The sequence below is a fragment of the Cupressus sempervirens genome, chromosome 2 (assembly GCF_028749045.1).
Source record: "Cupressus sempervirens isolate cs-2001-9-10 chromosome 2, ASM2874904v1, whole genome shotgun sequence".
In the NCBI taxonomy this organism is placed as follows: domain Eukaryota; kingdom Viridiplantae; phylum Streptophyta; class Pinopsida; order Cupressales; family Cupressaceae; genus Cupressus; species Cupressus sempervirens.
The window spans coordinates 740,016,515-740,160,693 of record NC_143119.1 but is presented as its reverse complement, the minus strand read 5'-3'; the positions used below and the strand labels follow the sequence as shown (position 1 = coordinate 740,160,693).

General features: G+C 35.7%; 1 protein-coding gene across 1 annotated transcript; it reads left to right on the top strand.

Annotated features, from left to right (window-relative positions):
- The first annotated feature begins 60,508 nt into the window (after nucleotides 1-60,508).
- On the top strand, nucleotides 60,509-117,571 carry LOC149575505 (uncharacterized). The gene is made up of 6 exons (XM_089815243.1): nucleotides 60,509-61,006; nucleotides 78,647-78,724; nucleotides 78,873-78,948; nucleotides 80,064-80,137; nucleotides 80,239-80,309; nucleotides 117,120-117,571. Exons 1-6 carry the CDS (start codon nucleotides 60,935-60,937, stop codon nucleotides 117,124-117,126), a joined length of 378 nt encoding a protein of 125 aa, XP_089671369.1. The 5' UTR covers nucleotides 60,509-60,934; the 3' UTR covers nucleotides 117,127-117,571.
- The last annotated feature ends 26,608 nt before the right edge of the window (nucleotides 117,572-144,179 follow it).

Genomic DNA, 144,179 nt, shown 5'->3' with positions numbered 1-144,179 from the left:
AAGAGGCTAGTCCGCCTGAGGTAACTAAGAGCATGTCAACAGTAGTAGCAGAGGCAAGGGAGATGGATTTACTAAAGAATACTATAGGGAAATCTTAGAGAGCGATATAAAATGTTAGTGTGGGTGAGGTAACAAGTGCAATAAGTCTATTGATTATCCTTATGATACCAGGACAAAAGTCAACGAAAGAGGAGGAGTTGAATTGAGTGTGGTGGAACCACTGCCAGAGGTGGATGGAGGAACGTAGGGGACAAGTGAGGCAACAAACTTACAAAAAATGTTGGTCACAGAGAAACTCTAAGTGGATAATGTGGAGCAAGAAGTTGCATTTTTGTTGGGATTGGTGGAGAAAGCTCACAAGGATAGAGCATAGACAAAACTGAAATGGCTCCAGATAGTGGGGAATTTTAAGCAAGATTAAGTGTAGTCATTGGAAGCAAAACTATGAGTGGAATAGTCACGAGCAAAGGAAAATGATGTGGGTCTGTAGGCAAAGCGATCACAAGCACAAAGACTATAGGAGTCATTGAGGATGGAATGAGTGGGTTTGGAAAGTGCGCATAATGAACTAGTGTTATTGCAAGTGCAGTCTAAGTCATTTAGGGAGACAATTGTGAAATCAAACACCCTATCTTAGTTGCAAGAGAGGTTAGCATTGAGCAAGTCATAGGTGAGGCAGTTACAGTAGTGACTAAGTGAAGCAAAAGTGGTTGTGGAGTGCCAGAGAATGGTGACTGATCAAATGTAATAAGAGTTGGATGTGGCCCAACGAGCGATCACTATACTAGAGATAAACAAGCTAGTGGAGAATGTGTTTTTGGATATGCAATGGACTACGAAGGTGCACTAGGAAGCTACTTATTATATGGGGCTTTATAATCAATCACTCCCTAAGGAGAAGTGATGAGAGACTTAATTTGTAGATAGTGAATTCACACAACTGTTGAATGCTTAATTGTGTGGTGAGATTCTCTAATTCCCATGAATGCAGTGTGGGTGTGATGAGGATTAACACCAGCAGCTTCATCTGCTAGGACTGGTTCTATGAAAATGCCCCTAATCAGACACATTGTCCTACCACCTCTACAAGGGAGGCTAGAATAAATGATCCACCGGATGCTATTTGAATGTAATGTTATTGTTGTCATCATAATAGATTAAAAGAGTGTGTTTTTATGGCAATCAAAAGGGTGACTGATGTGACTGCTAATGATCCATGATGTTGAAAGTGTCAAATAAATGATGTCATTTCCATTTTTGCTATTTTCTGGATATGTTTGGATGTTTTTGGCATTTTGAGGAATATGTGGATGTTTATGGAATTTTGATAAATATTTTGACTATTTTTTGATGTGTTCATGAATATTTGAATATTTTAAGAATTTTTACAAATATTTGGAAGCTTGGTAATTTTCATGAAAATGGGAGCAAAAAAATATGTAGAGGAAGATTGACCTTCACTTATGTGGGCTAACTAAATGGTGGTGTGGAAACTCAAGGAAAGATGAATACAAACTTGTGTGACTTTTGGAGAGTTATGGCGATTGAGTTGGAAAAAGTAGGAAATGCTAAACCATGGATTATTAGGCACAATTCTATATATATTGATAGCCTTTACAGATAAGCTTAAGACCAAAGTTGGGAATTTTCTCTAGGTGTGTTCTGAGACGGATAGTCATGAGGCCTATAAAAAGGTGTTTGGGCCTACGTAAGGTTTTGATCCTAAAAGAGGCATAAGAGGGGCCTTGAAAAAGGTACTTGGGGGTCTAAGAAGGATGTTTGGGCCTTGATAAAGGTGCCTAGGGCCTAAAAAGGCACTTGAGGGCCAAAAATGGTGCTTGAGGGCCTAAAAAGTCACTTTGGGGGCCTGAAAAGGCAAAACATGGCCTTGGAAAAGGCATTTGGGCCTAAAAAGGCACTTTGGGAGCCTAAAAAAGGCGCTTGAGGGCCAAAAACAATGCTTTAGGGCCTAAAAAGTCACTTTGGGGGCCTAAAAAGGCAAAATAGGGCCTTGAAAAAGGTGTTTGGGCCTAAAAAAGCATTTGGGGGCCTAAAAAGGCATTGGAGGGATCTAAAAAGATGAGGAGATTGTTGCAATCTCTCAAACTTACACTTACTTATTCTGTTCCCCCCAGTTAGGTGATCATGAAAGAGTCCAACAGATATCTAGGCCTTTCGAGATAACATTGATATATTTGTTGAAAGGTTGTTAGATTAATCGTGGACTCTACAACATAAATAACACTAATAATTCATCAAGAATTGTTGTTCTCAATAGGAGGAAAGAAAAGGGACTCTACCGGAGCATTTTCTGTTGTTCACATTGTGCCAACTTTTCTAAATCCCAACGAGATGTTTCAAGACATAACTACGCTGCTTCTTAATGCCTTTTAGGCACTTTTTATTGTTTTTCCAGAGGTAATAGAGCCATAAAACATGTCATAAATTATTTAAATATTTTTCAATGTAGTGGATGTCACCATTGATTTCATATAAAATAAGTCGAGGTACACAAATTTGTCCCGAAGGAGCAGCAATTATAGATGGACACCATCTCAACATGAAATCAATGGATCATCAGTTTGAAAAATACAAAAATAATTTATGCATAATTAAATAGCCTGTTTGAGTTGAGTTTGTTATTCGGTGGCTTGATTTTTGGGTTAGTTTTGATATTGTTAGGAATTTTTAGGTATTTTTGTCAATCATTAACAATTTTTACCAATTTTTGAATGGTTTTGATGATTTTTAACAATTTTTCAATGTTTTTGACAAATTTTGACAATTTTTTAACAATTTTGGAACTAAGGGGCATGGAATGAGGATGAGGGAGATTTTATGGAATAGGGAGATAATCAGGGCCTTGTTGGACCACATAAAGAGACAAGGAGACCAAAAGTGTGCCAAAAAGGCTGAAAGTGGGCTTAGAGGACTATATTTGAGATGATAGAAGAAAAAGAGGATCTTTGGGACTTCAAAAGGATATTATGAAGGCTAAAATGGATAGTGGGAACTATTGGTCATGGTAGATATTTGAGATGTGTACTAATTTTCTTGCAATTCAAGGCTATGATATCTTAGAACATAATTGGACTCCATGTTTCCTCTAAGTTTCTTGCCATCCTGTTATTGTTGTTTTGTTGCTTGTATTGACTACTATGAACTATGTCTGATGCTAAGAACCACTGAACTATAACCCACAAGTGTTTCTCAATTGGGTATGTGTAAAATTAACTCAACTGTGAGAAGGCAAGAAAAAATCAAAATTTGTCTCAGAGAGAGTTGCTTGTGACATGCCTTGTTGTCCTTCAGTATTGAAGGACTCATGGTTCTTAGGGAAGTCCAAAGGTGTTATCTCTCACTCCTTTTAAACCAAAGGTAGTATTTCTCATCTTTTTTTTTGTACCAATTTTTAAAAATGTTTTCTGGTGTTTTTTATTTTTTTGGTGTTTTTGACGATGAGGTGTTTCATCAAAGCTTTAGACATAAAACCTTTTGAGATGGATGTTGTTGATGGGTTCAGCTAATTCCTCACCATCACAATTTGAAAGTCTATAGGTAGCTATCCTAAAAGATTCTGTGATAATGTAAGGACCAATCCAATTGGCCTCCCATTTTCCTTTCTTCTCCCTAGCTGCCTAATTCTTAAGGTTTTCCCATAGAACTAAGTCTTCAATTTGAAAGACACAGGGTTTAACCTTTTTGTTGTAGTGTCTTAATAACTTATTCTGATACACTTTGAGGTGATCATGTGTTGTACGTTGATGTTCTTCTAGGAGTTTCAGCTATTCTAGATGGGTCACTTTGTAGTCTTTATTGGATAGGATATCACGAAGAGTAACTCTCAAGGATGGGATCTCAACCTCTAAAGGAAGAATGGCTTCACAACTGTAAACCAAGGAGAAGGGTGTAGCGCTTGTAGGCATCCTAACACTTGTCCTATAGGCCCAGAGGGTAGGGTTTACTTGTAGATGCTAGTCTCTACCAATATCATTGATAGTCCTTTTAAGAATGTTAACAATGGTCTTGTTGGTGGCCTCTGCTTGGCCATTGCCTTGGGGATAATAGATTGATGAGGAATGGTGTTTAATGTGAAATTCTCACATAATTTGTCAATTATTTGATTTTTAAATTATAAGGCATTGTTTTTTAAGATGTCATGAGGTATGCCAAACTGACAAATGATATGGTTTAGAATGAAGGAAGTGATTTGTTTTCATGTATAGTCGGCAAGTGGCACTGCTTCAACCTACTTGGTGAAATATTTTTTTACGGTGATAATCCATTTATGTCCACGAAAGGAAGGTGGGTGGATGGCTCCAATCAAATCAAAGCCCCACTGATGAAAAGGCCTTTGTGTGGCGAGAGGGTTGAGCTCTTGGGCTAGCACATGAATAAGGTTACCATGGATTTGATACTTTTTGCAAGTTTTAATATAGTCGATAGAATCCTTTTCCATGTTTGGCCAAAAATAGCCCATCCCAAGAATTTACTTTGCTAGTATAAATCTGCTGGAGTGTGACCCACAGATGACTACATGGACTTCTTGTAGGGTGACTCTAGACTCGTCCTTTTCAAGATATTTAAACAAAGTACCATCAAGACCTTTCCTATACAACATATTAGCCAACAAAGCATAGCACAAGGTCTATCCAATGAAATTACATCTTTGGTTGTGTGATAGATTAGAGAGAGTGATGTTATCATAGAGGTAGGTAATGATGGGGCTATACCAAAGGGAGTTGGGGGTGTCTAAATGACAAATAATGAGGGAATCAGGTTGAGTAAATGCAGGTTGAACCACCTCTTCTACTAAGAACTCATACTGCTCGTATTGCTCTGGTAACTGAAGCAAGGAGGCCAAGGTGTCCATGACATCTACTACTTTATTCTTATCTCTAGGAATATGTTCAAAAGTAATGTGAATAAAACATGCCTTAAGTGTATCAACCATGTGCTTCTAAGGTAACAATTTTTCATCCTTGGTTTGATATGTGTCTGTGACTTGATTGATGATCAGTTGAGAATCCCCATAGACTCCTAGCACTATAAATTTCCATTCTAAGGCTATTTTGAGGCCTAAGACCAAGGCTTCATATTCTAACATGTTGTTTGTGTAGGGGAAAAGTAGTTTTTAGGACTTGGGGTTGGTAACACCCAGGGGCATAATGAACAAAATACCAATGCTTAAACCATGGTGTGTATAAGAACCATCAAAGTAGAACTTCCAAGTGACCAGCTTTATTTGAAGAATGTGCATATCTGGAAAATTAGCTAGGATATGATTCAAACTCTCTATGGGTGCATCTGCCAGTTGGTCAGCAATGGCTTGTCCTTTTATTGCTTTCCTATCAATATACTCAATATTAAACTCGCTTAGTATCATTACCCACTAGGCCAATCTTCTTATCAACGTTGTCTTATTGAGAAGATACTTGAGGGGATCAATCTTGGAGATGAGTTTAACCTTATGTGTCAAAAGATAATGGTGTAGCTTTTGTGAAGCAAAAACTATGGCTAAACAAGCTTTTTCAATATAGGTGTAACTGATCTCATAGTTGACCAGGGTGCGACTGATATAATAAGTGGCCCTTTCTTTGCCCTAGTTGTTTTCCTATACCAGGAGGGCTCCAATTAATTAATTTGTTAGGGAAATATATAGCAACAATGGTTTTTGTGATACTAGAGGTACCAACATAGGTGAATTCATCAAGTAGTTTTTGAGTAAATCGAAGGCCATCTAGCACTGATCATCCCATTTAACAATTATGTCCTTATGGAGAAGGTGGGTGAAAAGCACACACTTTTTTGCTAACTAAGAGATGAAGTGATGGATTGATTGAAGTTTTCCTTGAAGAGAACACAACTGACTCAAGTTCTTTGGAGGTCATATGTTGATTATAGCTTGTACCTTTTCAAGATCAACTTCAATCCCTTTGGCTAAAACTATGTACCCTTGGAGTTTGCCAGATTTTATGCCAAAAGCACATTTTTTAGGGTTTAGCCTAACTTTGAATGCTTATAGGTAGGTAAATATCTTGTCCAAGATGGGAAGATGATCTTCCTAGGTATGATATTTGACAAGGATATCATCCACATAATCTTCCATAAAAATGTGCATCATATCATGAAAGATAGTGGTCATGGCCCACTGATAGGTGGCCCCTATGTTCTTGAGGCCACAAGGCATAAAATTCAAACAAAATGTGCCCCATGCACATGTAAAAGCTATTTTCTCTTGATCCTCTGGTGCTATCTGAATTTGGTTGCACCTTGAAAATCCATCCATGAGTGAAAACATGGAATGACCTATTGTCGAATCTACAATTGTGTCAATGTCGGGAAGTGGGAAATCATCTTTAGGACATGCTTTATTTACATCTCAAAAATCAATAGAGATGTGTATGCTACCATATTTATTTTATATAGGCATAATATTTGATATCCATGACACATCAGCTAAGGGTCAGATGAAGTTGGTGCTAAGCAATTTCTCCAATTCTGTTTTGACTAGCAAGGCTATGTGAGGATGTATTTTTCTTAGCTTTTTCTTAACCAGCTTGGCCTCTAGAGAAATGTTGAGGTGATGAAGGATTAGAGTTGGGTCTAACTTGGGAATGTATACGTAAGACCATGCAAAGTTTATTTGCCTCTCTTTGAAGAAGTGAATGAATGCACTTCCTTCTTTTATGTTTAAAGACTATGCCAAATGGATTATCTTCGGTCCCTACTGTATTCCAATGTTAAATTTTTCTATAGGTTCAATTAGGATAGATGATCTTTCCTCTGAGTGCTTGGGTAAGGTATCAGTCATCTCATCCATGGGTGCCACAGTTGGGTTTTCACCATTGGATGTGTCATTTCTATTTATTTTAGTTTTTTTATCAAGATCAGCTACAACCTAATGTTGGTCATTAATGCTTTGATATGCTTGGTTAGTTCTAGTATGATTGAGATGACTGATATCAGACCCATCCACGTGCATTCATGTTCTTTGTGAATGAGATGCTTCAACCACGTTAAGGTAAACAAAAATATCGTGGTCAGTGGAAAAATTGGGAATATGGTGAGGGTTGATTGTATCCTAGCTAATGAGCTCAAGATGGACTAAGGAGAGTGGTTCACAGTATGGATAGGATTTGGTAAGGTTTAAAGAAATGACCTCATTTGAAGATTCATACATTGTATCGATTAGGTCTATAACGTATGCTTCCTCTAAAGTATCTGAAAAAGTTGAGCTAGTGAGTGGCTCATAGTACTCATCTTTGACTTTTGCTGGGAAAAAATTCAGAAATAAAGTTTGAAACTAAAACTTGTCAATAGGTTCATCATCCTCATATGATGTAATGTGACATGTTTGTTCTGTATCAGTCTCTAGGTTGTTCTGATGTGTGTTGGCTCTTGGTGAAGTAAAATCTGAATGAGAGGTTGATCCTTGTGCAATGAAACTATTGTATGTAGGAATGTGAACAAAATCACATTCTTTATCATAAATGGAATCTTCAAATAATGATTTGAATTGCCACTTGGTGGAATCATCATCATCATCATTGTTATTAAAGGTGTCCATGAATGGTTCCCTTGTAGGATGTAGACTTGGGATGAACAAATTTGCATTCTTGTTGTCAATTTTTGTTTGGTTTTTGACATCTTTTTCTTTGGGTACCCATACCAAGGTGGAAGAGGAGGAATCATTGTGTTTGGAATGAGACCTAGAAGTGGTATGTACATTGTCTTGTTCACTATATCCTACCCTTATTTTTGATATGTTGGACCTAAACTGTGCTACTAGGGGTTTGATGATACCTTTCCCTTTCCTTGAAGGGCCATCACCTATATATCCCGTATTTTTCATTAAATCAAAACCTTTTCCATATAAGTGAGTGTAGATGTCAATATTTTGTATCTGTCCACTAGTTTCCTCTATGGAATTTGAAGATACACCACTTTCTTTGAAAAAATGTGCATGATAAGGCCTAGTGGTGGATGATGGTTTGTCGTGAGATCTCAAAAAGAGTGGGGGATCAAATAATGAGACTGAGTTCTCACCTACCCCTTTGCATTGTAGTTTGCACTTCCTATCAAACTCTTTCATTAGCCTATTCATTTCCTCATAATGTGATTGTTTATGGTTTTTTGATGTTGATGGTGAAGGAATGGTGGAATTTGAACAACCAACTTTCTCTTTACCCTTAGTTGATGTAGATAAGTGATCATTATCTTGGCTAGTGGAACATGAAGTATCTATTGATGTGGACCAATTGATGTCATCCATCAGGGTGTCAGCTTCTTCCCTGTTATGAGGAACAAGGGAAATGCAATATTGGACAAGGTTTTGATCTCCAGGTATGGTCACCTCTTGACCCATGTATGGAAATTTGAGACATTGACGGTAAGTGGAAGGAAAAACTTGTATGTCATGGATCCACAACCTTCCTAATAGGATATTGTAAGCTTATTTTAACTCCAAGACTTGACAAACAATTTGTTATTAACATTGGACCTACCTTGATTGGTAGAATAACCATGCCCTTGGAGGATATCTTCTCATCATCATAAGCCTTTATGGTGATTTTTTTCTTTGGATCAACAATATCCTCCATATATCCTAGGAATTTTCCCAAATTCAATGTGCAAATGATTAGGCCTGCCCCACCATCAACCAAGGCTCTCCTGACTTTGTTTCTATGGATAAAGACTTCAATGTGCAATGGAGAATTTTGTGGATGGATAACAGACATATCATCTTAAGCTGAAAAAGATATGCAATGAGGGGTAGCAAGGTTACTTACCATGTTTTTAAGTCTGTTGATTGTTTGGCACTAAGGCTTTGGTGAGGATCTCTTTATGCTTAGGAGAGATTTACAATAACTTGAAAATAAAGATATGGGCAGGAGTCTTGAGTAACTAGTTGACCAAGCTATATTTGGATAAGGTGGAACTCGTAATTGCATGATCAAAACTCATCATGAGGCCTAGTAGGATGACTTTAGAGGCTTGACCTTAGGTAACAACGTTTGATGATTATTTCTTATTTTTATCTTTAATTATGATGATATTTACAATGTCATCAAATTTGGAGATCATATTGATGGTATTATCGTAATGATGAGCATAATTAACCCTATCATGGGAAGGTGTGTTCTAGTTTTCTCTGGAAGATTCACCCTTCTCATGGCTCATGAAAGGGTGTTTGAAGGTCATGTGGTCTTCATTGTTATGGAGATTAGTTGCTTCAATAGTTCCATCGTTGATCAATTTTTGTTTAGCACTTTTAAGGGCATGGCAGTTGTTGGTTAAGTGCCCCTTGTTTCAGTGGTAGGCACAAAAATGCTTATCACTCCACCACTTTAGTTTAACTTGTGATTCATAGGGCTTGGCCTTAGGGAGTACAATGAGTTCATCAGCTAAGAGTGTTTGCAATGCACTCTTGTAAGACACCCCAATAGGTGTGTATTCTTTGGGGGATGATCTATTAGAGTAAATAATTAATTAATTATTATTTATTTATTCTATTTACTTAAGATTACTTAGGTTAATGCATTTATTTAATATTTAGTATTTAATGCATGTAGTGATGAGTTGTTGACAACACGGGAGTTTGTTCCCTTCTAGCATGTTCCACCTTTTTGTGGATGCTTGGTTGTCAACCTTATCTTCTACCTCTTTCTAGCTTGTTCTACAAGCTTCCTTGAGGCCTTTATAAGCAGTCTCTCTCTCATTGTAAACTCATAACTCATTTTCATTGTAAATACAATTTCATTGTTTTTGCAATATGTTCTCTCTTAAGTTCATTTAGGGTTTTTCCAAGATCCACCTCTTCCTTCTTGGCTTCCCTTCGATAGTTTATTTGCATGCAGGTGATCTTAGTGACTACAGAGTTGGATTTCATCAACTCCTACATGGTATTAGAGCCTCCCTACTGCTGCTTCGTTGAAGGTTTTTTGAAGCTGCGATTAGGAGACACAAACCCTAGTTTGTTTGTGCATTTTTCTTCAATCTAGGGGAAGAGCATTTTTTTGGAGTACTTTGGGCCCAAATAGATGCTTCCATTGAATCCGAAAGGCCATTTACAGTCAAGATTCATATAAAACTTTCTAATTTTGGAGATAGGGCTCCGAGAGGCAAAAAAAAATTGTTCCAGGGCTTTTCTGTACAGATTGTATGGACGCATAGTGTTTTAAAAAAAATTAAAATTATTTTTGGGCTATGCCACCATGGCACCACCTAGTAGCCATCACAAGGCCACCCACGCTTTGCCTGCTCCTCGCTACACTAGGTTGCGCCACCTTCACCATGCTGAGTCCCTTCCTCCGCCTGCGCGACACCTTCCCTAGCGGAGCCTCCAGTGTTCTCCACTACGATCGGCAATGCCCCTAGCAATCCTCTACTTGGCTAGATCTCTCAATTAGTGCCCCACTCATGCACAGTCACTGTAGACTCAGTGACGTGTGGTAAGCCTTACATAGTCAACCAGCCAGCCATAACATTTGGTGCAATTGGTGAGTGACGTGTGGCAGGGTTGCCATGTTAGCCGTACCTACCACGTGGCATCTATGTGGCACTGCCACGTGGCTTTCTTTTTTGCAGCAATGACCTTCAAGCTATCAATTTTAAGCTTGTGAAATGCTAACATCAACATGATGTCAGCATTGCATCAGGAGGCCTCTTGTACCTCTCCAGGGTCTTTTTTGACCTACCCTTAGTTTTTTTACCATAACTTGAGCATAGAAAGGTATTTTTCCAATTTGAAAGAAGCGTCAAAAAGTTGGTTCCGAGATGGAGACATTGGTGTAAGTATTTTCAGGTTTTGATATAGTTTTGTTGCTTATTTTTCTAGTTGAAGTCCAAAGTTTATTTTTTGACTCCAGTATGCATATCTTTTGAGTTTCATGTCAGTTTTTTGAAAACATTATATTTTTGGAAAGCTGGTTTTGTCACCTTTTCATAAATGTGGTCTTTTTCCTTAGATTCCAACCCATCCTCTTTCTATCATGTTTCTGGCATTTTTGCTCTATGGTGGATATTTTGGGTGTTTCAAGTTTGAGGATTATTTTCCTGGCATGGTTTCTTTTGTTTTGGGTTGTCCTATCTTTTGTGTCAGTTTTTTTCCTATTTTGATCATTGTAGACATTATTTGTAAGCTCTTTTGTATATGCCCTGAGATAAAGTGTCACTTTTGCATTTTGGGTTCATGAACATTATTTTTGAGACAGTTGTACTTGCACTATTTTTATAAAGCACCATGGGGGAGGATAGTTGTTTGCTGTTTTAGGCCTTCTTCCTTTTTTTTTCCCATGCAGCATTGGTGTGACTATGTCTTTATAGGTGTTTTACCTCTTCCCTCTCTCGTTGTTCTTGGTTTTTTCTGCAAAGGATTTTGGCCCACCTTCTCAGTTGCCTATCATCTCACCCTGTCTGCATTAAGCAGGGGTTATGTTGTTGTTCTAATGCATCCTTGGTTTAATGGTTCGATAGTGTGAGCTATGTATTTAGTGGTTGATCCTATATATGAGGTGATTGCAGTGGCTAGCTATCTATGCATTTCAGTGAGATGGATCATCTACCATATAGACACGCTCAGTTCGTGCCTTCTTCTTCCATGGAGGTTCTTCAGATCAGCAGTTTCTTTCAGATGGTAGACTTTGCAACTTCTTCATGCTTCCGTGATGCTCTTCATGATCACTTTTTGTTCCTATTTTAGGGGACATTCCCCTAGTTGGAGGCTTCTTCAGTTATTCACTAGGTTCTTACCTCTTTTTAGGGGAGGGTTTTTCCCGCGTGGTTTTCTCTCTTTCCTCTTTTATAAAGGTTGCATCTCTTTGCATTGTACATGGGTACCTAACATGACCTCGTTCCTGGGACCCATTTTGCATTTCATCTTAGTTTTGTGAGCTTAAGGCATTCCCCTAAGTTGCACTTAAGGGGGGGTGTTAGAGTAATTAATTAATTAATTATTTATTATTTATTCTATTTACTTAAGCTTGCTTAGGTTAATGCATTTATTTAATATTTAGTATTTAATGCATGTAGTGATGATTTGTTGACAACACGGGAGGTTGTTCCCTTCTAGCATGTTCCACCTTTTTGTGGATGCTTGGTTGTCAACCTTATCTTCTACCTCTTTCCAACTTGTTCTACAAGCTTCCTTGAGGCCTTTATAAGCGGTCTCTCTCTCATTGTAAACTCATAATTCATTTTCATTGTAAATACAATTTCATTGTTTTTGCAATATGTTCTCTCTGAAGTCCATTTAGGGTTTTTCCAAGCTTCACCTCTTCCTTCTTGGTTTCCCTTCAACAAGTTATTTTCATGCAGGTGATCTTGGTGACTACAAAGTTTGATTTCATCAACTCCTACAAGATCTTGATTATAGGCTACTTGTTGATTAGATGTTGTAGTAGTAGCTGGATTGCATCGGTAAAATGGATGAACATTGTCTTGTCTGGGTGGGTTTTTTCTAGTATTCACATTGGTGTTATTGATGATAGGATACTGCTAGTTTGGATGGGGTTGAGTTTATGGTTTAACATGGTTAGCTTTGACCACCCCATCATTGACTATGTTTTTGTTGTTATTTCTCCGCCATGACTTTTTTTTTATCAGTTGAGCCATCAGATGAATTATGAGTCTATGAGGAGTTGTTTGAGAAACACTTACCATCTTTTGATAGCTTGATGATGTCATCATCTATCAAGGTTTCTTCTACTTCGGCTACATTTTCTAATGTAGTTTTAAAGTCCTTAGGACCTTCGAGTTGCACCTAATAATTCATTGGTTTGGAGAGGCTATTAATGAATATGTCCATTTTTTCTTTATCGGGGATGTCCTAATGATATTTGGCAAAGGTGTGCCTCCATCTTTCTAGGAACATTTTGAAGGATTCTCCTGGTAGTTGTTTGGTGTTACATAGGTCGATCATGGTGGTCTCCCTTTCAATGTTATATGAGTATTGTGTGATGAACACAACAACTAATTGATCGAACACTTTGATATTGGAGGGGAGTTTTGAGAACCACTCCATGGCTTGTCCCCCTAGACTTATAGGAAACAACCTAATAGGTGAGTTGTGTCATGGACAAATTCCATACTTAAAGTATAGAATTGTCTAAGGTGATCCTAAGGATTGGATGTACCAAAATACTTATTGTATTTTGGTAATTGAACATTTTGCAGGAAAGGTGTAAAGGTAATGCTCTTGTCAAAAGGAAGGGGACACACCTTCTCAAGGCTAAATTATGTGGGCTAGATTTTGCATCTTTTCATCCTTTCCATTTCTAATTGTAAGTCTTGTAGTTTTTGTGTAACAACATCTAATGGTGATTCTTCCTCATCATGTTTAAGATTTGAAATGTCAAAATCAGATGGTAGCTTGGCATCCTGTTGTGCTAATGCTAACAAGTAGCATTCTTTGTGTTTTTCAAGTATCTTGTCCATGATACCAATGAGCTCAGGGTTTTGCTAAAAATATTCAATTTTGGTTTTGGTTATCTTCTCATCCCACATGTTGGATGAGTCCATTTTGAAAGAGGGCTCTAAGTTCTAGTTTAACAGGGGTGACTAGTGGGTAGTTGTATTAGGTGAACAGTTGGTAGGTGTAACAGGCTCACTAAGGTTTAGAGATTGTGTGCATTTGATGGTTCTTTTGGCTATTTTGGCACTCACGCATATAGGTGATCATTTTGGCTTCGTGGCTACACTGGTTTTTCACAGTGGCATGAGATGTGGATAGGATTCCTTTAGTTCATTTTCATATTGATAACATGAGACTTTCTTGTAGACTATAGTTCGTTAAGCAACAAGCTATGTTGGGAAGGATGTTTGGCAATGTTGATAATGGTGGCATTTAGGCTCGCAAAGTCAGGTAGGGAATGAATGTGTGTTTCCAGTTTGTTTCTAACTTGATATGCAAGGTTGAAATAATAGTGATTGTTGGATAAGGATTTCAGTTGAAGTTAAAACATTACTTGTTTGAAGAATGGTGGCGGTCAATTTACGAATCTCTTAGTTTGGAAGAATGTCGACAAGGGAAAAGAGTATCTGAATCTATAGTTTGTTTATGAATATTGCTCTTGCAGGTAGTCTCTATTTTATGTTTTTTCTCAAATGCGCTACAAAAAGTCTTGGATGTGTTATTTCAATGAGTATATGCACTATTTTACAGTTCACAAGGCACTGTCCTGCAGAGCATATACACTATTTAAATGTTCAAATGGGCTATTTTATTAGTCGTTTATGTTGTTTCAGGGTGCAAATGTGTCATAAAAGAGATCACCTACATTGTTTTAAAAATTGGATGTGTTGTTTCAGGTTATTCAATAATTTTTAAACCTTGTTTTGTATCAATTTTCTGCTGCATCTTCTTGAGAGGGTTGTGGTCAGAAAATTGAAATTATTATGTATTACAACAGACACATCCACACACAATTGAAATAGAAATAACAAAAGATTAAGCCCACACACACCTCAAAATGAAAGAAATAGCTTCCAAACAAGGTTGTTTAAGGCTAGTGACTATCGGGTTTTAGTGTTTACCCAACAATGTTTGAATTTACCTCTCTATGATAGAGAGCTTCCCACTAATGCTAAGGAGGTTTGGTGCAATCTCTGGTGAGACTACTAGAGGGAGGCTATATTTCGAACATGGTTGGCTTGCATTCGATTAAGACTGGAAGATTGGAAGGCATTCCCTCTCACCAGCCTTGCCAAGGAAAATCTTGAGAGGTAGCCCTCTTATGGTAGACTAACTTATCTAGTTAAAAGTAGGAAAAGTAGAAATCAAAAGCAGGTTTGGGAGTCTGATCACTCTAGAAGAGTGAGAGCATACCCCTACCACTTTGATCTCCCAAATATGATAAACAAGATTTTTTCAATTTTGAGCCCTTAACTACAGAAGACAAAGGGGCTCCTAATTAAGCTAGGTGATTATTCATTCCCTATTTGACTATTGTTGATCCTCACATAATGTTTGGCATTCTAATCAACTCTTGTGAGTTGAGAGCATAGGCCTACTCCCAATTAGATCAGCGAGATCAAACTTACTACTTAGACTAGATTATATATTCAAAAATGTTGCACTCCATTTGATGAGGGTTTAAGTCTACTTACCTAGTTCAAAGCTAGAAAAAGCTAGGCACATTTTTTAGGGTCTTCATTCTTGTCTCACAGTTGTAGTAGCCTAAGAGTCTTTTTCGGCTTAGAATAGGTCTGCGAACAAACAATAGTCAAATCTAAACATTAGATATGATGATTAATAACCCAAATTAGATCTACTAAAAGAAAATAGCATAAGTGTCACAAAAAGATGTAAATGTGCTATAAGAATTCTCAAATGCACTATTTAAGAATGTAAAAGTGACACACTTAATAGTGCAAAGGCTTTATAAGATAGGCAAATGCACTACAAAAAGCTTTAAAAGTGTTATAGAACACTTCAAATGCATTAAAAGATTGGTCAAAAGTGTTAAAACAATGCTTAAAAGTAGTGTAGCATCAAGAAAATGGTAGATCTAATCTTTGTGAGCTTGGGAATGTCTTTGAAAGTTTTTTGATCTCGTTATGAAGCTTCCCAAATGCCGTAGAACCTGCAATGGGTCAAATCTGCACCAAAAACTAGAGAAAGCACAAATCTAAAAGAAAAAGAAAAGATTAGCAAGAAAACTTGAAGAACAGAGAGGCTTTAAGACAAAGCCCCATGGTGGGTACCAATTTATACATGGTGGATTCACGTATTCATGAGACCTTAGAGCAGAGTGCAAATAGAATGACAACGAACTAATCTAAACCTAAGAAATCGTTGTCAAATAGAGACTCTATGAACATCCCATGTTTCCCTAACTACAATCGCTAAGATTGCCTTCAGACCAGCATCTCAGTGATAGTTCTAGAATGGGAGTATGCCATGAATGCAGATCTACAAATATGTATGCAAGATCTATGTGAAAATGCAGATTATATGAGTATAATAAACCTAGAATATTATGATATGAGCATGCAATAGACTAAACATATGCTAAATGATACTAAATGACATGAAAAGAATGATAAAATGCTATCAAAATGACATGAATTTGCTATAATGACTATGCTAAAACATGATAATTCTCAATGTTCCTATAATGTAGATGCCTAAAACTTGGGTCCTTTTGCTCTTGAATTTCCCTCCTATTTATAAGATTTTGGAAAAGGATGGGATAAAGATTAGGATTTCACTTTTGAATGGGGGTAATAGTGAAGCTGTAAATATCTCATAAGGCACCAAAAGGAAGAGTCCAATAGACTTAGTTTGTGACGATAAAAGAGAATTTTTCAATTCTTTTAAATGTAAAAAAGGAGGATTTTCACTTTTGTGAGGATAAATGGATTTATTGATTTAATAAATGTTCCATTTATTTTCACTTTTTGTCTTTTCCTTTTTTCTTTTTTATTTCATTTTATGATTTTGTGAATTGTATTTCCCCTTTTTAAAGTTTATTTAGGTCATTTTTCATTTGATAGATTAATGACCCAATGTAACGATCGATTTGAAAGTTCATTGTTTTCCTCTAATTTTATCCTTAATTTTACGTTGTTTGATCAAAATTGCATTGTTTTAGATATTTGCCAATTTTTAGGTGTCTACACATCCTACATGTATCCCCTTGTCATATCAACTTTGCCCACTCTATAGCCCATAGGTGTTCTGTCAATCAGGAAAGAGGATTACACTATTTTCTTTGCCTCTTTCTCATTCTCCCTGTACCATCTCTCTGATTTTTCATACAAGATTTGAAAGTATTGATCTATCCTTTAGAGGTGAAATACTTTTTCTATGTTTTGGGGTCAGAGGTCCAAGACCATCTAACATGTGACACTCTTTACAACCTTCTCTTTTGTCACATAGTACTCTGCAAGGGTCATTATCAGTTTCGAGGATTGAACTAACGTCAAGTGAGATGTTGTATTCACAAGCCCTGGCAAGATGAGTGCAAATACCATTGCCAATATTTGCTTTGGTTTGTTGTGTATGGTAAGGAAGGCATTCTAGTCTATGTGTTCTAGTTCAATGGCAGATCTCTGAGTTCCCATCCTGGAATTGTGACTTTTGAGGGCCTCCTTGATATTTAAACACAACCGGTTTTGGTTGCATTATCTCTACCATTGAAGAGGATGAAGATGCCATTTTATTTGCACAAGAGAGGAAAACATTTGTCCAAAGGTAAAAATTTGACCTAAGAAGACCCTATACTAACTCCCAAACAAGTTTAAACCATTCAAAACATAAGAAAAAATAGCCCACTCCACCTCAAAATGCTCTGTTATGCACTTCAATGCACTAGTGCACCCTTACAGGTGCGTTGGTGCATTGAATTAGTCATAGAATAGGCTAAATGCATAGTTACACACCTACGTACATGTTTACCTTGGTGAGGTGCGCACATATGCAGTACACAATGCAAAATGGGGGGGAGTCTAAGTTAGATTTTGTTCTCTAATAGTAGAGGTGCACATGTGTGCTCCTTCATTAGGCATTGAGAGTTATTTTTTATGCCTTTTTATTTGTTTTAAGGTTTTGGGAGGTGCATACATATGCACCTCATGGAGGTATCTAACCTTGGTGTATTTCTTATGCAGGAGGGAGCATAGGCAAAGGAGTGCGAGGCATAAGGGTATAGATGTGCACACCTTAGAGGGAGGAAACATAAGTGAGGAAAAGTAGGGGCGTCGAGGTATTTTATATACCCCAGACCCAATGTGTACCCCCATAGGTGCACATCTGCAAAGGTGCGCACCCTCTGGGGTTGCACACATGTGCATGTGTGCACTTACCACCCATGTGCATGTGCTTAAGTGCATGCTTCAAGCATAACTAGAGTCCAAAAAAATTACTTTTCTCTACTCTTCGATTATTTGAATCTTCCTAATCAATGATTGAGGCTTGACCTAGACCTAGGGTAGGGTCTAAAATGACCATAACTCCATATTGGGAGTCTGGTGGAGAAAAAAATCACTAGGGCATCCCCATTTCTATGAGAAATGGGGAGTGTATTTTGAAACCATAATTGTATCTAATTGGTAAATTGGGTATCCTACCCCGATCCAAAATTCACTAGGTGAAGATGCATGTTGCAACAATTTATGGATGAATAGAAATTTCTTTTTGGAGTCGATGCAAGAGTTAACTCTTTAAGAGTTTTTGAAAGTTGTGAAGATGACTGTGGTGAAACTGATGTAAATTGTACATGCAAGGTACAAGGATAACTATAAGGTTTTATAAGTTTCACACTTGAACTTATAGTTATCTTTGGAATCATTGTCAAAGGGGGAGAAATATACCAAGGGAGAATATCAGTAGTAAATTGGGGGAGAGAGAAGGTAAAACAAGTAAAGGGGGACATGAGATTCAGTAAAGGGAGAGAATGAATATGGAGAGAAACAATAAAGAGAGAATATTAGTTGTACACTCGATTTGTGTCACACTCTAAACCCTTCTATCCAAGTGATTCCATGAGTTTGAAATGCTTGGATGTCGACTTAGAGCTCCCTATCCATGGAGTGCAAGAGAGTATGATTCAAATATGAAGGCTCTCGATTGAGCCTTAGAGATACTCTTCTTGCTAGTAAACCATGCAATGGGAGGTTCCAAAGACGAGATGCAAGAATGCAAATGTCCACAAGGAGTTCCTTAAGGATGCAATGCAAATATAGATTAAACTATATGAATATGCAAAGTGCAGCTATGTTAAACAAGATGGTAGTATTACAAGATCCAAGCTAATTACTAAGTGATTTAAGCTATTGCAAAGAAACTAAACTACTATGCAACATTATTCTAAGCTAGTATGATATGGATGAGAGAATGAGATGAGAAGTAGAAGTTCTCCACAAAGCTCTTCAAAGATTTGAGTGGGAAACCTACAGCATAACAATACTCAAGAGTGTGGATCCTTTGACAAGGGGAGAGCTCTTTCTTTTAAAGTTGTATGGACGGTGGAGATCAAGGTCAAAATGATGGATGATCAAGGGTGGAGTTTGAAAATAGGAGTGATTCATGTACACACCAAGTCAACCAATAAAATAGAAGTTGACTTTCCATATAAGACAAAAGTCACAAAGCCTTTTCTTTTAATTTGTAAAATAGAAAAATGACTTTATGTGTGCACTTTAAGTGGGTTAGAATAATGGGGGCTTTTATTTAATTAAAAGGAGACATGTTCTATTAATCAAATAATGGACCTAGGATATTATAGTCAAACTATAGGTTATAATCAAATTAATTGATTTTAGCAATTTGGTCTAGGAAAATGATGAATTAATTTAGCCAAAATGTTGAGAAGGGGGTCGATAGTCTAGGAGATCATTTTTAGGTGTGCACCTTTGTTCACTTTAAAACCTAAAAAAATAACCTAACAAAGAACCCAAAAAATATCCAAGTCAAGGAATGGTGCACATGTGCGCACCTCCCCAAGGTGCGCACATGCACACCTTTACTTTTGAAACCAAAAACTAAGCAACTAAACACCTAAGGAAAGGTGTACATGTGTGCAACTCCCCAAAGTGCGCACATGCACACCTTTTAAAAGACCTCAAGGCACATATAAAGGTGCATGCATGCGCACCCCATCATTTTGTGCACAAAAAAACATAAGGGACATTATTTCCCCCTTGCACTTGCCACAAGCACATGTGTGCACCTCACCAAGGTGTGCAACTGCGCTAAATGGTCTTGAAATGCCCATTTAGTGCACTTAGTGCATCTATCAAGGTGTGCTAGGTGTGTTATTTTGCATTCCAGGGCTTTTGGGATGTTTTGGGCTAGGTTTTTTGTCAATTAGGGTTTGTTTTGGGTAGTATTTTTAATCTTTCCATACTAATATCTTCTTTTTGTGTAGATAAAATGGTATCTTCATCATCCTTTCTTATAGAAAAGATTGCTTTGAAACCTATAGTGTTCAAATATCAAGGTACACCAAGGAAGTCCCACTTTCAAGATGGACACTCTAAAATTAGAGGCATTGAGCTTGGACACATTGACTGGAATGCCTTCCTCACTATCTTCGATAAGCCATGAGAAAGATCTGTAATGGTGTCAACACTCATCCAATCAAGGTTAGTCAACACAACATCACATCCTACTTCCATGCAATTTTCAATAATCATCATGGCTCTTTCAGAAAATTATGCCACTGAAGAAAAGGTTGTCAAGAGTGTCATAGGCAAGATAGTTATGGACCTCCGACTTGGAAACATTGAGAAAGTCTTTCACTTGTCCAGAGTCGATCAGTATGTACACATATCTTATGAAGGGGTAGAAAGATGGTATTGGGAACATGAGAAAGAAGCCAAAGAGATAATCCAATCATCATTTTTTATTGATAGAACACTAGTGGGCCACAGAGTCGGTAAGGTAGACATGACCCAAAGATATATGAAGGATGATGTGGGATACACCATTGTGCTATTGAGTAGAGTCATGGGTCTACCAACAACTAGACATCTCAATATCTGGATTGTCCATTTTATAGAAACCATCTGAACAACCAAGATGCCAATTGATTGGGCCACAATGTTGAGCGATAACCTAGATGAATAGCTAATAGCTGTTAAGGCTGACCCCAAATTCTACATGACATCATATTTGGTGTAATTATTGGTGGCCAAAACAAATGACTACCTAGGACTTTACAAAAGAGGTAGCATGCAAGATGCTAATGCATGGCCTTATGCGGTATATCCTCAGCTGATGAAGAAGAAGCTATCAAATTAGAGCAAGGAGTATAGGATAGTGAATGATAACTTTATATTCTCAACCATCTAATTCATAGAGGGTGATTATGCCAAACATATGTCAGTAGAGGTAGTAGTCAGAATCATAAAGATTGGTGCCTACTACATTCAATTCAAAATATTCACATACCTTAAGGTCGCAAGCACACAGGTGAACCCAATGAAGCTCTCAATATATCCTTCGAATAGGCCTATTTTGTTGGAGATTTCCACGCAATTAACATTTGCATATGACAGAGTGAGGAAATAGCATAAGAAGACATGGGTGTGGCCAATCACCATAGGTGCTTTTGAGGTCAAGCATAAACAAGACATCATGACATCTGATTCAGAATGGGATTGGTATCCATTAGAAGAGTACAACTCCCCTTGCCCATACTTTGATAATATTGGGATAATGCAACATCTAGCAAGAAAGCAATTCATACATGAGGATGCACTAGAAGATCACTAGATGAATGTGATAGATGAATATGATATCCAAATAAGGGATTATTATAGAATGACTCTATATCTTGTAGAAAAGGCCTTGAAAATGAAGATCCTACTTAAGGCTATCAAGAAAGACACTGAAGATGTCTTGGATCCCTTGTACAATTAGGATAAAATCTATGATAGGCCAATCATGAATGTGTAGATTGGTAGGGATGAGAACGAAAACATCAACAATAGAGCCTGCCATATAGTCCAACTAATGAGGGAATGGATAAAGGAGCCTCTAAAACTTGATCCAGTTCCACAAACTATTCTTCTACAAGACACAACATGGCCTATCAAAGTCAAAGGTGTGAAGGTCACAGTACCAACTTTCCAAGATCAATCACCAGTGAGGCTAGAAATGGTTCATTGACATGAGTGGGAAATTAAGTATTTTGAAGTAGACATTGGAGTGAAAAGGAAGAGAGTGACAAAGGGTAGCAAATAAATAGCTTAGGCCCAACTACCTTAATAACTGCAACAAGGTCCTGAATAAGCAAAGCCTCAAGATGAGTAGGCAGCTTAGTCCAAGAGACTAAGAAAGTGCCTCCACTAGGACAAGAGCAAGAGCTAGAGCAAGAAGAGGAAGAAGACTCCCTCTTAGCTCATAAGAAGGCTAGGATTAAGCCCAATGTGGAAGGGTCACATATGAGAATATTAAAGAAAAAGAATACTCCTTCCCCATAGGTGCCTGAAACCATTCTAGAAGCTAAAGAAAAAGAAGAAGAAGGGGATAAAATTGAATATTTCCCCTTGAGTCAGAGGAATCACTTGGCCAAGGCCATGGATGAGGAAAAAATAAGAATCTCCACCATAACACCACCATCCATTCCAAAAGAACTTATTTAGGTTACTACTTCAGAGGATGAGTAGCAATAGTGGATTGCAAACATGGAGGGTCAAGAGACAGATGTCTTTGATCTCCCAAATTTTGATTTCATGCCAGTAGACATTGCTGATAATGTGGAGACAAAATGATCTTATTAAAGGCTATCTCCATGGAATAGTGGGCCGAATAGATCAGATATCACTCTTGCTATGACGCTAAAGAGAAAGGATAAGGGGACTGTACAGATGGATTCATTTTTAGGATCATGTCAACAATGGTATGACATTTTGAAGAAAAGGGCATACAAATAATACAGGACAATTTGAACTTGTTACACTACATTCAATCGAGTGCAAATAAACTGGTGTCCATAGTGAACAAAGATTTTGGATAGATGGATGAGGTACATACCTAGGCAAAAGACCTATAGATTTTCACATCAATAAAAGGTCAAAGGTATTGTACACTCATAGAGGTATATATACTAGAAGAGCTTGATAAGCTTGAGGATTGAATAGAGAAGATAGCTACCGACAATAAAGTCATTGAAAGACTACATGAGGATATTTAGAGATTCAGAGATTTGACTGAAGAGTGGATTTTGGAAGCATAGAATTATTACAATGCTGCCTACCTTGACATTTTTGAAGATGAGTCAAAAACCAAGCTCAATTTAGTGCAATCAGTAATCCAACAATTCTGAAGAACTTTCGAGGATGCTTTTTCTGATGAAGATATTAAGCAAGAATTTAAGACTGAAGAGGTATTGTTGGATCTGGACACTAAACTTGAGGATTTTACAACTCAAATGAAGGTTAGCAATTACTAGCAAATAGTTAAAGATAAATATGTAGCTTTGGATTTTCCAGAACTTATTTAAGTAATAGAGATCATTGAGAAATTCAAGAGCAAACATCCAAAAATTACTTTGGGATAAGGAAGGAAAAAACCTAGATATTGGAAATTCAATTTTGACACTTGGGAAAATTTTAGATTTTTGGAATCTTCCACCAAGGTGCACAGGTATGCTATTCATAGAGATGCACTAATAATTTTGAAGAAGTAACAATGCACCAAAAATTAACTACCAATTCCTAATTTAGAGCATTCCATGCACCAGAAACACATTTTGATGGTAGTTTAACTCCTAGAAACACCCAGAGAAGGTCAAGCTTCCTTTTTTAGAGCTTCAAGTGACTCTCAGATCCTCTTGCAGCATCCTTCTTCTTATCTTCTTCTTCTTTCTTTGCTTTAAGTCATGTAAAGGCTCATGCACCCATTAATTGATATAAATAAGGGTGGGGACCTACTTAGCACCATTTAGAGAGTTAGTTTGTATAAAATTAGATTTGTTTTGTTATATTTTAGCATGTGTTTGCATTTTAAGAGCTCTCACTCTCAACACAAAAAGAGGAGATCTTTTCTTATAAATACATGAATGTAATATTACTCCAGCCCATTATTTTGATGCAATAATATATGCTATTAGTGCTCTCATTTTGAGTGTAGTTATTCTTGCCATAGTGTGTTATTTTTGTGAATGCATGTTCATAAATAATAATGGAGCCAATGGTTTTATTGTGATGTTATGATTGTGTGACCTTTTTAGTTATGGTGTTTGCCTCATGTTAAAAAATTCCACTGACATACTGAGTTGGAGAAGAGATCACCTATTGTTCTTGCATAGCTTCTTGTTTTTCATGAGCACACTTTCTATGGCCTTGCCATTTGATGAGAAGTGAAACATCTTTTGGTTATTATCGAGTTCCCATCAATGATTGCATCAGTGGAATTGCGTAAGTGTTGCTCCTATTTTTATCAGTTTCCTACCTAGTCCTTTCGATGATTTAACTCGCAAACGTGTTGTTACCATGGTGTATGTCTGTTAGGAATTTCCCTTTCAAGTTATTTGGTTAAATCTCACGTCAACCTATCTTGTTATTTGATTTTCTAACACTTGGTTAAAATAGGAATTCATATAGTTGCATTGATAAATTGCATTCATCATAAAACATAACATACCAAAAATATATCTCTTTTGCAGTTACTTTTCAAAATAGTAGATCAAACATCTTATCTGAAATTGGTTGGAACCAATAAATACCTCCTCATGAGCATACACATTTATCTTCAATTCAGTAGATTCCAGTAGGTCACAAGATTGCCCGAAACCTTAGAGTTGACCCTAGATTAGCTTTTTACTTGAGAGGAGTTCGAAAGGATTCCTATCATTAAGCATCATGTAAAACAATAGCTCAACACCTTCCAATTTTGATTTTGAAATCAATATAAAAGGATGATTACTTTCTTTATTTGTAAACCCACTACAAAAATTACAATCCATAATTATCCACATTTAATATTATCTATTGCATACATCCACTAAGCATTCATTGAGACCAAGATTCATCTAAGGCATCATCCATTCAAGCAAGCTTTCAAGGAGAATTTCAAGAGCATATGTGTGATCATGGACCTATGATTTGGAACTAGAGGAATTATTTTCTTTTGCAGAGACATTCCACATCATCATCTTCTACAAACAAGTGTTGATACATCGTCATGGATAGCAAATCTAAATCTATCCATGAAGGTTTAACAATTAAGGTGAATATTTACATTTGTGTTGCTTTTTATATTCTTTATCATTTAAGGTTGATTCCTCAACTGTGGATTGAAAAATAAAATCCCCTCACTGATCTGAATTTAATAAGTGGGTTGCAAACATGATATCTAGTGAATCAAAATACCTGTGATACCAATGTTCAAATTCTAGAAAATCTTGCAAAACTCGAAAGAGTTGCATGCAAACCAAAAAGTCATCTTATTGATTGAAATTGAAAGAATATATACAATGATGGAATATCAATAGTCACCATAGCCATGAATTTGAAATGTTTATGTGGCTATAATAAAAACAAAAAAATTAAACTAAAATTATTTAAAACTAGGTGTTTAATTACCCTAAATAATCGAGGTCATAACTTTTGACCTAGAACTTGGATTTTGAAACTGATTACACCGTTGGAAAGAACTAAAAATCTAGTTTCAGTCCATAAAAAATTAAGTTTTAGGGACTAATGAAAGTTTCGGTTTCAAATTTTAAGCAAAAGACCTTCGAACACGCCAAATAAAAAGATATAGAAAAACTTTTTAAAAATATGAAAAAAAAGACTTTCAAACATTTGATCTTCAATATAATCTGGATCACTCACCCCCTAAAAATTACATTTTTCTTTCTTACAAGTGCTACAAGATTTGGATCTACAAATTAGGGTTTCATGTTGCAAAAAAAGTTTCACAATTTAGGGTTTTTATGCAGAGGAGATCAAGGTTGACCTTGACCTTTTTTCCTTGACCCCATCTTGACCTAGACCTGGGAATTCATCCTTGTCCTTGAGTCCTTATCTGTGGAATTTGAAGAATATCTGTCTATAGGTCTTCGATCCCAAATAATTTTAGATTCTAACAATTTTATACAACAATTATTCAGATTTGAGTCGATTCTCCTCTTTGTCTTCCAAGGTGATTTTTGTACTTCTTTTTTATTTCATAGAGTCTATCATGGTGCTTTAGATATTATCTATTCATGCATGTTTTCTATCATAAAAATTTATCTATTATTTGTATCTTAATTGATCAATTTACTTTCACTTCATAATCAACTAGTCCAAATCAATTTACATCATTACAATAAAGGGAAAGTGCATTGTTAGAAATTTTTCCTTTGAGTATATATCTTGAATATAGACTTAGACTTGACATTGATACCCCTTGTATCTCCCTTCGATTGTGTTGATCTATTTTGAGCCCCTTTGAAGGATTATGCTCGAAGGTCCTTCTTTCACTTTCTTAATGTGGTATAAGAATTTACACTTAAATCAAATTAATCAATAAAAACATAAAATTTAATGTTACATTTTGGTGAAGCTAACATCTTACCTCAATTTTGATTTTTGGTGTTAGATTGAATTTACTCAGTTTTCTTTTGCATTATATTTGTATCATTATATGTAATTGTTTACTTACATTTTGGTGAACCTGACACTTTCATGCTTTATATACCTTTTGATTGTGTAGTTATATTATAATTCTTAATCTTTTATTCCTTCCTTCTTGATTTGGTGGTTAGATCTTGCATTCATTTCAAAGTATCAAATTAAAATAATTTATTTATTAATTATATTTGGCATTGCTTTTCATTCTCATTGTATGTATGGACTATGATCTTTTGCACTGAACATGAGCTTTAACGCTTTGAATCCTACATATATTATGCCAATTAGAAGAAGTCAGACTCATCGGTACCTTTGATCCTGAATCCTCCTTTTTTCCTAGGAATCTTGATGAGACCATCACGCTTTCTCATGATCCTAATTATAACATGGGGCATAATTTCTCTCTTTCTTCCCATGATAATGATGAGACCTTACATACTTCTCCTACTCACGTCCAAAATCATACAAATTAATTGGATAATATGGAAAATTGGCCATCTCAAGAGAATCACAATCCCAAGATTGTATCTATCATCGAAGCATTAAGGAAACTTATTCAATATGATGAACATGGCATTGATATTTTGCATTGTATTTCCCACCTTGTCAGTTCCAATGTTAAATATCTGAAAAATAGTTATTATGAGATCTGACATGTTCTCCCTTCTATGAGTATTGATCTTTCCCTCCTCATTTCTACTTACATTCCTAGTGCCCCTACTTATGTTTCACCTCTTTTCACTACCTCTATTCAACTCTCAAATCCTACCTATGTATGTCCTCCTAACCTCACTCTCCCTACAAGTGTCCTAGGCATTTCATTACCTTCATCCATGCTTTCTTACAACAATGTTCCCTTTATATATTCCAATCCTCTTCCATCCACTTCCACTATGATTCATACTTCTTATAGAATTCATTATATGTCTCATAACTTTCCTAACACACAAACGTGTCTCTTTCTATTGTTTTCTCTACTAATCAAACCATTAATAGTCTTGTTCAAATAGTTTGTGCATTACAAAAACAACTCACTTATTTCACACAAACCAAGTATAACGTTCCTATGTATGACATTGCTAGTTCTTTGTCATTGACATTATCTAAGCTATTATTCTTCCCAACATTGAGATTCCTCATCTTAGCATTTATAATGGTAAGGCTAATCATATGACTTATGTGAAAATGTTTCAAACAACATGTAGTATTTTTGCTCATGATTATAGGTTCATGACTAAAATATTTGCTAGAACCTTTTGGAATAAAGCTTTGCAATGGTATTGTTATTTGCCTACTTATTCCATTAATTCCTCGCAAAAAAAAATCTAATGCTTTCATTAAATAATTTCAAACCAATATTGGTCCTCAAATGTCTTTGATTGATTTAATGCATTGTGAATAATGAGTTAAAGAAAGGATTAGTAACTTTATTATTTGATTCAAATATTTGCATTCTCAAATTTCTTATCATGTGTCTAATGCAGATATAAAATGTATCTTTATTTATAATGTACAAAAGGACATTATAGATAAGATTCTTCTTATTGAATTTAATTATTTTTCATAATTATGTCTAGTGCTTCATCATTATAAACTACAAGCAAGCCAGTCTAAGAGAAACACTCAAATGGCTCATGTTAGCATTGACAAGAGTGATGCCTTATCTTAATAAGTTTCAAAATCCTAACAATTACATTAAGATCAATGAATCATCTAATACACTAGATGATCAAGTGTCATAAACATCTAAAAGTACACCTCCCTTAAACTTTTTTTGGACCTAATTGTACTTATAATCCTTTATCTTATTCTATGCATAATGTGGTGGCAATGCTGCTTAATTCTAACATTATTTAACTTCCCACCATCAGACCATTGGATATCAGTAAATCTCACCCTAAATCTTATGATTCCATTGTTTATTGTTGTTATCACCGTCAACATAGTCATGACATTGAAAGGTGCTATTATACTATTCAAGTCTTAATTTTTCTAATACTATATCCATTGATACTCATGGAAAAAAAAATTGTGACTCCTCCTAATTAGAAATTGTAAATTTACACCAATCATTTACCATCTCTTTCTACCAACACCATTTCCCAACCTTCTTCATCTACACAACATATTAGTTATGATGATAAAATTGAAGAACTAAATCATATTGTCAACCATGTTGAACATGATCAACCTAATCCTCCACTTAAAACTCAAACTTCATCTAAACAACAACTTTGTATTACCTTTGATCATTTTGAGACAATTAAAGCACTTGATGGTCCTCTTTACATTATTTCTAGAGTAGATCATATATCTTCCCATTGTGCCTTAGTTAACCCTTCTTCTTTCGAAAATGTTATAACAAAAGAGCATTTTTTAGTAAATGATTGCATAATGATTTTTACAATTCATCTTATATTTGGATTTAAACTTGTAATGGACTTCTCTATCATCCTTGTGGTAATGTATCTCTTCATATCACACTTTGTGGTAAATTTGTGGACACTAAATTTATGGTTGTTCCTATTTGCAATCATTTTCACATCAAGCTTTGTATTTCATGGGTCTCTTCCATGCAAGCTATAGCTTCTCCTATGCATATATGTCTTAAGTTTCTTCATGATGGAGAGATCAAAACCATTAACCATGGTATTTATCATCTCTCTAAGCCTCAAGACTTTGTTGACCTTGATTTATTTTGGCCTTTTTTTCAATCACTCCACACTACTGCATCTTGATTATTTTTTCATTCTTATCAAGCTTTTAAGTTCAAAAAGATATGTGGACTTAGTTTCCCTAAGCATGGTCCTAGTAGAAGTATTCTTTTGATACCACCTTTCCTCCTTTGTTAACCTCTCCACCACCTTCCCCTAGCCCTACCTATCAGACCAATGTTGTTCCTTATGTTCCTTTGTCACAAGGAGATAGGGAGCCTATGTCAGTTGACCTTTATTCACCTCAAATATCTTACAAAACTAAATGTAATAGATGTGCACATGAATATCATAAATATGCCAAAAAAAAGCCAAATCTCATACAAGTGTTTCTCAAAATAATTCATCATCTCATATACCTCTTTCTTTGCCTCTTTTTTATCAACCTGTGACTAAATCTTTTGATGATAAAATTAATGTCTTTGATTCTATAATGATTAATTTAGATGAAAAGTATGCTCTTGATGATGTTAATGATGATAAAAATGATATGCATGCTAGTGATTCTAATGATTTATGTGAATCTATTAATCTTGATCATGATCTAGCACAAATTATTTTTACACGGTTATAAATCATTTCTAGTCTTGAACAAAGTGACTCAACCTCATAACAAATTACTTGCTTGGCACTAGCTACATGTAAGGCTTGATTTTGTTCCTCTTGCAAGTTGCCACATTCCCTACATGCTATAGAACTAAATGGTGGGGGGGGGGGGGGGGGGGGTGAAGGCAATACACTTTACTAGTTTTTATTGCATAATGGTCTTTGTGTATTTTCATGTTGTAAAGTGATTTCCCTATGATGCGCTTCTTGTTATATATCAAGTTTAGACTTCTTTGAGAAATCCTTGTTGTTTTATTGGCACAAGGTGCTAAAGTTAAAAATATATAGAATTTAATCATTCTACTATTTGGTCCTATCTTCTATATGTTGTCACATATTGTGTTGTACATGTACCATTGTTTGCAAATGTGCTTTTGTGTAGTATTCTTGAGATGTTATGACATGGTAGCACTGAATTATTTTTGGTCTTCATGATGTCAACCCAAAAAGACTCTTCTTTGTAAATCTTACGCATCTTTCTACCATTGTATTTTATTTCTACTTGTTGACAAGAAGGAAGATTATTGGATATATTGGGGTTATTTCTAGCTATAATTATTGTTCTAGATGGTTGTTAACATGCACATTTTGTCATTGATGTCAACATATGCTCATAGGTTTTAGAGATGAGGTAGACAAATTATGACTGTATGTGTTACAAGATGTTGAGCAAAATAGTACATGTAGTGTACAACACTCCTGAGTTTGTGAGTCTAGATTTATATTTTAGAGTGAGAGTAGACATTATGTTTATGATTGTAGAGCTTTATGTTTTGATATGTAAGATTTGCAATTGTTTTGGTAAAGACTGGTTGTAGACCAGTAATAAGGATTTGTGCTAAAGGTTGTTATTGCAATTTAAGTTGTTAATGAGCTAGAACTATTGTATGTGAGAATGAGGCATGCTAAAAGACTTGAATTAGAGTAAACTTTGGGATTTATTGTTTATTTGGTCCACATTGTGTTGCTTTCTTGCATGTGGCATTTGGAAAATTGCTTTTAGGAGTCGACTAGATAGTGTAGCATGTATTATGGATTGTCGAGCATTGAGTAAGGATCTTGGCACATATTTTAATAGTTGAAATTATAATTATAATATACCTATAATAACATCATGTGTACCTTAGCATTGGTTAGTGTAATTATCTGTGTATTTAGAGAAGTCCTAATAGATCAACCTAATTGCTTGTTGTATCTTGTATAAAGGAAAACAATTCCTTTGTTGTAAAGTTAGGAATGTAGGTGAATGCAAACCTTGATGCTGGATATATCATCTTTGAAGCTCCCATCTTCATGGTGTAAAGCTCAAGGTATGATCTATTCAACTAACTCCTACCTTGCCTTCATTTAATTACTCAAAATTTCTAGGAGCCAAGACCTCATTTAGGATCTTAGAGGGATTTTGAAGGTTCTAGGCCCTAGTTGACATGGACGTAGTGTGTCCCTGACCAATTAGGGACATAATGCACCCTTGATGGGCTAATCAAGGATATTTTTGGGTCCCATGTCTGGATAACTTTTAGGGTGTTGATTCCTAGGTGGTTCAACTTGCAGGAGTTAGTCAATTTTGAACTCTTTATAAGCCCCTCCATTTTCTCCATTTCTCATCCATAAAATTTATAATCCAAGGTCATACATTCACAAACACTCTAGCACTCAAGCATTCAAGTTTTCAAGTCTTCAAGCATCCTTCAAAAAATTCCTATATTGAAGATTAGAGATTCAAGCAATCGAGGGAGTCATTTTCAAGATCTCCTTCAATCCATTCAAGATTATTTGTTGCATCTTCTACATCCATTGATCTTAATCTTCATGATTGAAGTCAATTGGTTAAGTATGTACATTCCATTTGATTTGAGAGATCCTACTATTATAAGGTTATGGATCTTGGATTGGAGAACATGTTGCAGATTTGGATACCCTTTTTCGATTTCTATGGACTTGAGAAATCAGAATCAACGTTGCACTCATTCTTACAAGGTCAATCGATCACTCTTGACATGCAACATTGACAAAGTCACCCCTGATCATCCAATTTTTCCTTGAGAGGTCGCTAAATGATTTATGGGTTTTATCCCTCACACAATTTCAGGCCCAAGTCTAATGATTTTCATCTATTTTGATCAATACAACAAGCATCAAATCAAGTTATAAGGGTGAGTAATCTACCTTCTTTGTCCTTCTAGCATATTTACTTATTTTATTTATATATCTAGCCCTAGCTTATCATATCATCTAGGGTTTTTAAGGATGTTTTCTTTTCCCCTATTCTTCCCTGGACCTAGTTTGCATTAGTGCTCCTTTTTCATTTGGTTAGCAATAGTCTTTCTAGATCTAATTCTTTGGGATTGGGATTAAAACAACCTATCTCCTTGACTTCCCTCTATGTTTGTATATGTGGTATCATATGATGAACTTAGTCTTTCTTATCCTTGATTCACATTTCCACCATTATATTAATTGGTGAACCCAAGGCATGACATTTCCTCTTTTGACTTTGGAGTTAGATATTTGCATGTTAGATTATTACATTCAAGTTAGATTTTGCGATCTCTTTTTTGCATGTTTTACATCCTTACTTTCCTTAGATCATATTATTTTCTTTGTGATTTATTTCATATCATAAGGTTAGATTTATTTTGCATCTTCTTGCCTTGTTTGGTGTATGAGATTTATTACCTTCATCCCTACCTATTATATTCCCATTAGGAGAAGTCATAGACTCATGGCTCTCTTTGATATGGACTCCTCTTCTCCTCTCCTTAGTAACCTTAGTGATCTTATGGTTTATCATGATCCTAATCCTTCTATGGAGCATGACTCTTCCCACTCATCTCATGATTAGGATGAGGCTTTAAGAGTTCCTTCTCAATATTTTGATAAACTTGCTACAAAAATTGATAAAATACATGATTGGATTCTTCAAGAGACTCGTAGTACTTGGGCTATTTCATCATTTGATACTATTAAGAAAGTGATTCATAATAATGAACATGGTGTTGAAATTTTATGTAGTCTTACTCATGTTAAGCCTTTGGCTCAAGTCGCATCTAAAACAGGGATAGCTCTGCATGTTACTACTATTGAACCTACCTTTCCTATTTATGTACCTATATCTAACATTCCTACTTATGGTGCTCCTATTTTGATTACTTTTGTTTATCCATCTATTCCTTTTCCTACTAGTAGTCTTACTATTTCTTCTTGAGTGTTTTGCCTACTTCGTTACGTACTTCACAACCTTCATACAATAGTGTTCGTTTCACTTATCCTAACCCTCCTACTATGGTTCCTAGTGTCACACATGTAGTTCCTTTTATTCCAACATATTTATGCACTCTTCCTAGTGCGTCGAATGTGTCTATGCCATCTATTCACTCTAATAATTCCACTATCCTTAGTCTTGCTCAAATTGTTTCTTCTTTGCAACAACAACTTGCTTCCTTTGCTAAATCTAAGTTTAATGTTCCTACATGTGATATGGGTACTCCTTTGTCTTTTGACATTATCTATACCATTTCTCCTCAACAAGCTAATATGCCTCATCTTGACACTTATAATGGTAGAATTGATCATGTGACTCATCTTAAGACTTTCCAAGTTCTATTTAGTGATTATGCTCACGATCATAATATTTTAGCTAAGTTATTTGCTCACACCTTCCATGACAAAGATTTTCAATGGTATTGTTTTTTTCCACCTTATTCTATTGATTCCTTTCATAAAATTGCTAATGCCTTTATCCAACAATTTCATAATAACATTGATTGATTGTCTTTGATTGATTTGATGCATTGCAAACAAGGTACTAAGGAAAAAGGGACTGATTTTATTGGTATATTTAAGCATTTTCATGCTCATATTTCTTATCTTGTGCTTGATATTGATATTCTACATATGTTTATTATGAATTTACAAAAAGTCATTAGAGATAAGATTTTGCTTATTGATTTTACTTTCTTTACACAACTTTGTGCAATGCTTTATTGTTACAATTACAAGTGAGTCAATTTGAGAACACCACCCTAATGGCTCCTATACATGTTGTTAGAGTGATGCCGCACCTAATCATAAAAAATTCCAAAAACCTAACGACTACGTCAAGATTAACAAAACCACAAATATAGTAGATGAACAAGTTGTTGTTGCACCTTGAGGTGCCACTTCTTCTTCATCTATTTTTTGGATGAATCATAAGTTTACTCCTCTTTCTAACTCTTTACATTCCATTATAGTTATGTTGGTTAGTACTAATATGATTACACTTCCTCCTGTTAAACCACTTTGTCCATCTACTACATCAGGTCCACACTTTAATCTTAAAGCCTTTTATCAATATCATTGCTAGCTTGGACATGATACTGAGGCATGTTATACTCTGAAACATAAGATTCAAGATTTTATTGATTCTGATGCCTTATCTATTGATAGTGATGACACTGCAAAATAAATCAATGACACCTCCTAATTAGAATGTTCAAATTTATACCAATTCTTTACCTTAACATACTAATACCATTGTTCAACATCCTTCTTCTTCTCCTCCTATTGTGAATGTTGATTATGATACCTTAGAACAAGAAAATGACAATATTGTTAATGTTGTGGAATGTATAATTGAACCTCCAACTCCACCTAAGAAAGACATCCCCTCTACATCCAATGATCAACCTAAGCCTAAAACTAATCGTAAGAGTGTTAGAGCCCTTGCTATTTCATTTATGATGCTAATATTTTCAAGGATGTCGATGGTCCTTTTTATATTTCTACTCTAATTGCTAAATATCCTTCTTATGGGTGTCTTGTTGATCCTACTTCCATGTTTTTTTTTATTACTAAGGAACATTTATATGCTAATAAAAAAACATCATGATTTCTATGATTCAAATGATACTTGGATTCAAACTTGTAATGGTTTCTTGTACCCTCATCAAGGTTCCAATTCTTTGTTTGTTTAGCGATGTGGTAAAGTGGTGAATAGTACCTTTGTTGTGATTCCCACTTTTGATCAATTACAGGTGAATATTGGTTTACCTTGATTGACTTCTATGCAAGCCATTGCTTCCCCTATTCATCAATGTATTAAATTTCCTTATAATGGTGAGATTAAGACAATCAGTCATAATCTTAATCATCCTATTAGCACCTATATGGACACATTTTTCAAAAAAATTGATTTGTGGTTTTGAACCTCTTTGAACCAAGGTTCAAAGTAGTTCGAAGTGGTTCAATGGTTCCAGTGGTTCAACAGTTCTAAAAGCTCATCCCATATTCCAAGAAAAACCAGTGGTTCGATGTGAAGGACATACATATCTAGAGGATTTTGTCGAGAATGTGTGAAGCTATAATTAGAACCTTAGGTTTAGAGTTTTTAGGAGATTTAGAATTCAAATTCAAGGCATGCAAGTTTTAAAGGTTCAACATACACAAGTATAGAAGTGTATATGTAACTCAATGCTCAAAAGTCAATGCCTAAAGGATTGAATACACAACTTTCCTCAGTTTCATGCGTGATATTACTGGAGAGGTTCGGGCTAAATGCTAAGGGGAAGAAAGACACTAGATCTTTATATATAATGCAATAGGAATTATAGTTGTCTATCATGAAATGATTAGACATTGATAACTTATAGAGATTAAAAGTAGAAACTCAAAACTGTTTCTCAGATTCATGGTAGTGGTTGTGAAGACAAAATTCATGGAGTATGCTCGAGAAATGAACTTGAAAAATCTAGAGAAACATCACAATGTGGAAGAAGATAAAAGGATACATTTGAGAAATTGGGTGAATTACTAGACACATTTTATGAATAGCTAATATGAGACTGTGTTTTAATGATTATTATCAAAGGTGTATTGGCTATCATTAATATCATCAGGGGTATGCCTTGATTCTGAATGACCTAGACGTGCATTCATAGCATGTTTGAATTGAAGGTAGAGTAGACTAGGTGGATAATGCTTCAATAATGATAGAAAACATCAAAATTGAACCTCTGATCTGGGCAAAATTGGAGATAACATGAAGAGTATTTGATAGATACTCGATGCCAAAGTTGAATTTGGCTTTGCAACTACCTCATGAACTTAATTGGAAATAAAATGAAGGATTCAAATTGAGATACTCAAGTTATCTAATCGAGATTGACAATATAAAGGAAGTCTCTGTAGTTTCCAAAGACTCGGTCAAGGGTCAAACAAAGTTTGAACACCATGAGTTGGGAAGGTGATCATGTCCTTATAAAACCCAAGCATATGTAGCCACTAATGGCAGTTTGAGTTACACATATCAAATGCCAAACACCGAATTGAAACACGAGAGCATAGGAGTTTGGGAGTTGGAGCTTGTTGAAGTCACAGTTAAGGGGATTTTGAGCGTCCGAACATAACCGAATTTCCATCAAATACCAAGTCACAAATTTTGGGAATAGTCAGATGTATGGTTGTAAAAATTGATAGGTCTCTCAGACATCTCCATTCCAACTAGAGAAGCATGAGTCACTCACTCTTAGCCAGTTTGGTTGCAATTGTTAAAGGGAGAACATAGTGCTTGAAGAGAAAATGTGTGAGCTCGCACATCTTAACAAAGGGCATAATCTTGACAAGGAGACTCAATGTGATGTGTTTGAATCTTCCTTGATAGCGATATCATTATGAATCTTATCAAATCATGCTTAGATCATGTCTAATGGGAGTGCCTACGATTTCGAAAGACCTAGCCAAGGATTGACTTCGGTTTGAGCACCTAGACAATGACCAACATGGCACCAACCTTTTTCAATGGGAAGTTAAAGAGAACCCGAGGATGTCTTTTCCTTTGAAGTTCTAACTTACACATGTATAGCTACGCAGCTGGAGTAGGATTTTCTTGAAGATTCATTCAACACAATGATACACTAACATCAGGGGGATCTTGATGTACATTTGAGCTTGACTCATGAAAGGTGTAACATTCGGCACATGGAGAGAAACCTAAATTTGTCATTATTTTCAATCATCCTCAATAATGCATAGAGCTTAATACATATTAATGGTGACTCATCACACACAATTTCCACAAAAGACAAGGTACTTGTTTATATCTGAAGGCCCGATATACACCATGTGGAAATATGGTATTCAAGGAATTATTCCTTGATATTACAACAAATGAAAGATCAGATATATGTGAAGAACATAATAAAATCTTTGAACATGTAGTTAGGATTAGTAAGGCATGATTTACTGGGAAAGGCATAAACATAAATTACTAAAAACAACATTTTTATTGGCACATTAATCTCCATAATGTTTGGGATTAAATAGTGGCAAATGTCTGTGAGTGAAAACTTGAGAAAGAGTAGATAATACTATAATTTTTTATTAAACATTATAATGATCTTCAACCTTTATCATTCCTCAATGACAGGATATATGATGTTGTTTTAAATCATAAGGGAGAGGCAAATAAGAACGTCTCCAAGAGTCAGTTGTGTAACTGAAAAACTACGGGAAAAGAGAAGAGATAAATAAACCAGTAGCCAAAATGCAGAGGGTTCCATTCTTTCTTGCTTCCGGTGATAGGGGAGTGAGACAATAGATTCTAAGATTGTAGGAGAGCTAATTTTTATTTACTATTCTAAACTTTATGTTAGAAAGAATAGAGAATTTTGATTTTAAGTGTAATAAAGGGAGATCCTATTTATTTTCAGATAATGATACTAATGCAATATGTATTGAAATCTATGTAATTTTATACATGTTAGGGGAGGGAGGTTTGAGAGAAAATTGTACACTAAAACTTTGAGTTTGTGCAAGTTCTCTCCACTGACTGTTATCTTGGCATAACTTTCAGTTTTCCCTAAAAGCATTTAGTATCACTATTTCTTGAATATATTTGATTTCAAGATACCCTTAAATTTATGATTCTTCCCTTTCTCAGAATTCTATTCATTATGTAATGCAGCATACAACAAATGAACTTTTTGTCATCCGTTGTTCTTTGCTTTTCTTTTCTTTTCAGTTATTAAGTCTTTGCATCTACTCTATGTTTATGGGTAAATGCTTGTAATCCTTTTGTGCTTTCTAGTTAAAAGCATCCATATCTAAATTTATTGTAAATCATATATGGGGAGTTGTACCCGATAAACTTCAGAGGGTGCTTACACCCTTTCAATGGTGAAGTGACCCAACTGTTAATGTTGATTAGTCTTCTTACTTGGGCATTTATAGTTATATTTACATGTATTTTCTTGGAAGATAATTTGTTCACTAATAGATTTTTGTCAACTTTGTTGAGGAATCTTGAAGTGAAGATTTAAGTGCCTAACATTTCCTTCCTCAATTTTATGATTATCTCTGTATGAAGGAGATTGGTGACTCTATATGAAGACCATGCTAGATACAAAACTCATGAGAAGACCAAAATCGGACCCTTCTCTCCTAGAACTTTATCAAATTGGTAATAAAGTGTTACGTGACTTTGTGGATAGTTTTAAAGAAAGCATTTCCAAGAGTATCTAGAAAAATATAAGCTTTAAAGATGATGCAGCATCTTGGCTGCTATAGAAAGGCCTCTGTGTGAGATTTCACAAGTTGAAAAACTTGCGAGAACTTGAAGAGAAAGTGTCTCAGTTGAAGAAGCATTTGGAGGTGGATGATGATGAAGCTCTAGTTATCTTAGTTTCACCCATGTACTTCAATCACCTTGTCATGAATGACCAAGAAGTACAACCCGAGTTACTCTAGCCTCATGCTGATCTAGTTTCAATGGATGAGAATATATGTGTCAACAATGGAGAAAGGGTAAGCAATAATGATGAAATCTTCTCTCAAGATATTTCTTCACCTCACGTAGAAATTTTTCTAGTTGAAGATCATGGTGATCATACTTTTGTTAAGAATTCCATTAAAATGCTTTCTAGTGATGCTTTGTCTGAAAATGAATCGTTAAATGTCATGAGAGATTGTGAGGACATTGGCTCTTTGAATGTGAATGTTGAAAATAACCCTATCTTAGAATCTTTCCACTTTGAAAATAATGCAGCAAAAAATCCTGTTAGTATTGCTGATTTTAAAGAAGGTGTCTCTAAATATTTCTCTTCATGTCTTGAAAGTTTCAGTTTTGAGAGTGATAATGGTCATCTTGTTTCAGAATCTTCTAATTATGAAAGAGTAGACAACTTGCTGTCAGAATTTCAATCCTCACTTTTGATGAAATGGGTGAAAATAATATTAATCATCTTTCTTTAAAAAGTCTTCTTGGTGAAAAAATTCAAAATAACGTGCAGCTTGAAAGTGATCTTCCTGCTTTCATGAAAAATGAAGATGATTCCTCATGCTTGAAAATCAGTAATCAGCCCATGGAAAGATCTGATTGGTTCGAGGATGAAATATGTAATTATGACAAGGTGAGAGTGTATATGGAAAAGCTTCCTTCTCATGAAGAAAGAGGTGTTGAAGTTATCACTCAGCTTGCAGATAGCCTAGGTGAAGCATGGAAAAGCACATTCCTTGATCAAGAAGAGAGGGTCATAAGCAAGTTCTTATTATCTCTTCAGCCAGAAGACCTCTCTCAAATCAACCTATTTGATGATGATCCAATTCTTCGTAGAGAGAAGGCAAAGATGCCTTCAAATGAAACTCCTTGTGCTAATTTTCTTCTTGAAGAAAAGAGGAATGAAGTTGGATTTTAACCTAGTGATGTCTCTGCTAGCATGTTAAAGGACACTATTTTTAGTGAGGAAGGGGAAATTATAGACACTTTCCTATCATTACTCAAGCCAGATCATTTCTTTGACGATGACTTAGGTATTCATTCAAATTAGATTGAGAATGAAGCATTCATTGATAATTTTTCTTTTCATTCATCTATATATGGTTTTGCTGATTTGGATTGTGGGAGAAATGCTAAAACATGTGATGGCATTTTGGTAAGAGAAAAAGATGGAATTTGTGGCATGTTTTATGACAGTTTGGTTCTCAAAAAAGATGAAGAAAACACATATTCAAGGGTTGATCCTATGTTGTATGAGTCGTCTCTATGGCTACAAGTCAATCATGATATCAAATGCCATATACAAATGGTGAGTCTTTATGATAGCATTTTCAGATATTATGCATCAAATTTTCTTGAAAAGGTTTCTTCTTTTCAAAAAAAAAAGTTTAAAGTGAAACCTAGTCAGATGCATGTTGAGGATCATTTCTCAAGTGAAGAAGAATGCTATGATGATTTGTGGCTGTTTGGAATAGAATGTTGGATTGCCAAAATTTTGCATACTATGAGCTTAACACTAATACATTTGGTACCAAATTGCAACGGTAGTGCTGTTGCAGTTTTCCTGTCACAACGTTGTTGTTGTCGCAATTGCGACACTCTACCGTCGCAATTGTGATGACGACAAGGTTGTGACAAAAAAATTGCAACGGCACTGCTGTTGCAATTTGGTACCAAATGTATTAGTGTGAGTTTCAACATTAGAGAAGTTTTCAACAAGTAGTGGTTTGGAGCTACTCTATTGAGGCATGATTTTTTGATTTGGAAAGGCTCCTACTTCTCCCAGCCGATAAATGGATTCACATGACTTCTTCTTTCTTCTGGTTCTCATGCTAGGTTCTCTATCTACCTTTGTAAATATTTTGAATATGTTTTGTTGTGCATAGTGGTAGTTTGAATAATGTGCAAGTTTCATACTTGTTGGTAGTTTAGGTGTTTGGTTTGTTAGCTGGCTTTTCCCTACTCCCCTCCACCCTCTCTACAAGTAGCTCCCAGTTTTCTTGCTGACTCTATTGCCCATGGATAAGGCACTTTTCTTTTGCCAGAGATTGTTGGAGTTCTCTAATTCTACATCAAAAGTAGTCCCATAGTTAGAGCCCCTGTTAGCATCTATATGGACACATTTTTCAAAAATTTTGATTTGTGGTTTCAAACCTCTTTGAACCAAGGTTCAAAGTAGTTTGAAGTGGTTCAATGGTTCTAGTGGTTCAACATTCTAAAAGCTCATCCCATATTCCAAAACAAATTAGTGGTTGGATGTAAAGGACATACATATTCAGGGGATTCTACCCAGAATGTGTGAAGCTATAATTAGAACCTTAGGTTCAAAGTTTTTAGGAGATTTAGAATTCAAATTCAAAGCATACGAGTTTTAAAGGTTCAAGATACACAAGTCTAGAAGTGTATATGTAACTCAATGCTCAAAAGTCAATGCCCAAAGGATTGAATACACAACTTTCCTTAGTTTCATGCATGATGTTACTGGAGAGGTTTGGGCTAAATGCTAAGGGGAAGAAAGACACTGGATCTTTATATATAACCCAATAGGAATTATAGTTGTCTATCATGAAATGATTAGACATTGATAACTTATAAAGATTAAAAGTAGAAACTCAAAACTGTTTCTCAAATTCATGGTACTAGTTGTGAAGACCAAATTCATGGAGTGTGCTCGAGAAATAAACTTGAAAAATCTAGAGAAACATCATAGTGTGGAAGAAGATAAAATAATACATTTGAGAAAGCAGGTGAATTACTGGACACATTTTATGAACAACTAATATGAGACTGTGTTTTGATGATTATTATCAAAGGTGTATTGGCTATCATTAATATCATCAGGGGTATGTCTTGATTCTGAATGACCTAGAAGTGCAGTCATAACATGTTTGAATTGAAGGTAGGGTAGGCTAGGTGGATAATGCTTCAATAATGATAGAAAACATCAAAACTAAACCTTTGATTTGGGCAGAATTGGAGATAACATGAAGAGTATTTGATAGATACTTGATCCCGTAGTTGAATTTGGTATTGCAACTACCTCATGAACTTAATTGCGAATAAAATGAAGGATTCAAATTAAGATGCTCAAGTTATCTAATCAAGATTGACAACATAAAGGAAGTCCCTGTAGTTTCCAAAGACCCAATCAAGAGTCAAACAAAGTTTGAACACCATGAGTTGGGAAGGTGATCACGTCCTCGCAAAACCCAAGCATATGCAGTCATTGATGGCAGTTTGAGTTACACATATTGAATGCCAAGCACTGAATTGAAACACAAAAGCATAGGAGTTTGGGAGTTGGAGCTTGCTAAAGTCACAGTTAAGGGGATTTTGAGCATCCAAACATAACTATATTTCCATCAAATACCAAATCACAAATTTTGAGAATAGTCAGATGTACGGTTGGAAAACCTGATAGGTCTCTCAGAGATCTCCATTCCAACCAAAGAAACATGAGTCACTCTTAGCCAGTTTGGTTGCAGTTGTTAAAGGGAGAACATGGTGCTTGAAGAGAAAATGTGTGAGCTCACACATCTTGACAAAGGGCATAAGCTTGACAAGGTGACTCAATTTGATGTGTTTGAATCTTCCTTAATAGCAACATCAATATGAATCTTGTCAAATCATGCTCGGATCATGTCTAATGGAAGCACCTATGGTTTCTAAAGACTTGGCCAAGGATTGACTTTGGTTTGAGCACCTGGACAATGACCAACATGGCACCAACCTTTTTCAATGGGAAGTTAAAGAAAACCTAATGATGTCTTTTCCTTTAAAGTTCTGACTTGCACATGCGTAGCTACGTGACTGGAGGAGGATTTGCTGGAAGATTCATTCAACACAATGATATGATAACATCAGAGGGATCTTAATGTGCATTCGAGCTTGACTCATCAAAGGTGTAACATTCGACACAAGGAGACAAACCTGAATTTGTCAGTATTTTCAATTATCCTCAATAATGCATAGAGCTTAATACATATTAATGGTGACTCATCACACACAATTTCCTACAAAAAGGTATTTGTTTATATCTGAAGGCCCGATATACACCATGTGGAAATATGGTATTCAAGGAATTCTTCCTTGATATTACAGCAGATGAAAGATCAGATATATGTGAAGAACATAATAAAATCTTTGAACATGTAGTTTGGGATTAGTAAGGCATGATTCACTAGGAAAGGCATAAACATAAATTACTAAAAACAACATCTTTATTGGCACATTAATCTCCATAATGTTTGGGATTAAACAGTGGTAAATGTTTGTGAGTGAAAACTTGAGAAAGAGTAGATAATACTATAATTTTTTATTAAACATTATAACTATTTTCGACCTTTGTCATTCCTCAATGATAGGATATATGATGTTGTTTTAAATCATAAGGGAGAGACAGATAAGAATGTCTCCAAGAGTTAGTTGTGTAATTGAAAATCTATGGGAAAAGTAAAGAGATAAATAAATCGGCAACAACAAAGCAGAGGGTTCCATTCTTTCTTGCTTCCAGTGACAAGGGAGTGAGATAGTAGATTCTGAGATTGTAGGAGAGCTAATTTTTATTTGCTCTTCTAAACTTTGTGTTTGGAAGAATAGGGAATTTTGATTCTAAGTGTAATAAAGGGAGATCCTATTTATTTTCAGATAATGATACTGATACAATATGCATTGAAATATATGTAATTTTATACATGTTAGGGGAGGGAAGTTTGAAAGAAAATTGTACACTAAAACTTTGAGTTTTTGCAAAGTTCTCTCCACTGACTGTTATCTTGGTATAACTTTCAGTTTTCCCTAAAAGCATTTAGTATCACTATTTCCTGAATATATTTGATTTCAAGATACCCTTAAAGTTATGATTCTTCACTTTCTTAGAATTTTATTTATTATGTAATGCAACATACAACAAATTAACTTTGTGTCATCCGTTGTTCTTTGCTTTTCTTTTCTTTTCAGTTATTAAGTTTCCACATCTACTCTGTGTTTATGCGTAAATGCTTGTAATCCTTTCGTGCTTTCTCATTAAAAGCATCCATATCTGTTTATTGTAAATCATATATAGGGAGTTATACCCGATAAACTTCAGAGGGCACTTACACCCTTTCAATGGTGAAGTGACCCAACTGTTAGTGCTTATTAGTCTTCTTACTTGGGCATTTAGAGTTATATTTGCATGTATTTTCTTGGAGGACAATCTGTTCACTAACACATCCTTATAGACCTCGACATTGTGATACTATTGATTTCTTTTGGCCTTTTATTCCTACTACACATCCCACTCATCCAAATTATATTTTAAAATCTTATCAAGCTCATAAATGTTGAAAGATTGTTGAGTTGAGTATGCCTAGGATATCTCTTCAGGTCTTTTGCCTAAACCTTCTACACCTATGTCTTCTGATTCTTCTATTTGTAATGGTCAACCACCTCTTGTATCTACCAATCATTCTAGTGTTGTTCCTCCTCCTAGTGTGGTTCCTTCTTCTAGTTCTCAACCTACCGTTGTTCCTCTTGTTATCCCATCAAATGGTAAGAAACCTATGGTTTTTGATCCTTCATCTTCTTAATAAATTTCTAGGAAGACTAAGTCTATCTGACATGCTCGTCAATGTCAAAAGAATTGTCAGGCTTGTGCTAAAGCTCGTATGAATGCTTCTCATTAGCCCATGTTTGTAGAGTAAGTTAATCATACTAATGAGATAGATAGATTTGATATTCGTATTTTGGATTCTATTGCTTTTAATCTTAGTGAAGAAGATATATTAGATGATGATGATGATGAACATGAGATTATTGATCTTTATTTTGATCTACCTAACATGATTTCTATACAGCTAACACTTACATCTACTCCTAAGCATAGTGACTCTCCATAGGGTCCTTATTTAGATTTAGCTATTGTTCCTACTGTGTTGGATATAACTCCATCGCAAGTTGTCCACCTTCTCTTGTTACTATTGATCAAGATGGGAGAGGAGGGAAATGTGCCTAAAGCAAGTTTTCTAGCATGGTAGAATTTTGTGTGTTTTCTTATTATGGTATGCTTCTCTCATATTGTGCTTACTTAATTTTTGTTTAGATTTATATATACGACTCTTATTGCTCTATTGGTGCAAGGTGATAAAGGAATCAAAATGTCGTATCATTCTTCTATTCCATATGTTGTTATATGTTATGTTGTACATTTTCTATTATTAGTACTTGTTTCCTTCTTTTGTCTGCTTAGATTTGTGACATAGTAGCACCAAATCTTTTTCATCTCTATGATGGTTGTCCAAAAAGACTCTTCTTTGTAACTCTTATTTGTCTTTCTTCCATTGTGTTATAGTTCTACTTCCTCTAGGGAATGATGATATTTCATACTTGATATAATAGTTGTATGTTATCATATGATCATATTGACCCCAAAGTTAGTAGATTCCTTTTTACTCTTTATATGTTATATGATCACTTCCCTTGATTTGTCTTCTCCTGGGGGAAACTCAAAGTGGAAACATCTCTCAGTGGATGTACATTTACTTTGTTAAATCCATTGCTCCTGCTAAAGTGTTAGTAATGAATTTAATGTGGGGGCATACACTCTACTCATTTTGCATTCCAATCATGGGGTAGTGACTATGGATTCTGAGTATGGCTTGGGGTACTTTAGCCCTAGATGCTTAGTGTGCTTCCTAAGTTAGCCTCAAATCTATGCATTTCTACTTCATCCCTTATCTATGCACACATCTTACAGATCCCTTTATGGCTTATGCACAATCCTAAAGAATGGATTCTTCATGCATACGTTCATTACAAGAAGTAAGCATCCTTGACATTGGGTCTCTCTTTCTTTTGCATACACATATGCTAAATCTTGTCTATGGGTGATGCATAAAATTTGATAAGTCTTATGCATGGGTAGTGCAATCTTATGAACCATTCCATGGTGATATGAAGAATGTTGATATATGGATGGGTCGTCTGATGGGTTGAATAACAGGTTACCACCTAGTTAGATCATTCAATGCCATCTTTCTACAACAACTCTTTTGGTGATTCACAATAGGGTTGGAACTCTACTGGGTGAGATAATCACTCTCTTTCTTTTTTCTCATTGAGTCATTTATCTCTCTCTTATGATAATCTTGGAGTTATAAAAGTATCAATCCCTTGGGGGCTTGATGGATTCTTTGTCTCCTTGATCGTAATGCGATTATCTTATGCCTTGTGCTCTACTTTACCAAGAGTTTGGATTGATTCCATACTCTCGCTAAATTGGGAGATAAATGTACCATCTTAAATTAGAAGAACTCCAATTTTATGAAGGTTTATCATATATTTTTGTACCTTTCCTTCTTTCTTTCCTAATTTGTCCTTTTTCCTAGGTGGAATTGGGGTAAAACCTAATTGATCCTCTTTAAAGCTCCTATTTTCATGACATAAAGCTTGAGGTAGGATATATTCACCCAAGTCCTCCCTTTCCTTCATTTAATTACTCAATCTTCTCTCTACACTGAAATGACTATCTCTTGAACTCTATGCTTGATTTCTGGAATTTGAGACCTATTTTGGGATTCCAAAGGGATCTCGAAGGTTTCGAGCCTTGCTTGACACAAACAGAGTGTGTCCTTGACTAATCAAGGATGTAGTATGCCCTTGATAGGCCAATAATGAATGCGTTGCATCCCTAATGGGCCAATAATTGATGCATTTCATCCTTGATTGGGCCCTATTTGGGTCTCGTATTCCAATAGCTTTTGGGGTGTTGATTCCTAGACAGGTCGGCCTGCGAGAATTAGTCAATTATGAACCCTTTACAAGATCCTATATTTTCTCCATTTCTCATTCATCAAGTTCACAATCCAAGGTCATACAAATACAAGCACCCTAGCTCTCAAGCATTGAAGTTTTCATGTCTTTAAGCAATCTTCAAGCAAATCCTTTATTGAACATTAATGATTCAAGCATTCAAGAAATTGATGGAATCATCTTTAAGATCTCCTTAAATCCATTCAAGATCCTTTGTTCCATATTCTACATCCATTCATCTCCATCTTCTTGATCCAAGGCAATTGATGAGGTAAGCACATTGCATTTGAATCAAGAGATCCTATTATTGTAAGGTCGCAAATCTCAGATTGGTGAATAGGTTATAGATTTGAGTACCCTTTTCAACTTTTTATAGAACTACAAAATCAGAGTTAGTGTCACACTCATTCTTACAAGGCCAATTGGGTCACCCTTGATGCGCAATGTCAACCGGATCACCCCCGATCATCCAATTTTACCCTGATAGATCACCAAAAGATTTATGGGTTGTGTTCATCACATAGTTTCATGCCCATATCTGACAGTTTTCATCTATTCTAATAAGTATAACAAGCATAATATCAAGTTTTAAGGGTGAGTCTTCTATCTCCTACCATATATACTTATTTCATTTACATATTTATCCCTAGCTTATCAACTCATCTAGGGTTTTCAAGGATTTAGTTATCTTTTCCCCTATTCTTCCCAAGACCCAATTTGTAGTAGTGCTCCTTTTTCATTTGGTTAGCACTAGTCTTTCTATATTTAGTTCCTTAGGATTTGGATTGAAAAGACCTATCTACTTGACTTCCCTCTCTATTTATATATATATGGGGTCATGTGATGAACTTAGGCTTTCTTATCCTTGGTTCACATTTCCACCATTACAATACTATTCAGGGGGGAAATGACATCAACAATAAAGTTGCAAACTAGATGTAATAAGTTTAACATTTTCTCCCTAAGCCTTTCAATACAAGAGAAAGAGGGACTTCCAAGCATAACTCTAAATAATACCTAGGTTTTATTAGCAAAACCCAAGTGTGATAAAGGGATGCCAATATGAAACCTAAAGACTTATTAAGAAAGCACACTAGAAAGGCCTCTTTCATGCAATGCTCATATAATTAATTAAGAGCAAGTATGACCTAAACGATCTATGCAAGATAACTATAAATCTTAAATGTACACAAATAACCCAATATAGATATCAAAATAAGTAAATACCGAAGGATGAAATAAAGGATGAAGGAATAACCTAAAAATGTGCTCATAGGACTGATTTTTTCTTGAAAAACATTAGATCTAGACTTATTTTTGAATACCTGACTATGGATTTGTGAATGAAATGAAAAACCCCAAAAAAACCTGAAACATATTTTCTAGAAAAGGAATAGAGAATAGGTTGACCTGTTGGTAATCACTCTAAAACAATTCTCGCAATGTGTTAGTTTGTGGTGACCAATAAGAAATCTTTGTTTGGGGTTATTTTATCAGCATTTTTGGGCCAACATGTTGTAACTAATTTTAACACTAAAGAGACAAAAATACTTGTATAAAAGGGCTTAGGGTTAGGGATTTTCATAAGGAGTGATGCAAAAATTACTTCTTGTGGTGGTATTAAGTTGTAAGGGATTATAGATTGTAATTAGGTAATCATTGGATCGTAATAATATTGGACTTGCTATTTGGTGGACATAGCCTAGGAATTGGGTGAGCCACATTAAATCTTGGTGTCTTGTGTTCTCTTATGTGTGATTTAATAATTTATGATATAGATTATATTTGCATGTAATTGTTATTTATGTTTATGGTTTATCCTAACACAATGCCATCATGTTCTCGGGGTACTATACAAAGGTCATCTAACTTCTCTAGAAAGGTCTCAAGAAGTAGTTTTTATATCCAAATTTGCCAATTCGATATCCTATAATCATGTAACAAATTTGCTGTGTGTGGATGGCTATAAAGTAGTCAAGCCTTAGTCAACCCCTCACTTCGGTGATTTTCACCTCCATGAATAGTTGTTAGGAAAGATGTTGTGTGTGTATGTAGTGTTTGTGTATCCTAGATCTATAGTTCTAGAGTGTAAAAGTACTAAAGATGCTAGGAATATACTCTATGAGTGAAACCTTGACATGTAAATATGCATGTGTGTAAATTTATGAGGGTGCAAAGAATGATTCTTGAGTATAGTGTAGAAATCATGCCAATCCCCCAAGGCTAAAGTACTCTAACCATTTTCAAGATCCCCTTGCATCTCCATGATGATATCTTGCACTTGATGTAGAATAATAACCTCACTTTGCAACGAAGAATAAGAAACCAACCCTAATTTTATCTTGCAATTTCCCTATGTCAAACTGGTGTGTCCATGTGTGTTTGCCTCTTACTTCCTTAATGTGCAAATGACGGGTTTGATGTCCTTTTATAGTATTTTTTTTTAAATTACCCTGTAGGAACTGACCGTAATAAGCAAGATTTTACCTAGAGAGTAAAATAGCTCTAGACCTAAAATCATAGGACCCTCTTGGAATGAGTCAACCTAGTCTAGAATAGGTCAACATGGGGTTAACCTAGTCCAAGAGGAGGTCAAGGTCAATCTATTTCTAAGAGGTTAGATTCATGGGTCCCAATGCTTCTAGCTTCAAGGATTAAAGAATAAGAAACCAGCCCTTTCCTTTTATCTTGCAATTTCCCTATGTCAAATTAGGGTATCCACATGTGCTTTCCTTTTGCTTCATTCATGTGCAAATGAGGGGATTGATGTCCTTTTATGGTGAATTTTTCAAAAGTACACTAAGGGAGCTTACTGCAATAAGTATGATTTTACTAAGAGAGTAAAATAAGTCCAGGCCTAAAATCAAAGGACCCTCCTGGAATAGGTCGTTCTAATCTGAAATAGGTCAACATGGGCTTAACCTAGTCTAGGAGGAGGTCAAGCTCAATCTGTTCCTAGGAGGTTAGATTCCTAGCCCCACTATTTCCAGCTTTAGAGATTGCAGAGGTTCTAGGTGTAATGTATATTAGAGTTTGATAACCTGAAACTAAATTCATGATATAAGGTCTAGATGGATGATGATTCTTAGAAATTAGACCCTACCTTGGTCAAAGTGTGAGAGAAAGGGTAATCAAGGACTAATTAGGTACTACCTCAATCTCACATATGAGAAAGAAGAGAAAAGAGGGAAAATGTGTGCTCAAATTGCAATCGTAAAATGAAAACACACTAAAAAGGAGGTAAAATGTCATAAATTAAAGTGCATCCAATTTAAGATGGTACAAATACTAGGAGCTAAAAAATGATATGACGATTGAATGAAATACAACATATATGGTACAATTAGTCAAAACAATAAGTGTAAGGAAATAAATACCACTAAGGAAAGTTCAAAATCATTATTGACATAATCAAAAAGTTTCCAAGAGGAAGTAAGGGGCAATTATTCCTGCTAGGAAATCACCAAGAAAAGTGATAAATATCTATGATCAATATCCACTAACATTTTTACTTCTCCTCTATTAAAATGTGGTTCTTCAAAACGAAGACAAAAGCCCATAAAGTTTCCAATATTCTAATGCTTCCATGCAAATGTTGTTGATAATATTGTTATATTATATTATATTATATTGTATTGTATTATATTATTTTGTAATGTTTCACCTAGGAGCACCTAGAGGACGTGCAACATGTAGAGATTTCCACGGGATATCCTTGATGAGTTGTATTATATCATTATGATAATATTTGATGTAATTATTTAATATTGGGGGAAAAGAGTTAAATGTCCAATATTAAATGTGACTCAATGGGGGTTTTGTAGCACATGGTTTTAGCACATGGCTTATGTAATACCACTTGGTAGTTTTGTGGAATCTTGCTACTATATAAGAAACCACAAGGTTAGTTGTAGAGACAAGGCAACAAGTCAAAAAGGAAAGTCAAGTAAGACAAGGCTTGACAGGTTAGCCAGGGGAACATTTGTGAAGGTTGGAAGCATGGCATGCAATGTGTGGGTTCATGCTTGTTCATATTGATTGCTTAGTTGTGGCTATGGCATTGAAGGATTTCATGGTTGTATTCCAATTGTGTTTTTGTTAAATAATACACGGTGATGGATGCTTTTGGAGGTTGGAGTTTTTCTCTCAATGAGGGTTTCCCAGGATATATCTTGTCCCACATTTTTTTGGGTATATTGTCTATTCTCTTGCATGTGGATTTTAAATGTTTATTTGTTTCAGATATTTTATGGGTTATGTGGAAATGATAATATTTTTGGTTGCAAATTTCCTTACAAATGTATTCTATAGAAGAAACCCTAGACTAATCCATTTCAAAAGTATAGGGGGGTCATATGTATTAGGGTCAAAGTTTGGTATCTATTTTATAAAGTAAAATCCATGAGCTTTTTATATTAAAGGATTAACAAACATAATTTGATTCCTTACTTCTTCATTATTACATTCAACCATACAAAATTTATTTTGAAGGGGACTTACCTAGTGGGGAAATAGTTCATTCAACCAATTCATCATGTTCTGTTTTGGATTGTAGGGGTCATTGGACAATGCCAAGATCCTTGTTTCTTTTATATCTATCACAATCTAGCTTTAATATTTTAGATTTAATAATTATTTCTCTCCTTTCTTGTTTGGTTCCTTTTCATGAGGATTAGATAGTTCTTTTTGCAAATTTAGGAGAATAATGGTTGTGCTTACGACTCCTTCCATCTATCCTTGGCCATGTCTTGTATACATTTTCTTGGTGCATGTTTTTTATATTAGAATATTACTTATATTTCATTTACCTTTCCCTACAATCAAGAGTGATACATTTTGTCAATGTGATCAAATGTTGCATTTATGACTTGGATATGGATTGTCTCTGCTCATTGATCTTTAACTATTGATGATATTTAGATTGGTTGCTTGGATTTGGTGTGTCTATGCCCTTTGTCACATGATTTTCTAATTTTTTGTCTTCAAGTAGAAGCGATGCGATGCTACTACCAAGTACAATCTTGGTGAAGGATTGTGATTGACTATTATATGCTGACAGGTTGGATACTTTAAGAGTTAGATGTTCAGATCATGGATTGCGATCATGGTGCCTTGGATTTTGGGATGAGATGTTTGGATAAACAAGCAGTTAATTGGTACTCATTAGTTTGGATTCCTATTTTTTTATGGTGGTATATCTTCTTGGTTGAGGATCATGGTTATTTGGTTTCCTTTAAGGAGCTTATGATGTGTACTTTGAGTTCTTTGATGGTGTAATGCCGTGGTTAATTCTCATAGTGAGAGAATGGTTTTTTTATCGTGATATAATGGATAGCTTGCACACATGATTTAGTGGGAGGTTGTAATAGTGATGAGGTAGTAGTACAAGATTAGTTCCTAGTTTGATTTTTATCTTCTAGGTTTGGAGATCTTGGGTTTACTTGGTATTGACACTTGAGTTGTGTGCATGTAGACTTGAAGGATCTTCATGTAGGAGATGGATGTTATGATGCCATGGGTGACTTGGTACTATAGTCGAGTGAGATTTATTGACATTGATATACTTATTGAGTGTTTGTAGATGTTGGAAGATGTCTTAGATCATGTTGCTACATAAGTGTCTTTAACATTTGTATGGTGCACTTGTTGGTGGTAGTTGTCTTCATGGTGTGTGGAGATGGTTGCATCTTGAGGACTCATGGGTTTCTTGGTAAAGGTGGTGTGGTTTATGTTGGATACAATTGTTCAATTGTGTGTTGTCTTTGATGTCACACAAATGTCATATTAGTCATTAGATAATGTCCACCAAGCTCAAAAGGTCAGCAAGGCAAAGGATAGTGTCTACCGAGCTCAGAAGGTCAGCAAGGCAAAGGACAGTGTCTATCGAGCTTAGAAGGTCAACAAGTCAAAGGACAAAGTCTATCGAGCTTAGAAGGTCAACAAGACAAAAGGACAGAATCTATCGAGCCCAAGAGGTTAGTAAAGAAAACTTGTAGTGTCTACCAAGTAAACAGTTCTTACCGAGCTAACTCGGTCATCAAAAGAAATGTGGCAGAAATAGTTCTTACCAAGCTCACTCGGTCATCAAAGGAAATGTGGCAGAAATAGTTCTTACCGAGCTCACTCAGTCGTCAAAGGAAATGTGACAGAAGCGGTTCTTATCGAGCTCTCATGAAGGAATTCAGTTCTTATCGAGTAAACTCGACAGCCAAAGGATTTTATGGATATTGCAATGTTAACCGAGTCAAGAAGGTTAACTTAAGAAATTTTTGGAGGCAGTATTTACCGAGCAGGGTCGGCTAGTAAAGGATTTCATTGTTTTATGAAATAACATTTATTTGTTTAGAGTAATATTTGTAGCCGACTGATGTATGGTTTATTGGTAAATGTAACATGTAAATGGGCCAACTTGACAATCTGAATAGTATAATTAAGAGGTCAAGTTGCGAATTCTAAGTGTGAAGTAGAAGTGTGTGTGGAATTAATGTGATATGAAGACTGATTATTGTGGAAACAAATTTGGAGGATGATCAGAGATCATTGAGGAGTAGCAACTCTATACTTGATCAAGGAGGATCTAATGATGCTGAACAAAGACCTATAGTTAGCAAATTCAGCTGTATCTTGTTCAAGTCAATTCATTGTTGCTTTCTAACCATTGTAGCAGTGATTTCAAATCTCTTAACAGAGTTGGTTTAACAACCATTTTGTAAATCCTCAAACAAGGTAACAGTTTAGTTGAATTGTTCTAGAGACCTCTAGCAAGGCCACTCCTAACAGGGTGATTAAATCCTCTAATAGGGTCACATTTAATAGTGTGTATTGTAACATTTAACAGGGTTGGCTCTTGACAGGGCTCACTTTAGAAGACTGAAAAATTGGTGACTAGTTACTTGGTGGTTTTTCCCATATTGGGTTTCCACATTAAATCTAGTGTCTCTTGTGTTCATTTTGTTTTCAAATTACATGCATGTTTGCTTGAAGATAAGTAATAGTTTAATTTATCGAGTTACAACATTTTTGTTATGTTTACCAAGTATCAACAGTAACTAGATATTTAAGACATCTAAGGGATCTGTGGATTAATTTTTGTAACTGATTCACCCCCCCTCTCAGTTACTCTACCTTTAATTCCAACAGTTTATGCTTTCATTTGATATGTTATCCTTGACATTAGGATGATTTCATTATTATCTCATGGTATACTCTTAATAAATGTTTAGAGTTTTTTAGATGTTATCGTATGTTCGTTTAGAGCATGGTATCTCTTTAGCTGAGATAATTTAGATCATGTCATCATGTTTATGTTCTTGAGGCCATAATTGGAACTTTGACATTGCTCTTGGTTTATTTTTTTGGTATTGAATACATTGATCATTTGCTAGATACTTCATGATATTTCTATGTTACATTTAGAGTTCTCATGGATTGATTGGTTACAAGTTCTCATGGATACTTAGAGAGAGTGGCGATGCTAATTTCTCTTAGATTATAAATGTATATTTTGGAATACCTGATGATTTCAAAAAGAGGTCTGAGGGTCATTCACTTGATATGGACTTGAGAGGAAATTATTCTTAGATTAGTATTGATTAGAGACTTTGATATCTTGATGAACATTCTCATTCCCCACTCTTGGTCTACTCAATGGTTTACTACTTGAGAGGTATAGCTCATTATTTCTCTCAAGTACATTATGTTTATGCTTGTCTTTTATTGATATGGATCTTGAACTATGGTACATGAGTTAGTTCTAGAGGGTTCATTTGAGATATGGTTTAGCATTGGTTATCAACTCCTTGTGCATATTTTGTTATGGTGGTTGAGTTTGGAAGATGGTTTTATATTCGACATATTCCTTGGATTAGGAATGGTTATTCCTTGGTTTAGGAATGGTTTATGAGTTTGATATTCTTGTGTGACACTTACATCCATGATTGGTCATATGGTATGGTTTGGGTGTTGTTGTGGCTTCTTGGTTGGGGTTTATGGAGGAGATCTTACTTAGAATAGTTTACATCTAGAGGTGTGTGTAGAAAGACATGATACATGTAATGATTTGCATGGTTTCTCTTTAGTCTTGATTATCTTCCTAGATGTTCAACTTCACTTACATTAGATTTGAGATTGGTTGGAGCTTCTGATCACTGATTTTGCTCATGTATGTCATGCGAGAGATGACATGGTTATTCCTTTATCTATTTCCTTTATTTGTTGTGGAGAACTTGAGAGAGTATTGGAGAAATAATGATTAGAGTTATTTTTACAAGTTCTTGGTTTGTGTATTGTGGATGTCCTTGATACTACATGGATTCACTTCTATGATATGTTGTGAGTGGATTGGCTATAGATTTAACATTATCTTTTATAGTGAGAGCTTCTTGGTGCATATGTGGTAGGTATTGCACTTGAGGCTTGTGATTGCAGGTTACAAATTGGATATGTTGATGTTGTGAGATTCACTTGGTATACCTTCAGAGGTATGGATAGTTGAATGGGTTAGCACTTGATGTGGGTGCTATTTTAGCTATGAATTTTTTAACAACCATAAATACATGTTATTACCTTTGGATCAGGTGTTCGTGCTTGATTTTTTAGTTGGTACAAGATTTTATGATTCTTAAGTGACAGGTTGGGTGACTTTCTCTTTGGATGGCTTCTATGTATGTCTAGTGCCAATGACATAATAAGAGGTGGGATCATTCATGTTTGAGATTCTAAATAGTTTGATTTTGTTGTGAGTACCAAGATGGAGCACATGGTGCACTTTGATCCATGATGGTAGATGTGCTAGGAGGGATTGTTCCTTTGCTCATTTATGTGCCTAAAAATTGACCCTATGCAATGTATACAGCAAGTGAGATATTTTTGAGATTATGTGTGTTGCACACATTGCATAATATTAGTATAGTATATTATTTTAATTTATTATGTAATATTACACCTAGGAGCACCTAGATGGATGTGCAACATGTAGATATTCCCTTGGGATATCCTTTATGAGTTGTATTGCAACATTGTGATAATATTTGATGTAATTGTTTAATATTGGGGAAAAAGAGTTAAATGTTCAATATTAAATGTGGGTCAACATGGGTGTTTTAGTACATGGTTTATGTAATACCACTTGGTGGTTTTGTGGAAGCTTGCTACTATATAGGCAACCACAAGGGTAATTGTAGAGACAAGGGAAGAAGGCAAAAAAGAAAATTAAGCAAGACAAGGCTTAACATGTTAGGTAAGGGAGCATTTGTGAAGGTTGGAAGCATGGTATGGGATGTGTGGATTCATGTTGTTCACATGCATTTTTTGGTTGTGGCTATGACTTTGAAGGCTTCCATGGTTGTATTGCAATGATGTTTTTGCTGAATATTAATACATGGTGATGGATGCTTTTGGAGGCTAATTTTTTTTCCTCAATGAGGGTTTCCGAGGATATATCTTGTGTCGCATTTTTGTGAGTATGTTGTCTATTCTTTTGCATGTGGATTTTAATTATTTATTTGTTTAAGATGTTTTATGGGATATGTGGAAATAATAATATTTTTAATTGAAAGTATCCTTACAAATGTATTTTGTAGAAGAAACCATAGGCTAATCCATTTTAGAAGCCTAGGGGGATCATATGTATTGGGGTTGAAGTTTGGGATCCATTTTATAAAGTGAAAGCCATGATATTTTTATATTAATGGACTACCGAACATAATTTTATTCCTTACTTCTTTATTAATACATTCAATCATACAAAACTTATTTTTAATGAGACTTACCTAGTGGGAAAATTGTTCATTTCACCAATTCATCATGTTCTGTTTTAGATTGTAGGGGTCATTTCCACATTGCCAAGATCCCTATTTTTTCATAGCTCTCACAATATGGCTTTAATATTTTAGACTTAATAATCATTTATCTCCTTTCTTGTTTGGTTCCTTTTCATTAGGATTATATTCGTTCTTTTTGCAAATTTAGGAGGACAATAATTGTGCTTACAACTCTTTTCATCTATCTTTGGTCGTATCTTGTAGAAAATTTCTTAGTGCATGTTTTTATTATTAAAGTATTGGTTAGGTTTCATTTTCCAGTCACTATAACCAAGAGTGATACATTGTGTCCATGTGACAAAATCTAAGATTTTTGGTAGTATTTGGAATCACCCATATTTTATTGTTTCGAGGACGTTGAGGACCTATGATTTCCTATTGCAACCATAGTTATTGTTTGTTGTAGGAGATTTCATTGCTTGTATTTTCCCATATCTTCTTGCCTTCATCCCAACAATTGCCAATCATAACTAGAAGAAGATGAAGTGATAAGGATTCCTTGATCATAGTTTTAAAATTATTGACATTTTTTTTTGCATATCATAGTAAAGCATGAAAGTTTTTTACATTTTTATTTTATTTTACTACTTATATAGAATATTGTAAAGGATTTGTAATTCATAAATATTTAACTTATTGAAAAATTGGACCCAACTTTTCTTAATAATAATACTAAATTCTACATTACAAACTAACATGAATAATTTTTATTCATTTGTATAATATCAAAAGTTTATAAATTAGTATGAATAAACTAGAAAGTTAGTTATGATTATTTGATTATTGAAATAAATAATATATTAAGAAAATTAATCATATTTAATCCTAATAATTCAACTTATCATAATATCATTTATAACTTACCACATCTATTTAATACTTGAATATATTTTGAACAATATATTTTAAGTTAAGGTATCTACAATATCTATACAATCTTTATCTAACTGGAGAACATGGTGAGAAAGCATAAGGGCAACTATTAATGGGAAAGCTCACATCATCTTAGATGCACGATGAGTAGATGGTAGAGGCCTAATGAGGAGATGGAAGAGAGGACTTGCCTGTTTTGCAAAATAGGTGGGATTGAGACTAATTAACACTTTCTCATTGAATGCCCAACGTATGAAGACATCCAGACTTAGCATGAAATCATCTTGAAGGCCAACAACACACAATTTATTTAAAGATTAAAGATCAACCAGATTACTAGTTTGATTGTTAAGATCCATAACAAGAAACCAAACATAGAAATAAATATAAAGTTTACTTAAGACCATAATTCGTAGTCCTTTAAACTGATCATAGATATCATTACAATCATCCATCACATAAAAATAATTAAAATATCTAAATTAATCTAGAGAATTCCTCACTAAATTATAAAAAATGAAACATCCTAATATTTTTTAAATTTTTATATATAAGGATAAATTTAAATTTGTATGTGATTATTCTTCATAGGCGTCACAAAGCAAAGATATTCAGGCCAAATTATGCTATAAACTTCTATATAGTGCATAAGGTCACTTAAGTGAAAAATTAAAAAGTAACTCAACATTAAATTATAACATTAAAAAGTGCACTATAATGCCTTAAATCACTTTAAGTGATAAATTATAAGTGCAAAAGTGACAAAGTAACTTAAAAACATAACATACAATCATTTTTAGTGATATTTTTAGTTCTTGCACGAATACTTATGCATTAATGCCAGTGCTAATATGACATTAACACTGACCAATTAAATAAAAGAATTTAAAAAATTATATGAAACTTCAAATTTTTATATCTTTTTCTAACTTTTCATTATTTTATAAATCACATTTTTCATTCATCCTATTGGTCCATACTATTTTTATTGAGGGAGAAAATTAATTTTCTTCAACAAAAACACAAATATTTTATAACAACTTCATTATTCATTAATTACAACTTTATCTTTTTCACATTTATGACAAGTTGATAAGATTTTTTTAAAATCATTTTATCTTCCACCTCACACAACATGTCTAATCAATATTAATTCTCAATAGCAATATAATTTCAATATGTTATATTTTGTATTTGAATTTCTAATTTTTTTTAAAATTTTAATTTTTTAATAAAAGTAGTTAAATTATTATTGTTATTTTACTTTTATAAAAATAAATTAAACAATATTATTTTTTAATTATATTTTATAATAGTGTTTGTAATATGTATAATTGATAAGTGTTACAATTTATAAATTATATCATTTATTATTATTAATATTTTTTATTTAAACAATTTATCATTTAGTTTAAATATATTTAAAACTTAAATATATATTTTAATATTAAATTAATAATTATATTTTACATTAAAAAAATACTAAAAGAAATAATCACAAAAAAGAAATAATTAAATTCTAAAAGATATATAAATTATTAAAATTAAATAATTATATTCTATTTTTTATTTATTACATCATATTTATTCATCAACATCATATTTATTCATATTACATCTATTTATTATTTACAAATGTACACATTAAATTATATAGATATTATTTCATAATTAAAAATTACTTAATTTTATAAGAAATTTGGGTATGGATATCTTTCCTCACTGCACATATTTTAAGTTGTCAATGTAGAAGGTACAAATTTTTTTAAAGCATATGTACCGATCGTAGTATGATTTTAAGTACTTAGTGCCATATTGGGGCCTTTGGCCTCTTATTCTTGGGCTTAAATGCCGAAAGATATAATAATATAACACGAGAACTTAACAACAAAATATGAGCCATCCTATAAGATCACAAGTGCATTTTTAGGCAACAATTAATGCATTCACAATGTTAATTTAGAACTATTTAACCTTATTCTCACTCATCTACACCTCTACAACCATTATGCGTTAGGTAGGAACTATGACGCATTGCATCTCTTGTTCAAAAAGTGCAACTCAACATTAGAATATAAGGTCAATATTTAAAATATGCAATTGAACTTGGAGAACCCACATTTTAGGGATTTAAACTTCAATATCTTTTGACTAATAACTCCGAAAGCAAGAATTTGAAGGAAACAAAAATACTAAAACAATCTAAACAAACACAAAAAAATGTGAAAATGAACTTTGAAGGCCTCAAAAATCAAGTATATGGATTGGGAACAATTAATTGATCAATCTTGACCAATTAAATAGTGATATATTCGTAGTCCTTTAAATTGATCATAGAGATCATTACAATCATCCATTCATTCATCCATCACATAAATATAGTTAAATATCTAAATTAATCGAGAGAATTCTTCACTAAATTATAAAAAATGAAACATCCTAACATTTTTAATTTATATATATATAGGGATAAATTTAAATTTGTATGTTCATACTCATCGCAAAGCAAATATATTCAGGCCAAATTATGCTATAAACTTCTATATAGTGCATAAGGTCACTAAAGTGAAAAATTAAAAAGCAACTCAACATTAAATTATAACATTAAAAAGTGCACTATAATGCCTTATATCACTTTAAGTGATAAATCAAAAGTGCAAAAGTGACAAAGTAACTTAAAAACATATCATACAATCATTTTTAGTTATATTTTTTAAAAAGTGCAACTCAACATTAGAATATAAGGTCAATATTTTAAATATGCAATTGAACTTGAAGAACCCACATTTGAGAGATTTAAACCTCAATATCTTTTGACTACTAACTCCGAAAGCAAGAAGTTGAAGGAAACAAAAAGACTAAAACAATCTAAACAAACACAAAAAAACTTGAAAATGAACTTTGAAGGCTTGAAAAATCAAGTATATGGATTGGGAACAATTAGTTGATCAATCTTGACCAATTAAATAGTGATATATTCATAGTCCTTTAAAGTGATCATAAATATCATTACAATCATCCATTCATTCATCCATCACATAAATATAGTTAAAATATCTAAATTAATCTAGAGAATTCCTCACTAAATTATGAAAAATGAAACGTCCTAATATTTATAATTTTTATATACAGGGATAAATCTAAATTTGCATGTGATTATTCTTCATACGCGTCACATGCTATAAACTTCTATATAGTGCATAAGGTCACTTAAGTGAAAAAATAAAAAGCAACTCAACATTAAATTATACCATAAAAAAGTGCATTATAATGCCTTAAATCACTTTAAGTGATAAATCAAAAGTGCAAAAGTGACAAAGTAACTTAAAAACATAACATACAATCATTTTTATTATTAGTTATATATATATATATATATATATATATATATATATATATATATATATATATATATATATATATATAAGTGCAACTCAACATTAGAATATAAGGTCAATATTTTAAATATGCAATTGAACTTGAAGAACCCACATTTTAGGGACTTAAACATCAATATCTTTTGACTAATAATTTAGAAAATAAGAATTTGAAGGAAACAAAAAGACTAAAACAATCTAAACAAATGCTAAAAATGTGAAAATGGCCTCAAAAATCAAGTATATGGATTGGAAGCAATTAGTTGATCAATCTTGATCAATTAAATAGTGAATTATTTCATAATAAAACGAACACAATTAATAATATTGTCGTGACAAAGTGCACGACAAGAATCTGATCAATCTCATAGATATCATTAAAATCCTCCTCCATCCATCCACTCACCACATAGATATATATTTAAGATATCTAAATTAATCTAGAAAATTCCTCACTACATTATATAAAATGAAACATCCTAATTTCCTTTTTTTTTAAACATGGGAATAAAGATTGAAACATCCTAATTTCCTTTTTTTTTAAACATGGGAATAAATATAAATCTGTATATGTGATTATTCTTCATACGCGTCGCAAAAGAAGATATTCGGGCCAAATCATACTATAAACTTGCAAGAAAACTAAATATTTGGATATTCCGGCGCCACTACTTTTAGACTACTTTGATCGAATCAATAAAAGCAAGCCTTGAGACACGAACAAACTTTGCACTGTTTCTTACCCCTGTTATCAGACCATTTCTTCCCTTTCTCACATTTTGCTTAAAACTTGGGATTCTGTGCTCTTACACAGCAGGTACCTATTTTGGGGGCAATTCTACAGTCAGGTAACAATTATATTTGTACGAGGATTTGAATCTTTTATTTGCACGGGTAGATTAGTTTAAGAAGAAGTCGGAAACGAAAATGGTGTGGGAAGGCCATCGACAGGAGGGTTCTGTTGAATACGATTTCTTCTCCTTCGTCCCCAGGACCAAGGTACTCACTGCAATTCTCAATTGGAATATGATTATATTATCAATGGCAGAATAGAATTAGAGAGAGTAACCTTCATTCTAATAGTGACTAAAGGTTTCTTTGGTTTTTCTGGATTCTGAAAAATGTCTAATAATCTCGATTGATTTCGAAAAATAACAGGTTCTAGTAATTATCGGCGAGGTTTCAACTTTTATTTACCTTTTGCTTGTGTTTTTATATTTGGATTGTGTAGAATTTGAACTCAGGACCTCCCCTAAGCTTGCCGGGTTGCATTACTACTATTCTGTTTGCTTCCACGTGTGGATTCTTCTCTTTGTAAGGAGCTTCGTTGCTCGGGGTTCATTTTTCGGATATAGGCACCGAAATTTGATCAGCATATGCCACAACATTATTTTACGAGAAATTTGCAGACAAACTGGTCCCTTGCTTAAAAAACTGAGGCGTGTGTACAATTTGAAGTAATTTTCAACGATGTTTTGGATTGTGATTTTTCTTGGTTGTGCTATTTTATTTGAACCGATTAGAATTCGAACCCAGGACCTCCTCTAAGCTTACTGGGCTGCATTACTACTATTGTTCTTGTTCCCACGTGTGGATTCTTCTCTCTGCAAGCGGCTTCTTTGCTCGGGGTTCATGGCTCCGATAGAGTCACTAAAATCTTGTTAGCATATCCCACATCATAATTTAAATTAGTAATTTGCAGGCAAACTGGTCCAATTGCTTAAAATATCTTGAGGTGTGTGTAGTAGATGGTATTTGTAACTCCCAGATTTTTTTCCATAAAATTGGTCCATGTGCAGGCCGTTATGAAATAGCCAGATTTTACATAATAGGACAAATGTGGGAAACTTCTAGCTCTTCCGTCTGTTTTCCTGCTTTAAGTTGTCCCATGCTCAATTTCAGGGAAAAAAAAAAAAAAAGATTAAAGAAGTGCCCATTTTTGTCATTTCCATTTTTCATTGACTTAGCTGCACATTGTAGATAAGAGCAGTGGCTTCTTGCTTAAGAATTGTGCGCTAGTTTGGCTTAGATACATGCCGTTTTCTATGGACAAATTAGGACATGGACTGAGGGTCTCCTCTTTAGCTTGCTGGATTGCTACTGACAGCTTTATAGTCAGGTAGTATGGATTATTTTTTCAAAATTCTGAAGGATGCTGCAACCCAAACTAGCACATTAGGAAATGCTATTTTTTTGAAGTGTAGGGGCAGCACTATCTCCATTCTTGTTAAGATGTTCTTGGCCTAGCTTTCAGCAATAGAAACTGAAGGATGGAAATTATACTTATGCAAGACAATAAGCATGCATGATCAAAAGATTAATTAAATTTTGATAGAAAAAAGGGAATTAATAAATTGTAGTAAATACTTGTAGTTTTGGTGAATTTTATCATGCTATGCATATTTCTATACAAAATCTTTATTATATCTTGTAGAAAATTTGCCAATAGGCAAATCTGTCCTTTGCAAATAAAGCTACCCTGCATTACAGAAAACTTGGACCCTGGTGAGCTTTATGGCAGCCAAATCAATTTTACCACTGAATTAGGGAGATTGGTTGCTTTTCCAGTAATTTTAATGATCTGGCCACCTCCAATTTAAATTTTCCCCAAGTTATATCGTATGAGATTATTTTGTTTTCATTTGGATTTTTGTCAATTTACCAAGCCATAAATAAAATGAAAGAAAACTAGTTGTATAGATATTCTCTAAAATTTTTAGAGATAGGATAAGCAATTCGCGGTCCATCATTTGGATAAGATAAGCAAACAATTGTTAAGATTGCAGATTCTGAATCACTAAATAAAGAGCAGAAATCTAGGACAGGTATGTAACCTTGGGATGGGCGCAGGAAGGAATAAGTTAATGATTGTTAAATAAATAATGATAGTGAAAAGCAAAGACATGTAGGTGGGAATAATAATTGAAAATGAAAATAGTGAGGAGAGGTGGTGGAGGCAAAGGTAAAGGAAAGAAAATTACTGAAAGGCGACTGATCAACTAATATGATAAGTTATAAAATGCAAATAGCTCAAAGGTAGAGTTAAAGCTTAAAATTAATAGAAAGAGAGAAATGAGGTTTTAAACTAAAAAGAGAAAGATAGGGAGATCATGATAAGAGTTAATAGAATGGTAATTAGAGAAATGTAAAGCTCATGGAACAACTAGGTAATGGCAAGATGAAAAGTGATAGTAATAAGTGATCGTAAAAGTGATGAAATGCAAGTGAAGGAAGACATAATAAGAGATATGCTGAACAGAAATGTGATGTATGCAATGAAAAGCTAGAACTATAAAAAGAAAAGTGGTTAAAAGAGAATGAAATATGTAGGTTTCCTGACAAACAGAGTTCAAATTAGAAAGAAAAGAAAGCAGGACCGATTAATGTTGGAAAGAAAGGAAAGCATCTGATCGACCACGATAACAAGGCAACCAAAAAACATTTACCTTTCCAACAAGAAAATCAAATTCAATTTCTATTAAGGGAGTTCATTATGACAGATCAAAGTTGGCTCACACCCTAATCTTGGCCTCTGTTGAGACTTTGTCCAAACGTTTGTTTATTTGACAACTTCATGTAATAATCCTTTGTAGAGGTTATCTTCAATAGTTGGCACCCCTCTTGGACCTATTGCGGACACTAAAGACTACTTGATCTACAAATTAGCAGCTTACAATGCTAAGTTAACAAAATCCTTAGTGAAGTCTAGCTCTTTTATTTTTAAGAAAATCACTTAAACAAACTAAAGGCAACAGAAAACTAAAAAAGTAAATACATTATTCCTTTTCGATCAACAATTCTCCTCCTTTTAGGATTTTCATTTTATTTTTTAGCATTTTTTTCTTAAAAAGATACCTTTTTTATATTTTGTGGACAAATGGATTAGTTTATCTAGTTGTGAAAAGGGTGATGATCACTCAAAGATGCTGATTCCCAGGGATGTTTTGGATGTGTTCTCGTTGAATATTTTTGAGGGGGCTATTAATGCAATCTTTAGTATTTGTGATGATTTAGTGAGGGATCTCAAGGGGCCTTTCTCAAGAAAACTAAACAATTAGTTACAAACACAATTGAGGAGGCTATTAGTAGAGTCTTTTTTGTTTTTGATAATTTAGTGAGGGATCTACAGGGGCCCTGCTCATGGAAACTAAACAATTAGTTACAAACATTACACACCATCCCAAGGACCATCAAACAAGAAAGCCTTATAAGTAGACATTATGACAAAGTTCACCATCAAGGAGCACTATTAGCAAACAGAGAAAAACCTCAAGAAAGAGTTGAGAAAGTGGTCAAAATTAAGCTCCTCCAACTCCAACACCAGCAGCAGGATCGGCATTCCATCCATCAACTTCATTACAATCACATGAGGCTGTGCAACATCCTTTGGAATTGAAGAGCCTCCACCTAATGATGGGTCCAAGCCAGGTTATTTACACCATGCTGCTCAATTGACCTTACATGTCTAGATAACAAGAAAACCTGGATGTCCTTTGTCTATACTTCCTACTTCTTACAAGAACTGGAGACATAGTTCAACATATTCTATTGACAGAGTATTAGTGATTACAAAATATAACATTTTTCTTTAGATGCCTACTGGACTATAAATACAGAATGTTATCTCTCAATTGCTCCCCATTCATGAATTCCATCAACCATTTGATCTTTATCGTGGCTTCCAAATCCAGAATTTTCTTTAGAAAAGCTGAGCCCTTCATAGTAACAAAATTAGGGTTCCTGGAGGTACATGGAAGGGGAAGTTGTTTCACCAAAGTGCCCAGCTCCTCCATTCCAAGGAAGTTTGTGGGGAAAGAAATGCCACCACCAAGGCTGCATCCAGATCACCCAAGATTCACTTATTTATGAGAGGCTTTTGTGAGCTTTGACTGATTCTATTGGCTCTCCAATATCTATCAGTGAAGCCAAAACATAAATGAGATGTCAGAATTTACCCTATATTTGTGATTCGCTTCCAGTATATATCCCAACATCTACTTAATTGCAAAAGGGAGTAAGCAATGATGGGTTTTGAAAATGCATTTGAGCCTTTTCTCTGTTATGGTCCATAGGAAGGTCATTTGTAGAAGAGAGCTCATTAGTCGGATGGGGTTCTCCATATTTCTGTTACAAGATTCAAGAAGAGTTGGCAGATTAACGGATTTCCGGATGATTGATTGATTAACAAAGGAACAAATGTGTTCCTTATAAAGAATTACAAGAACGTTGTTTCTAAAAGAAACAACGTAGACTGAAGATGGAATTAGAAACAAAACTGAAGACAAGATAGGAAACATTCCTATCTGGACTGAAGACAAAAGAGACAGGATAGGAAACATTCCTATCTAGACTGAAAGACGGACTACAGACAAGTAGTTGACCGTTATAGAAAGTATAAGATATTATCTTAATACCCTCCCTTAATGGTCAACGTACGAATGTCGGAACATTCTGGGATAATTGAGACCCTCCCTGGATCTACAGAATGTTGAAACCAAGAAGCTTTGCCAGAAGAGTGCTATGACTCAAAATAAGTTGCATTTACAAAACTTCGTTTTTGTGGAAAAAACGGTAAAACCCAGAATCTCACGCAACCTTGCGTATTACAGAAAACTTGAAATGATTTTTGAGGAGAAAATCAACAAACCCAAAAAAACAGAAACAAATTCAGAAGGCTCTGCTCTTGTCGGAAGTCTCATGAAGACCTTTTAGATGTGTCCAGATTTTTGCAGCTGTCTTGCCGGATGGAATTTGAGAAAGCTGGTCATCAGCTACGGATAGTTTGAGAAGCATTACTGCCTCTCGATTGTTCAGATCCCATGTATCTTGATCAGGACTCGGAGAAGTTGGACGCTGCTTAACACCCATAACAAGTTGATCGGTGTTTCAATATTCAAAGATTGCGATGATGCGCTGCTTCCAGGTTCCATAATTGTGACCATTGAATTTGGAATTATGTTTGAGCAAAATATTTGTCAGAGATGCCATGGCACGTTTTTCAATGAAAAACTGTGAAAATCTGTGAAGGCACGTTCTTTGAGGCAAAGATACGAAAGACCCAGAAGAATCAGAGAATGACCCAGAAGAGAGCTCGAAAAACCCAGAAGGAATCTGCTGTCGTTTTCTAGATCCGCTGGCTTGAAAATTGAGGCACAAAATTGAGGCACCCAGAAAAACGGACGACAACCCAGTTGAGCTCTCGAAAAACCCACCAAGAATTTGCAAACAAAATATTTTTTCAACCCCAAAAATTAGGGTTTCGAAAAAAACGGCCCTAGCTGAAAAAAGCTTGAAAAAACTTCAGATTTCTTGATAAAAAATGGCAGATTTTTCTTCAAGGATCGATGTGCATGGACGAATGGGGCTAGAGTGTGCTGAACAAACACAGGCAGACCCGAGTTCGGGAATTTCTCTAGGTCGAAAACCCTAAGCGGGTTTTAGAGAAATTCAATAGAAATAATTTTGAAAAAATTTAAACAAATAATTTCACGAAGAAATTATAAATTTTTTCGAAAAAATTTAAGTAATAGCTCTGATACCATGTTACAAGATTCAAGAAGAGTTGGCAGATTAATGGATTTCCGGATGATTGATTGATTAACAAAGGAACAAATGTGTTCTTTATAAAGAATTACAAGAACGTTGTTTCTAAAAGAAACAACGTAGACTGAAGATGGAATTAGAAACAAAACTGAAGACAGGATAGGAAACATTCCTATCTGGACTGAAGACAAAAGAGACAGGATAGGAAACATTCCTATCTAGACTGAAAGACGGACTACAGACAAGTAGTTGACCGTTATAGAAAGTATAAGATATTATCTTAATAATTTCTGCCATAGTAGAGTCTTAACCTCCGTAATGAATGCGAGGGAATACAATGCCTTCCCTAGATTAACATCACTTCTCTAGGGACACGAGTCAAAGAACTTAGAATTAAATGCAAATGTGTGGAGAGCTGACAAGTGTTCCTCTACATAAAGTTATATACTTACTCACAATTGATGACTCATTAAATCATAACCCTCTGAGAAGACACTTGTCTCACTACATCAGTCTTCTCAATGCTTTTCCACCATGTTGGCTAGACCATCCACCTCAAGATTAGCTGCACAGGAGGTATGATTGGCAACGCGATTGCCAAGCTTTGATACAAGGCAAGGGCCACATCTAGCAGAGCCTTGAGCCTCCACTCTTGTAAGTACTGTTCCCTATTTCTTTTTATTACCAAGGTGGAGTCCTCTTCGGTTTTGACCTTGTAGAGTTTCAACTTCATACATAATTGCAAGCCGAGTTTGAGAGCATGCAGTTTTGTTTAATTATATGATCCTTTCAGGAATCTTCTTGAAGCTCTACAAAGAATCTTCCTAGATCTGTCTCAAATTAGGCAGCCAGTGCCAGAGGCACCTGGTTTTGTCTAGATGCTCTGTTGAAATTGAGTTTCAATCATGCATACTGTGATGGTTGCCATCTGGCCTCTTCATGTTTTATTAAGGATTTGATTTGACCATTTCCATAAACGAGGGGATGTAATGCCCCCTTTGCATTTTATATATTTTCTGATTTCTTTTGTAAGGAATCCAATGCAATCAGCAAGTATAAACTTTGATGACAGTTCCCTAGACCCCTAATTTACTCACATGAATCCTCAATTGCAATAACATTGAACTTAAGTGGTTATGTCATGGAGACCCTGTAATGTTAGATGAAGCCTTTCCTGAATTAGTGTAGCCAAATAATCTTCAAATATGCTTTTTTTGGAACAGCATAGCCACTAAAAACAGTGAATGAAGATGCTGGCGATTACAAATCAGAATTCATAAGATATTTAAATATTTTTGCACTCACAGAATATTGTACCCAGCTCAAAAATGCAAGTTAGATGTAGATAAAACCTTGCAATGTTTGTAAACAGAAAATAGAGGGTGGTGACTGCTATGGCTGCTATATTGAGATGTATGGAAGGCTGTATAATGCTAAAAAAGACTTGAACCAGTCTGGAGCTAATGCAGATCTGCTGGAAATAGGGTTGAAACGACAATACATTTTAAAATGTTGCCTCCCAGTGCTGGTCCTTAGCGAGGGTTGACTGTTATAGACCTGTATGATTTTGGTGGAATGCTTTGACATCTTGCACCACCATGATACAACTGAAATATCCTTGGTAACAACATTAATGTTGTTGAAAGATCCGCTGCTGTGTGTTCAGGAGTCGATGTAAACATTGTCATTGAACTTGAACCATCGAACCTCATTGGTTCAAAGTTCAAGGTTCATTGTTGAGTCAGTCAAAAATTCTCACTTGTCTATTTGGTTGGGATGTCTTTTGTCTTTAGTAGCCAAGCTAGGGATACTATAGCTTGAACTCGAACCATTTAACCTTATTGGTTCAAGGTTCAAGGTTCATTCAAGTTTGGGAAGATAACACACTTTGAGAAAAAGATGACAAAGATGTGGTGCCGGAAAAGGAATATTCCATCATGGCATCACTTTTAAAAATGATTACGAAGGGTAATTATTAGAAGTGAAGGCCTTCATGCAGAAGTAATTGGTTATAAATGAGGTTTCAGATTGATGTCAAATCGGGAGTACATTATCATGATTTTTGTGACTTGTAAATCTTTCACTGGATTTCCTCTCCTCTATATGTACATCACACAAGTCATTTCCTAAATTCGTAAGCTGCTAAGTGCTGGATGAAGAACAGGCGCAAAGGTAAAACTGCTTTTCTATCAAGAAATGCTGAGAATTGGATGACCATAACAGGTTAGTCTTGATACTCCTTTCTCGCATAGTTAATTACTTGTTTAGAAGGAAGAAGCTGAAGTTTTATTTCTCTGTTCTGGTAAGTTTTGGATTTTTGTGAAATTTGATTGTGGGAAACCTGCTAAATGCCTGCCATGAGGCCCACCTTACCCAACCTAGGGTGTACTTCCGCTCTAATCAGCACACTGCCTGACTTAGATGTCACCTCCGTAGCACAGGCTGATTTAGGAGAATCCTTGGAGAGAATTAAAAACCCAGTCCTTGATTCTATGCTAGACATAATTGTTCAATGTGTGTTAGTCGAAGCAGGAGCATTCCCTCCACTTGCACTTTGCCCAGAGTTGGGCATAGAATGCAGAAACAGGTATGATCCAGAAGTGAATTGCAACAAACCAGCTATTATAGGAGAATAGCCATCCTATACAGCTAATCCTGTTATAGGGTTAGAGGGCAAATGCCACCATCACCCATATGGGGTAAAAAATTAAAGCATTTTGCAATTATTGACAAGTTTTCAACCTATCACTATAAAGGGGCAAAATTAGGTGCCTGGTCGATGCTAATATTGACCAAAACAATGACAGAAACATCACTTGGTCTGGAGTTTCAGTTCCTATTTTTATCAGAGTATTGCAGCAGAAGCTTATTACATCACAAGGAGATCTACTGATTACAATTCCAAATTTGATTTGGGATCTTAGTATTGGAAAAAATAATTCAGTTTGACAGACTGAAACCAACATTGCTTGGACAAGCAATCATGGGAAGGGCAGACTGCAATGTACTGAGCTTAATATTCAGATTTAACATTATGACATCGGTGATAGTAATTTAGATTTTTTTAATATTTAAAAATACGGGATGAAGAGCAGATCGTGAGATTTATTCCCATACCAGTGACTCATTTAAAAACAAAACAAACAACAATAAGGTATAAATTAACAATGGGTAGCAATGAAAAGTCAGAAGTATTGGGGGGAAGAAGGCATTTAAATAAGATCAAGTAAGGCTTCAGGACATGTTTGGGAAGGTTATCTTAAAATTATTTATTACTTCTTGGAGGAGTATAAAGTTTAAATTATTGCTCTAACAGTCTGAGGACAAAACCCTTCATGATTATAACTATTAAGGGCAAAAACTCTTAATCCCCCTTGCTGAGGTGGGGATGAAAACCTCTGATTCTTGCAGATCTGAAAGCACTTACATAACATACAAGAGGGAATTGTCATGTTTGAAGGAGATAGAAATGCAAAATAGAGGATAAATGCTATTATTTTCAAGAGATAAATTAATAGTTTTCAAGCCAAATTATATAACGAAAATATTTATTATTTATATTGTAATTATTAATTAATATTGTTAGTTAGGGACATTACACAGCTCCGTTGGATTGAGTGTACCACTTAACAGATTTACTCAGCATCGTTTCATCTGTTGTCCCATCAACAGATGCTATAAAGGATATTAAAATACTAGAAAATATAACTATAATGAGAAATTCATTTAGCATCAGTTTTCTTCATTTGTTGTCCACACATATTCAACCTTTCGCATATTCAACCCTTTAGTTGTTTTTAAGTGCAATTTACATTAATTTGTAGGTTTCCAGCACATTTTATAAAATGGCCTGGAATTGCACAAGTGCGAGTTGCAGTCCTGTGTAGGACTTCTTATCGGTGGGTCTCCAAATTTTCTTCCTGGGGAAATATGAATGTCGGGACTCATTTTCAGGGATGGCCAAAAATTTCACAAATTTCAGGGATGGTGAGAAAATAGCTATTAAAATAAGTTAACTGAAATAAAAAGAGCTTAAATTTGATAAGCAAATACTATGTGCCAAATTTGCAATGAGCCCCCACAATACCTGGGACACGGCCTGGACCCTCAGGGACACGACTGTGTGGAATGCTGCTTTTTGTAAAAATATACCAAGGTCTGATAAGTAGGACTGAGGTGGGATGACAGTCATTAATTAACAAATTGATTTTGGCACTGGTCAATTAACACAGCTACAAATCACAGTTCTTGCCTGGTCATTAGTGAAAAAGATCATATTGATGTTTAGTTACACTGTTTATCAGATTACAACTATTACTAACAGTAATATAGAATGCACAACTCATACTCCGTTGCTCCACTATATTAAATTTCAGAGACACTTATCTCTTAATATGAACCATTCTCAAAATTTGGGACTTGTTCTGCGAAGGTTTCTCCAACATGTGAATTTCATGTGGACTGTGGTGTGATGTCCCCAGTATTATTAAATAATAATTATTGGTTATGTGGCTGATAATCAATGTTTTTATCTCTTGGGCCCACCCTTTATTTTATTTTTGTTGTAACTTGTTGGCCTATTGGTGTTGTTGTAATCCTTTGAGAAGCTTCCTCAAAGCCCTTTATAAGGCCATCTTGTAGGTTGTTTTCGCCATGTGATTTGGGTTTTTTTTCTTTGTAACTGTGAATTCTGTTGGAGTTCAGTATTTGTTCACCATTTTGGAAGTGGAAGATCTTCCCTACTTGGCCTTTTGGTTTTGGTGGGATTCAACGCTCACCTTATTCCGCCCCTGCAATACTTTGCTCGGATCTGGCAAATCGGAGTGCCATCTTTACTTCTCCCTCCATTTGTCGTACAACCTCCCTCCATCCGTCGTACTACCTCACTCCATACTCCCTCCTCCATCCGCTGCACTCCCTCCCTCTGTACTCCCTCCATTTGCCGTACTCCCTTCATTTGACGTACTACCTCCCTGCATTCGCCATACTACCTCCCTTAGTACTCCTACCTCTATCCACTGTACTACCTCCATCCGTACTCCACCCTCCATCCACCGTACTACCTCCCTCCAGACTCCTCCCTCCATCCATCGTATGGCAACATTTTGGTACGCCAACCTCCCACTTGGACGAGAACATTATAGTGGTATCAGAGTTGGTGATTTTGCTAGCCTGTCGGTTACATTGGATGCTGCCAAGATCTCAATCAGTAGGAAGGTTGGGTGAATCAAGCATTGAGATAGGAGCTAACAAGAGGACAACAACAACCTGAGCGAAACTTTGTTGACTAGACAACAACAGCTTGGTGAGACCTTGGCAAAGGGGCAATAGCAAATTGGCCAGACCCTTCAAATTTTGACAGAAGGAAGGACAAATTGAGGACATAATTGGCACGCTGATAATTCTATCAATGAGAGGCTTCACATAAAGCGCTCCCACATACGACCAATGATGTCGACATTTCTGCAACGGATAGAAAAAAGCGGGGAACAAGAGCCTACCTTCCTCAAGATGCAAGATCTGTTCCGACAAGACTGGTTTGATGCTGGATTTGGAGCGGAATTATCCTTAAAAGATTATGTGGATTTGTGGATGAGGTATTCTAAGAGGCAAGATCATTACAATGATGACATTAAACGAAAGATTGGAAAGATAAACCTATCATGCTTTGATGGATCTGGGCATACATCAATAGGAGCATGGGTTCAGAAGGCTGATACATACGTCTAGCTCAACCCCATGCCTGAAGAAGAGGCAATCAAGTTTGCAACACTTCACCTGGAGGGAATCGCTCATGAATGGTGGCACCATGGGATGGTCACCTTTGGTCATGATCGAGTCACTTCATATGCCAACTTCACGGAGAGACTTATTGACCACATTGATGGAAAGAATCTGGAGCTCAACTTCAAGGAGTTGGCACAACTAAAGAAAACTGGATCAGTGGACAGCTACATCACAGAATTTCAGAGACTATCTGTACTAGTGACAAACATTTTAGAGAGAGACTTGTTGTCTTATTCATGGATGGATTGACTGAGCCCTTAAAGGGTTGGGTGAAGGATTTTAGCTCCAACATACTCGTGGCAACAATCAAGAAGGCATGAAACATGGCAACATCCACTTCTTCCAAAAGTGACTCGCACACCAAGCCGCCCCTCGCAACGAAGGAGAAAGACAACAAGCTCCCTCCAAAGAAGTAATCAATGGATGAAGCCACGGGACAAGATTTGAGGAGGAGGAAGCTTTGTTTTAATTGTAAGGAGTCATGGGAACCAAGACATCGATGCTTAGGTAAGGGGAAGGTCCATTACATTGAGGTGGTGTTAGACGATGATGAGGATGGGGAACTAGAAACCAAAGTAGATAATCAACAAGCTTCTAGAGAGATTACCATAAACCTTGCAGAGAGTATTGCTGTGCTAGTTCGTTGAGGGGGTACCATCACTCTTGTTGGCACTTCAAGGTGTACTATTTTTCAAGTACGAGTCACTCTTCAAGGACAACGGGTCATAATCATGTTGGACAGTGGGCCACACTCAATTTTACTAATTCATCACTCATAAAACGAAGAGGTTTGCCTACGGAGGCACATCCAAGATTCCAAGTCAAGGTGGTAGGAGGAAACCTCCTATCGTGTACCCATCTGGTTCCATAACTTAGCGTTACCACGGGGAACCATACAGTGACAGAAGATTTCTTTGTAGTAGATCTGGATGACATGGAAGTCATTCTCGACATTCAGTGGATGGAAACTTTGGATGAGTACACACAAAGTTTCAAAGGAATGGAGTTTTCATTCGAAGTGGATGGAAAGAAGGTAGTCCTGAGGGGAATGTCAAATGGAGGACTGAAGGAAAATCTCAACACAACGGATGGAAGCTATTTTTTGACATGATTACATTATCTGTTGCAACACATGTTTTAGTCTCAGTAGGACCGATGAAGGGGCAACAGATTGACTACCAAGGTGATGAGCTTCATGCAATATTGGATAAGCATAGTATGGTCTTCGCCGACATCCCACCTGACATCCCTCCACACAGAGGCTTTGAGCACACCATTGAGTTGGAAGGAGCCAAAACAGTCATCACTACACCCTACTGCCATCCTTAAAGGTTTAAGGATGAGATAGAAAAAACGATCCGAGAACTCCTAGAGAAAGGATGGATCAGGCCCAGTTTGAGTCCTTTTGCATCATCAATAGTTTTGGTTAAAAGAAGGATGAAACCCTCCATATGTGTGTAAACTATTGTGCACTAAACAAGACAGACTTAAAAAATTGGTACCCCATTCCCAGGATTGATGAATTATTGGCTGAGTTACACAATGCAATCTATTTTTCCAAAATAGATCTCTGTTCTGATTACCATCAGATTTGCATGAGGGAGGAAGATGTGGAGAAGATTGCCTTCCGTTGTCATTACGACCATTATGATTTCTTGGTCATGCCATTTGGTTTGACCAATGCTCCAACTACTTTCCAATCATGTATGAACCACATCTTCAACAAACAACTGCGAAAGTTACTATTGGTGTTTTTTGATGACATACTTATTTACAGTAAGACATGAGAGGAACATATGAGGCATTTGGATGAAGTGCTTGGGATCATGGAGTCACAATCACTATTTTCCAAGAGATCCAAATGTGAATTTGGAATGACAAAGATATTGTATTTGGGGCATATAATCAGTGTTCAAGGGGTTTAGGTACACCAGGAAAAGATTCAAGCCATCTTGGATTGGCCGCCACCCAAAACTCTCTTTGATCTTTGTGGAATCCTTGGATTGTGCAGTTATTACAGAAGGTTCGTGAAGGGGTTCTCATAGCTTAGTGCACCACTGACAGATCTAACAAAATAGGATCTTTCCATTGGGATGAGAAGGCACAATACATCTTCGACAAATTGAAGGAAATCATGAGTTCATGTTCGGTGCTGGCATTACCTGATTTCAATTGACCCTTCATCTTGGAATGCGGTGCATCACGAGAAGGTTTTGGGGCAGTGTTGATGGAGGATCGTCACCCCATTGCATTTGAGAGTCGGAAGCTGTCAGGAGCAGAGTGAATGTGCTCCATTTATGACAAAGAGATGCTCGCCATCATGCACACACTTACAAAGTTTCGACAGTATCTCGTTGGAACAAGATTTGTCGTACATACAGAGCACAATAGCGTGAGATTTTTCTTGGAGGAGAAAGATCTAAATGAATGACAACAGAAGCGGGTGAGCAAAATCCAAGCGTTTGACCTTGACATTGAGTATGTGAAGGGAAAAAATAATGTAGTGGCTGATGCTCTGTCGAGAAGGCCTACCATATGTTCTTTGTCCCAAATTTCAGTAGAGTGGAAGGAACACCTGTTGGTCGAATACTCCAAGAACACATTTGCTTGTCGGTTGATGGATGGCCAAGTACAAGATGATAGGTATTAGGTGGTAGAGGATATCATTTACTACAAGGGCAGGATCTATCTAGTTCTTGAGTCCAAAATGAAGGAGAGAATTTTGAAGGAGATGCATGAATCACCATTTGTCGGACACCCAGGATACATAAAAACCTATAGGTAGATCTAAGAATGATTTGCATGGAAGGGCCTCAAGAATGATATCTTGCAGTATGTACGGGAATGTTCTACCTTCTAGCAAAATAAATCTGAGCACACCCTACCAACAAGACTTATTCAACCATTGCCGATTCCTAATGAAAAGTGGGAAAGTATCTCGATGGATTTCATCACCGGATTACCCAAGGTTTAGGGGAAGGATTGTATTTTTGTTGTGGCTAATTGTTTGACCAAGTGGCAGAGTTATTCTTTCATGAGGTTTTCTATTTACATGGACTCCAATAGAATATAGTAAGTGACAAAGATAGTCGTTCCCTTAGCACTTTTTGGATGAAGTTATTTAGGCTGGCGAGGACAGAGTTGTTACTCAATATGAGCTACCATCCACAGTCAGATGGACAAACGAAGATTGTAAACAAATGGTTGGAGGGCTATCTGAGGAACTATGTTTCAGCACAATAGAAGGTATGGGTTCGTTGGCTACATTTGGGTGAGAATTGTTACAATACGACCTATCACATGTCAATAGGCATGACACCCTTCAAGGCATTATATGGCTACAAACCTTCATCGTTCATGGATATTGCATTGGGCGACAGTCATGCGCCGAGGGCTAAAGACTGGCTACAGGAGAGTTTAAATATCACGAAATCTCTCAAGGGAAATTTTCAGAGGGCTCAAAACCAACAGAACATGTATTTTGATCGATACCGGGTAGAAAGAAGTTTTGAGGTTGTTGACCTGGTATACCTTTGACTTCAACCATATAGACAATTCTCGTTGAAGTCATCTGGTAAGGAGAAGCTCAAACCCCGTTTCTATGGACCATACAAAGTGGTTCGAAGGGAAGGCGAAGTTGCCTATGAATTGGAGCTGCTTGAAGGGAGCTGAATCCACAATGTTTTTCACATATCATGTCTAAAGAAGGCTATTGGACAACACATAACAACGTTGAAGGAACTGCCTCCCATTGATGAAGAGGGGAAATTAATTTTAGAGCTAGTCGAGATCATAGATGTCCGAGAGAAGAGGCTTATGTACCACACCATTAAGGAATTTCTTGTCGGATGGAAGGATCTTCCAGTTGAGGATGCCACTTGGGAAGGCAAGCAAACTCTAGATCATCCAAGTGTGCAATTGCTTGAGGGCAAGCAATTTTTGGGCGAGGAGGACAGTGATGTCCCCAATATTATTAAATAATAATTTTTGGTTATGTGGCTGACAATCACTGTTTTTATCTCCCGGGCCCACCTTTTATTTTATTTTTGTTGTAACTTGTCGGCCTGTCGGCATTTTGGTAATCCTTCAAGAAGCTTCCTTGAAGCCCTTTATAAGGCCATCTTGTAGGTTGTTTTAGGCATTTAATTTGGATTTTTTTCTTTGTAATTGCGAATTCGTGTTGGAGTTCTGGATTTGTTCACCATTTCGGAAGTGGAAGATCTTCCCTACTTGGCTTTTCAGTTTTGGTGGGATTCAACCATCACCCTATTTTGTCGCCTGCAATACTTTGCTCGGATCTGGCAAATTGGAGCACCATCTCTACTCCTTCCTCCATCTGCTGTACTACCTCCCTTCGTACTCGTCCCTCCATTTGCCGTACTACCTCCCTCCGTACTCCTCCCTCCATCCGCTATGCTACTTACTTCCATCCATTGTACTACCTCCCTCCATACTCCTCCCTCTATCCACCGTACTACCTCCATCCATACTCCTCCCTCCATCCACCGTACTACTTCCCTCCATACCTCCCTCCATCCACCGTACGCTAACAGTTCAGTATGCTAACCTCCCACCTGGATGGGAACATTATACGTGGACCCCAAATCTGGTTGCATAATCCATCCTAGAAGACATAGAACTGTTACCTTTTTTGAAATTTAGCTAATATCCAATTGTCTTCAACTCCATAACCCACTTAAAAATTGCAGGATTTTGATCATCTTTATTCAACTTTATAATTTATTTGTATCTCTCTTTTTCCAAAGTCTGAACATTAAATCTTGGTGCATATTTCTTGCCTCTTTCTCACTCATGTCTGTAGAAGGGATTTCACTGGGAGTTTGAAAGACAGCCCTGGAAGTTGCTTCTTCCTCACACATCTTGGAAGAGACGGCCTCCTCTTTTTCCATGGCAGGAGCAAATTACTCAGAGTAGTACAGAGAGTAATGAACAGGCAGGCCTTTTCCAATGGGCGAAAACTTTTATATATAATTTCCCATTCAGTCCTGCTGTGGAATTGAGGATGGTAGAATACTAGAATTGTGCTTCACAAGCCTCAGAAGTTTCTTTCATATATTAAAGGTAACAAAGTTCCTATGAAGAGGAAAAACTCCTAGCAGATCAAACTTCAGTCCAGATTGAAGTTAAACCCCACAAATGACAAGAACCTATAATCATGTTCTTGAATTCCAGTGCATTAGAAAGGTAAACAGGATATAAAACGTAAGAGAAGCTTCTTTTCCAACATTAATAGTGGAAAAATAAAGTTTAAAGAGTAATGACTGAATGAGAGACTCTTTGAGGAAAAAATCGCGTCCGATGTTAGATGTTGTTGTAATCCTTCTCATAAAATCATCAATCATAAGAGCCATGTCAAAGGAGAGTAGCAAAATACTATAATGAGTCACAATCAACAATCTCATTTTCTTTATGTATGCCATACTGAATAGTGCTGGAGAGTCTGGTAATGGTAAGAAAAGTATCTCTTTTCCTGGAAATTTTATCAATTCAACCTTCCATTGGCTATGAAATATTCTACTTTCTTTCCTTGACGATTCAGTGAAGAGCTGAGAATATCTGGCAGAAATAATGTTTTTATTTTTAGAGTTACCTTTTTGTTGGGACATGTGTTTCTAGATATAGCTTAAATGATTAAGCTGTAGTGATCTTCAATTTCTAGATTAATCAAGTTATGCTAAACAGGAAGAGGTAAACTTCGGAGCATTGCATTAGCTTAAGCCATGCTATTAATATTTTTCTCATGTCCAAGCAATATATAAGTCCTGCCCTGCCTTTTCTGTTTATAAAACTCATTTTATTTGCGGGCCTTAAAAGGTTTTTTTAATCTTATTTGCTTCTTAGGATTTCAACTGCCATTGGTCTTTTAGGCTTATTTATGCTATAATCCCATTAGGATGCTTTTAGGTGCTTTCATTTGATGGTTTATCAAGAGGTAAACTTAGAAAAAACTTCAAGCAAAGAGATTTATTGTCCAGGCTTTAGTTGTTTCTGTTTTCTTGCACTTTTACAAAGATAACTAGCCCAGGTTCCTTGAGCAGACCTGCAAAAGTGATTCCCTATAGATCATATTGATCGTGTTTCCAATTTTATTTCCCTTATGCAGTTCAATCAATGAATTCACCTCTAGCAGCAACTTATTTAGTGCAAGCTTTTCTTATTTCCATATTTAAGCAGTTTATCTTACGCGAGCTTTGTTCTTTTCAAAATAAATGAAGTTGGTCTAGTAGCATTTGCCATGGTTTTCTGTTGTAAAGACTTGATGAATGAATGTGTTTCTTTCTTGTTTAGGATTATTATCAAATATTGGAAATTGATTGTGATGCTTCGGAGGATGTAATACGAACCAGTTATCTTCGTCTTGCTTTGGTGAGGTTTCTAATAGTCTATTGCTCTTTTTTCGGATTGTTTCTTTTATATTTTAGTATTTTCAGCAAGGATGTGCTTCTGGTCTGCTATTGTCTATTTATTTTGAAACTGCAAATTCATGCTAAGGCTCAGGATGCTTCTGTTTCAGAAATGGCATCCAGACAAGCAGCAAGGACAAGATAGTGCAACTGTAAAATTTCAAGAAATAAATGAGGCCTATAAAGGTAATGTTTTCTGAAATTATTGATCTTTTCTGCTTGTCTTGAGGAAAATGACTACCTTCTGTGGTCAGTTTTATCCATAGTTTCATGGGGATGCGTTCCTGCAAAAATTCCTGTGTCTCTGGTATGGGGACATTTCTGACACTTGAGGAGTTGGGGGAAACTTTTCCCCACCTCTCCACCAACTCCGCCACCTCTGCCAGGTTGCTTGCTGTTGGCATGTACATATTGCAACTTTTCATGGGGGCGCTCGCAGAGATGTTATATTGCACATTGTCTTGAAGGTTTAAATTGACCTTAATTTGTATACCACCGCCTCCCCCTCACTGCCACTTTGCCGACGTCCCCACATTGTGCTCTTGCTGCCCCCAAATCTAGGCCCTTGGTTCCTGAATCCTGCCACCAAAACCCTTCCCCATGCCCACCTATCAGGGAACTCCACGGAACTATGGTTTTATACATCACAAGTCATCACAAAGCTGTTGTAGATTGTTAATTATTGTTTCAGTAGCATCATTCATATCTTTGACTGGAACAGTTTGGGAGACTTAGTTCCTTGGGTAATTGCATTTAAGCATTTAGACATTCTAAAACACCAAACGTCATTTTTTTTGAAGCTAGATGCTAACGGTAAGCTTTGCTGATTTACATATTTGGAAGTAGCTGTTACACTTGTTTTTCTAGAGTTGCTGCCCCCAACACTAGCTATTAGTAGATTTGATTTTATATGAACTTTTTATTTTCCTCAATAATTTTGTGTGAAAGAAAACAGTTAATCATTATATTAAGAACTCAATAGATTTCATAACAGCCAAAAAAACTTGATTTTCGTTGTGCTTGTCTATGCACATTAAGAATGGCAGGGATATTGGAATCAATATATTTCCTTAGGAGCAACAGAGACCTGATACAACATTCAATATAGCATAATGAATTTGATATTATATTTTTTCTAATGTTACAGACAAATCATCTAAGCTTCTTTTGTACAATAAATAATTTTTTTATTATAGTTCTAACACCTTTTGACAGGCAGATTGTTATATTTGGATGCAACTGATTATTTAAGTTCTTGCATTGGAGCTGACATTGGTACATTCATGTTTAATCTTTACCAGTTTTAAGTGACCCTGTCAAAAGGCGTGAATATGATGTGAATGGAATATGTAATGTCCAGGACTACAACTTAATTGTGAGAATCTAACTATTTAAAGTCATTTATAGCTTTACATTGGGCTTATATTTGTATGTTAACTACAATAACTTGAGCTTACTGTTGTATTAATCACACAGGAATATCTTAATCGGTTTAAGGGGTTGATTTTGACATGTAATGGTCTTGGCATGGCAAATGCACCTGGATGGTAAGCTTTTCTTAATGCATATAATTAATTGATCTTGTCATTACAAATATTATGGCATTGTAGTAGGATTCTGTTTTTGTGAGGAATTAATTTTTGGCTTGAGGTTGTGTATAGTTGTTAATTTAATGAAGAACATTAGCCGGTATCTGTAGTATCTATAGAAACATATTTCCAAAATTATTAGCCTATACGATTTTTTAATTTTTAATTTTTCTTTGAATTATTTAGATTGTTCTAGTGTGTTAGCTATTATTTATTTTATTGATATCTTCATATATTTTAAATTTGCTATCAGAATTTCTGTATTCAAAGTCCTTCGGTGTTTGCAAGGCTTATATGCATATTAGTCTGGGATTAAAGATAATTTACGTATATAGAGCAATCTTAAGCATATTTATTTTTGATAGAACACTACAATGATACGGTATTACTGTTAGTGATGAGTACACAAGATTAGATCCTTGCTGTGATTAGAGGATCTGGAAGCTACTGTTGATGCCATATGTATGTATAGTGAACAGCAATCTACACAGGACCTTTAAACTTCTTAGATCTGGAAAATAAAGTTTATCGGCATAGGCTGGGCAGAAAACATTACATCTCCTTTGGTATCATACACTTTGTGATAGCAAAGACACAGTTCCAACTTTAGGACAATATTATAAAATAAATAATTTGAGTTTTCAGATATCAGTTTTTTAAACATATTTTTTAAATGCCACTTTGGCATAAGAAGACAAATCAGAAAACTAGATTTGCCATACTTCGATGGCTCAGGAAAGTCTACAGCACGAACTTGAATACAAAAATGGGAAGACAATGATCTTTTTGATTCTAACTGCCTCTAAGTGACTACATAGTTCTAAGGATGAAGCACTCAAGCCTAAAAGAGATAAAGTTCATCATTTGGCCTTAGAAGAAAAATTAGAAAGCTAGATTTGGGATACTGTGGTGGCTGAGGAGCGTCTACAACACAAACTTGGATCAAAAAATGGGAAGACGATGATCTTTTTGATTCTAAATATTTTCTTACCTCTTCTCAGAACCTGATGAAGACATTAAAGAAATTCAATCTATTGAAGATAAATTAGGTGAAAGGTCTCTTGCATCCTTGAGGAAGACATGGTATCCTCCAATCAATCAATAATTATTGATGGAAGGAGTACTCCCTTTTAATGGAAATCAATGAAACGAGAGTTTGACAACTAAATCATCAAGCGCCACAAGAAAATGTGAACATAGTCACGAAATATTTCAAGTAGCTAAATATACAAGAAAAGGAAATAGTTTTTGACACTTCTAAAGAAATTGAAGTAGTTGATTCTTCGTTTGTTTCTTCTATCACAATCAAACTAAGTACATGGAGTCATAAGGATTATGATAATGTTAGAGTTTAGGTGACTCTACAACACCTCCAAGATCAAATAAAAGACCAAGATAACTTCCACAAGAGATTGGCAAGACAATTGTATTAAGATGCAAGAATGATATTATTGACAATGAACATGAATGGATTCAATGGATTGATTAAAATGTACATAATAGGCCTCCTTATATAGGAATGGCAATAAGAGACAATGATAAGGAGAAGATAACCCATCACCTACACAAGGTGGAATCATATGTCCACCAAAGGTGGATCATCCTCCATTATGCAATGAAGTATGTACAATAATGAGGATGATAATGTGATATGTGCACTAAAGGTGGATTGAGATAACAACTATCCCCACCTAGAGTGGAATTTTCCTACACCATGTGCATAATTGAGTTGCAAACTCCTAGGTGTCTCAATGACAAACTACTATGCAATGCATTAATCTAAGTAAGCTTAAGTAAAGTGTAGCTTGTGAAAATTTAATAACACCAACAAATATTAATCTTACACCATCTCAAGGATCATTTATTGAAGATGATATGGTAGTAATTGAATTTAGGGATTGTTGTCGAGTAAGCACGTATTTTTAATACTCGTTAGTTTGGTTGAAGGGGAGGTAGTTAGGCATGGTCGTGATGGTTGACGTTCATGTCCCTTTGACCTTTATATATGTCATGTACTTGCATTTGAGGGATATCATTATGGTGGTGGGCATTATCACATTGTTGAGTACTTTTGTTGTCATACATTGTAAAAGCATATAATGGAGTTAATGAAGAAACAATTGCGAGTTCGCTAATATATTGTGTTTTGTACATTTTTTGTTATTCTCGTATGCATTAAACTAGTAACTCTACGAGGTGAACATTTGGCACCCTTACCAAATCTAGGAGTGATAGAGTGTTATATGGCAAAGGTAGCATAATGGGCCATCTAGTGGACAAAGATATGAGTAGCAATGATAATGGCAGATTGTTCAGAGCCGAAAGGACATTGGTACATCCATTTTGCAAGTACCTATTGAAACTCATGTACGAAGGGAAGCCATACAAGAGGAAGTTCCAGAGAGTGAAGTGTGGACTTCACTTATTGTGAGCCTTGCTGTAGATCGGTTGATGTGTCGTTTGCCTAGGCCATTGTCACAACCCTTTCTTGCCTTGTAAAACTCATGAGAAGACCAACAAAGAGATGCGCACCTAGTACATCTTGCAATGGTACGAAGAAAACAGATGTAAGGAAGAGGAGGAACGTGACAAAACTAGGAAGAGGCAATGCATCCCAAACCCCTAGGAGTGAAACAATTGATGCCAAACCTTTTGAGCAAAGATAAGAACCACACATGAAGGGATCCGATAGATGACTACGAGGCCATCTAGAGGGCCTTACGATTAGAAGAACAAGCAAGATGAAGGTGAAGGTTGAGGAGATTTGTTGAGGGATGATCCAAAGGGGGAGGGCTGCCCAAAGGGAACCAAGGGAGTGCTGGGGAAAGAGAACCAACCAAAGGGTACGTGAAATGTGCCGAAGGAGGCAATCATACGGAGGGCAATGAAGAATTAATTGAAGATACAAGAAATCAGTTGAGGCATCTCACCCTTACATTACGTATAGAGGCACAAGAAGCCCAAAGGGAAGTAGAGGAGAGAGAGAACACAAAAGTAGGGGATATTGGTGCAACAAAGGATGTCGATAGAACACAAGGGGAACGGTAGTCAAAACAACTTGTTTGGTTCTAGTATACCTAGTTTAGGAATACACAGTATTGGCTACAAGGAAAGCCACAATAATGGTGAATAAACAAAAGTTGTCTAAGTTTACTAGAGACAGAAAGGAGGACTAGGAGGAGAAGTTTCCTTCGGTATTATGGGCCTACCACATGACCTACAAGGTAACAATTGGTCAAATGCCCCTTCTAGTTAATTTATGACTAGGAGGCTATTGTTCATGCTGAGTTAATGGTATCATGCCGAGTTAATGGTACCAAGCTTACAGATAGCCTGAAAATAGGCTAGACAATGTGGGGAGTTTGAGAGAGAGGCTGTATGCACTAGACAAACTAGATGAATGACAAATGATGGCACAATGGGTGACGAAGGCAACCCAACAATGGTGGGAGTTATGGCATTATAAACACCTGGGGCAGATGAGGCTTACTTGGGACAACTAGTTTTGAAATATAATGGCCAAAACAAGATAAAGCCAAGAAATTTTAAAGTAGGGTGGCTCTGCCCTTATAAAGTTTATGTAGTTGGCCAGAATGGAGTGATCAAGCTGTGGACGTTGGATGGGCAGGAGGTCCAAAATGCAATGAATGGGTTGAAGTTGAAACTCTACCATGAACAACAAGGGAATGACCTAGTTCACCTAAAAATACCCAATGAACAAACAGGTTTACCTCGGGACAACTGTTTTTGAAATATAATGGTTGAAATGAGATAAAGCCAAGAAAGTTTAAAGTAAGGTGATCTGGCCTTATACAATTCGCAAAGTTGGCGAGAATGGAGCGATCAAGCTATGGGCATTAGATGGGCAGGAGGTCTTGAATGTGTTGAATGAGTTGAAATTGTACCATGAGCAATGACGAGGGAATGACCCAGTTCACCCGGAAATGACCAACAAGAGGTAAAAAAAGGAAAAAAGATGTCATTGTAAGTTGAGCACATTGTATGATAGTTATTGTACGGTGATGCTGTTGTAAGAGTTGCTCTCTGTACTGCCCCACTAGATGATAAGTACGACGAATGAAGGAAAAATGTTATACATCAGTTAAAGGAAAAAGCATGTCATTCAAAATACAGGAGCCTATGCGAGAACTCTTAAGAGCCTATGACAATTATGGATATATAATTAAATAAACAAAATATAAATGGCCCTTGCGGTGAAGAAAGGAGGTCATTTAGGATATGCAAAGGGCCTATGATGAAACATGATGTGCGTATGCCAACAACTTAAGTGTCTACGAACAGACTAGAGGACATACAATGATCATGGGTCTACAAAAGAATAAAAGAAAGTAATGCAAAGTGTCGTCTAAGGAGGATGGTAAGAATAGATGCTATCTAAGGAGTCCTGATCGTACGGGTACGAGGGAGAAAATAAAATAAGTATTGTATGACTAGGAAGGAAAATAGAGCTTACAGAGGATGTTAATAATTTTAAAGAGTTGAACCAACCTTGATTGTGCCAAAATCAAAGCGCAAAACATGTCATGGGCATCTATCCAAGCTTACGAGACAATGAAACATGTTGTATTTGCAGATGTTAAGAATGGCAGATTTGGACAAATCAGGTTTGTTGAAAAGGCTTTAGAAATCCACAAGTATATGTAATTGGTTGGTGGAGAGCCAAATGTTGTCTGGACTTTGGAGGACGGAAGAAGTGTCATACACAATGGGAAGATTGTAGCCAAATTTGAGGATCAAAGGCCCTATCATGATTGCTGTAGGAGAGTACATTGTGTTGGAGAAACAAGGAACATTGCATGAGACCTAAGTGCTATACAACGACTTTAAAAGAGATAAAACAACAAGGAGAAACAAAACAGAGGAACAAAGCAATTGTTTTCAAAGTATTTCAAAAATCCTTCTCATAAGCGATGGTTAGGGTATTATAAGGACACAAATGATGGAAATAGAGGGGAGAAGTACTGAATAAAGTACCCAAGGTAGCAGCATAGGACAATGTAAAGAAGTCACACAATCATTATACCAACAGTACGCAGGAAGCAATTGTACAACCCTAACTGAATTTTCTTACCTCATTATATTCACAAGACGACAAGATGGATATGGGAACAATGAAGAATTGGAAAAAATAGTTGTAGGTTTCAACATCACCATCACCATCAAGCAACAAACTCTGCCATGGATAAAGACAAATGAGTGTTGCCATCAGGGTTGAAGAATGTAGGAAAGATAGATACATATATAGGCAATAAGAAGTAAAAGCCAAAGGTGCAAATGCAAACTCAGAAAAATGAAGTTGCACCACAAAATGTTATATCTGAGGGTTTAGATGGCATCAATTGCAGGACGTGGTGGCAGGTGACTAACAAATGATCTTATTAAGGAAAGCCTTAGATGTGCTTAGGTGTATTGGGCGATATAGATGCCTATATTTTGTTTTGAAGATTTTGAGAGGGCATTGATGATGATAATAGAGACCTCTAATAGACACAACTGCAAGTGCATCTTCGAGTATCTCGAACATGACATCACCATTACTCTTACAGTGATTGAGTTTTCTAGGGTTTTTGGCATTCCAAGGAGTAAGGGAAAAATATTGATAAGATAAGGAAAAAGATGACTAAGGAGGAGAAAGAAAAACTAATAAAATTGGTTTCCAGAAACTTGACACAACTAGAATTGGACTCGATAGCCAACATTGTAGAGTCGTGGGATAAAGAAGTCTTTTGTTCTAGTTGGTGAGTGGAAATGTCCGAGGATGTCGTTAATAGTAGACTCACAAGATCTAATTGAGCCTCATATATCTCCTTACCTTAGGTTGTTTTTGATGAATAACATCAAGAACGACATGTGTATGACGGGGTGTCCCTATTCACTGACAACATGTACGAATTGATGACTTTGCAACATACTACATTCTATATGCCACATTACGCCATTGGTTTGTTTCTTGAGGTCCACCATACGTAGATACTTGAGGATTAGTTTGAGGTAAATCCATAGGGTCCGATGGACCTTTCTCACTCGCCTATCATGTACTAGCGACGCTTGCATTGGAATGGTGTACTATCAAGGCAGAAGAGGAGGTGTTAGGTGGTGGTGTCAAAATCAAAATCTAATGAGGAAGACAATGACAATGGTTAGGCAGAGTTGAGTGACACTTCAAGCGCCAATGGAGGTAGCTTTGGATGGTAGGTCGAGATATGGCCGAGGTAGAGTTAGAGGTAGGCACTAAAGCAAACACACTCAGACCTTCAGTGGGGAGACTACGAAGGTTCTCCTTATTACGCTCCTTCTCTTTGGTGTTTCCTAGGTGACTCCGCCGACAATATTCGAGATGACAATAGTAGTTCTGGTGCTAGGATTTGGGCGGTTGAGAGCCTTAGTTTTCACCCTCTTTGCCTCCACCCGTCTTTAATTTTCTTCTTCTATATAGTTTTATAATTATTTTGTTTTCATTTTGTTTTACGTCATCCAGAGACAACTTTCTTTTTGGGGGAATGATGTTGTTGAGTAATTACATATTGTTAGTACTTGTTAGTTTCATCAAATGGGTGGTAGTCGGGAATGGTCATGCTGATTGGCACTTACGTCCCTTCGACCTTTATATGTCATGTACTTGCATTCAAGGGATATTATTATGGTGGTGGGCATTGTCATATTGCTGTTGAGTACTTTGTTGTCATACATTGTAAAGTATTTGATTGAATAAATCAAGAAGCAATTGTGAGTTCTTTGATATACTGTGTTCTATTACATTTTGTGTTATTCTCGTATTTATTAAATATATCTTAATTTAGACTTTGTGGAGCTGCTTTTTCGTCAAATGGGTGGTAGTTGGGAATGGTCGTGCTGATTGGCACTCACATCCCTTCGACCTTTATATGTCATGTACTTGCATTCAAGGGATATTATTATGGTGGTGGGCATTGTCATATTGCTGTTGAGTACTTTGTTGTCATACATTGTAAAGTATTTGATGGAATAAATCAAGAAGCAATTGCGAGTTCTCTGATATACTGTGTTCTATTACATTTTGTGTTATTCTTGTATTTATTAAATATATCTTAATTTAGACTCTGTGGAGCTGCTTAATGATGAGGATGTCAACCTAAATTCTCCTTCACATCTTGAAGAGTACATGGCACCCCCTAACAAGTCAGTGGTTATGGATCAAAAGGGTAGCATTTCTAGTGACAATGAATCAGAAGTTACTTCAAGTGTCCAATCTAATCAACTTGGGGAAGTTAAACAAAGAAATGTGACATCAGAGGATGAGATGCCAAAGATAGTAAGCAAGGATAGATCAACAAGGTGTAATGAGGCTCTAAATTGATATAAGAAAGGAAAGAATAAGTTGATAGATGTGCACGAAACCTCACAAACATAAAATCAAGATGTAGTAACTAGACACTTTAGAGAACATGAGGATGAATGAGGAGATGAAATCAAGGAAACAAACAACATAGACAAGCACTATGACTCAAACTATTGTCTAGAGAAACAAGATAGTTAAAGTTGGAAAAAAGTTAGGTTTAAAATGAAGATAACTTTCAGCTTGTTAATAGTCCCTTGTTCGAAGTAGAAGCAAATATGACCTATGACATATTACAAAGTAACTGGTAAAATACTTGCTTGCTATTAACAGAGACCAAAAGGTCAATTTATACAAAAGAATAAAACGATGTTTCCTTAGAAAACGATCGTAAAGAATAGAAACATTCTATTCTAATAGAGAAGGCTAAAAAAACGAAAGCAAACTAAAGCTAACTAGATATTTACAATAGATAACCATTAACTAATAATAGACAACTATCTATTATTGTAATATCGTCCTCTAATGGTTAATCTATCTAGAACACCAAGCTGTCCTTTGAATTTGACAAACTTATCAAGACCAAGAGGCTTGGTGAGAATGTTTGCAGTCTGATTCGTGGTAGGAACATACTGCAAATCTATAGTCTTGTCTTCAACCAGCTGTCGTATGTAATGACAATGAACATCCACATGCTTGGTTCGTTCATGGAAGACTGGATTTTGTGCTAACTTAATAACGCCTTTGTTATCAACAAACAGAGTAGTCGGTCCTATTGGTGACATCTGCCCATCTCCAAGCATCCGACGGAGCCAAACAACTTCACATCTTGCCTTAACAGTCCCTTTGTATTCGGCCTCTGTAGAGGAGAGAGAAACTGCCTGCTACTTCTCACTGGTCCATGTGATGGCACTGGATTCCGAACTGAACACATAACTAAAAGTTGACTTTTTATCATCAACAGAGCCTGCCCAATTTGAATCTGTGAACCCACTGAGTTTAGGATTAGTAACTTTGAGAGTATAGAAGTCCATAATCTAAAGTGCCCTTCACATAATGAAGCACACGCTTTGCTGCCATCCAATGATCAGCCTTAGGAGCTGTCATAAAGCGTGAAATATAGCTGACTACGAAGCTAATATCAGGCCTAGTAGCAAAGAGGTAGATGAGGCTGCCTACTAGTTGCCTATATGTAGTATCATCAACGGAAGGAGAATCAGACTTTGTGCATAACTTGAGACCTTTCTCCATAGGTGTAGATGCAGGCTTGCAATCTTGCATACGGAATTTGTCTAACAAGGCCCTGGCATATTTGGATTGAGAGATGAATATACCAGAAGACTGTTGCCAAACTTCAACACCTAGGCAATAATGCATGAGCCTAAGGTCAGTCATATCAAAAGACTGGCATAAGTTCTGTTTGATTCGCTGAATCAAAGATGTCAAGCTGCCAATGATGATCAAATCATCCACATAAATAATCAGAAGGATGATGTCATTGTCAGTAGTCTTGTACAAATTTGAGTTTGAAAAACTCCTCTTGAAGCCTTGATCACTGAGGTATTTATCAATTTTTATGTACCATGCCCGAGGGGCCTACTTCAAGCCATAGAGGGCTTTCACCAATCTAAGAACTTGATGGTCTTTACCAACAACCTTGAAACCAGGAGGCTGCATCATGTAGACCTCTTCATGAAGATCACCATTCAGGAAAACACTTGATGTCCATTTGAGGGACCTTCCAGCCAAACTGTGCTGCCATGGATAGGACTCATTTTTGTAGTAGGAGCAAAGGTCTCCTCATAATCAATGCCCTGATGCTGAGAAAAGCCCTTCGCCACTAAATGAGCTTTGTATTTGTCTAAAGTACCATCCGATTTGTATTTGATTTTGTAAACCCATTTGCAGCCAATGGGTTTCTTCCTTGGTGGAAGATCAGAAAGGACCCTGGTGTTGTTCTTCAGCAGGCTCTGGTGTTTAGATGTCATGGCATGTTCCCACTCTGGAATTCCGTTAGCCTCAGAATATGTTTGAGGCTCAAACACACTGTGAATGTTGGCCATGAGAGCAAAGTTAACAGAATTTGTAGTTTTTCTCTTTTTCCGAGCAGTTCTCCCATCTATGAGCTCATCATCATGAAGATCAACAACTGTCTTAGCCCACCACTTAAGCCGGATAGGAGAATGACCAACATTAGTATTAGGAGATGCTTGATGTCAGGTTCCTCATGAGAAGAATCTGGATCAAACTCAGGTGAAGAATCTACAAAGCGAGGTGATCCTGTAGGAGAAGTTGGAGGTGTCTATACAGGTATCACTGATATAACTGGAGCTATAGGAGCTATTGGAGCCCTCCCATCAGGTGGACCTAATGGAAGCCAAACTCCCAAATCATGAGCTTGCATAGGCTAGTTTGCTGGATTAGGTACAGGAGAAATAGGCATGAAAGGTCCTTATCATCAAAGACTATATCACAACTATAGATGAGACGAGATGTCTCAACATTGATCAGGCAGTGGGCTTTGTGAAGACTGCTATATCCAACAAGCATGAATTTTTTACTCTTGGTATCCTACTTGGTGTGTGACGCATCAAGGATCCAAACAAAAGCAAGGGAGCCAAAAACCTTCAGGTGATTGATTCTGAGTTTGCAACCTGACCAGGCCTCTTCCGGAGTTTTACCTTTGACCGCCACTGTGGATGACCGGTTCAACAGATAAATTGCAGTGTTGACTGCTTTTGCCCAAAACTTCTTCGGAACATGTCTATTTTCGAGCATGGATTGAGCCATGTTGGTGATTGTCTTGTTTCGACATTCAACTACACTGTTCTGTTGTGGCATGTGGGGTGTGGTTAACTAGCGTTTGATGCCATGTGTATCCAAGAAGCCAGAGAAAACATTAGAACAAAATTCCCCCCCATTGTCTGATCTAAGAGTAATAATAGATTTCCCAGACTCTTTTTCAACTGAAGGTTTAAACTTCTGAAATATAGGAAATGCATTAGATTTCTTTTTAAGGAAATAAACCCACATTTTTCTACTGAAATCATCAAGAAACAATAGGAAATACTTGGACCCAAGAACAAAAAGAGTGGCCATAGGATTGTAGAAATCGGCATGAACAAGCTGAAGTACCTAAGAAGCTTGCCATGAATCGCCACTGGGGAAAGGTGTGCGATGTTGCTTCCTAGCCTAGTATGCATCACAAACTCCAAGCTGTTGAAGCTGAATCTCTGGCAATCCAAGAACAAGCTCATCCCGAACAAGCTGTGAGAGATAATGCACATTTAAGTGCCCATATCGTTGATGCTAAAGTGTGCTGATAGAAGACCGTTGAGCAGCCATAGCTAAGTCCTAAGAATCACCAGAACCAATAAGTCTCAAAAGACCATGATCCTCAAGATCCACTGCAATAACTGAGTCACCCGATCAGTGATGGTGCATTGATGTGAATTGAAGGTGACATCCAAGTGTGGAGAATGTCTCAGCAACTGACTGACTGAGAGTAGATTTAGTTCCATCCCTGGAACGTAATACACATCAAGGAATATGAGATTCCTCCCAATAGACTGAATCTGAATGTTGCCTTTGCCGATAACTATGTACTCTTCTCCGCCACCTAAAATAACAGAGTCTGAATAAGGCTGGTAGTCAGTAAACCAATCTCTGCGGCGAGTGAAATGATGAGAGGCACCTGAATCAATGTACCAGGCAGATGACTTCACATGATCTATAGGTCTTTTAGCCATGAAGGCGTAAAAGGCAGATTCTGCTTGCTCAGTGTGCTTTGCATTGTTCGCTTTGGGCTGCAAACCTGATTGCTTAGACTGTGCAACTAAGCGTTTCCAACATTCAACCTTCATGTGTCCAAACTTGTGGCGGTAGTTGCATTGAATGTTCTTCTTTCGGGAACCATCTGATGCTGGAGTAGAAGAGTTCTGCTGAGATGGCTGCTGAAACTTGCCTTTATCCTTTTGAAAGGATTTTGCAGCAAAGGCTTTCTTTGTGGAGTTGGAACTGGAGTTGCTACCGAATTTTTGTTTCCACCGATCTTGCTGAAGTAGTAGTGTGCAGAGATCAATGAACTTCAAATCAACACTAGTAGACATGATGTTGAGAGTCTTGATAAAATGCTCATAGGACTTTGGTAAACTCTGAAGAGTGATAACCACAATATCCTCTCCCTGCATCTTGTAACCGATGGCAAGTAACTAATCACAGATTTTTTGAATCCTATTCAGGTGCGCTTGGAGCGAGGTGCGCTCAACCATGCCAATAGAAAACATGGTGTTTTTCAAAAAGAAAACTTTACTTTTGTCAAAAGTCTCATGAAGATCTTTGAGATGTGTCCAGATCTTGACAACTGTCTTGCATGATGAAATTTGAGAAAGTTGATCATCAGCCATGGATAATTTGAGAAGCATCACTGCCTCCTGATTATTCAGATCCCATGTATCGTGATCAGAACCAGGAGCAGCCAGACATTTCGTAACACCTAGAACAAGTTGATTGGTGTTCTGATATTCAAAAATTGCGATGATCCGTTGCTTCCAAGTGCCATAATTTCGACCATTAAATTTTGAGTTGTGCTCAAGCAAAATTTTTTTTAGAGATGCGATGGCATGTTTTTAAATGGAAAACTGTGAAAATATGTGAAGGCACGTTCTTTGAGGGAAAAAATCGAAGATCGAGAAAAATCAAAGAGTGATCCAAAAGAGAGCTCGAAAAACCTAGAAGGAATATGGTGTCGTTTTCTGGATCTATTGGCTCGAAAATTGAGGCACGAAAATTAGGGCACCCAAAAAAAAGACAACCCAGTTGAGCTCTCAAAAAAACCCTAGTTGAGCAATGGAGGCAAAAAAATGGCAGAAAAAAATGTTTGTAGGCAAAAAAATGGCCGTTTTCTTCTTTTAAGGTTGGTTTCTTGACAAAACGTCACATATTATGAAGAAATAAACACCAAAAAATGGTGTTTCAGGCACTTTTTTTAGAAAAACATGGCTGTTAAAAATGTCTTTAAAAAACGTAGGAGTTTGCTTTAGATCACGACCATGGAAAAAACGACAGCCTTCGCTGTGTATAGGTGTGATTTGTTCTTCGAAAACAAAGCCAGACAAACCCTAGTTCGAAGCAAATATGCCAGAGAAATAATTTCAAAAATAGATTCTGATAATTTTAGAAAAGAAATTATTATTTTCGAGAAAATTTAAAACCCCTGCTTTGATACCATATTATGAAGTAATTGATAAAATAGTTGCTTGCTATTAATAGAGACCAAAAGGTCAATTTATACAAAAGAATAAAATGATGTTTCCTTAGGAAATGATCATAAAGAATAGAAACATTCTATTCTAACAGAGAAGGCTAAAAAAGCGAAAGCAAACTAAAGCAAACTAGATATTTACAATAGATAACCATTAACTAATAATAAACGACTATCTATTATCATAATATGACAACTCATTCTTTGAATCAAGTAAAGAAGTCATTCCTAAATGTTTTGATGAGATTGAAGACAATCATAGAATTTGGGACTACAATGCATCTTTAATCAATGAAGTACTGAGAAAAGTTGGAACAATAGGACAAATCCTAGCAATGATATCACCGATTCACTATACTCTCCAACCAAACTACAAGGATTTACAGTTCAGATAGTATTCTTTCCCTCTGATGAAAGATCAATGTTGCTTGGCTTTTGTTAGAAAGGAGAAGCAACACTTCTTGTAGATATCTTACACAAATAGCTATTACTACCATTGTTTGCCAATAAGGATGACATCAATTATTGGCTAAATGATTATTGGACGATCTATAATATCATGGAGGCAAATGATAAGAGATCCTATATGTACCATTCAGATGTTCACCTTCATTACTGTGAGAATTTGGCTTAGGCCAGAATTCACCCAAGAACTAAGAACTCAACACAAGCACACAGTAGACTAAAGTAGACAGTATGATTAGAATGATGATATTCATTCAATATGCCCTCTTGAGAGTACACAAATAGCTATTACTACCATTGTTTACACAAATAGCTATTACTACCATTGTTTGCCAATAAGGATGACGTCAATTATTGGCTAAATGATTATTGGACGATCTATAATATCATGGAGGCAAATGATAAGAGATCCTATATGTACCATTCAGATGTTCACCTTCATTACTGTAAGAATTTGGCTTAAGCCAGAATTCACCCAAGAACTAAGAACTCAACACAAGCACACAGTAGACTAAAGTAGAGAGTATGATTAGAATGATGATATTCATTCAATATGCCCACTTGAGAGTACACTAGGAGTGCCTATATATAAAGGCCTCATGAGAGCTTCTAGAATGCATAGAAGTCAGCAACATGATAAGTCATACAACCAGGCACATGTCCACTAGATATGGGTTATCCTCCATTAAGCACAGGATTAAGTGTGATGATGTGAGGATAAGCCTACAATGGTGTAGCACGCAAATTAGTGGTGTAGACAACATGTGCTAAATAAGGAGTGTGGATAACTGTGTTGTCAACATGACAACTTAGTGAATGATGCAAACTCCTGTGTTGTAGACACCATGTGCATAATTAGAGTTGCGTAACTCATGAGAGTACACAAACGCCTAAGTGTCTCACCTAAATAAATAATAAAATAATGCAAAATAATGCATTAACCTAAGTAAACTAAAGTAAAGTGTAAATAGTAAATACCTATTTACACCAACAATTACAATGAACTGTGATTCTTACCAACACTATAGATCCTTCATAATTGCAACAAGTTTGAATAATTGGGATTATCCTCTTGACTTCTTGAGGAAAAATGTTAAGTTTGTGGTTCTATGCTTCAACAAATCTCTATTGTAGAACAAGACTGAAATTGGTAGTAATATCTTCAGTGTGGATGAGAACAACAAATACTCCTTAGGGTTCCTTGAGAGGCAAACATAATGCGAGTATGAAAAGTAGATGGATGGAATTAGAGTAGTACAAAGTCATTGTGATGATATATTTTAAGTTTAACTTGGAACCCTAGAGTCGTATGGAGTTTAATGATTGTTTTTTGTATGTCTACGGAGATTAAGTTTATTAAGAACAGTAGTCAGAAAACTTCATGTATCATGGATTGACCTTTCTCTTAGTGATGCTGAAGAATTTGTGTTTTCTTGTGTTCAACTAAACTATGTTATGAATGGATGGTGCTACAAACTTTGGGACCTTGGTATTGACTTGACAATTTCAGATTGGTTGTGGGCAAGCAATTTCCAAGGAGGGGAGATTATAGTAACCCTATCAAAAGCCAAAGGCCACTAAATTGACGAAGTGTTCATTTGCAAGTATTTTGGGAGTAAGAAGACTTATATCTACCATTCGATAATATTCATGGATATATTCGATACTGAACCTTGGACAACACCCACAATTATATTTGATATATTCTATTGTGTGGAGCGATTGATGGTAATCTGTGGAGCACATATTCAGTTCAATTGATAGTTCAGTTAGGTAATAAATACAAGATTGTGAGTATTGTTAACAAAATATAAATATTAGAGGGCATTGGCGATATAGTTCTGTTACAACTATTTTCAATATTTGAGCTCTAATGTGTAGCTGCTAGACGGTGACTAGAGATCGCCGCTGTTGTCGGTAAATATTGTGTAGTCGATAGGATGTATGTCGTCGGTAAATATTGTGTAGCCAACAGGATGTATGTCATCGGTAAGTGTTATGTAACTGATGGGCCCTTCGGGAAAGTTTTTGTTATGTAGTCGACGGCCCTTCGGGAAGGTTCTTCGAAAAGTGTGTATACACCCTCCGAGATCATTGGAATCATCAGCATAAGCATTATGTAATCTCTTTGGTATATACAAATAATAAAAGGAGTACTGCTGTTCTTGTTTCATTGCCTATATGCATTAATTTGTTTACCCCATACGGTAAACATTTGGCACCGTTGCCCGATGGACTTGGAACGAAGGCAGAGGAATGAAGACTAATGCTGAATCAGCTGAACAAAAATAAGAATAAGTTGAAGGAAAAGGATGAAATATGCATAGCACAAGGGAAGTTAATTTTGGCACAACAGGTAGATGGAGGTTTCAGCAGATTGCCGACGGACACTGAAGCACTGAGGAATTGTTGGAGGAGACTTCACAGGGGGTGGAATTGGTGGAAGAAGCAAGGGAGGAATTTTTGAACCTGTATTTGCCGAGGGAAGAGAATCTAGACGAAAGGGAATTAACTCGCACGGCTCAGAGTGCCGAGGGAGCACGAGCGTGGAGTGAACTCTTCATCCGCGATATACTTCTAGAACGAACAATTTCGCTTAATGGAGACCTTTCACCAAAAAACACAGCTGTTGGAAACAACGTCAGTGTCGGAGTGCAGAGCATTGGTGTTGGAGTGCAGAACGTCGGTGTCGCAATACCGAACAACGCCCATACACAAAATCAAGTAATAATGGCAGGACCAAAGGAGAAGTTGCCAAAGTCTGATGGTGATGGAACGGCCGATCCAATAAGACACTGTAAGACATGCGAAACAATTTGGAGGGTGAATGGCATAATAGATACAAACGAATGGGTCCATCAATTTTTGGCAACCCTAAGGGGGGTAGCAATTGATTGGTTCGCCGATACGGATCCCCAAAAATTGAACAATTGGGCAGAGGTTAAAAAGGAGTTTATTACCGAATTTCAATTGTTGTGCAACGATAATGAGATCGTAGCAGAGATATACAACACAAAGTAGGGGAAAAATGAAACAGTCCGAGTATATGCCAAGAAATTAAAAGACTTAATAAACAAGATGGAAAGTAAGCCGACAGATGGGCTGCAAAAGAGATGGTTCATTGAAGGACTACGACCGAAGTTACGGAAGAAAATGAAGATTGTGCTACCATCGTCATACATTGAAGCATACAATCCGGTGATGAACTTAGTGAGTAGAAAACAAAAAAGAAGAAGAGTAGCTCATCCAATTCAGATGACGACGCGTCTTTGGAAGAAGGGAGCAGCGATGACGAAAAGGGCAACAAGAAGGTCCGAGCGCTCCAGAAGGATATGATTCGAATGATGAAGGAATTTAAGAACATGCAGAAAGAGACGAAGGGAAACGAGCTATGGTGCACAGAATGTAAGACAAAAGGTCATATGAAGGGATCCTGTCCAAAGAACCAGTTCTGCGAGATCTACTAGATCATGGGACATTCCACAAAAGAATGCCCCTTCAATATGAAAACAAGAGGACCTCAACAAGTGCTCCTGACCCAAGAGGCTGCCGCGTCAAGAGGGAGCGGAAACACCAGTAATGAGGGTGCCATGTCAGGAAGGTACAAAATAATAGACGAGGCCAAAACAACAACAACAATGCTAACAATAATAATGGGAGCTGCAGCCGAATTCAGTATGATGCGAACGGTCGACTGATGGTACAATTCCGTGCATGCAATTTGTGGGGCCACTTTGCTCGAGACTGTACAACGGCAAACACACCGAAGTTGTTATGCAGATGGTGTGGTCTTGGAGATCATGAAAATGCCAAGTGCTCGAAGTCAGGAGTGAATTTGATCACCATTGGGATGGGTGAAGAGGAGGTTTTGACAATCACACGAAAGCAAGCAAAGTTGTACCCCGACCCGACGGAGGAAAAGAAGAGATTAGAGGAAGCATGGGTGGAAATTGAGAAGGCGATGCAGGCGAAGAAAGCACACTTGAAGGAAACTACTGGTACCTCAACAAGGAACTGCGTGGAATAGAACATCGTACAATAGATACTGCAAACTGAGGTACCCGTCAAAATAAACGATCTGCTGCTCACAATGCCTCAGCTCCGATTGGTACTCACAAACATCACTCCAACTGCTAAATTATCAAAACAAGGGAGGAGAAAGAAAGTAGAGCAAGTACAGAGGACCTAATGGTGCTAGCCCTTACATCCGGATGGCATCCGATGGTCGTCGAGATGAGAATTCTGGGAACGGTTGTGATAGACACAATTGTGGACGGAGGGTCTGGCGTGAATGTGTTACCGGAGGATACCTGGAAGAGGTTGGGATAGCCAACGTTGTGGCCACCTACATTCCAGTTGCTAACAGTGGATCAACACGACATTAAACCTCTCGGCATTCTGATGGCACAACCAGTGACGATTGGAACACAACCATTCCTACTTGACTTCGTTGTCATCCCGTTGAAATGGAGAGGATACAATGCCATTCTGGGCCGTGGATGGCTCGTGCAAGCAAAGGTCAAGCATGATTGGAAAAAGAATACATTATCACTGGAAAGCAAAGGGCGAAAATTCATTATTGATCTGCACACGCAAATGGTGGGCGAGGAAGCTCTCTCATCTGATTCCGAAGACGAGGATGAAGGAAAGTAGCAAATGGAACTAGATTCGGAAGGAGTTCTACAGTTGGAAGACGGATCCACGGACGATGACTTGGATTCGGTGAACGAATTATTTCAGTGGCAGATGGAGGATTACGAACTCTTCTCGAGCTACAACATGTTGGGTGTTGAAGAAGAAAAAGGAAGAAATGAGTTCTCGGAGGAGTATAGTAAAGTAGAGGAAGGAGAAGCACAAGTGGATGAAACACCAGCCCATACGTTCAATGAAGATAAGCCGATAAAATGTGAAGAGGCCATAGTACAAACCATGAACCTCGAAGATGATATTGAACCAAAGAACATATTGGTGGGAGATAACTGGAATCCAGTATTAAAAACAGTACGACCTTTTAGGAGAGCAAAGCAAGTACACCGTATGGACAGGTGTCAAAATGAATCCTGGCCATACGGGCATGTGTGGAGGAGAGTAGAAGGGAGTACGTTTGCCATAAAACAGGGTCGTACGGCCTATTAGGAGCGTAAGCAAGAAAGGAAGGTAGTAAAGAAAAATAGAACTCTGTACGACCTAGGAAGGACACCATATGGCCAGGCAAAAGGCGGCAAGAAATCACAGGTGATCCACCGTACGGCTAGACGAGAAGATATTGTACATGACACACTGTACGGCTCAAGAGGGTAATAAGTATCACCGTATGGGTAATAACCAGCTAGTGAATTGGACCGTACGAACTCAAGGAGAACCTTGGAGAGCACCGTAAGACCCACGCAAAGTACCGTACGGCCAAACAGAGAGCTGTACAACCACTAGAAGCAAAAGAAAAGGTACGGCCAAGACAGAGAGTAGTGAACACAGGGAAAATAACGTACAGTTGTATGGGCAAATTGGAAGGGAGAAAGTACGAAAAGCAAGAAAGAAGATATATTGTACGATCAACAAAAGATCACTGGATGTAGCAACACCATATGAATCATACGACAACAAAGGCAAGGGGGTTATTGAACCGTACGGACATGATCACATGGCTTAAGGAAAAAAAGAGAATACCATACACACATCTAGTGCCTATGGCTAGATTGGAGGTAGAAGCCTATAAGAGCCCCATAAGGCCATACGACCTAAACAATTGAACGAGCAAAGTTGGACCGTACGCCCAAGAGTGAAAGAAGTGGTTGTACGGCCCTTGCAGGATCGGTGGGAGAATAAGCATTACCGTATGATCAGTTAGAGGGTTGCAAAAGGCAGAGGTGACTGATAGAAGGGGACAAGAAGTGTTCCAAAAAAAAAAAAGACGACGACAAATAAAAAATGTTTAGAATGAATAAGGTATGATGCTGAAGGGAAGGGAAAGTCATAAACAGGTAGTAAAACATCAGCGGTTGCTAGAAAGAGTGTGGGATTAGAAGAAAATCACAAAAATAGTGTGTTCCATGGAGTTTTGTGTGGGTTTGAGAGTGCTAATTTGGTCTTGGTGGCGGGGGCGCTCTCAACCTCACTGGGGGCGATGCACCCTAGACCCTCAGTCGGTGTAGTTATCAGTTGTGGGAAGTGTGACCGGTTGATGAGACCTAGAGTTGCTGTAGGCATGGAGTGTTTGTGTGTCAGAGGTGGCACTCAGAGTAGGTGTTTGGACTTGAGGTTGTCTTGGTGGATGCATAGAGAGCTCGGGAGTAGCTGATCATCTAGTTGAAGGCAGTACAACGACACTTGGCTCAGTGTACCCAAGAGTTGGAAGCAGAGAAAGCGGCACAGGTGGCTATCAAGGTCAGCTAAGGAGACAGTATTGTGTTAGCAAAGGCTGCAGATGCAACGTATTTTGGAGACCAGTTTGATGCAGGCACGAAACGAATGTGGAAGTGGTGTGACGGAAACATATCTATCTTGTTATAGTTAGTCAGTTAATGTATTCTGTTTTGTTAATTTGTCTCGGATATTTTGTAATTGTTGTCCGGAGAGGATTTTTTCTTTTGGGGGGGATGATGTCATCGGTAAATATTGTGTAGCTGATAGGATGTATGTTGTCGATAAATATTGTGTAGCTGACAGGATGTATGTTGTCGGTAAGTGTTATGTAGCTGATGGGCCCTTCGGGAAGGTTCTTATTATGTAGCTGACGGCCCTTCGGGAAGGTTCTTCGGAAAGTATGTATACACCCTCCGAGATCATTGTAACCATCATCATAAGCATTATGTAATCTCTTTGGCATATGCGAATAATAAAAGGAGTACTGCTGTTCTTGTTTCATTGTTTGTATGCATTAATTCGTTTACCCCATACGGTAAACAGCCGCAGATGGAAATAAAATAGCAGATGAAAGCAAGGGCCCACATGCATGCATTATGCTAAACATTACAAGGGATAAAGTATTAAATAAAAGGTTTGTGGTTTTTAAAGAAGTGCATAGCATGAATATGAGAAGATAAAGTGGTTATAATAAATGCTGCAGATGGAAAGTATCAACCTACTGCCTTATTAATTGGGAAACAAACAAATGCAATTGCTTCAAGTAGATGTTACATTGATCAGTAAGAACAGATTATAAATCACCTTGTAAGGAATGATTAATTTGTTAATTTGTCTAAGCATTTACTAGGGCTGGGTTGTGGGGATATCCCTGAACTATCAAAAAAAAAAAAATGTAATATCAGACATAGCAACCATTAACTCATCAGGACACAAATCCGATAAGAAGTTGGCAGATCAGTAGAAGATTGTTTGCATCTATCTTTAGAGATATCAGAGACAGCAACTTATATATATATATATATATATTTGTATCCATATACCTGATCTTGCAAATACAAGAACGAACACACACACACACACACACACACACACACGCACACACACACGCACGATTTGTATCCATATACCTGATCTTGCAAATACAAGAACGAACACGCACGCACGCACACACACACGCACGCACGCACGCACGCACACACACACACTCATATTAAGTATTGTGATATAATTATTATAATACAACTATATATAATATAATAATATAAGATAATTATTCTAATTAATTAAATTCAGCCAATAGTGGTGACCCTTGGTCAAGGGGCACCACTAACGCATAAAAAGGAAGACCAAATCTTCCTTTTGAACAAAGTGAAGATTATGCTTTCATATAATCTGCAAATAATTAGAATTTCAACACGGTATTAGAGCAAAGCTTGGGAGGAATAATCAGACATAGAGAAAGCAATATGAAGTTTTTATTGTCTATACATGATGACACACACAGACACACACACACACACACACAGACACACACACAGTATTATTAAGTATTGTGATATAATTATTACAATACAACTATATATAATATAATAATATAAGATAATTATTCTAATTAATTAAATTCAGCCAATAGTGGTGACCCTTGGTCAAGGGGCACCACTAACACATAAAAAGGAAGACCAAATCTTCCTTTTGAACAAAGTGAAGATTATACTTTCACATAATCTGCAAATAGTTAGAATTTCAACACGGTATTAGAGCAAAGCTTGGGAGGAATAATCAGACATAGAGAAAGCAATATGAAGTTTTTATTGTCTATACATGATGACATGAGAAGTATCTTTTAAGGCTTATGATGGGGTTCCTCTTATATTAGAGCATTTGGGCGCATTTTTATATGGCAGAGAGACAAGTGCTGGATAGAAGCACTAAGAATGTGCAAGAATCTCACGGATCCAAATATTTTTGAACCATTGAATATTAGTTATGACTCTTTGCTTGCGTCCTAGAAAGAGATATTCATAGACATTGCATATTTGTTCATTGGCCAAGATAGAGAAGAATCATCCATCTTTTGGGAAGATTTGGTATTAAACGTAGAGATAGCCTTTTGCAATCTTCAACATAAATTGTTCTTAGAGATAGATATTGATAATAGGTTTCAGAATGCATGGTTTTTATTGAGATTTAGGGAGACGTATAGTGGTAGATGAATCTTTTAGAAACCCTGACAGGTGCAATAGACTATGGAAGCAAGAGGACATGCAAAAAGTAATTTACTTAGAAATGAAATACTAAGAAAAGTATTTCATACACACACAAGAGGGAGAAGGAATCAGATTGAAAAAGAATAGTCTGGCTTCAATGAATGGTCTTCACTACCTATGTTTCAAGGGTACTAAAGTGATACAAGTGAATTGTCACCAGACTTGAAATGGTGAAAGTGGGAGTGGTGTCCAATGGAAGTCTTGCTGCACCAACGGAAAATTAAGAACCTAACTATTCTTGATGTGAATAAGAATATAGGTATGGAGATAGTAAAAGATAGGGCTTATTCCAGCCGTCAAGGATATGGTGATGTCCATGCAGATATACTTTTGTGCAACCCATATTCTTTGTTCATCAACTTGTGTTGAGATCAGAGGCATGATTCATTTGTGAATGTGATTGTATCAACAAATAAGAGGGACATCAACAATGGCATAGAGAAGGTGTCATTTGAGATAGCGAGGCAGTACCAATTGCCACTAGGTTGAGGTGGCAGTTGGATCGACCACATGGATTAGGAGAGCCAAGATGTCTATGATGTGATTATGTGTACTATTGATCAAGATATTGAGTTAATCAATTCCATCATTGTCAGACGGAACATTGGGTATTCAAACTTGCTGATAACACTAGAAACTTAACACTACAAACAAAATCTTAAATCTCTTCTTACCGTCAAATATTATATGAAGACAGATTAGCGGCACTAGATATTAAAGACTCCTAGTATTATGATGGCGACTTCTGATATCTTTAATCTAGTTCTATTTTGATACATTGGTGCCAACCTTTAGTGGAGAAATGAAGAAGCGATACCTTGATGATTTTCCATCGTGCCTTTCATGGGAGAATGAAAAGTTGATACCATAATGAAAGCCCTGTATTTATTTCAGAAACAATTACTCAAGCATTCAATAAAGAGTTGATTAAGAGTTTGGTGGTCTAAATAAGAAGATACGGTGGTTGGTGGTGACAATTGGCATCATTGTGTAACTAAACTATTTACCCAATGACAAGTCATTTAAAAGATAAAATTCTTGTTGAGAACACAAATGGTGATACAAACTTCGTTCTTTACTTACAAATTCCTTCTCCACCCATGATGCATTATATATGCACTTTATATCATTTGAAAGAAATGATAGTTCAGGACACTTATTGCTAAAGAGACAACTAGAGAACATAAACAAAGTGTCGTGGAAAACCAATGTTTGAACTAGGACATCAGAGAATACCAGCTGGGGATAATTATTATTATGTTCACAAACTTCAAATAATATTGGAGCCGAAAGCACACAGTCCAAAAGGATGCAAGGTGCAGTTAAAAAAGTAATGGCTTTAATATTTCCTAATGGGCCTGCTGAAATATATATGATTTTGTAGCTGGAACAATTATTCATAAGCCTATACTCGTAGCTTTCATCAGGGTTGAAAGATTTCCTACGACAAGCCATGGATGAGTTCTCATATTTGTACAAGGATTGACATTGAATGACATGGTTTTGATATACAGATATTAGTATTGACCTAAGCTAATAAATGACACACCTATGTATCCAACGGGCTAGTAGCATAAACACAATTTGTTGATTCAAATCCAATGCTATTATAGACATAGGATACGTGGTCATTTGACAATCATAGATGCACAAATCAATCAAACTTAGAGGAAGAGATAGTAGGGATGAGTTCACATTGGCGACTGACTTATTGGTGGCAAAATAGACCATTGTTGTGTCTGTGGTAATGTGAGTAACTTGCAAAAGCTGAACCTATCATCATGGCAGAGACACCAACATAGAAGAAATGATACTCATCGGTACAGTCTATCATTTGCGGAAGATGTACATTTGTGTTGATGAGTTTTCATGATTGATGGTTTCCTAGGGCAAATATTATGAGGGGACAATGAACACCATCCTTGGTGACTTGTGAGTGGTTAGATGCTAAAGTTTACAAAGATGGACGACAATTCCAATCACTCCATATTCAAAGTTTTACTTCATTAATATCAACTTCAAAATTCGAGGCATCGGTTGGTCAAAACAGTATTTTGTTGAAGACAAACCCATGTTGGTAATTGAGGCAATTACAAAGAGCTTGATGTATCATGTGTGAAAGTCATGCAGGCTAAAGAATGAAAACACAACTTCTTGTCACAAAGTTGAGTTGGTAGCACATATTTAGATCAATTTCTTGGAATTAACATTTAGAGGGAGTCTGACAATCCATCAAAGAAAACCTTGGACGAGGAAGCTAGGAGGTTGATATCAGAGTTAGAGGGAATCTAATAGTTCATCAAAGGTAACCTTGGATAAGGAGGTTAGGAGGTTGATATTAGAGTCAGAGAGTTTGATGATTCATCAGAGGCAACCTTGGATGAGGAGGTCAAGGGTTGATATCAGATTTAAAGGGAGTCATACAGTTCATTTGGAGCAAACCTTGGATGAGGAGGTCAAAAGGTTGATATCTTCTTAATGAGTTTTCCGTGAGGAAGAAGTTCGAGGTGAATCCCTCGTTAATGAGTTCATCTTTGTGAGGGAGAAGTTCGAGGTGCAATCCCTTGTAATGCATTCTTATCCGTGGGAGAGAAGTTTGAGGTGAAAGCCCTTGTTTCATCCTCTGATATGGTTTATGGTGGATGTCATTTGTGTGACGTCATGACAACACCATGTGAGAGAGTTCGTGGTGACTTTCTTTGAACCTATGAAGTGAATATCTTTGTGAGGCGACGATCTCACAACGATAAGAGATTTGTAATTGTTAACTTCATTGTGAGGTGAGGATATCACAATGATGGTTGATATCTCATGAAGTAATGGATATCCTTACATATGTAGATATCTTGGAATCCATTATGGTGGATAATGCATGTGGTGGTATCCGAGGACATGCCATAATGGTAGATATCTTAAAATCCTTTATGGTGGATAACGCATGTGTTGGCATCTGAGGACATGCTATAAAGGTAATTTTCAAATCTATTGTGGTGGATAGCGCATGTGGTGGTATTCGAGGATATGCCATAATGGTAGATATCTTAAAATCCTTTATGTTGGATAGTGCATGTGGTGGTATCCGAGGACATGCCATAATGGTAGATATCTTAAAATCCTTTATGGTGGTATTCGAGGACATGCCATAAAGGCAATTTTTTAAATCCACTATGGTGGATATTGCATGTGGTGATATTTGAGGACATGCCATGTGGTAGATATCTAAGTGCATAATGTGTAATATCGCATGAGGTGATATTCATGATATTCAAGGACATTCCATATGGACATATCTAAAGTTCACTGGGATGTTTATGGTAAACCATAATGATACATTAATTTTGACTTAACCTAAATAGGAAGCCTCCCTAGCCAAGAGAGCGTGTTGAAGTTAGCTTCAAGAGGCCTACTTATCCGATTCACACTGATATCTTAAATAATACGAAGTATTATTTGAGACATTAATTAATTAATTAATAAATATTATAATAATATAATAATCATATTAATTGTTATATTATAGTATTATAATTATTATAGTAATAATTTTTTTTTGATTGGTAATAAGAGATTAATTAATTTCAAGTCAAATTGGGGTTATTTTGGCCCGTACCAAGGGTGGGAACAAGTAGGGGTACTACCATCCCGAAGTCGACTAGAACAAAGACAAGAAACACTTCAACAAGGTAAACCTAAACAAGATCTAAACCTTCAGCTTATCCCTTCCCTGAGTCTGAGGCTGAAGGGTCATATCAAATGGCTCTTTCACCCCACGCTTCTACTTTTTCTTTCACAACCTACCATCCCTCTTCCACACTTGCAACTTCCTTGTGCCAAACCATCATATCTGTTGTACCAAATATCCTCATGATAAATATTTCATTTTCAAGTGAGGTCTCATGTGCTGCATCAAGCCCTTGTAGCTTATGTTTTTCCCTTTTCTTTGGTGTCGCAACACCATGACTAGTCTTTCTAATCCCTCCATTCAAAATTGAAGTGTTACCACACCTTTCTAGAAGCTTCATTGCTTCTAACGACTTATCTACCATAAACTCTGCAATAATCTGGGATAGACTCTTTTGTTTCTCACCCCCTTGCACTTTCTTTTCCACTGTATAGTGTTGGAGATCATTAGCTTTCCACCGAGATACTTCCTCTGGAATCTCTCTTTGGGACATTTTGAAGCCATATGATCTAATTGGTAACATTACTTACATCTAAATGGAACACCTTCATAATCTAAAGGTTGCACCCAACAACCCTTTGAAGTTTTGATCTCTATTTTTACTGATAGCCCATTTGAGATATTTATTTCCACCAAAATCCGCGCTAAGGTGGAATGGAACAAGTTTGAGGTAAAATCATCCAACATCAAAACTTCTCCTAACGAGTTTTCAATTGTCTCCAAACAAGAATCAAATGATAAATGTAATGGAAAATGAGGAAGCCTTACCCACAAGAGAACTTTATCAAAACCTTCAGTTTGGATAGAAATTTGGATGCCAAGGTTTCAATATAAGTGCACAACTATCCTCCCAACACCATAAATGATCACACAAAACCATCTCTCTATCTTGAATGTTGTCAAAAACAACAACAAAGGAATCCTTGGTAGTAGGGTAAATTTGGACTCTCCGTGTAAGCAATGGTTCCTAGTTATTAGATATCCAATCATGCGGATCACGTAGGCTTGGCCAACAAACCATTAAACCTCCCTATTAAGCCTAACTTAGAAAATGTTGAGACATTATTAGCTATCTCATCATTAATGCTTGCATCCAAAGCCACCTAAACCGTTTTAGTTGGCTGAACTGGAACACCACCTAAAGGGTTTTTGAAAGAGGGCCTACTCTCCTCGATGGCGCTTGTTCGAATCCAATCTCCTCGATGACGCCCATCTCAAGTTCGACATCACTGCTATTGCTGAGCCCCTTACCTTTCAACTGCTTCATGACATGTTTAAGGGGACCATTCAATGCCACCCTTGGATGTTTAGGGCCACCTCTCTGCAAACTCGCTAAACCTACGATTTTGGGTCACCTTTGAGTAGGCTTTGGTGGAGGATTCTCCCACTCGAAAGCCTCCAAAATTCCTCTGTTTCATTTGGAAGGCCAGATCTTCACCATTACCCTCTTGGTGTGTCAATAACAGACCAGCAGTCCCATTATTACCAGCAGCCGGGCTAGAGTGGCCATCGCATGCAAAATGGGCCTTGGAGCCATCTACAACGGAAGAAACCCTAGCTCTAATGCTAGAGGAGGCCAGACTCGACAACACCATTATTATATCAATAATATTATTATTATATTTAAATAGTATTGTGATATATTATTATAATATAATTATATATAATATAATAATATAAGACAATTACTCTAATTATTAAAATTGAGCCAAGAGTGGTGATCTTTGGTGTAGGGCAACCACCAATGTATAAAAACGAATATCAAATCTTCCTCTTGAAGAAAATGAAGAATATACATACACATAATCTGCACATAATCAGAATTTCAACACCTTATGAATTGTAAAGGTGTAGAGGCTTTTGTTACAGATACTTTTCTACAAGTGTTCTTGGGACAAAGGGACTAAGATGATGTAATGTCCCCTACTGGAACTTAACTTTTGCCCTAGAATCCCTAAATGAGGTCTGGATTAATGCCTTGATTTAGAGCTTGCAACCATGTTATATACTTCAACAATGTTCCAAAGAGAATTGTGAGAATTATTATAATATTCCTAGTGTACGTGAGATTCCCTGCATGCTTTTTCCAAGAACCCATCCTCAGTATGAAGCATCATGGGAGATCATTCAAATTGCATTGAGCTAATCCATCAAGCCCAGGAGCATGAAAATGACATCTGCCGTTTGGCCTCCCAGCCCTACTTGGTGTTACCACTATTCAAATGGACCTTTATGCTATGTGCACCTCCCTGTATGTACATTCTGCCATCATAATGGAACAGTGGGTTGGGTGCAAGTTTAGAGGAATCTTCATCAACATTAATCATATTTTCCTACTTATATTATTATTTATACATTAGAAGCAATAGAATATTTGCATACATTCATACTTCTAAAGTTCTATCCAGCGAGACATAATGATTTAGCTAATTGTACGGCAATCGATTATATTCATACCACAATATCTGGCTTGTGTGTTGTGTGGTATATTAATTTCTGAGTTTTGTGATCGAATGATGATTGTTTTCTTGGATCTTCCTCAGTTGCTGGCTCTTTTTCAGTCACTTAGTTGGCGACTATTAGATTTCTTTATCATATATCAAATTGTCATTGCTGTTTTTTTCCATGTCTTTTGTTTGCTGCCTATTTATTTTTATATATGGATCACTGTATTTAAATCATCCTAAGCTAGCCTTCTTATGATTAAATACTAATTTGGCTCATTCTAGAAAAGGGGTTTGCCATTTCTTTTGTGGTCATTGGCATTTTGGTCAGCTCCCTGTTCTTTTAATTGCATGCAAATTTATTTTTTATAATTGCCACTTGTTCTCAGGTCTTAGTTTGGCAAGGGGAGTGACAGGAGAGGGGCCAATTTATCATCAAAAAGTATGCAGAGGGGCCAATTTCTCTTGGGCAGCCAAAATTCTCATTGTTTAGTTAAGAACTAAGGGAGGGGTCCCACGAGGGGGGCTTAAGCTCTATTTTGAGGAAGCGGGTGGTCGCATGAGCAAATTTTTATTTTTCTATGGGATTATTTGGAATCTTCTCCTAAAAAGTAGAAGCCCCTAGTTTCTAGCAAGTGGGTGAAAAAGGGGTGGGGCTGGAAATAGCCCCACGAGCTTAGGAATGTTTTTTTTTCACAAATCAAATATTTGAATTTTAGATTTTTAGTTGGAAGAAGTGTGAGGGAAACCAATTTTATAACTTATTTATAATGCCACCTTCCTCAAATTTTGGGGCTAAAATTTTCAGTTTGAATATACTACATAATTCATGGGACTGCTAGCTTAAAAAATTTCCATAAAAAATAGCAAGCAGCTTACAGTCTATTTTATAGAAAGCTCCCTTCCATGGGATCCCAGCCTAATTCTCATCAACTTTGCTGTGTAACTGAGCATTGAAAAAAATAAAAGATGTGTGGGAAAAAAGAATGTGTATTTTTTGCATTTGCAGAAAAGTGGAAACAGAAAAACAGTGATGCCTTCAGGGACAGCAGAGACATGTAAATATATTGACAGCTAACTCTTTGGTTGATTTATTCAGTGAGGGAAGAGTTGAGCAGTTGGAGGCATTCATCATGAAGTTGCACAAGAAAAGGGCTGAGACGAAGAAATTCAGTTTGCGAGGTGGTCTGTACCATTAACTATCTTTAGCCTCGTGGACATTAGAATAATTACTTCTTCAAGCCTACCAAAGTTGTATTCTTGTTCCCATCAGTGGGGATTTTGATATTGATAATGCAGCAGCTGTTCTACAAGTAGATATCATCAAATAGAGGTTAACAACCAATATCCAAGGGAAGAATTGTCGAATATGAAGTGTGATGAAGAATTTCCCATGTTTGAACTCAAGACCACTTTTTGCTTGCTGTTCTAGATATCATCAAATAAAATTTAACCACCAATATCCAAGGGAAGGATTGGTGAATATGAAGTGTGAAGTAGGATTTCCCTAGGTTCCCACTGAAGACCACTTTCTGCTAACTGATAATTAAACCAGGTAGGCTATCTTGGTAAAAATAAACTAACATGGCAACATTTGAAAGAAACAAAAAGATAAAAAGTGAAAACCATAAAACATCAAGGAAAAATGGTGATACTAGTATGGCAATGCTGTTTAGAGTTCTTGACAAAGTAAACATTTTTTAATCATATTGCATAGTACCCTTGCAACTAGTGGATGTTCTTGAAGGGGAAATGAAAGTAACATGCATTCTGCCTCCCAACACTTGAATTTTCAACCACACCCTACTCCGCCAAATCCTCAACTTCTATGGAATAAAGTTCTGACCAGCATCTGCATCAACTTGGGGATTGAAGTTAACATTGCTGAAGATTTCTTTATGCTTCTGGGCTCCATGCAGCCAATCAGCACAGAAGATGGGAATGGTGAAATCATTGGATACCTTATAATTATTCTAGTTGTTGTTCACCACGTGGTCATTCAGCACCTTAGCCATATCAATACAGGCGGCACTGACCACTAGCAGCTCACACCTCATGTTATAATCACACTAGTATTTGATGAACCAGCCTGGAGCACCTTTGTTTGGAGCTGTCTGTCTCCATTTTTGGAGTTGGCTTCTTTTTTAACCATATCCTTCAACTTGAGTTCAGGACAGTTATATCATCAAACAATGTCCAGGCACAAACAGGTGAGATTCCAAATCCTCAATGTAGCATATTGGATAGCTGTTGCTAATTTGGAAATCAGATCCTACTGAATGGAGTCTTGAGTGCAGCAGACCTGATATTCGCCTAGAACAGATTAACAAAAGACCTGATATTTGCCTAGAACAGATTAACAAACTCTAATGCAGCTAGGTCATTGGAAGTAAAGTCAGAGAGTAGGCAATAGCCTTATATACAACCCTTCCTATAATGATCTCGAGCTTTATGAGAGTCCCGCCTCCATGTCATGGATCCAGCCAGCCAACTACCTAACCCTATAACAAACACACAGAATACACAGCGATACTACTATCCAAGACACCACCACTAGCATTGTGTAGCAACCCAAAGTCACATCATGATGCAAATTTAACAGGATTTCCCACTTGCACCGCAAGAAACATTAATATGTCCAAATAGCTCTCAATAATTAAACTGTAGATTGAAGTAAACAAATGGTCCATAATGGTAATTTGAAAAACACAAGGGTTCAAACCATTCCATGAGGTGGGGAGACTGCCATAAAGAGCTAGTAAATCCTGGTCAACCCCACAGTTGGCCATGTCAAACCATATTTCATCTTGGAATTGTTAACTCTCAGAGTGCCATCATTTAATAGGTTCAATGTCCATGGTCAATGTAAACCTGTAATGCCACATTGTAAAACACGATTCTTTTACAAGACTCAGTAAGCAACCTCCTTGAACCCTGAAATTTATCCTCATTCCTTGCAATCCATTTGATCCATAAGATTCTAGTAGAAAGTGTAAACCTAAACAGATTACAGTCTCTAATCAGTTTATTCACAAATCTATTTATAATTTCTTTCCAATTAATAGTAACCACCCAGCCTTAAAGATCAAAACAAAATGAATTCCATATCCCTTTTGCATAAAAAACAGGAAAAAACAATGATTTTTAGTTTCAGGCTGTCTACAAATGCTACACATATCTATATCACAGTGATTAGTTTTACAAGGCAGTTAATGAGGAATCAACAACCATATAAAACATTGTTGGGCTCAAGCATATTAGATTGAATCTGCTTGAACATAGCTTACCATTGCATATTAGTCAGAGACAAAGTTCCATGTCATGCCAAGGTAATCAAGCATAGCTATTTTATTACATAAAGTTTTATAAATCAACTTAGAATTTTGTTTTTGGAAACAAGTACCATTAGTCCATTTAAAATGCTTAAAATATTCATTTTCCTGTATATTGTCTTTAGACAATTGAAGGGGTATATAAGCTTCTCTGAGGATAGAATAAGTTCTTCAATCGGAAGGATGATGACTAAACTCACAACTCAAAGAGGCCCACGATTTTAATTGGCTTTCACTAAGAATGTCCCTGGAAGCATCTAGATTCTAATCCCTTTAGAAGACTAACTCTTAGCAGAGCAACCGTGAAGCGAGGCTAAGGGTTTATCTTTATATTCAACCACCAAACGGATCCATCTGTATGTAGCTTGTTATTGCCATCCGTTATATCATTATTTTAACATACTCTTTCACTAATTTCCATGCTTTCCAAATGTTTCTGAAAACAGTAGACCCAACAGGAAAAATTAGGAATTTACAAGTAAGCAAGCCACAGAAGGGGAATGTCTTCAAGGAGTTGGTTTTCTTAGGACTATTAAGCTGGATATTGTTTCTAACCAACACCTTTCAGGGCTCATCCCCATCTAAGGATTTAGAATCCATTTAACAATTGGTACAATTCTATGAAGCCTCAAATCCTTCAAACGGAAGCCCACATACACTTTGTCCAATCAGTATTGCTGCAATTTGAGTGAATGTTTCTTCTTCTTCCCTTGCCATCAGTCAACAAAAAATTCCTAATTGTCTTTTGGATCACATGAACTTGATAGCTGTTGAACAACCAGATAAGAGAGTAGTACAAGTTGTACGGAGTATCAGACAGAAGAGTAGTACAAGTAGTGCAAAGATATAATTCTTTGGAAAATTTCTATCCTTCCAACCAAGGATTTAAGTGGCTTTTCCATTTGTTCAGATTACTTTCAATCTTTACTTTGATTAAATGCAAATGTAATTCCTAAATATCTGACCAGTTTGGTGGGTCCTTCTCACTGGAAAATATTCTTTGTAAACCAAAATGGGGAGAGTAACATGCCAATCTTTACTTTGATTAACTGCAAATGGAATTCCTAAATATCTGACCAGCTTGGTGGGCCCTTCCTGCTGGAAATTATTCTTTGTAAACCAAATCAGGGAGTATCATGCCAACCGATCATAATAGATTTGACATTAGAGAATATAGCACCAAGGCAGAGCAAATTAAGTTCAATTTCTGCATAAGTTTGTTCACGTTGTGTTATAAAGTTATAAAAACAGGGGAGTGTCATCTGCGAGCTGCATATTAAGCAGGTTTTCCATATTGGGGAGGGAGATGCCCTTAATCCTAGGGGTTTATGAAGAATCCCTCAACAGGTAGAACAATGCATTAGATGCAATCACAGAGAGTGTGGGGACAAGTGAGCTTCCTCGCCTAATGACTCTTTCCAAGGTAATGGTCTCAGATGAGGAGCCACTGACATCAATCTAAGCAACAGCATCCTTCAGAAGCATCTCAACCATAGTGCAGAAGGTGTCTAGAAATCCAAATGCTTAAATAGCAGCATGATTGACCACTCGCTGTCATATTTCTTCTCGAATTCTAGAAGAAACATAGCAGAATTCTAATTATGTTTTTTCCCATTCCAAGTGGTTAGGAGGCTCTTCAGGACGTATCATTCCATATTGAATCCAATTTGGGTATTACTAATGAAAGGGGGCAACATATCCACTAACCTCAGAGGGTATTTTTAGCAAGGATCTTATAAGAAACATTAAGCTATCTAAAGATATTAGACTTGTCCCCACCCTAAGGGAGGAGTTTGATTACCCCTTGTTAATATTGCTGCTTAGAGATCCTTTCTCCACAACTTCCTTGTAGATTTGAAACAAATCCATGCTAACCCACTATATATTCTTTCTATAGAATTATACAGGAAATCATCTGTCCCGGGAAACTTATCATTGTTTAAGGCAATGATCCTATTTTAATTTCTGCAATAGTGATCTTAACTTACCTATTATCATTCTCTCTGGATATTTTCTCAGGGATAAGTTGATTACAAAAGTCTTCTGCCTACTGAATATTACTTTCAGAGGTGAAGAGTTTCTTATAGAAGCCATAGAACTGATATTAATTTCCTCAGGATCGTAGGTAATTTTATCTTTGATCCTGATTTTATCAATCTTCTTTCTGATACTTTTATTATATGTATATCTAAAATGGATCTTGGAACCTTTATTGCCATTCTTTAACCAGTTCATTCTGTTAGAGATATGTAGCTTTGCCCAGATTATTCTAACTGATGTAATCAAATGTATAAGTGGCCTATTGGCCTTAAACATTTGATCTCTATCCTTTACATTATTCTGATCTGATTATCTACAATGATTATGGTAATCATAATTAATCTCTGCTATCTATATATGACTAGTAATCAGTAATTAATAATCACTGATTATGTATATGTATTTAATAATAGTCATATTATTAAATATATATACATGATCGATTATATTGGAGTATTTATTAATCATATTATTGCTGAAGTGAATCGATAATTCATATCGATATATTATGATGTGTATTGCAGATATAATCAATGATGTCGCTGAAGTATGTATAATCGAATGGCTGAGAATGGTGACTAATGATAAGTCAAGTGACACGTCTCACGTAGAGACATGTCTTTACATGAAACCTCAATATTTCACGTAGAGCCATGTCTATGTGAGACATGACTTAACATTACCTTGTTTATGTGAAGCTGTTCCAATACTTAGAGATGTACAGAATTCTTAAGTGCAGAGCAAGAAGTATTGAGCCTTTTGATTATTCCTCTCTCAGAGACCTCATATTATTGTAGATCAATATTGATAGTGAATCAATATTGTTATAAGATATCTCAGATTGATATCAATATCGATATTATAGCAGATTGGTATCGATTCATAGCAAATTGATAATGATACATACATCAGTGTTATTATTGTGAGATTGTGATAAAGCAAAGGTCATCAAACTGTGTAGATTTTGATCTGTATTGAATAGAATTAAAATCCGCATAACAGTGAATAGAATTAAAATCCTATAACATCTAAATCTGATGAAAATTTAATATATTCTAGCCCTTACTCTTAAGGCCTTGCACTTTAGCAGTTTTGTAACCTTCACAGAGAATCCTTGGTCATTGTTTACCTCTTCATTTAACTCCATATTAGTAGGTTCATTCCGAAGACGAGTCACTACATTCATGAGATTCTCATTGAGACTGTCCTCTAGAATTCTTTTTCCCATGACGCTTTTTATTTCCTATTGTATGGAAGATCACTTTCTAGATGAGTATTTTGATCCCATCTTTGTACGGCTATCGCATCTCTGAAATCCAATTATTAATCTCCTGGAGTGTGAACATAGCATCATGACATTCTTCATCCTTAAGGAGATTGGTGTTAAACATGAAATAACTTGCAGCCTTATGCCCATTGGAGCCAACATTACTCATCTGATTATTCACTTTGACAGGGTCCTGGTTTGATAATTTAAGGAAGACATTAACAGTACTACCATTGTCTACAATAGACTCTTATTTTACCTTTCTGGGAGTTGCACCATGTGAACCATGTATCCATATTAACCCTTTTTCTCTCGAAAGGGGTGAAAGAGATTAAGCTTGGATTTCATTGTAGATGAGAATTATTTTACATTTTCATTCTAGTCAAATCCTATATGACCGTCTTCCTGGTTTTCTACCATGTTGAAATCACCCCTCATAATCCAGGGGATGTCTTCAAAATTGCAGAACCTTTACCAAAGATAAAGCCTTTCTATATAATCATTAGGTGTGTAGATTGAAGATAGCCCAAATTTGACACCACCCTTCTCAATGATTACCCACATGGCTCTGTTGATTGAACACATGTTTTTTTGTTGTGTCTGGATGCACAGGAATTAACATACCAAACATGATTTCTAGAAGTGGAGGATTGAGTCTCCATAACATGCAAAAGTTCTTTGTCAGAATCATTGCTTGAAGCAGCATTTTCATATTGCTTCTTGTATTTTTATACCCATGGTGATTTTCTTCTTGCCTCCCTAAGAATTTTGTCATGATTTTCTCTGGCTTGAATCACCATGAGCAATAAATAGTGCTAGTATTCTTGACATGTACTCAATTCTTCTTGGTAGTTTTGGCTGTGTGGATGTAAGGTTGATCATACTCTCTCTAGTTGTCCTCAGCTCATGCATTATTTTTTGGTGGTGCGATTAACAACATCCCAAAGATCTCCAAACTCAATTTTAGTTTGGACCTCGGTTTTCTCGGTCAAATATTTGTCTCTCAACAATCGACTAGAAGCATTATTTTGGAGCTTTTGAAGCCATTTTGGATTTGAATGAGTGGGGTCCTTATCTTTTGAAATGTAAACTTTCACTCTTAATTCTCCCCTACAGGATGACATTATTTGTAAATGCAAATCAGAGGAACTGTTTATTCTGAAGGCTGTGATTTTGTCATGAATTATAATCTCTCTCTCTCTCTCTAAAAAGGTGCATTAAAAACAAATTATTGTATTTTTTGCCCTTTTTGAATTTATACTTATACAATTTTGTATTTGATATTTGAACTTTAGAATATGAAAAGGATTTAAATAAATATTTTATAAATTTCTTTTAAACCATGTAAAAGCTTTCTAAATTTTTATATTGTCCAAACTACAGAAAAAGTAGTAGATAAAAATAGAATACGTGTTTTTATCTTTTAATGGCCGGGTCATCAGTATTTCATAGATATGTATATATGCATTCTGTTTGCATTGGAACTGGCAGCAGCAGCGCTATTTTATTTGATTTTTAAAACTATGCTGAAAAACCATACACCCAGAGGCTTGCCAAGAGGGTATATCTGTATTGAAAAACGTTTTTTACTGAAGCTGATAGCAAGTGGCTTATATGAGATATGGCACATCAATGTTCTTTATTGGCTGCTGATGCTTCTATAGGGTCTTAAAGTGACACAATCAGAACTTTTATCACATTCTGCTATCCTCAGATGTGACCCAGATTTTTGTTGTTTTCTTGCTGATATATTCATTACTCACACTGGGAGCATCTTCTCATAATTAGCATTTTTACTCCCTCATATTTTCCCTTGCAATCTCCTCGCCCCACAGAAAACCAATCACAGAATCATGGCATCTTCTCAAAGTGCAGCATCAGAAACTTAGAAAGTGCTCTGATACCATAATGAAGACAGTAATGAATGAGCCATTTGAGTATGTGGGAAGAATGCAATATATACAAACGGAAGTTCGTTTAAGGAATAACTGATCAGGCATTCCTTACGAAACTAGCTTATACTAGTAACAATTTATTATTATAACTGATCAGGCATTCCTTACCAAACTAGCTTATATTAGTAACAATTTATTATTATAGTTTTTAATACACTTACAATCATGTAATTATCAATATATTTATAATGATGAAGATAAATTCCAACAGTTAGATGCTTTGTAAGAAGAATGCTGTTGATGTTTAGTAGTGTCTTTGTTGCTTGGACAAGAATAACATTCGTCAATTGCATTTCCTTTTTTGAGCTCTTGTTTCTCAAATTTATGTCAATATTTTGAACATGGATGCAGGTATTAATTGTCGGAAGGCATGGAGTGTACAGAATTTTCGTAGTAGTAATGGTACAAAGACCAAGGTCTGGAAGTGTACTATTTAGGTAAAATGGTGATATGGCATATGGGGATTTAATATGCTATCAAACAATGCTATGTATTCTGATACACCTTGTTGGTTTGTAGAGGTGTATATAATTTAACAAAACGTTGTAAAAACTGTATTCCTGTCAGCCAAGCTCTGTTGTCATATCAACATTATATTAGAGAGTTCTGAATCCTGACGATGTTGCAGCAGTATGGAATTTTGATTCACGCAGCTCTAATTTGTGACACTAGTTTGAAAGTGTTCATGGAATTAGGGAATACCGGAGCTGCCATATATTTTCTTTCTTAAACTGAAAGACAAATCTCAATTGTTATACATTTATATTGAATTAATGTAGGAGAATCATCTTTGATTGATTTCACATGATTAGGGATTAGGGGTTTCTGTTGGTTTATGGGTTTTTATATATATTTGCATCCTTTTGGTGGTTTGATATAAGTGGGAAATGTGACCAAGGTTCTGCAAAATAGGTCTATAGCAATTTTATTGTAGTAAGTGTGATTTAAGTGAAGTAGTTCTTGATTGCAGTTATTTTTTTCCCCATCGGATGTGTCAACAGTCTTTTGGTAAACCTTTTTTCTCAATAATTAAAAAGGAAAATATGGAGAGAGAAATGTGCTGCTGGGCAAATCAACTCTCTTTCAAAACAACCGTTGTACTGTTCAGCACTTGGTACATATTGATGACGAACAAACATAGTTGATTATCAAGGACTTGGTTAATTAATGCCTATTTATCCAGTTATTGAGTGTGAGTTGTGTTTTTGGTTATACCCCTAAGCAATTTGCCAAGCACATTTCCCCACACTGCAGTCAATTGATTGACCTGGCACCATCCAACTCAAAGGTAGTGCTTTTGTTGTGACGAGCGTCAATAAGTTTTATAATTGAATTGCATTAGTGACAATTTGTTACTTGTAATGAAGTGATTTATGATTGATAAAAATACCAAAAGATACTGATTCCCGTTTAATAGGAACATCACGATGCCCGTGTTAATTTTGTGTTTGATGGCCTTGTGGATTGTTTGGTCAATAATATTTGTTTTTGATATAAAGTAGCAAAATAAGGTTGCCATCCCTAACAAAACCACAAACCAAAGGTGTAAAAACAACATATCAAAACAACTATTTACATCAAGGTCAAGCATTGTCCATTTACATTACACTAGCAGCACAACCAGTAAAAAACATCAAGAGTGGGTAGGTAACTCTCCCACAACATAGGAAGGAGAATGAGGGATTTTCCTTAAGCGACAAATAACTTTCTAGTTAGTACTTTTAGTAGGATCCTCACTTAGGCAAGAGGCATTGAACGCTTTTGCAAATTAATTGGCACTAGGAAGTGTGTTGGCAATGTGGTACATCATCAGCCATAGAATAGAGTAAATTAGAAGTAGTAGACAAAGGAGGGTCCATGTGATTAGAGGGGATTGCAATAGTAGCAAGAGGTGGAGTTGGTTTCACCAAGTTTGAGGATGAAGAATCAAAGGTGAGGACATTTAAATTACCCTCATTTGTGTCCTTCCACCATGTGACTACACCTTAACGATGTGAGAGATAACCATATGTAACTAGATGACCAGTAGAGAAGCACCGTCGACATCTAAAGGGGAGGTCCTCGTAATCTAGTAATTGGGTTCATGGCCTATCCCATACCATGAGAACCACATTCCTTGGAAGTGGTGTGTAAATGTTAATGTCAACTAGAACAAAAGCGAAGGTACAGAGGCCCATCACTTCCATAGCATTATCCACCTTTAAGAAATGAGCAGTAAAGTTTTCAATAGCCTTGAATAATTCTTCAAAAATGAAGGGGTTGATTGAGGGAGGAATTCACACTAGACACCCACTTAGCAATTTAGTAAGCGGGTTAAAGGAGACTATCTAGGGTGACACCAATAGAGAGTGATTCCCCCAAACACACATCTTGCGCAACACCAAATAATGACCTTAAAAAGAAGAAAAGAAACAATATAAAACCTTTTTGCACAAAGGAAAAGTTCAATGTTACGAGAGAGAAAGGATCTTCAAGAATTTGACACTCAACGATGTAAATCTAGAAGGGAAGAACTAGAAGTCTACATTATCCACCACATCTAAACCACACGCCACCATAGGGGATGTCTTGGCATAGACGTTAAGGTCAAGCTTTCTCCTTTGAAGGAATGGCAATAGAGAATTTGGTAACACTAACACAACTTCATCCAACAACAATTAATGTTAAGGAGGGCTCGCTAGGATGGTATCACACATCACCCCATTGCAAATGGGAACCCCTTTTAGTTTTTCATTTTTAGGGTGTTGTGTATGTGTCTTTAGCATTGTGTCTCTTGCTTGTGCCAAGTTGAGTTTTTTTTTGGGATTTCCTGTTAGATTTAGAGGTGTCATCACGCCAATACCTTAAATTTCTTGAATAGGTAGTGACCCTCAAAGTGCCACAACAAATGTTAATCCTTAGGTTGTATTAACATGATTGGAAGGATAGTTTGATACTACAAATGTGTTCAAATGGGTCAATAGAAAAATGCTTCTTTCCAAGATAATTTTAAGTAACTCACTATTTTAAGAGGTTACTTTTTTTAGCAACTGTCATTTTTAACAGTGGTGGTCAATTTGGGGAAATTTCCATTTTTAGAATACCTATCTTTTGAAGTTTGCATTTTCCAAGAAGTGTCAATATTAGAGGTCAAGCTCCCTATGGATGTAAGAAATGTCCCGAATTAGGGTGTGGATTCCATCCTTGAGGTATTCCAAGTCTCATCAAAAGTATGGATAAATGTTACAAATAAAGTTGGGAACAAGAAAAACCATAAATCAATTTACCATGAGGCTGCATTAAAATTAAATTGATTATGAGAGGGGAAAAGAACAAGTTTTATTGTTTATTTTAGAAAAAGGAAAAAGGAAACAAAGCATGAGCTGAACCCCTTAATATAAGATTCACAAGTCTTTAAATATCATGAACAATAGCATCCAACTCACAAATTTGATTCTCTTTAAGAAAAAGTAAATTACCAGCAACATATTAGTAAGCTTGAGGGAAATTTATAATTACAAATAACACGAGGAGGATGAATAAGAGGCTGATCAAATATCCCAAATGCCTAACAAGATCACTTTATTTCCAACATTTGAATTCCTCGGTTTCGGGAATAAATGCAATTTCTTCAAATAATAATAAGGCCTTATTGACATTTTCAAAAAAATCTGTTCTAAGACATTACTTTTCAGATTTTGTTTTGTAGAATTAGGCATTATTTGATTTAAAAAAGATTAAAATGACTGAAATTCATTAGTAAAATTAGAACTCAAACAATTTTGGAATAGATTACTGTCCTTTAGTATTTTAATTACCTTCAAAGTGAAGTCACCAATTTTGAGTTTCATATATGATCGTGTCAAGATCAATATCATGAATAGCTGTAAGGAAGACATATAAAGAATGTGCTTGAAAGTTTCTTTTGAGAGTCCCAAATGTATTAAAATGGAAGAAAGTCGGCCATACCAAGTTTGAACAATTAGTTACAACCAAGATCAAGCAAAATATGTATGGAATTCATAATCAAATGCCAACTTCTTTGGTAGTTAGTATGATTAAGAATGTGATATACCAAGCATCAGGCTTCCCATCGACAATTCAATGCAATTAGTTAATGATCAAATGCATGAGGTACTGTGATCCACAATCCAAGGACACTAATGATGCCTTAAGATATCTGGTTGGAGAGGAATCGTCGCATATTCCAAGATGTTCGGCTTGGTGTTTTGCATCTTTGGTGGAAAATATCACATTCTCTCCAGGAAACTATTCTTGTGAAGTGTGAGCTTGATGGGGGTATGGATCCGGTTGATCTTGCTATCTGTAATCGCCTCAATTTTCATCTGCAGGATGGGGTTGCGGCTCATAGGTTTCCTTCTATGTCCAGGCAACTTCACCATCAGAGGAAGGGTCGGGTTAACCGGGATGGGCACTGGACGACTCCTCCCTGTGGAGTTCTGAAAATTAACATTGATGGTTCTTCTCGTGGGAATCTTGATCCGGTTGGTATTGGCGGAGTGGCTTGTTGTAGTTCTGGGAATGTTAAATTTTTCTTCTCAATTCATAAGGGTGATTATACTAACAATCTCATGGAAGCTCAAGCTATTTTATATGCTGTGGAACAATGTTGCTTGTGGGGATGGAGTAAGATTATTTGTGAGTCTGATTCCCAGGTGGTGGTGAACATGCTTTCTTCGCAAGAGCTTGAGGATGTTAGTTGGCAGCTGGCCACTGTTGTTAAGCAGATTCTTTTCTTCTCTTCCTCTTTTCAGTTCATTAGGTTCAAGTATATTCCGCGAGAATGGAATAGACCTGCTGATTGTTTAGCCAAATGGGCTTCTAGTCATGATCCGGGTTGGAATATTAGGGATAGGGGGCAACTGTCCTTTGAGATGGTGCAAGAATTTGATGATCTTGTTGCTCAGGATCGAGCTCCTTGTTGAGCTCTCCTTGTTGTATTCCTTTCTGTCTTAATAAATTTTTACCCCTCTTTTTGCATTAAGGAGTAATACTAGTAATTATCATAGAAGAAGCAATACAAGAAATATTTGGGATTCCTTATCATCAAGGGATGTTGATTTGAACGAAGTAGGAATCTCAAGCAATGTTTAAGAAGCCAGATTCATGCATGACTCATCAACAATGGATGAGTCATTGAAGCAAGGAAACATAATCCCAAGATATCGAAGGGGTTTGCCTGCATTGATTTTAAGGATGAGTATAGTGACACCACATTTCTATTAAATAGGATAATGGGGATGCCCCAAAATGCACTGCTTAAAACATGTATGTTCTACTTGATAAAGGAGACTTTAGTAGTATTTATTATGAGAACCTAGGGGAAGATGATAAGTGACGACGTGGAATTTGGAGATGAAAAGGGCATTTTATACAACTTCCTATATATTATACATGTTGGCTTGGAATACAAAGCGTACAATGTTGATACGCAAAGGTGAAGTAGGAAATATGAGAGGTCAACTCAAGGTATATATGTGTTATCCCTAGTTGCAATTGCATTGGTAAGGAATCTATAGAAGGGTAAATGGTGCATTCTCAATGTATCTCACTTGTTTACTATAAGGAGGGTTCCACAAAAGACTATCAAAGGAAGTTATGGCGTTGATAGAAAAACATGGGTTATCGTTTATCTAATTCTTAACCTACACATATATAGGGGTTTAAGGATGCACACACCATCCTTATAAACTTCCAAGGTATCCAAATGATAAATTGGTATTACTTAAGGCAAGGAGACAATTATTCAATTTTGACACCATTCAGGAGGAAAAATATAGGCTTGGTATAAACTTACCTATTACACTTGTTAAGATATGACCCACAATCTTGGTAGCACAAACAACCAAGAGAGAACTACAATTCTATCAAAATGGAGCATACAAGTCTAGAACAATTTTTGATTCTTTTCATAAGATCCTTGTGATTGAAGGTAAAGGGTGGAAGGACATAATTGTTCAAGAGGACTATGAGGTAAACCTTATTGATGAATTTGGGGTTAAATGAAGATGTGGTCATGGATGTCCTTGCAATTCATGAGAAAGTGCAATATCTTTTCAAAATTGAATCAAGTAAAATACAATGGGAACCACATACATCCTTAATATGTGTAAGATAAATATAATCCTATTCTAGCACGAAGTTGGTCACAACGTGCAATGACAAACCTAAACACATTGATGAAATGAGTGAGTGATTATTCAAGGGAACAAGCACACAAGAAGATCAAGTAGTTGAGGAAGCAATGCGTTCCTTCAACAAATAAGAAAATGATGAATCTTCTTTTGAAGAGGACAAAATGATGGAAAAAATGAAGTAAATAGTGACGGGGAAGTCATAATGTCGTCTCTCACCTAGCATATAAAGAAGAATAATGTTAGCCTATCATGTTTTCTTCAACATAGACTAAATGTTAAGTTAATAAAGAAGACAAAGTAATAACTTAATATTTGTGCAAAAAAGCTATGGTTTGTGATAATAATAATCTAATTATCCAATGCCATCATTTAAAGGAGGGGCACTCATCTTTCGTAGTTGATTTCATGGCGAGGTTGATTTAATGAGAGGGAAATACTAATATTTTCCTAAATCACACAAATGAAAGAATTACAGGAGATTTTTGGGTTTGAAAGACAATTATGAGAGGCTTGAATGAGAAGTGGTATTCATTCCTGTATCTTATGGTATTAGTTTTCTTTGCACAAAATCACGCAATTTAGCATTTGACAAGTTGTAACCCATGTAGAAGTTTACTTCTCAATGAAGTTGTAGAAGAATTTGTTCAAAATCAATTTAATCTCAGAGTTTAAAACTATCACATGATTGGTAATTAATACATCCTCAACAGAGGGAAAATATGCACTTTAAGGGTCTTCATACAATGATTTGTAATAGACACGATGGTTTTTCATTTCTAGCAATATACATGCTATCATCATATAAAAAATGTATCACCCAACTATCTCTATCACAATGCTTTGAGGGTTAGAACCCAAAAAAGACCTCAATCTAAGGATTGTTGCACCTTTGAAACAAAGCACTTGACACTGATTGGACAATGGCTATTAATATGTTTGATGTAGGAATTGGATTATTGCAAATTCTATTTGTGAGCTTAACATCTAGAGTTCCTAACTAAATTCATACATTATTGTTTAATTTTTTCATTAGTTAGGAGTCAAGAATATCAAATAATCATTGTTAAATTCAATTTCTTTTAATAAAGAAATATACTTTAAATATGTATCAAAAGAGTTTGAACAATCTTTTGAGATATCGTATTCAAGAAAAGAGTTTGTTTCGAAGAACTAGTTTCCACATGCATAAGTTCAAGAGGTTTCATGTCCAACAGGAGATGAACCTAATTCAACCAAATTTTTGTAGTTCTATAATACCCCTCCTTTTGTATCATTGTAGAGTTAATTGTTAAAGTTCTATATGACTCTTCCATAGATGCGTTAGCCCTTATTTGATATTTGAAATGCAATACTTCGATCTGTTGAGTAATTGATTATGTCAGGTTGTAATAATTTCCTCCTTGCAGTGATGATACTTTAATTTCTCTTAGTTAATAAAATTATTTTTATGATGATGCCATATATTGTGTCTTAGAAATATGTTAGTATGTCCTCACAATGATGAGATATTCATGTTAGAATATGATGTTATTTAAATTTAGGATTTACTATTATACTTACCCCATACTTATGTGTGTGTGTTTTATATTTATATTTGACGAGCTTGATATGGTTGAGGGAGGGAGTCGTAGTCACGTGCTAGTCAGGATCTATATGATGTACCACTCTTCGCCATTGTCTATTTAACTTAGATATATGCACATATACATGCTCATATTTTATATAGATTTGTAAGTACTAGGAATTGACTTCCCTGAATTGTTAGGATGAGCGTGTCTTATTGCAATGACTCAATGGTAAGAATGGAGAGATAATGTTCAGGTCTAATCCCAACCATAACCTAATTACTTGCCCTGAGAAGGAGGACATGTATATGACTTTCCACCCTTTTTAAACCCATGAGTTTATCTTTGTCCATGTTTAATTTTGAGTTTTGGCCAGTTTTGGTAATGTTGCTTTTATGTGGATTTGGCTATGTGATTTATCTAAGCAACCAGAGAAAATTCAATATTAAATTTTTAAAGAACAATGATTATTATTAGTTAGAGTTTGAAAGAGAATTATCTAAAAATTTCAACAGAAACCCTCGTAAATATTCATCAAGCAAAACATATAATTGCCTAAGATTTAAACAAAATTGTTGGTTGAGAATCTTTCTCAGAAAACAAATGCATTCAAGATAGAAAATAAATAATTTTTTTATGATTGTATGTTTTAGAAGATCTTAGCCATGTGAAAATATAAAATTGCATATTTCTATTCTTTTAAGGAAAATTAAATTTTCTAAATTATTTTAATTTTAAAAAAAAGGAAAATTTTTTTTTTAAAAATAATTATTTATTAATTCTAAAAATGCAATTTTTAGATTTATTATTAAAAAAAAACCTTATTATTAGAATTTTTTATTAATTTCAAAAAAAATAAAAAAATAAAAAAATGTATTTTGAATTATTATTATTATTAATTAGTAATACAAAAATTAAATTAATATTACTCATTTATTATAAAGTGGATGTTGGTATTTAAGGATTGTTAAGTTTAGTTAAACTATTAGTTGGATATAAATGATTTTATATTTGTTAATGCAAGTGGGAAGTCAATAAATAAATAATTGTAATTTTGTTATATTTTAAAAGAAGTTATGGCGTAGTTCACTTTGTAATCACCTAGTTAATAACTATTTGAATTTGTGAAAGAAATTATAAATAATTCAATTAACTATTAGATTTTTTTTTTAGAATTATTTATTAATTTAGAAAATTTAAAAAATATTAAAAAAATATATTTTGAATTATTATTATTATTTAGTAATTCAAAAATTAAATTAATACTACTCATTTAGTTATAAAGTGGATGTTGGTATTTAAGGATCATTAAGTTTAGTTAAACTATTAGTTGTATATAAATGATTGTATATTTATTAATGCAAGTGAGAAGTCAATAAATAAATAATTGTAATTTTGTTATATTTTAAAAGAAGTTATGGTAGAGTTTACTTTGTAATCACCTAGTTAATAACTATTTGACTTTATGAGAGAAATTATAAATAAATCAATTAAATATATAATTTTATCTCTAGTTGCATGATGAATTAAAAGATAATTGAATATTAATATTGGACTTAAATAGACGTCAATTTAATATTTTAGAAATGAAAGTGATAGTAATATTTAATGTAATAATATACATTTATGTTATTAATAAAATAATTAATGATTTAAGATTATTTAAATTAATAACATTATAATATTGTATGATATTTTATATGCACAAAGAGATTTGACATTCAAATACTTATTTATTTAAATAAGTATATTAACATAACAATTTATATTAACATGTATATTATTACTTTATTTTTAAACACATCTTTATGGTTCAAACTAAACAAGAGAAAATGATGGAATTTAATCATATGACTGAAAACTCTGTGTGTTTTCTTAAATATTCTATTTATAGTCTTGTGATGTTTATTTTTGTGATGATTTTTATTTGTGGGTTGTTTAGTTGGCCAAGTTAGGCTGTGCATCAGAGATGTTTTTGAGATTTCTTTTATGATTATCCAACTGAATGTCATGATGTATTTTATGATTCAAATTGAGATTTATTTTTATGAGATATCTTTTGATGAGCATTTATGAGAACTTGGGTTTTGAGAACCAATGTTATTTTCGGGTTGCTTGTTAAGGAACCAAATTCGATCAATATTACTTTTGTGGTATGTGACACAATTGTGGTTTGTGAGTTTTGGAAAGTTAGTCTAGGTGCATGTCTATGGGAGTGGCTTGCAATGGGGGCCGAGGCCTAAAGTGGTTGTTAGGGTAACTCATAGTAACTTGTGTAACAAGTGATAACATAGTATTTAAAATACTTTCCTCCCCCATGGCTTGAGATAAATTAAAAAGATAACTTAGAGATTTTTCCTCATCCATGCCTTGAGTGCTTGTATAGGCTAAGGATGAGAATGTGATGATACTTTGAGAGGTATGACTAGTTTTCTCATCTCTACGAGAGGGTATTTTGGTTCCGCATAGAGTCATTAGGGGGTCCTGAGAGACTGCGAGGGTAACCTTAGAGTTGGCTCATGTGATGACACTCCATAGTATGTAGTTGAGTCCCCTTCATGTTTTCTTTATATTTACCACTGGTGGTGTATTTATTAGTGGTGGACTTGTTGGATATTATTTTTGATGGTGTATTTACTGTGAGTTATTATTTATTGATTGCATGTCAGTTATTGTTGATAGTTAACTTTTATTAATGAATGTCAGATATTCATTGGTAGTTTTTTTTATTGTTGGAGTTGGTGATTGATGGTTTACTTTTATTGATGATAGTTGTTTTTTGTTGGTTATTGTGCTTGTGACACTTGACATTGATTTGGAGGTGGTTGTATCTTTTTGGTTTTGGTATTTGATTTGGAGGTGGTTGTATCTTTTTGGTTTTGATATTTAATTTGTACTTGGTATATGTTGTTGATTTTGGTATGTGATGTTGATTTGGATGAGTTTTTTTTTGACTTTGGTTATCTTTTCTTTATCAGTAGTTTTTGCTACCCTTGGTGTAGATTTGGCTATCAAGATTCCTTATCTAGGATTGTTTTATGATTTAATTATCTATGTGTGGATCATATATTATCTCTCCTGCACGGTGGGAGTGAGAGCCTAATTAGGTGACCACGCGATTGAAAAATAGTGTCTTCTTACCATTTGGGCCCCCCTCATATTAACATATGTTAGATGCTCGTTGATACAATTGTAGCATTATTGTTCTTATTCCTATCTTGGAGACTTCTATTTGTTTGATGTATCTACGTATCATGTGTTTTGAGATCCTACATGATATTGTATAGTATTGATGTACTTTTATTTATTATTGCATACCCTGCAACATGAGCAGTGGATGATGTTGTCTAAATGTACTCTAGCATGTCAATTGTTCTATGTATGTGTATATGAGATTATGCATGTGTTTATTCATTTTATGATTATGGACATTGTGATTGAGACTTAAACTTATTAATAAAACTTTATTAAAATGTGATTCAACGTGAAGTAACCTTTTAGGAATGAAATCTATATTGTAATTGCATTTGTGTAAATGTTATGTATGTGTATATTGCTTCCACACTATTACTTTGATGTTGTTTAAACTTAAAAAAATAGTTTCGTAAACTTTGTAACATATTAAATTTATTTCTTTTGGGTTCCCGAGTGGGGCATTACACTTGGTATGAGAGCTCGAGTTTCAACATTGAGAACTCTGGGCATATTGTGCGTCATTAGTTAATAAGTAGTTAAACTTGCAATAGATTAAACAACAAGACTTATCAATAGAAATTATAAACAACAAAATTTGAAAGAATAGAACTATGAAACTAAATCTTGGATTCATAACACTTGGTGTTTCAAACACTATTTTGTGACTGTATATTTCATCTTTGTTATCTTAGTAGCAATAGTCCGCTTCTAGGAGCAAGCCTATTTTAAGGGGAGGAGGATGTAATAACCCTCCTTTTCTATCATTGTAGATTTAATTGTTAAAGTTCTATACGACTCTTCTATAGATGTGTTAGCCCTTATTTGATATTTAAAATGCAATACTTTGATATGTTGAGTAATTGATTATGTCAGGTTGTAATAATTTCCTACTTGTAGTGATGATACTTTAATTTCTCTTAGTTAGTTAATGAAATTACTTTTATGATGATGCCATATGGTGTGTCTTAGAAATACGATGTTTTTATATTTAGGATTTACTAGTATACTTGCTCCATACTTCCATATGTATGGTGTGTGTGTGTGTGTGTTTGTTTTACATTTATTTTTGACGTGCTTGATATGGTTGAGGGAGGGAGTCGTAGTCACCTACTAGTTGGGATCTACGCGATGTACCACTCCTTGCCATTGTCTATTTAGCTTTTATATATATATATATATATGCACATGTATATGCTTGTATTTCATACAAATTTGTAAGTACCGAACATCAACTTCTCTAAATTGTCAGGATGAGTGTGCCCTATTACAATAACTCAATGGTAAGAATGGGGAGATAATGTCCAGGTTCAATCCTAACCATAGCCTAATTACTTGTCCTGAGAAGGAGGACATGTATATGACTTTCCACCTTCTTTAAACCTATGAGTTTATCTTTGTCCGTATTGTTTAATTTTGAGTTTTGGCCAATTTTGATAATGTTGCTTTTATGTGGATTTGACTATATGATTTATTTTGTAAATTATTTAATTATAATAGTTTGGTCAACCATATAATATTGAGAATTATTAAATATTAATTGATGAATAAGAAAATATTAAAATATGAGAATATTCAATTAATTAAAAACTAATTAGATACATGTTTTAATTTAAAAGATTTATTTTGAAGTTTAATTTAGAAAATTGGTTAAAGAGAAATTAGAGTATGATGATATTTAATTAATTAAAACTAATTAAATATGTGCTTTAGTTAAAAATTAATTAAATATGCGCTTCAGTTAAAAGATTTAATATAAAAGTCTAATTTGAGAAGTTGGATAAAAAGAGAATTAAAATATTAAAATATTAAAGATTTAATATTGTTTTATTATTAATATTTAATAAATAATTGTTAGAGCAATAATTTTTTTCTTATTAATTAAATCATATTGATTTAATTATTAAGTCACTTATTATCTCTAGTTTACTTAAGTTAAACTTTGGACATATAATAATAATTATTTTTATTAATTATTATCATGCAACCTAGGTTAGTTCTTGTTAGGGTTTTGATCTCCTTTATAAGGATGATCTCTCGTTGTAATTATTCATTCATTCACTTTTGATAACAACAATTTAACTTTTTTCTCATCAAGAATGTCTCATCTATGGATCTGGGAATTCCAACCTCCATAGCTTTTGCTGCACTCTTTCTATGACAAGTGTTTGCATGCAAGTGATTATTGGGAGCTATGAAGTTGATCTTTCATCAACTTCAACATAGAATTGAAGCTCTATATCTTCATGCACCTGTTCTATTATTGAGAGAATTGGTATCAATTTCTAGATATGTGGCTTTTAGAGGAAAGGGAGAAGAATATACTCCTAGAGGAAGCCCTTGAGATTGTGAAGACAAAACTTGATGAAGTGGTAGAGGTAATTGACAAATTGAAAGTGAAATTGGAAGATGGTGACGACAAAGGAAAAGAAGTGGATGAAGAGGATATAATCCTTGAACTTGATCCTCTATTGCAAGAAGAAATCTTCCTCAAGGCCATCAAAGCATTGGGTGGCAAAGCTCTTGAGGGGATACCCCTGTTTAATTGCAAGATGGATACAAAGTTGGCAATGGAATAGATACAGGAAATGGAAAACCATTTTGAGTCTGAGGGAATTAGAGAGGCTCAAAAAGTGAAACTTGCTAAATCAAGATTGAGGGGACCAAATCTAACCTACTGGAAATTCCTCCAAGAAGAGAGGGACAGAGAAGGTAAGAAACCAATAGCTAATTGGAAGGCTATGGTGGCTAAAATAAGAGAGAATTATTTGCCTAAAGACTATGAGATTTAATTGCACAATAAAAGAAAAAGCTTGAAACAAAAAGACATGGATGTTTCCTCCCATATTGAAGAATTCCAAAAACTATGCTTGAGATCCAAGGTTCAAGAAGAGGAGAGTATTAAGGTGGCAAGGTACTTGGGAGGACTAAGATGGAACATCTAAGAGGAGATCAGTTTATGGATCCCTACTACTATCCACAAATGCTTTCAATTGGCACTTATGGCAGAGGAGAAGAGTAAAAAGAAACAATATTATAGTTCTAAGGGAAGAGGTAGAGGGAGAGATTCAAGAGGCATTGGTAGGGGTGGTATGGTGGCTGGAGTAATGAAACAAAGGACCAAGGAGATTCCAAACTGACCGAATGAAGTGATGATCCAAGTGGTAGAGGTAACTACAACAAGGGAAGAGGTTTTCATGGTGGTGGGAGAGGTAGATCTGGTACTTATTGAAGAGGCTCACATTTTACTAGCGTGAAGTGTTATAATTGTGGAAAAATTGGCCATCTGACTTATAGGTGTCTTGATAAGGCATCATCTTCACAAGGTGAAAAGAAGATTGCATATTGTCAAAAAGAGGTTAGCAACACAATAACTTTAGAGGTGAACCTTGATTCAAAAAATGGAGAGAACTTGATGTTTAGAAGGTTTTTTCTCAAAGACCCTAGTAAGGAAGAACCCAATCAAAGGAGGGCACTCTTTAGGGTGAAGTGCAAGATAGTTGGCAAGGTTTGTAGAGTCATTGTAGACTTAGGTTCAATTGATAATATCATATCAGAGGAGGTTGTTCAGAAACTCAAAGTATTAGAGATCCCTCATGCACACCCTTACAAAGTCACAAGGCTGAACAAAGGACAAAATGTACTTGTTAATGAGAAAGTTTAGGTCGAGTTCTTTATTGAAGAGTACTGAGACAAGATATGATGTGATGTTCTAACCATGGATACTTTCCATCCACTATTAGGTAGACCATGGAAATATGATAGGGATGCCATACACCATGGGAAGAAGAATTTGTATACCTTTAAGAAGGATGGAGTGACTTACAAAATCCAATCTCTTGTTAGAGAAGGAGTAGATACACTAGTGGATCCAAGTATACTTCTCATGAGTGGAAAGGATTTTTTACATGATCTCAAGGAAGGAGGAGTTGGTTTTTCCAAATCAAGGGAGGAAGAAAACTTCAAGAAAACAACATTTCCTAAAGAGGTAAAAAGATTTTTTAGATCAGTCTAAGGAAATCATTATTGATGGAGCACCAACCACACTACCACCACAAAGAGCTATCAACTATCAAATTGATTTTGTGCTAGGGGCATCATTGCACAACAAGGTTGCATATAAGATGACACCAAATCATAACAAGGAGATTGCAAGACAAGTCCAAGAACTCTTAGACCAAGGCTTAATCAAGAAGAGCATTAGCCCATGTGCTATCCCTGTTGTTTTGGTACCCAAGAAAGGGGGTAAGTGGAGAATGTGTACTGATTATAAGGCAATCAATAGGAGAACAATTATATATAGGTTTCCTATTCTTAGAATAGAAGATTTAATGGATTTTCTTAGGGGTGGTAAGTATTTTTCTAAGATAGATATTAATTGTGGGTATCATCAAATCAGAATGAAGGAAGGGGATGAGTGGAAGACAACCTTCAAAACCATAGAAGGTATTTATGAATGTTTAGTAATTCTATTTGGCCTCACTAGTGCACCTAGTACATTCATGAGGCTAATGAATGAAGTGTTAAAAAACTATACAGGAAGATTTTTGGTAGTACACCTTGATGATGTCCTCATCTTTAGTAAAACTAAGGAGGAGCATCTAAAACATTTGGAGATTGTGTTGAGGACGATACAAGAAGAAAAGTTGACCATCAATCTAGAAGAGTGAGTTTTTTAAGCAAAAGCTTGTGTATCTAGGATTTGTAATTTCTCAAGGTGATTTGAAAATGGAACCAATCAAGGTAGAAGCTATCCTAAGTTGGCCCACTCCTAAAATAGGGGTTTAAGTTAGAATTTTTCATGATTTGGATTAATTTTATAGGAAGTTTGTTAGAAAATTTAGTGAGATATGTGTTGGAAATGGAAAGAAGTAACTGATATGGGAGGGGTAAATCAGTTACCGCAAAAAAAAATCCAAAAATCCCTTTAAGATGCCAACACAATATAGAATTGATAACTTTCTTTAACTTGGTTAACACTAAATATACTCCTATAGCTCGGTTAACACTGAATATATTCTTGTCACTTGATTAGCACTGAACATGCAGATCTTAAGATATTTAAATGTGATTAACCATACTTAACTTAGTTGTAGAAACATAAAGAAAGTAAAATGAGCACATGAGACACCAATATTTAATTTGGAAACCTAATTTGAGAAAACCACCAATTGCAACTAGTTACTATTTTTCACTCTTCTGAAGTGAGCCCTGTTAAAAGCCAACCTAGTTAAAGGTTACAAAACACACTATTATGTGTGACCCTGTTAAACGATTTAATTTACCCTATTAGGAGTGGTCTGGTTAGAGGTCTTTAGATACTTCAATCTAGAAATGCCACCTTGTTAGAGGATTTGACAAATAGATGTTAGGCTAACTTAGTTAGGAGATTTGATTCATTACTACAATTATTTTAGAGTAACAATGACTTGACTTGATTGCTGATGCAACTATATTTACTGATTTTAGATCTCTATTTTGGCTTGAATACTTGATCCCTTTGATCATACTATGCTTTGTAGCTCAGTCAACTTGGATACTCTGATATCCTTCCAATTCACTTTCTTAATTCATCTTCTTCAATCCCATGCTTCTCCATTGCAAACCTCAACTTGACCTTATAATTATATGAATAAACTTGTCAAGTCAGCTTGAATATACTTTTGAACAAACAATTTTCATCCCTTAAGTTGGCTAACATTAACCAATAAATCAATCAAACTTAATGTGTTGTTAATCGGCTAATATTGAACTGACTACTCACTCAACTCAGAGAAACTCTTTGTTAACCGACCCAACTTAGTCAATAGTGATTCTGAACTGACTTTCCTTTGATAACCAAGTGAACTTTTAAAAGAAAGGATCCATGCAAACTTTCCTTTGGTAACTAAGTAAACTTGATTAACATAGGATCTTCCTTCGATGCTCGAGTGAGCTCGGTAAGAACTAACTCTGAACTTGGTTATAACTGGAATGCTCAACATATATAAGAAATTGTCTTCAATTCCTGAGTGAGCTCGACAATCAATATCTTGCTTGGTAAGGCTTGACATTTTGTGTAACATCAAAGATAACATATAATTGCATAATTATTTTCAAAAATCTCCCTCTTTGGCATTAATGGCAACACAACATGTCATAATGCAATAAATTTTTAGAGAAAAATAGAAGTAAGGATAATATCCTTAGTTTCATTCTAATTATCATCCATGAGAACTCCCTCTATAAGTGAACTCCCTCTGACATCAATCTCTTCCTCTGATTGCAGTTTCTTCCTCTGACAACAAATTTTACTTCTTTACTGATACAAAATTTCTCTGATATGACAACAAATTCTCCCTCTTTGACATCTCATGCAAAAGAAAAAATCAATGTGTTTTTCATGTACCTAATGTACTGATTCATATGCAATCTACTCTGTTAATACTGCATCAACTTTTCTGATCTTCAAAGTGCTCGGTTGATGCATCACTAAAATCTAATTAGTGAGCTTCAGATAGGGGAATGACCCCTAGCTTACTTCTTAGATACAAAAAAATGCATCCTTAGGCAATATCTTCATGTGTATGTCTCTAATTCGTTCCTTTATATTCACATATTCCAATCTCACCTCCTTTTCTTGCACTAATTCTCTCAGAAAATGATATTTTATTGCAATGTGCTTAGTCTGGGTATGCATCACAAGATTCTTGGAGATGTTAATTGCATTGATGTTATAAAAGAAGATAACTATTGGATCCTTGATTTCTTCCTTCATACTTGCCATCAGTTTCTTGAACCAAATGATGTTGGAACAATTAACTCCTAATACAACATATTCTACTTCTACTGTAGACTGAGAGATGCAATTTTGCTTCTTGCTTGTCCAAGACACTAGCCTCTTTCCAAGAAAGAATGCTCCACCACTAGTGCTTTTCCTATCATCAACACTTCCTTCCCAATCAACATTAGTGAAGGCTTTCAATTCAAAGTTGCCTCCTTTCCTATACCATAAACCATAATCTTTAGTACCTTTTAGATACCTCATAATTCTTTTTTATTTCCATCATATGGTTTTCCTTTGGAATATAAGGTCTTGCGTGTACCACATACTAAAGTTTTCCAATCTTTGATCTATATGTAGTTTGATATACCTCTTTGGAATCATCATTTTTGGAAAGCTTATGTCTAGTAGACATAGGTGTTCCAATTGGTTTGGAGTTTTTCATTCCAATTTTTTTCAATATCTCCTTGATGTACTTTATTGAGTAATGTTGATACCATCTTTCTTCTATTGAATTTTCAGGCCAACAAAGAATTTAATTTCTCCAAATATTGACATCTCAAATTATTTACTCATCTCCTCAGAAATAGATTTGCATAAATCATCATGTCCACTGAATAATGTATCATCTACAAAGATTTACTATCTTCTTATCTGGTCCTTCCTTGATGTATAGGCTACTATTATCATTTAGCCTTTGAAAACCAATCTTTACTAGATGACTATGCAATCTTTCATACTAGGCTCTAGGGGCTTGTTTGAGACCATATAAAGCTTTGTGTACTCTACAAACCATATCCCTTTTGTTAGGATCAATGAAACCTTCAGGTTTCTCAATGTAGGCTTCTTCTTCTAGGATTCCATTCAAGAATGTTGACTTCACATCCTTCTGATATGCTTTGAATCCTTTATGAGTAGTATAAGAAAGTAGTGTTCTAACACCTTCAAGTCTCACAACAGGAGCAAAAGTCTCTCCATAGTCAATACCTTCTTCTCAAGAATAACCTCTGCAAACTAACCTTACTTTATTTCTTGAAAATTCTCCATTCTCATTCAACTCATTTTTGAATATCAATTTTGTGCCAATTACATTTTTATCCTCGAGTCTAGGAATATGACTCCAAGTTTTGTTCATTTCAATACGATCAATCTCTTATTCATTGCCTCAATCTAGATTTCATTTTAAAATTCATCTTTAACAATTCTAGGTTCAAACTTAGTAAGAAAACATGTACTTTTAAATTTGTTCCTTTTCATTGTGCCTTTTGATTGATCTCCAATGATTTTCTTAGGTGCACGATGCCTTCTGAGATATCTAGAAAGTATAGGTTCCTTCTTTCTAAATTCACTTAGTTCACTAGTTCACCATGCTCAAAATGATCTTTTGAATCATGCTCGGGTCCCAATATCTAAGACTTGGGTCCATCAAACTATGACTCAATTTTCTAAAACTTGATTCCTTTTGACTGCGACTCAGGTCCTTTAGACTATGACTCAGGTTACATTGGCTGTAACTTAGGTTGAATTGAAGATTTTGGAGACTTGGGTGGTGAAGACTACTGATTTCCAATTGCATTTGCTTGAGCATCAGGTAAAGTATCAGGTTCATAGTAAACAAAGTTTCTATAGCTTTTAGGTTCTTTTTAGCTTTGTTCTTCATTCTTTTCAAAAAACTCATCAATTTTCACATGTGCACTTTCTATCACTTTGTGAGTATAAAGATTGAGACATTAATATGCTTTGCTCTTGTTGAAGTATCCCAAGAATATTTCTTCATCACTTTTTCACATCAAATTTTCCTTTCCTAGATTCTTTCAAGATATAATATTGCTTCCAAATACTTTGAAATAACATACATTAGGTTTATAGCCATATCATAATTCATAAAGTGTTTGATCTGAGTCCTTCAGTTGAACTTGGTTCAAGGTATGAACTATTGTGCTGATTGCTTCCTTCCAGAATTTGATTGCAACATTTTTCTCTATCATTAGAGCCCTTGCACAATCCATAATGGATCTATTTCTTCTTTCTACTATTCCATTCTGCTGAGGTGTACCAGGTGTAGACACCTATCTTTTGATTCCTCTTTTATTGCAAAAATTCATTGAATTCATTTGAGATGAATTCTCATCCTCTATATGACCTTAGACACTTTAGTTTCTTTTCTGTTTCTTTCTCCACTCTAGCCAGATACCACTTGAATTTTTGAAATCCTTCAGATTTATCTTTTAGGTACATAACCATAATCATCCTAGAATAATCATCAACAAATAACATAGAGTACTTATCTCCATAGTAGCTTTCTATGCCAATGGGTCCACAAAGATTTGTATGAACTAGCTTTAGAACTTCTTCAGATTGATAATTCTTTCTTTTGAAACTCGTGTTTCCCATCTTCCCAATTTGACAATTTTTGGACATGCCTATTCAGGTTTTTTCAAACTATGAATGCCTCTCACTCTTTTGTTCGGGCTTATGTTGACCAAGTTATCAAAATTCACATGACACAACCTTTTATGCCATAACTAACTTTCCTCTACTTGAGCTAGGAAACATAAAATTTTAGTTAGATCTAGATAGAATAGATTACCTTTGGTTTGATTTGCAGTCTCGGCTAGATTTCCTTTCCCATCCAACAACTTGGCCTTGCCATTCATAAATTCTACCTTGAATCCAATGTTGTTCAACTATGCCACACTAAGTATATTGTGTTTCAGTCCTTCAACCCAATAAACATTATCACATATGAATTCATCAGTCAATGTAATGCAACCCTTTTCTTTCACATAACAAGGTTCGTCATTTCCAAATTTGACACTCCCACCATCATAGTGTTCTGAGTGCTCAAATTTAGATTTATTACTAGTCATGTGGTGAGAACAACCACTATCAATAATCCATGTGTCCTTCTTGCTAATATGAGAAATGAGGGCCATCTTATCATTTTCATCATTTGATTCATCTTTTACAACAATGTAAAGAATTTCATCTTCATCACTACTGTCAGAATATTTAGCCATGTAACAATATTCCTTACCTTTATCCTTGTAGTATTTGTTCATTTTGGAATCTTTCTTTCCCTTGAACTTGCCATGCTTCTTTTCTTCTTTGCCTTCTTTGTTTGGAAACCTTGCAACAATGTGACCAAATTCTTTACAAGAAAAACAAATTAGAGGTATTTTACCTTTGTACTTTCCTTTGCCTTTAGGAAATCTTCTTGCAAGAAAGGCTACAATGAATTCAAGGTCATCATCACAATTATCTTCATCTTCACTATCAAAATTTTTGTTTTTGGATTTTCCACCTTTCTTATTGAGTGATAATTTACCTTGAAATTTAGACTCAATTCTACTAGAGTTAGGAACATAATTATCAAAGTTATCTAACTCAAGGGCTGTCAACCTTCCCACTAGTGCATCCAAAGTTATATCATTTTTAGGATCACATCTCATCTCTTGAATAGATGACACTCTAATTGCATAAACATGAAGAAGGGTTTTGAGTACCTTTTTGACTACTATCACATCATATATTTTCCCTTTTGAGGCTCTGATTGCACTTACACTTGCTTTTATTTTTTCACTATATTGTGCAATATTTTTAACTTCTCTCATCTTCATCTGATCAAATTGACCTATTAGACTTTCTACCTTTTCTCTCTTCACATTGTTATCTCCTCCATAGATATCTTTCAACTTGTTCCACATTTCATGAGTAGTAGGACAATCTTTGACTTCATCAAATTCAACATAATTGAGAGTAGAGGCAATGCCAATCATCATTTTGTTATGATTCCTTTTTTCCACAATTTGATCCACATACAAAGGTCTAGTAGGTGCCACATATTTTTTATCTAGATATTTCAGGCATATGTCTCCAATGGTTGCCAAATGTAGCTTCATAAGTTCCTACCATGCTTGGAAGTTATCTTTGTTCAGCTTAGGAATATCCCTTTTGTAAGACATCTTGATCTTTAGCTTAGGTCCTTGAAACCTTATCTGCAAGCACCAAATGCTCTGATTCCAATTGTTGGAAATGGAAAGGAGTAATTGAGAGGGGAGGGGTGAATCAATTACCACAAAAAAAAATCCAAAAATTCCTTTAAGATGTCAATACAATATAGAACCAATAACTTTTTGTAGCTCAATTAACACTAAATATATTGTTGCAGCTCAATTAACACTAAATATATTACTATCACTCGGTTAGCACTGAACATGCAGATCTTAAGATATTTAAATGTGATTAACCTTACTTAACTTATTTTCACAAAAATAAAGCAAATAACATGAGCACATGAGACACCAAGATTTAATATGGAAACCCAATTTGAGAAGACCACCAATTGCAATTAGTTACTATTTTTCACTCTTATGAAGTGAGCCCTCTTAGGAGCCAACCTAGTTAAAGGTTACAAAACATAATGGTAGGTGTGACATTGTTAAAGAATTTAACTCAGCCTATTAGGAGTGGCCTTCTTAGAGGTCTTCAAACACTTCAATCTAGAAATGCCACCTTGTTAGAGGATTTGGCAAATAGCTGTTAGGATAACTCTATTAGGAGATTTGACTCACTGCTACAACTATTAGAAAGTAACAATTACTTGACCTAATTGATGAATCAACTATCTTTGCTAATCTTAGATCTCTGTTTTGGCTTGAATACTTGATCCTCTTTGATCAGAATGTTTTGCAGCTCGGTCAACTCAGATACTCAGATATCCTTCCAATTCACTTTCTTAATTCATCTTCTTCAATCACATGCTTCTCTATTTCAAACCTCAACTTGACCTTATACTTATATGAATAAACTTGTCAAGTCAGCTTGAATATATTTTTGAACAAATTTTTTTCATCCCTTAAGTCGGCTAGCATTAACCAATAAATCAATCAAACTTAAAATGTTGTTAGTTGGCTAATATAGAATTGACTACTTGGTCAACTCAGAGAAACTCTTCATTAACCAAACCAACTTGATCAATACTAATTCTGAATTGACTTTCCTTTGGTAACCAAGTGAACTCGGTTAACAAAGGATCCATGGTAAATTTCTTTTGGTAACCGAATGAACTCAATTAACACAGGATATTCCTTTGATGCTTGAGTGAGCTTTGTAAGAACTAACTCCGAACTTTGTTATAACTAGAATGCTCGATATACACATCAAACTATCTTCAATGCCTGAGTGAGCTAAACAATCACTAACTTTCTTGGTAAATCTTGACATTTTGTGTAACATCAAAGACAACATACAATTGCATAATTTTCTTCAACAATATGTGCACCTATATTGGACACCATTAGGGGAGGACTGAAAACCAAGTTTAAATGGACAAAGGAAGCTAATGAAGGGTTTGAAAATTTGAAACAAGAAGTGGCTACATAACCTATCTTAGTGTTATCTAGTTTTGATAAGTTATTTATTGTGGAGTGTGATGCAAGTAACATAGATGTGGGAGTAGTCTTAAGTCAAGAAGGCAGGCTAGTAGCATTTTGTAGTGAGAGTCTGAATGAAGCCAAGTCTAGGTACTCATTCCATGACTTATAACTTTATGCATTAGTCCAAGCTCTCAGAAAGTGGAGGCACTATCTCTTGCCCATGGAGTTTGTAGTTTATACTAACAACCAAGCTTTAAGATTCATAAACACTCAAGAAAAGTTGAGTCTTAGGCATATCAAGTGAATGGAGTTCCTATAGGCTTATACGGTCACCATCAAACACAAGAAAGGGTAGAACAATAAAGTTGCAGATGCATTGAGTAGAAGACTACTCACTGTCCAAGAAATTGAGTTCTAAATCATAGGGATTGAAGGATTTAAAGATTAATATGCAGGAGATAATGAATTCTCAAGAGCCTATAAAGTATGCCTATATTTTAATAATCATTTTCATAGTAAGTTTGCTGACTATTCATTGTGAAATAGCTTCTTGTTTAAATTTTTCATTAGTTGGGAGTCAAGAGTATCAAATAATCACTATTACATTAAATTTATTTTAATAAAGAAATATATTTTAGATATGTAAAAAAAGAGTTTGAACCGTCTTTTGAGAAATTGCATTCGAGAAAAGCGTTTGTTTTGAAGAACTACTTTCCACATGCATGAGTTCAAGAGGTTTCATGTCCAACAAGAGATGAAACTAGTTGGACCAAATTTGTGTAGTTCTATCTCTTTCTAGTGGATGGACAAATGGTTTGGTACTCAAAGAAAAAGAATGAAAAAAGTTAGCATGACTTGTAGCTGACACAAGAAAGAAAGATTCATGAAGAAGAAAGTATTCCCCCACTACATCAAAGAATGACGATTTAAGTCTTCTCTTTTCTCAACTTCCCTATTTTTTTGAAGATGATGAGGTTCCCACTATGAAAATTTTGGAGATCCCTTCAATAAAGAGGTCCAATGAGTATTTATTCTTGATTCCCTTAATGAGAAAAGAGAAGAAGAGAATGATGACATGTTTTGGGATGAGCTTGAATATTTTTTCATGTACGCAATCAAAACACTCCTATTGCTCAAATGGAGTCCTCTATTATCTCCTAGATAATTGAACTTGTAGTGCCTCTCATATTTGTAGTCTATACCTTGTCTATTTTGATTTGAGAGATACTTGATACTCTTACTATATGTACCTTGAGATGACCTAAGGGTCGAATGTTATACTTTGATTCAGTACCATAGATGCTTTACTGCTATGTTGTTTAGTTTATCATATTTTGATGTTGATGCCATTTTGAGATGACAATTGATCTATGAGGATATTTGATTATCTAGTATTTGGACATACATTCTAATTATGTTATGTGATGGATTTTATGCTATGGTGATTTATGTCATTCTTGTTTATTTATGCTTTATGCAAATGTGAGTGATGTAAATGGATTAATTAGGTATTTAATGCATTATTCCTTCGGTTATGATATTATTATGCAATTACATTTGATTATGTGTTTTAGTGTGCAGGAATTACATCCCTAGCAGTGGCACATGGAGTTAATTATTCAACTATTCATATTTTACCAATGTCATCCTTGTATGGTCTATGTATCCTTATTTTAATTGTTTAGATTTAAAAATTTTTAGTGATTAGTAAATTTAGACTCGTTTGCATTATGTGATTAGACCTGTGAGCCTGTCTGTGCATTTAGAGGTTCACATTGTTGCAAAAGTTTAGTGATTTCTGTGATTTTGGGTTTTTGGGCTTTAAATCTTCTCAAATTTAATTTCTGGCAGCTTTTCCTTAGGTGAATTCCCAATACGAGGAATACCCTATTTTTTTTTGGGTTGATTTAGAGTCTAGCTAGTCTAACTGGCTATTTGCCCTAATTGACTAACCACTCAAAAAGTGAATAAGTATTGAAAAAGGGATTGACTTCTCACTTTTTGAAAATAGAAATTTGAGAGCTTTTCTAAAATCCTCTTCCTGAAGGATTGGATTTCTATTCGTTATGGGAGCTGTGAGCATGGGATCTTTGCAAGGTTGCTCTTGTTGGATCTGACTCGGGTAGACCTTGCTTTGCCATGATTTTTGACAACATTGGTGGGCATTTTATGCTATTGTGCGGGTTTCAGTTTCTGCCCCTTTTGTTGTTAGGTAAGGCTTTCCTATTTTTTTGTTTCAGTTCCATTCCAAGTTCTATTTTTTGTAGCCATTTGTCTGGAGGCTGAGAACTAGTGTTCCCCTCTACTTTTGTTTGCTGGTTTTTCCTGGTTGGTCAGGTATGAACATTTTCCCAATTTTTCTGATGGGGGTTTGGGGTTTCACATCATTATGTCAGCCATTTTTGCATACGGTTTTTGAACCCAAATATTATTGGATTTTTGGGGTTTTTGTACCCAAAGGTGAAAAGGATTTTAATTTCAAAGTTTTACAAATTTTGGGGTTTTTACCTCATTTTGTGTGTTGCCCTATTTTCTTGGTTTTTCTTGGCACATTATTGGCCGTGGCCTTGGATCATCCATTTGGATGTAATTTGAACCATTTTTGTGCTTTTATGTTGCAATGGGATGCATGCCACACCTATCCTCTCGACTCTATTTTTGGTTGAGTGACTTCTTGCTATGTGTTCTCATCCAGTCCTTGTGTTATGATCTTCATGATGGTGGTGTGCCACACATGAGTACGCAAGTACATTTTTGGGGTGATTTGTGAGGCCCAATCTTCTATGGTACTTTCAAAAGTTATGATCATTGGGGTTGGGTTGGGAATTTGCATGCCTATGGGCACTCATCATTGGATGATCATGGGTAGGGTGGATTAGCATATGGAGAGGGCTTCTATCTCACAGCCTGGTGATCATGGTGCCATAAGTTGGTAGAGGGAGTTTTAAGTAAGTGATAACTAAATAAAATATTGGGTGGTAATAACATTTAAGATAATAAAATAGTGCTTTGGTGTGTGAGCCTTCCATTGGAAAGTTGAGTCCACACAGATTCGAGCTTAGGCTTGTCGATGCCAAATGACTCTCCATGATGTCAGCCCCTACTTAGTAGCCCATTGAGTGTCTAATAGGACCTATAGTTTATGCATTGTCTATGTCTTGGTTTTAGTCATCATACTTTCTAGCATGTGTGTTAGCCATGGATATTTTGCTTTATGTGTGTTTGTGGCTGGATCATTATCTCCATCAGCACAGTGGGAGTGGGCCTATAGGTTCCACCTAGTTGGGAGGAATAGCTACCTATACCACTACTAGGGACCAGTGTACAGATGATCTTTTGTCCTAGTGTGACCATTGCTGGATGTTTTCACTTGATACTTCAAGTTTTGGAGTATGCTTTCTTGTGATTTATGCTTTCATTGGGATTCTTGTATATCATGTTTAGATGATGTTAGTTATTGATGCATTTCCTTATTACGATGGTTGACATATGATAAATGATGTTATCTATTTTGTAGGATTATCTTATGCTTGTGTTTAGCATGTTAGATTTCCTTATACTTATATAGTGGTATGTTTTAGTAGTGATGTCCTTTTTATGATAGTACCAACGATCTATTTGGTAGCTTGGGATGTTACACATGGGGGATGGCTATGGCCCACGATGGTCTTATGATACCATTATGGTTGGGAGGAACCACGTACTTAGTTTGGTTGCACTTTTCATTGCGATGTTATTTCTATTCATTGCAATGTTGTTTTTAGTTATTGCTATGTTGCTTTAGGTAGACTGTGATGTTACTTTTAGTACTTTCCCTTCTATTTCTTGTTTGATGGTTAGATGTTGTTTCCTTCTTTTAGTATTGTATTAGAGTGTTTATGCCTCATATTGTGGATCTAGTGCTCCCTGGTGTGGAAAAACATTATCCCTTAGTTTAGTTATCATTTTGTTTCTAGCTTGCTATTATAGGATCTTGTGCAAAATTGTGGATCCTCACATGAGGATGCAAGATCTAGCATGGCATGTTGGATTTCTTCGCATGGCCTTGGGTACTTTCTCATGTGAAATCCAACACCAGTGTTGGGTGATTTGACTGTTTGGCCAAGAACTTCCTCATGCTGCATGGTATACATCCTCATGCAGAATTCAATTTCTTGTGGGGCATACTGCACATCTTCGTGCGAAAACCTATAAGTTTGTGGTCCTCGAGCAAAAAATAGAGGGCATCTCTACTAGTTTTTGGGGATCATTTTCTAGTGATTCTAGTACCTTTTGGAATTACTTAAATTACCATGCTTTGATAGATCTTAGATTCTTTGTATAGTTATCTTTTTTTATTTTAGTTTCTTGTTGTTTGTGTTAGTTCAGATAGTGGC

What these genes read in the sequence shown, in the direction of transcription:
- LOC149575505 (XM_089815243.1), top strand. Translation starts at nt 60,935, where the DNA reads ATGGTGTGGGAAGGCCATCGACAGGAGGGTTCTGTTGAATACGATTTC. An exon ending in CCTTCGTCCCCAGGACCAAG is followed by an intron (nt 61,007 to 78,646) that starts GTACTCACTGCA and finishes TTTCTTGTTTAG; the next exon opens with GATTATTATCAAATATTGGA. An exon ending in AATAAATGAGGCCTATAAAG is followed by an intron (nt 78,949 to 80,063) that starts GTAATGTTTTCT and finishes AATCTTTACCAG; the next exon opens with TTTTAAGTGACCCTGTCAAA.